At 38.4% G+C, this 121896-nt stretch overlaps 1 protein-coding gene and 1 pseudogene across 1 annotated transcript; one reads left to right on the forward strand and one right to left on the reverse strand.

Moving 5' to 3' along the window:
- Nucleotides 1-52711: 52711 nt before the first annotated feature.
- Nucleotides 52712-115622, reverse strand: Mkx (mohawk homeobox). The gene is made up of 6 exons (XM_026410609.2): nt 115372-115622; nt 113434-113593; nt 104803-104956; nt 104030-104365; nt 53094-53127; nt 52712-52988 (listed from the first exon to the last, which is right to left on the reverse strand). The coding sequence occupies exons 1-6, from the start codon at nt 115557-115559 to the stop codon at nt 52802-52804; spliced, it is 1059 nt and encodes a 352-aa protein (XP_026266394.1). The 5' UTR covers nt 115560-115622; the 3' UTR covers nt 52712-52801.
- Nucleotides 68797-70978, forward strand: LOC144256818 (RNA-binding protein EWS pseudogene; annotated as a pseudogene).
- Nucleotides 115623-121896: the final 6274 nt, after the last annotated feature.

Below are 121896 nucleotides of genomic sequence, written 5' to 3' on the forward strand. Positions count from 1 at the left end.
GTTAGGTATCCATGTGTCAGGCTACCTGTGACTTCCTGGAGATTGGAGATATATACATACATACATACACTTACATACACATACATACACACATATATCAGAAATTTGTGAGGCAAAAGAGAAATAATTTAATTGGCGAAATATTTTATAACATTGAATTCTAAAATATAAATCAAGCCTAGGAATATTTTGCAGAGGGGATATCCTCAAATGCAGAGTTTAGTCAGCTTTTTTGCTGTTGTGACTAAAGGATCTGACCAGAACATCTATAAAGGAGGAAAAGTTTATTTGAGGGCTCACAGTTTCAGAGGTCTTAGTCCATATAAGGCTGGCTCCATTCCTCAGGGCTCCAGATGCAGAACATCATGGTGGGAGAGTGTGGCCGAGAGAAGCAGCTTACTCTTTAGATACAAATATACAAAAAGAGAGAGACTCCACTCTCTAGATTCAATTGTATATACAAACCAAAGCCACGCCCTAATTCACACCTTCTCCAGTCACATCCTACCACTTCAGTTACCAGTCAGTTAATTCCTATCAGGGGATTACATCACTGATTGGTTAAGATTCTTACAACCAAATCATTTTTTCTCTGAACCTTCTTGCATTGTCTCACACGTGAGCTTTTGGGGGACACCTCACATTCAAACCATAACAGCCAGTTTCATTAAGTCTATTCCAGGTTCCTGAAGGATTGCTCTAACCACTAGGAAGCCTACATAACTTGCTTCCAAGTTCTCTCCAAATGAAATAACTGCCATTAAAAGTTCATTTGGAGAGCTTTTCCACTTATACCAGCAATTTTCTATTTCTGATATTTCAATCCATAAGCCAGGATAACCGTGTCTAGACAAAAACCCAGTGATCTTTTAAAAATACCCAATTAAGTCATGCCAACTCTCCTGCTCACTTAAACCTCTCTGATGATTTCCTATGAACAGAGAACAAACCTCAAATGCTGTGGCCTATATCACCCACATGATCTACTCTGCTTTTCTTTCCAACCTCATCTCCTGCCCCCTCCCCATATCCCACGGAGATTGACCCAATGGTTCTCCCCCTCTGCTAGGAATGTGCCCGCTTTTACCTTAGGAGGTGTGCATTGTGCAGGATGTTCTATTGTCAAGATCTTCACGTTAAGTGGCCACTTTGTGTTACCCTATCTCTGCTCATGCATCTCCCCTCAATGAGGCTTCTCTGACAACTCCATCAGATGGTTTCCAACCAAACACACCTATCCCAGGGCTGCATTCAGAAACATAGAGTATCTCATTACTTTTTTCATAGAACTTAACAGTATCAGAAGCTCTCTTGCTCATTTCATTATTGACTTACATATTGTCCTCCGCCTCCTCCTTCCTTGGCCCCAGAAATAAAAACTAGCAGAGCAAAACAGGCCTTTTCTGCCCCATCCTGCACAATATCTGTGATAGCTCCTGGTACATAGGAGGAGCACAGGATGAATGAACGAACGAATGAGCAAGCCAGCCAGGTTCTCCACTGATGACGGATAATCAACAGTGAGCAAAAACTGACACCCACCTACCTCCATGGAGCTTGCAAGCCAGCAGAGGAGACAGAAAGGCCAAATGTTCAGCCCACATACCGTTCCACAGTAAGTGCTATGGAGAAAAAAACTCAGGGCATGTGATAAATTTTAACAAGGGCATGTGGTCTAGTCAGAAGGAATCATGGAGGTTTTCCTAGAGAAGTGAAGTTTGCAGATACTTGAAGCATAAAAGATGACTTTTCCACTTGGCTGCTTGGTGTTAATTTGGTTATTAGCCTGTTAAAAAGATAATATTCTGAGTGAAGGGAAATCAAATGCCAGTAAATGGTCCCCACCTAGCTGCTGAGCCTCCTCCAGTCCAGCAGACTGCAGATTCACACGTGTTTTTACACTTGAATTCACTTGACTTTCCTCCTTTCATTTCCTTGTTTCTCTCCTTTTTGTTTTTCTAAAAACCATTAAGAAACTCTCCTCACCAAATAAACTGATTTTTTTTTTCTGCCTGCACTTGCTTTTTGCCCCTTGAGTCATTTATTTCTGACACCGACACTTTCAAAATGCCTTTCCCCACATAATTCCATCTTTTTGTCGTATCCAACAGTGGATGATAAAAACCCAGCCAAGCTCTGCCAAGAACATTTTTGTTTTTCCTCAGATTCAATTTGTACTTCAAAAGAAGTCTCTTCACTTCAATCAACTCCTGATTTAAAAAGGTAGCTCCTTGAGCCATTTGAAGTTAGACAAGTGTGTTAGCTTTCTATTTCTACAATAAAAATGCCTGAGAAAATCAACTTAAAGGAGGGAAGGTTTATTTTCTCTCATGGTTTCACAGCATCCAGTCCATGCTCACTGGCTCCATAGTTTCTGGGCTGGTGGAAAGGCAGAACATCATGGCGGGAATGAACACATGGTGGAGCAGAGCTGCTCACGTCATGGCAGCCAGGAAGGAAAGAGCAAAAGAGAGAGATTGAGTTTGCAAGGGATCAGGGACAAAATACCCTTTCTAGGATGTGCCCCCAGTGACATGTTTTCCTCCAACTAGGCCTCACCTCCTACAGTTTTCACCACTCCCCAAAAACCCATGGAGCCATAAATCCATCGGTGCATTGACCCATTGATGAGACTAGAGCCCTCGTGACCCAATCTCCTTCCAATTCCCCAACTCTGAACACTGCTGCCTTGGAAACCAAGCCTTCAACCCATGAGCCTGTGGGGTACATTTCAGATCCAAAGCACAACAGCAAGTTCTTTGGCACTTTTTAAAATATTTTTTTAAAATTTTAAACTGACAATTTATAATTGCATGTATTTCTGGGGTACAATGTTATGGTTTATTAATATAGTGTAGAATAATTAAATCAATCTTGTTAATAACCATCACCTCCGATAACTAATATTTCTGTGACAAGAAGATTTGAAATTTACTCTTATAGCAATTTTGAAGTGTACAGCACTCTATTATTTAACTAAATTGACCAATTGTCCAGTAGATCTAAAAAAAAAAAAAGTTCTTTTTGTATCCTTCTAGATTTTGTGCCCTTTGACCACTATCTCATTATTCTTCCAATTTCCATTATATATAACCATCATTCTACTTTCTGTTTCTATGAGTTCCATTATTTTAGATTTCATGTATAAGTGAAAGCATGCCATATTTGTCTTTTTGTGATTGGTTTATTCCCCTTAGTATCATGTTTTTCAAATGGTTCCATGTTGTCACAAATGACAGAATTTCCTTCTTTGTAAGGCTGAATAGTATTCCATTGTGTATGTGTACCAGATTTTCTTTATCCATTCATTTGTTGATGGACACTTAGGTTGCTTTCATCCTGTGGCTATTGCAAATAATACTGCAATAAATATGGGAGTTCAGATATCTCTTTAACAAATTGATTTCAAATCCTTTGGATAAATACTCAGAAGTGGGATTGCTGGATTTATGATAATTCTATTTTTAGTTTCTCTAGAAATCTCCATAATGGCTGTTTTCCATGATGGCTATACTAATTTTATTCATCAACAGACTATGAGGCCTCCCTTTCCTACACATCCTCACCAATACTTCTTACTTTTTTTCCTTTTTGAGAATAGTCATTCTGACAGATGTGAGAATAGTAGTGATTTTAATTTTCATTTCTATGATGATTACAGACGTTGAGCATTCTTTCCATATATTTGTTGGCCATTCATATATCTTATTTGGAGAAGTGTCTATTCAGGTCTCTTGTTCATTTCTTAATTTGATTTTGTTTTCTTATTATCGAGTTGTTTGGACTCTATTTACTTTGGATTTTAACCCCTTATCAGATATGTGTCTTTCAAATCTTTTCTCTTAACCTGCAGGTCCTTTCTGTGCACTATAGTTTGCTTTGCAGATCCTCAGCACTTTGTTGTCTTTCTCGGAGCACAGTCCCCTTAAAAATGGGAAAATAAAGTTGTACCTGGAGCTACAAAAGCTGCTTTAGGTTTTGGATGTTCCCATCTGGGAAAAATCCTTTGTTCCTTATCTCCTTCTTAGGATTCTGCTAGGGTAGGCTTCTTTTTAACCTGTGGCTCTACGTCAGAGTGAATGAAGCACTGGGGTGCCCACTCCTGTCCTCCATGCCTGGGTTAGCTGTGCTTTGTCTTCCTGACCCAAATCACAGAAAGAAGTCTGTTATGATCAATTAAAAATGCTCGTCCTCGGGACCAACAATTTGAGGTCTAGCCGCTAGACTTAATAATAAGTTCATTTGTTCCCCACAGCCCTGACTTGAAAACTGACACCCGCCAGTTGGGCAGAGGATAGAGCACTGGAGTCCCCCTCTCTGAGGAAATTGTTGTGTCGTGGACCAGGTATCCCAAGCTCTCAGGAGCCCTGTGCCTCACATGCCTGCCTCTTAAATAAAAAGAGCAATGTTCCTCTTATATCCCTCCTAGGGGCTGTGTGCTTACATCAAGGTGCTCACTCCTCCAAAGAGATGATGTTTAAAGCCTGTGACCTTCGAACAATAACTTGAATATAAAGTCAAAGTTGTTCTGAAAAAAACAAACTTTCAGGTACAAAAGTTCAATCTAATAGGTAGCAATTACAAACAAAAAGCTCCCTCCCACTTTGTGGGTAAGTATGCTTAGAAGTCAAGAAGAGAAAATATTCTCAGATGAAAATTTTCCTGAGGTAAGCTTTGGTCTTTGCTTTAGGTAAAAATTGAAATGGAAAGAAAAACATGCCCAGAGAAACAAAAGCTTAGAACAGAGTTTTGGAAATGAGGTCTTTTTAGACAGATGGATATAGTTTTGGAATTGTTTTTGGAAATTGTTTTTTAACCCTTTGACCTAAAATTTTGCTTTAAATGTTGCCGAATAAAGAATTCTTTTGCCGTTCCAAATAATGTCCCGTTAAGAAATCAGCATTCATTTTATTAAGAGATATATTTAAGTTAATAAGATGAGAATATTTTCTTTCTCTTCCAGTTTCTTTAGACTGAAAGAATCTGAATTTAATATGAAAAAAAAAACAGAATAACTCATGGTGTTCACACTTTGAAGGGTAGCTAGCTCATTTAGCAATGATATCTCAAATCAAATTGAATTTATATTCATACCACTAGGGTTGGTCCTTCACCCTTTGCTTTAGCAATTTATAACATACTAGAAATCAAGTATTTTTAATAGATTTTTAAAATTCCACCAAAGATCTTCCACATGCTAAGTATCTCAATATATGTTTCTTGTTAGAGGTACTCAGCATGTTTTAGCTTGTGCTCGTTAAAGTTATTTACATGGCCCAAGGTCAAATTGTGTTGTTTCACATTTTGCTCCTCAGGAACACCACTGGACTTCATTGTTTTTACAGCAAAAGATCAGTTTCAATGAGGCGGTGGAGAACTTCACTACTATTGGGTCTGTTCAGCAATATATTCACCGTGCATTCAATCTGCTGGAGAAATAAGAGCACAAGGTTTGTATCTGGAGTTTCAATGTGGTGGTTCCTGATCTGAGCTGTGCTGGTTCTCCCATTGTCTTGCTAGTGCACCAGCAAGGAAGAAGGTCAAGTGTAGCATTCTTTCCAACAGAGGCAATGGAGCAGTGGCTTTGCTTTGCTTGAGGATTATGGAAGAAATTGAGATGTCTGGAGGTCATTGATGGTAACCCAAGGAGAAAATGGAACTGAACAGGCTGCTTCCACTTAGTGAGGCTCCTTTCAGAGATTATTTACAAGTCTCAGAGTCCAGCTCTGGTGAGCTCAGTTTTACGGAGTTGGAGCAAAGCTGTAAAGTAAGCTGAATTCAGCCCATCCAACATTTGAAAGGGCAAGGGAGAGGGGAGGGGAGAGCAAGAGAAGAGAGAGGAGAAAGAGGACTCATTCCAAAACCTGCCTAATTTATTCCTTTCCTCTTTGTCTTTGTCCTCTTGGCTCTCATCTCTTTGACGAAGTGTGCAAGTGGAGTGAATGGAGGTGAATGGCCAAAATGGTAGCCTCCTTTGCTGCGCTGGTATTAAAGCCTTGAGACTTAGGCAGCCATTTTCCCTTGGATCATGGATGTCCAAAGTCACATTCTATTAGCTCAGCAGCACATGCAAAATAATAACCATAAACCCAAAAATGTGCCGTGGAATTTTCTCCAGCTCTCTTAACGAGCTTTGCAAAGCTCCTCTGTCAAGGAGAGTGGGGAATGTGTAATTTCAAACACATTTTTAATAGTTTCTCTTGGCTCTCTCTGAAGAAGAGGGAGGCATGCTGACGCGGTTCTAGGAGAGGCAGCAACTTTACAAGAGTAATGTTAAACAAATCACCCAGGTGCTGGTAGCACTTGGAAAGCACAGGGAGCTGCCTGGGAAGCGGTGGATCATCAGGCAAAGAGCAGCACTGGAGTCTGATGTGTGATTCTGGAAGTGAACCTCGTGTGGCATGTGGTGGATACAAATGCAGACGGGCAGATCCAGTGTTCTCTGTCCAACTCATTCTTGGTTGCATTCTCTCTTCAGAGAAACTGTTCCTCTTATAACCAAGCAAGATCTTGGAAAATCAAGAAAAGAGGTAGCAAGAGCAGAACTTGTATCAGGTGGTAGACCACCAAGGAGTTAGGACAGCTGAAGCTCTTGGCTCTCAGATGTAGCAGCAGAGACCTGATATAGCCCCCTGTTTTAGACACAATGAAGAGGACTCAGAAAGCCTGGAGATCAGGGAGCAGAAGATGTATGACCTCAAAGGCCACTCTTGCCGAAGAACCTTCACAAAAGACTCATCCTAAAAGATACAAGGCACTGATAAGAAAATTTTATACTCGGGACAAAAAACATTTACAGCAAATAGAAACTCTGTATTTCCTACCTCTCTTCATTTCCTCATCGATTATTTAAAAGTCCTTGACCATGTTTTCTTAACTAAAAATCAGAGCTCATGGTAAGATAGCAAGTCAGAATATTTGAAATTGGGACTATTTTGAAAAACCTGTGACTCTGGCCAATGTGACATACGTTTGATTCAATGAATCTATTGAAGTAGATGATTTTCAAATCAGGAAATGCCACCTTTATTGAAAAAGAAGATTCTGGTTTTTTTTTTATCCAATAACTGATCATGAAGAAGTTATTTCCTCATAATCAATTTCAATGTATTATCTCTTTGTAAGGAAGAGAGAAATTGGGGATCATTGAAGAAAGGGTTTAGAAAAGACACTGGGGAAAATTGGTTTCCAACACCCCATTTGACAGATGATGAAATGTTCTCAAAGAAATACAAAAATCTGTGGCTGAGAAACACAAATCCCCACTTCTAAGTCCAGCACTATTTCCACTGTATTCGGCAGCCCATTCTGCCATGAGGGGTTATTGCTCCAGCCATTGACTCTCTATCATCCCAGACTTTCCAGTGGAAGTTAGCAGGCTGCTTCTTTTACTCCTAAACCTTTAGCAGCATTGCAGCCCAAGTGGAATCCTCAGGAAGGAAAATGCTAAGTGGAGTCTGGCTTGGGTACAAGTAGGCTAATCGTGGTGAGAGACTGGTTGGAGCTATGAGAAAGACACGAGCTCTCTGTACTACCATTTTCCTCCCCGCAATCCCCGGAGCTTGTCCTCCCCATCTCTTTGGGTCATCTATTTCTTCCCTGACAAAAACATCTGGTTGTTTCAAAACTGAAATTTTCATGCATTTCAACTCATGCAGGAATGTTGAAAAGCTGTTCTAAAAAACATAGCTCCTCCCGGTGCCAAACCAGTTGGGCTGGAATGAACAACTGTTGTTATAAATCTCCACTCTGCCTTCTTCAACAGCCCCAGAAGGCACAAAATAGAAGGTTTCATGAGACCAGCTAGACAGATTGAATCAGATCTGCCCAGAGGAGCCCTGAGCCTTGGCGTATGGAAACACCCCTTTCCTCTCCTCTCTCCTCCTGCTCTTTCTTTCAGACCATTTCAGGGACTGTTGGCAAGCGGACAGCATGTCAGAGTTCTCTGTGTTCACAACAAATTCCTTTGTGTCCCTAAGTGGAAAAATATTTTATGACATGGCAGAGCAACTGCTTGTTCTGTGAGTGATTCACAAAGAAAACTCAGCGACCTAATGATGTGTGTCCTCGCCAACACCGAGGGAGGGAAAGAGACAGGGGAAAAAAAAAAACACAAAAAAAAACGTGACCTAGAATCATAAGACTGAGAGGAACCTTGGAAGTCAATTAAGATGCTAGGCCACCTCTCCTCCCAAGAACTCCCAGAAATAGGCTGTGGAGCTTCCTCTACTACCATCCAATACCTCAAACCCATAATTTTTTACTGTTCTTATCCACAGAATAAAACACCTTCCCCGAATTCCACGCACAACATGTCCTGTCCCCTTCGCTTGAGTTTTGTCTTCACGAGTCCCTCTTCCTTGGGAATGTGAATTTCTCATCAGGCTCTTCTGGCTCAGCTCTTAGGGCTCTAGATAAAGTGCTACCGCTTCTTTCTGCAAAGAATCTGTCAGCCGATGACTTTGATCTTAGAGCCGCAGAGAGCTCCCTAGTTCAAAAGGCAGTCCTTGTCATTACCAAGAGGCTTGTCATTCCCTTGTTGAACAATACGGTCTCCCTGTCTCTCCTTATTTCTCTCTTCTTCCACAACATCCTCTTCTTGATAGATCCAATTTTTTTTTTCCCATCAGTTCTCCTGTTTTTTTTTTTTCCAGAACTTTCCCCAGTGTTCCTGCTTTGAATACACACTCCAGTTATTCTTAATCCTCTGATCTTTTCTGTGTGAACTTCTGCCAACCTGGGTATCCTCCATCCTGTGTTTTTGTGATTCATTTTTGGAATATTAAACATGAGACTTTACATTTCTTCCCTGTTAAGTTTCGTTCGGTCCACTCTAGTCAGTCTGTGAGACTGTCAACTGGGTTTTGAATCTTGCATCTGTATTCTATAGAACCGATTCTCTCAGACTCTTTCATGTGCAGCACGGATATTTTCTGTCTTCCTATAAGTCACTGATAAAAAAGGTTGAAGTTGAGAAACAACAGGCCACTGGTCTATTTTCAGATTCATTGTTCGCCAATTTCAAACTCAGCTCATAGATCACCATATTTTCTATAAAAATTATTGTTAGGTACTGTGCCACAGGCTTTGCTGAAATCATTTGCACACCAGTCCACTGCATTTTCCTCATCTGTCCACTTGGAGACACGTCAAAATGGATCTAAACCTGGTGTGGAGAGATATAGACCTATACATACGAACCCATTGTGGCACTAGGAGGAGAAAGCTTTCTTTTCTAAATAGAAAGGAAAATTCTTGTGAATCTATTTGGTGCACTTCCTTTGCTGCTGGCACCCTCCCTGGTCACCCTTTGCAGCTACCTTTTGGTCTTCATTCCAAGTATGGAAGCCTTACTGTGAATATCAAAGAATGTATCGGACTCCTTTCCTTAGGTCCCATGGGGCTACCTTTCTAGGTAACACCTCCATTTTAATAGTAGCTCTCTGTGCCTTGGCCTAAAAGAGTGTAAAGGGAATCTGTGGTAATAATACCAGTTACTCGTGCCGTCACTCTTCCTAGGAGGCTGCTTATTCTGCAAAGCTGGCCTTTCTCTCCATATTTGACTTTGTGCCTCCAAACTCTCCACCCACAATCAACTCCCCCAAACCCTAGACTATAATGTCACCGGCAAATGTGGGCACACCCACTGCGTGATGGGGATCCTCACTGTCCCTAGCTCAGGCTCCTTTTAGCCAGTATTGAAAATGGCCTCAAGGGGCAGGGAAGAGTGGGGAGGGGAGGTTGGTCAACAGTACTAAGTTACAGTCAATGTGTTAGTTTTTTTGTCACAGTGACCAAAATCCGAGATAAGAACGATTTAGAGCTGGGTGCAGTGGTGCACATCTGTAATCCCAGCTTTTTGGGAGGCTGAGGCAGTAGGATTGCCAGTACAAAGCCAGCCTCAGCAAAAGTGAGGCACTAAGCAGCTCAGTGAGTCCCTGCGTCTAAATAAAATACAAAATAGGGCTGGGGATGTGGCTCAGTGGTGGAGTGCCCCTGAGTTCAATCTCCAGTACCTCCCCACACCAAAAAAAAAAAAAAAAAAAGAACAACTGAGAGGAGGAAAAGTTTATTTGAGGCTCGTGGTTGCAGAGGTCTCAGTTCATAGGCAGCTGACTCTGTTGTCCTAGGCCCAAGATGATGAGGCAGAACATCAAGATGTAAGGGCCTGGTGGAGGAACAATGCTGTGTTATAGAGGCCAGGAAGCAGGTGAGAGGGGAAGAGGCTGCAGGGAGGATGAACCTTTCCAGGGCTCGTCCCCAGTGACCCACCTTCTCCGGTCACACCCCACCTGCCTGCATTTACTACTCAGATAGTTCATTCAAACTAGAATGGACTGATTAGGTTGCAGCTCTCAAAAATCTAATAAATTGCCTCTTAACGTTAACACAGGAGCTTTTTGAGGATACCTCGTATCCAAACTATAATGTTGGATGGTAGAAATAAGTTCTGAATGGCTATTGCGTAGTAGGTTTATACAGAGAACCATAATAGCTAGAAAATGGAATTCTGAACATTTTACCACGAAGAAATGATAAATGTTTAGGTCGTTCGGTTTAGCCTGATTTGAACATTACACAATGTATCAATGTACTAAAACTTCCCATTACCCCATGATTCTGTACAGTTTTTGTGTCGAGAGGAAGGAAGGATGATGGATGGATGGAAGGAAGGAAGAATGATGGAAGGAAAGAAGACAGGAAGGAAGGAAAGAAGACAGGAAGGAAGGAAAGAAGACAGGAAGGAAGGAAGGAGGGAGGGAGGGAGGGAGGAAGGAAAATAGCTTCAAGCCGTTTTTGTCTTCAAAGCTTTATTTAAACTATGCCAATCTAAGGTAGATAAGTTGGGGTTCTAAAGACTTCTGCCTCTGTCTTTTCCAAGACTCATCTTTATTAACCACAAGCGAAACATCTCATTCATTCCTTCATCTGGCAGAGTCACTAAGTTCCTACTATGTGCCAGGCTGAGGTAGGCACACAGGATTCAGAGGTGAGCAACATGGAATCACTGCTCTCCGGTGTTCTGAAGACAGGAATTACACCCATTAGAAACCACATTTGGGGGTGGAGGTTATAGGAAGGACCGGGGAATAAAAGCTGAGAAGTTACTCCAGTGCTGGGGAAGGTGACACAGAAAGGGGTCACCTGAGAGCACCCAAGAGCCCAAGAGTTGCTGGAGAGTCTGCCCAGAGTTCAGTCCCCAAAGTTGAGGGTTCCATCTGCATCTTGGAAACTGGATCTAACGCTATTTATTTCATAGTCTCGCTCCATTTAAACTCTGGGACTGTCCCAGCTTTTGTTTATCTACAGAATATTTACCTAACTGCAGGGTCATTTATTTTATTTTATTTTATTTTTTTGTAGGGAAAATGTCTGTAGCGCTTCCATCTCGTTGCTGAAGTTGCCAGTTCTTCCCACTGAGTCTCCCCTTCCTCTTCAAAACACCAGCTCTGTATGCCCAGCAGTGCCCCGAAGTCGCCTGTTATAATTAGAATTTCTGAATTCTGTCCCAAGGGCATTGGATTTAAGACACTTGGGCTGGGAAAATGTGTTTTTTGACGCCCATCACCAAGGCTCCGTTTATACAGCCTGGCAGGATCAATGGAGTGCACTGTGCTTCTCCCCCCCCCTCTGGGGGCGTCAAGGTCTCTTGGCCTGGCCTGCCTTCTGGCCACAGACGCCCAGGGCCCACAGAGCCTGGGCAGCCAGAAGAAAGGAAGGTGAAAAGCAACTTTATGAGAGGGATTTGCTCTGACTTGTCCATTTCAATTTCTAGCTGGTTTGGGAAGGGAGCTGCTGCATTCAGGGAAGACCTTTGCTCCCATCTCTTGTCCCCCTCCTCTTAAGAGGACAAGGCACAGCTTCCTCACTGGAGCTGGACAGCCACTCTGTCACCTTGTCAGGCATCCTTTATTTCCTCTTTCCCAGGTCTTTCCAGGGCTTGTGGCCTCTAGAAGCACCTCGGTGGAGAGTGAGAGGTTTTGCACAGAAACTCAGAGCCAGGGAATACATCTGCAAACGTGGAAAATTTCCCATTTGCATTCTCCCTAAACATTTGACAAGAATTAAAGTTTCCCTCGGGGGAACCAATTTCACATATTGAAACCAAACTTTTTTCCTTCTTATATTCTCTCTCTCTCTCTCCCGTCTGGGATTCAAAAGGAATGACTTCCTCTGAAGTAAAGCCACTTGTGTTTGGACGTGTGGTGGTAAACACCGCCTGCCTAGAGTGCCTCCCCCACACACCCCCGGTTTAAATTAGGGTGCTGTGGCCGGCTCCGTGTTTACTGTTCTGAATGCATTTCAGACCTGTCACAAGTCATATCCTACCGTGGCACCAGGGCCTGGCCAAGGCAAAACCTGTTTTCCCTGGAAAAATAATAAAATGTGGAGCTGGGTTCTTTTAAAAATGGCTTCTGTTTCACAATTCAAGTTGAGTTTTCTGTCAGGAAATGATCACCCATTAAGCTTTTAAGGTGGGGGGGAGGTGGGAGAAGAGGGGTGGGGACAGGAAGGCAGAGGGAGGAGGGGCAGGAGACAGAGAAGGCCGGATTGAATGGGGTGTGCTCTGTCTTCAGCCCCAGTCAGGCTAGCTTGGGCTGAGCACTGGCCCTCAACTTGTTCCTCCAAGTCTGACAGCAGGCAAGCCTCCAGGCAGGGGAGAATCCGGGCACCCTACAAAGCAGCAGCTATCAGGTTCTCTAGTGGTGGGGTCACTTATGCAGCTCTGGGCAGGGCTCCCTGCAAACAGGGACAGGGTCCAGCCTAAGTAGACTGAATATACATCTGTAATGAAGCCAAGCAGCCACTGGATGTCAGCAGCTGGTGTCATTTTGAGACCACGGGGATGGGCTAGGGAAGATTCCAGGCATCTTGAGGCAAGTTGGCCTCCAGGAAAACAAAAATGGAAATGAGGGGCATGAGGTTGGGGAGGGGAGGGCCACGGGTGGACTGAACAGAGATTCACAGCCATAAATATGCATGTCTGCCAATGTGGGTTTCCAGTTGAATGTGGATGCACACACAGGCTAGATTGTAGCATGTTTGTGAGCATCCCCCAAAAGGGTGGTGAGCTCAAATACACACTTGAAACTTTCATTGGAAACACATGCTCAATTAACACAAATGAAAGCATATCTTAGAAAATTAAACTTGCACCTAACCAATGAATAAGCTGGCTCATTTTTATTTACTCACCATCCTCATGTTTCGGCTGTGGAGGAATGTCTAGAAGGTTTTCAGACACATTGAGCCCGGTGGCAGGCTTTCCAGAATCAAGCTACAGCTGGGGAAAGGATGGAAAACTGGAGTTTTTATTTAGTACCCTGTGTGACCTTACTTATCCAGTTTGGAAAAGGGATTCAGAGAGAAATTATTCATTTTATTTTAAAATTGTTATATGTATACAGAAATGCATCTATCAGCAAAATGAATTTTATTAAACTGAACATATTTGTGTAATCAGTACCTTGGTCACAGGAAAAAAAAAAGATAACATCACAGAAGTATCACTCATGTTCATTTCCATACACTATCCTCTCCCCTTTAATGATTTCATTTTAATTTACCTTTTCCTTGTCAGTCACTAAAGATGATGATTTATTTCATGTCAGAAATTCAGGGCAAAGTGAACCCAAGTCATGGGGAAAATGAACCCTTCTGCTATGATGTGCCATGTTCCCGGTACCCTCTGCCACAGCAGTGATGGTTTTTCTCTCCTGGCTGGGTCTGTATCCTCCCTCAGGCTCCCTGATGCCACCCAGATTTCAGGGTCCAGCTCAGATAACAGCCTCAAAATATTTCCCGATGTCTCTCTCTCCACATTCCAGTAGCACATGGAGTTCATTAATTCACTCCTATATGTTGAGAGCCAACCAATCCCAGGATCTGGACTCTCAAGGAACATATCCATCTATAGGGGTTGAGAAGAGACAAGTTATAAACACAGTTGATAAGAAAGCCCCCAAAGGAGACATTTAGCTTTCATCTCAAAAAACCAGGAAAAGCTTCCTAAAACAAGAGGAGCCTAAGTAGGGACCTAACAGTCTCATTTAGAATGGAGGGGGTAGCTGGAGAGACTGGATTTCAAGGTAATGAGAATGTGCAAAAATGAGAAAGGGGTACATGTTGGTCAGTTTTCTGTTGCTGTGACAAAATACCTGAGATAACTTATAAGGAGGAAAGGTTTATTTTGCCTCATGTTTTCTGTTCATGGTCATTTGATTTTTGGGGCCCCTGGCAAGGCAGTATGTCATGGCAGGGAGTAGTGGTAGAGCAGTCCTACTCACTTTATGGCATCTGGGAAACAGAGAGAGTGAGAGGTAGAAAATGGGAACCCAATACTGCCTTCAAGGGCCCACATCTAATAACCCACTAGCCCTCACCTCCTAAAGGTCCCCAACTCCTAACAGAGTCACAGTTTGCCACCAAGCCTTAACTCATGGACCTTGGGGGAGGAAGGCTGGAAGGATTAGATGGGATCCGACCATGAAGTGTATGTCCATTTATGCTCTGGGTGACTCTGTCCTGGTTTGAACTGGTGTAAAGTCCCTATTCACATCTGTGGCCCCAGGATAACTCCCTCCTTCACTCTCAGTAGGGATTGCTCTAAACAACAAAGGATATGCCTTCCCATTCAGTCCAAGACAGAAACTGTGACCTTAATCCTAAAGGCCCATGGAGTCAGTAAAGTGCTTTGAGAAGGGAAGACAGGTGATCACTTGGTATTTTATTTTGCAACTATAGGAGAATGTTTCTGACCACAGGAGAATTACTTTGACCCCAGGAGGAGAATGTTTTTAATAAAATAATGGTGAGGCAAGAGAGATTTTTAGGAAACTATTGTGTTAATCCAAGGTGGAGATGATGGCAATTAGGGAAGATATTGATAGTGACGATGGGTGGATTCAAGATGGGTTCAAGATATGTGGGAAATACGGAGGGAGAATAATGGCAGGGAGCTGGTGATTTTAGTTGCTGTTTGTTCACTCACTCTTTTATGAACTGCCTTCTAAGATTTTAACTTTTGGATTTTGCTGGGAGCCTGGTGCCATGGTTCTAGGAACACAGAACCCTTGCAAAGTCTGGGAAAAGGGGAATGAGAACCATGTCCCAGTTAGGTATCTCTCTCTCCAGAATACACAGCTCCACAGGTCCCAGCAAATGGCTCAGGTTGAGGGTTAGGTCAGAAATGGGGTAGTACTGGTTTGGGGAGGTACAGCTTGGCAGCAATGGTGTTCTCTGCCAAAGCATTGCCTTTTGACTAGGAGGTAGGTTTACATCCTGTAGGGTTGAGGAATGTTACAGGCTTGTGAACTACATTTAAAAAAATATTTTATCAACACCCTCTAAAGTAGAACAAACTCCAGTCAATGCCACATGTGTTTTCCATGTGTTTTGCGACTGTAGAAAGTAACCAAACAACTCTGTATTGAACTTGTCAGAATATAATCAAAAATTCTGCTAATTACTTCAGCATGAAGCCTACTGAGTACTCTCCCTTAATCATCAGAAGCAGGTCCTATTAGTGAGCAACCCAGCTCAATAACACCACTTTATTGTGTTTCTTGGACAACTGCAAAAGCTTATCATTCATTGCAAGTTTTTTCTTATTTTTTTGGACCCTTTGTCCCTGTAACAGACATTATTACTAACTCTATCAAGAGTCCAGGCTGGGAAAAGCACCATGCAAAGAAAATTCTTGAAATGGGAATAGACATTCACGTTGGAATAGAAGTTTTTGCCAGAAAGTTAAAACTCGAGCAAATGGATTGATTCTTCTAAGCTGCTGGCTTCATTGTCTAAAAGCACAGTGAACATCAAAACCTGCCATTGGGCACTTGCTTTATCTATGAGAGCCCAGTAATAATGACAGGACAAAGCCAAAGGAGTTTTGAGCCTGAGGGGAAAAATGAAAAGGTCTATAACATTTACAAAGAAAAGCATTATTTCTCTTTGATCTTGACTGAGTCTCATTTCAGTTCCTTTTAAGTATCTACATAGTCTGCCAGGGATGGGAAGGGGACAAAAAAAAAAAAAAAAGAAAGTGAAAGTGTTGAAAAAGAAATAGTAAATTCTCCAATAGAGAGAATGCATAACTATTCAGATGGATATGAGAGAACTGTGGTGCAGAGCCTGTAAATGTTTATATTTGGTTTTTAAATGAAATATGGTAAGCCCCACTTACTATTCAGAAATCCAAATTTATAAAACAGATTTTTTGTTGTTGTTGTTGTTATTGTTGTTAGTGGGAAGAGGAGGTGGAAATGGCTGGGATAGGAGTTTATTCATGCAAAAAAGAAAAAAAAGGAAGAAAAAAACACTTTACTTTGCAAAATGGATTCACTGAAAGCTTCCTTTAAATAACAATCCTGCTGGTGCACTTAACTCACCAAAAAAAATCAATTTTAAACAGAGTTTTAGGAATAAAGTCTGGGTTATACAGTGGAAATGTTATAGGCATTTTAAAATAAAAACAGACCAGGGAAAATATTCAAATAAATTTGCATTCCTTCAATAAACTTTTCCTGGGCAAAGAGTGGATAGTGGCTTCAGACTGCGATGGCTGGGTCAATGTAGGGCGAAAATTGGAGCAGGTAAATTAAGTAGGACTTATCATATGTTTCAAAATGAAGTTTTAATAGGAGATCTTGCTTTCGTAAAAGTTAATGTATTGCTGGTTCAAGATGCAGGTTAACTTCCATTACATTTAAGCGCACAGGTAATTTCCTCTCCCATTCCAAATTCCTATTGAAATAATCAAATAAATGTGTGACAAAGAAGTCTGTGTCCATGTTTACCTGGTTTCTATAAAACAAGCATTCCAGTTAGAAAATAACAGAAAGCAGAGAGAAGGTAGAGCTTGATAACTCCACGCTGTTATTCCCAGGAAGACTTATTTACTGGAAAGATAATTTGCACAAAGTAAAGAATTTAGTAGCAATTTTGAATCTAGAAACTTTTGGATGATGTCAACATTAATTGGGAGTTGGGGGGTATGAAATGGAAGGCTGTTAGATGTCTTGTTTGAAAAGACAGGAGGGGAAGCAGTGAATAGATATTTCTTGATTGACTGTCGTTAGGAATTTAGAAGCAAATACTTACTGAAGGCAACCTTCTGTAGAATGAATGTAGGAAGACAGAAAGAATAAAACAATACCATAAATCATGTTACTAGGGGAAAAGTGGCTTTTATATTGACTCTTTTCAATATACAGAGACAATTTGGGGGAAATACTGAGATTTACAACCACAGGCATATACTTTGGTGCAGGCAAATATGACATCTAGAAACCATGTGCACTTTTTGTCTTGCATGGTATGTTAACCAGTTTGGGGATGTGGAGAAGTGGGTAGAGTTGAATAGAGGTGGAGAGAAAAAATGTAACCCGTGTAAAAGTCAAGGTCCAGTCAGAGAAAGGAGTCAAGTTAACTAGCAAGAGAAAGGTGATTTGTGAGAGATCCCTAAGGTCAAGATGATCAAAGAGCATTCAGGAAGGGATTGGCTTCATTTGGAATTAAGTTTCTGGGCTGCTATAATTCAGGTCTTCAGTAAAGGCTTTGCAGAAGGCTTGGCAATAATGAAAAGCTTGGCAAGAGGTTTGGAGTAGTGTGGGTGTTGGGGAGAAATATGGAAAGGGAGAAGAGTGACGCTGTGATGTCACCCAGCTCTGAGAAAGGCTGCTAGAGATCCTGAAAAGGTTGACAGACATTCAAAAGGAACCCTCCCTATGAAGACGGAGTCCCTACAAACTCACCAAAATCCTGGAGAGATTTCTCATTGAACGTGGTGAACAAGGTCAATACTTTTGTTCTTACTTTTGAGTATCAAGGACCATAGATATCTAGGGTAGGGAATGTTTATAATATTAGAACTAAAAAGAGAAATTTATCTAAAAATAAAGTGAAAAACAAAACAAAAAAGCCACAAAACATTAAATCAGATTTTTAAAAAATGTTAGATGAAATAAAATAATTATCATATTGCACGTGTGTAGTTCAACTTGCTATTGAATGGTGAAAACTCAGGGACTCGAAATTCACGGCAAGAGAATAATGTGGATCATAGTCGCCCAGTATCCTAATTAAAAGACAGCTGATAGCTATAATTCAAATTATAATTTTAAGGCAAGAAATGTTAAGGAACTGTAAGATATGTTAATGATAAAGGAGCTAATTCATCAAGACATTTGCATATATCTAGTAATATAGTTAAAATATATAATGCAAAAGTTGCTAGATTTAGGTGTAGAAATTGATCATCCACAATAATACTTGGAAACTTTAATATGTCATTCTCAATAACTGATATAAATTAATATCAATATGTAGGAAAAGCATTAATAAAACATGGACGATCTGAATTTAATTCACAGATAAAGAACCTCACGTCCAACCACTGCAGAACACACATACAAGTTTATATGAAAGTCTTCCAAAATAGACCATATCCTGGATCACAGAGTATGTCTCAAAATATGTTATAGGACTGAGAGTGTTCTCTGGGCACAGTGTAATGAAACTTGAAATCAATATCAGAGAGAAGAGTAGAATATCCTCAACATCAATAAAATGTGCATCAAGAAGGAAATCATAACAGGTATGAGTCATTTTGAACTAAATAATTAAAAAATGTCAAAATATATGGAATTTAGCTTTGACCAAAGAAAACTTTATAATTCTAAATGAATATATTAGAAAAAGAAAAGTGAGAAAGCAATGATGTCAGCCTCCTCAAAATACTATGAAATGAAGATCAAATTAAACTCAAATAGAATGAAGGAAAAGTAAAACTGAAGCAGAAATCAGTGACATAGAAAGCAAATTTTTAACAGAAACAAAGTCAACAAATTTAAAATGCAAACAACTTTAAAAAACCATTTAGCAATAAATATTAAAACTAACCAGGCATATATTCTATGATCTAATAACTCTACTCCTGGAATATAGATTAAGAAAAATGAGTTTTTGTGTGTTCCAAAAGATGATAAATTACAAAACATGGATTATATATGTATAAGAATGCTTATAGCAACATGCATAATGCCAAAAATGAAAATCTAAATTTCCATTAATAGAAAAATAGACAAATTATGGTAAGATCTTAGTATGGAATACTATATAGCAATGAATAAGCAATGATGTTTGCTATATGTCACAACACAATAATCCACACAGGTATAACATTGAACAAAATAAACTAGAATGAAATGAGTTCATACTCTGTGCTTCCATTTAAAAGAAATGCAAAATCAATCTATGTTAATGGTGTTTTCTGTGGGGAAACTTGACAAGGAGGGTACGGTAGAGATGCAGAGGCACTTTCCAGATCCCCCTATGAGGCAGGTTGTCAGCCAAAAGTCTTCAACTGTCAAGTGCTTCAAGGATTGCATCAGTAGCAGAGAGTTGCCTCAACTGAGTAATGGAAAGGATAGCCCGATTGAAATGGATGGAATACAATTTGGATGGGTTCTTTTAGTTCCAGAACTTCCTGTAGGTTTGGCTGAAGCTATGCACCCATATCACACCTTTGCATCTCCTTCTACCCAATTCTGCTTCCCTTCCTCACTTTCACAAGCATTGATCCTGAGGGGACCCTATAATAAAAATCCTGGACACCAACTTCTGTCTCAGAGTCTGCTTCCAAGAAAACCCAAACCACAGCACAGGATCAGAGAGGAGCATGCTAGGGCCCTGGAAATGGTCTATAATTAGATTTGGGAGTTGAATATACAAGTACGTGCACATGTAAAAATTAATCAATTGTCCATTTAAGATTTGTGGAAATTACATAAATCATACATCCAAAAATGAAAGGAGGAGGAGGATTAGGGGAAGCAGAAGGAAGAGAAATGACAAAGATTTAAATTAGGTTTTAAAATGCAACTGTTTTAAAAGGATATACCTCAAAATAAATGACAGAAAATATTTTAAAAATAAACAATGGAAACTTTATTAAATAATGGAAACTCATGTGTATTGAATATATGACTTAATCTTCACTCTCTAGAACCTTCAAAAAAAAACCTGTTAAGGAAGTTGAGGCCTAATCCAACATGATGATGATTTGGCCTACTTATTTCTCTGTTAGGCGCAGGGTCTCTGGACTAATTCCTAGGTCCTTGATCCACTTTGAGTTGAGTTTTATGCATGGTGAGAGATTGGGGTTTAGTTTCAATTTGCTGCATATGGATTTCCAGTTCTCTGAGCATCATTTGTTGAAGAGGCTATCTTTTCTCCATTGTATGGTTTTGGCACCTTTGTCTAGTATGAAATACCTATATTTATGTGGGTTTGTCTCTGTGTCTTCTATTCTGTACCATTGGTCTACATGTCTACTTTGGTGCAAATACCATGCCGTCTTTGTTACTATAGTTTTGTAGTATAGTTTAACATCTAGTTTTATGATACCTCCTGTTTCGCTCTTCTTGCTAAAGATTGCTTTGGCTATTCTGGGTCTTTTATTTTTCCAAATGAATTTCATGATTGCTTTTTATATTTCTGTAAGGAATGACATTGGGTTTTTAATTGGAATCATATTGAATCTGTATAGCTCTTTGGGTAATATGGCCATTTTGAATGTCTGAAAAGAATATGTAAAAGGCCTAAGTTACAAAGACAAAAAGAAAATTATGGTAAGGTTATATTACTAACATCTTGAAAGCAGGAAAATGTGTAACTGACTTAAAGTAGAGAAAAAATTGAAAACTTAGTTTGTGGACAGAGAAACCAATAGAAAACAAACCAGTTTCCATACGTAGCTCCTGAGAAGCTCAGGAATTCTGGGCACCAGTTTATGAAGACAAGACTCTAGGCTGTGACTGAAGTCAGAGAGATTGGCTATGTTCTTGTATTCAGCAGTCATACTCCATCCTCTAACCTTGCCCGGTGACATCACTACTTCTCCCCATTTCCAACTGTCTGGATTTGGGAATATAACCAGACATGGAAGAAAAGTTAGCATGAGGTGCCATACTGAAAACAGAGGACTCAAATGAAAGTTGACATCCTCAGTGGTGAGACCTGGGCCCTCATCCTTTACATGGGTTTTAGAACGTTAACAGCCAGCATTAACTCTGCAGCAGAAGAGTTGTGAATTCTTTGGGGGGGGGGGAACTGACCAGCCCAAATGAAAGCTGGCTCTCATCTATTCTTGCAAGAGCCCTGTGCTCTTGAAGTCCGACTAACTGGCTTCCAGTAAGACCCCAGTTTGTCAAATTGGCTGCAGATCCCATATCACCTGCAGACCTCATCAACAAAACACAAACTATTCTTCTATTAACCTACTCTGGGTTTTCTCCTGCATTTGGGAGAAGGTTCAAGACTATTTGATTTTAATGTCAAAAAAAATTGCTAAATGCCATCAGCATTGAATTATAACTGAATGAAGAACACAATCAATTTCTAAAAGAGGAATATTTTTAAAATATTGAATGAAGTTACAATGAAATGTACCTTAATTTAATATGTAAATCCTAACAGGAAGGTTTCAAAGAAATCAATCAAATAATCCAATATTTCATCTAAAAAATGAACATCAAAGACACTAATTTTTAAAGAATAATGAAAGTAGACTTATATTAAAATTAATTATAAATTTATACATAGTAAAAGTCCAAAACTCTGCTGCCAGAACACACAAGTCAACGAAACCAGTAAGAATTCAATATGAGACTAAGTTTGGTTTATGACAAAAGTGACATTTCATAAGTAGTAGAGAAAAAAGTGGGTTGTCCAATAAATTGCATTGAGGATCATTTCAGAAAGGAAAGTGAAATCATTTTATTTTCTATCTAATGGTTAATTGGTGAAGAGTTAATGAGAAACTGGGTGTCCTATGTCAAGGCTGGTAACCAGTTTCCCTATCACTATATAAAATATGGTTGAACTAGTTGCCTGCTCAGATCTCTCCCAGTTCTAATGTTCTGTACTCAATCTAAACTGAGATGATTGCAGCTTTTATTTGCTTTTTCAAAGCTCAATTGAGCAGTGGCATTTGGTAAATCAAAATAGCAAGACAAAAATAAAAATAAACTTGTCCGGCCTTCTCTCTTGAAAGAAGACCGAGATGGGTCCATTCTAAGCCTTGAGGGCCTGAGGGACACTTGAAGCTTTTTTGACATGCACTGTTTGTTTTCAATGGGAAATTACTCAAAATGTAATAAGGAAATATTTTGCTGAGTAAATAGATTCGTTTACATCTTGTGGCATGGACGGTTAAAAAGAATCCTGGCCCTTTTAACTTACTTGGCTGAGATTCCTAGTCAAAAAGAGGGATTTCTCTTTTCGCCAGTATTTCTGTCTTTCCAAGGGGGCTATTCCTCCTCCTGCTTTTGATATTAGATATTTTAAGACACTTGAAAACCAGAGAGGGAAAGGAGATTTTCTTCTACTCTGATGAGGAAGAAAATTATTAATGTTTTGTGGTCAGAGCCTTCCCTGCATCCCCCTCTGCCTCTCTAAGGAGAATTCTAGCTTGGCCAGCTCAGAGCCTCCGGTTCTCTCTGCAGAATTGAGGCGATGGTGAGACAGAGACCCCGCAGGACCAGAGAGGACCTGGGGTTTGCCTTGGACATGACAAGAGTATTCAAGAGAAAGAAGAGGGGTGCGTTACAGAGAGGGACAGGGAGAACAGAGCAGCAGGCCATGGGATCCGGAGTCAAGATGGAGGTTCCTGGGGTCAGTGGTGATTTCTGGGGTGAATATGAAGTGGAAGAGACCCAGAGAGAGGATTGGGGATGATTGGCTGTGTGCTGAAAGCACATTTCTTGGCAATTTTCCCCCTCCGTCAGTGTCGGAACTGGTTTCATTTACATTTTTCAACAGAGTGTGGTTCTTTGAATCAAAATGTATGTGCTGAAGCTGGGCCAGGGGTGCGCTAGTTATATTTGGGTTATGACACAAGAGCCAAAGGTGGTACCATTCTCAGTCCTTTTCTCTTGGCCTTGTTGCCCTGTTATTTTTGCCTCACCTAAAGGTCTCCTATTCTTTGCTCAAAGGCCTTCTCGGCAGCAAGCTGCCCTTCACCAATTCCTTGAATCCCAATTCAGGTAAAAATATATTTTATAACAATATCAATTTAAAACACTACCAATGCCACTTCATCTTCATCCTCATTTGTGGAGTCTCTGAAGAAAAGCTGAGTATTCCTTCTTTTCAGAGTTTCTATCGACTTGACCGCAGACACCCCAATCCTGCCCCCCCACACACACCTTTCCAACTGCCTGTCTATAGACATAATGATATTCCTTTGAATGACAGAACCAAAGTCTGCAGTGGAAATATTCAATGCTGGGTCCGTGCTTTCTCACATATCCTTCCCCTGCCTCCAAACACTATTCCAGTGGTGTGAGTGTAGCAAAACAGACCCCCTCCCTCCAAAAAACAAAATCCTGTTGCCATAGCATTAAGCATCTAGTGGACACACACACACACACACACACACACACACACACACACAGAGTTTCCAACAAACAATCTGATAGATAATGGTGAATGTTAAGAATGGAAAATGAAGCAGGTATTAGCATAGGAAATACCATACCAGTACAAAGGAAAATAGGCAGAGTGGTGGGGGTGGGGGGTGGAGGAAGCGATCTCACTGAGAAGGTGGTGTTGGATGGAGACTTGGAGGAAGTGAACTGGGAGCAGCTAGAGGGAGACCTGAGCAGGAAGTTGGCCTCCAAGAGTGGCTGGAACAACTGACAAGCGTGGGAGCAGTACGGAATGATTTCAAAGGGATTGCGGGGGATGGGGGAGCACATCTTTATTTGGATCTTGTTTGTCATAGTGAGGACTTGAGTTTTTACTTGATGTGAGTTGGGAGATTATTGGAGGGATTTGTGCTGAGTAGGGACATGATATGAATTTCAAACAGGATCACATTGGCTTGTGTTTTGAGAATAGACTTAAAGACAGAGACGAGGCAAGGAAGCCAGTTATGGAGCTCTGTGGCAGTGTGCCTGAGAAAGCATGGGGACTGGCACCAAAGGAGTAACAGGGGGAATAGTGAGAAATGAGAAGTCTGACTTGCTTTTATGGGAAAGCTGATATGATTTGTTGATCATTTGGATACAAGATGTGAAAGAATTGGAGGAGTCAAGGATGATTCTGGGTTTAAGTAGGACAGAGGTGTCATTAATTGAAAAAGGGACAACGATAGGTGGATCAGGCGTGGGTAGAAATATCAAGAACTCCGTTTGGAATATACTAAGTTCAATAAAAATATACTAAGTTTAATAAGATATTAGGTCAGCACTTATATAAACGAGTTAAGAGTAGTGATTTGGGCCATAGAAATATGACATGAAGTTTCCTTTACGTGGGTGTATTCAAAACCATACAAAGGTTTATGATCTCCAAGGGAATGTCTGTAGTTGGACAAGAGAGGAGACCCATAGACTTGGAACTGGGAACCCAAATTTAGAAGTCAGGGAGATGAGGATGCTTCAGAAAATGAAATTAAAGATGTGGCCAGAAAGAGATTGTCCTGGAAATACAGTGAAGAAAGCACTCTGAAGAGGATGACGTGATCAAATGTGAAATCTGATCTTTCAAGTAAAGTGAGGACTAAGATCTGGTCATTGAATTTATCAAAATGGAGCTCACCGGTTACATGGACAAAGTTAATTTCTGGGAGTGGTAGAGAACCAAGTCTTATGGAAGATCTCATAATTTAACACAAAGAGAAGTGTTAATATAAAGAGAGAAGAAGTTCTGGAGCAATATTTTTTAATAGGCTAACAAAAACAAGAAAAGGCATTGACCTCATGCAAATGTTCTTTTGTAACAGAAAAGAAAATGGCAACAAAAGGTGGTTTGTAGACAAATATGGTGGTTGGAACTAATGGAAAATCTTTCTGGTTACTTCTGCTTTCTTGGTGAAATAAGCAAAGTTATGAGTTGAGAGGGAGGATGGAGAAAGAAATAAAGTGTTTTTATAGAATAGTGGAAGATTGAACAGATTAAAAAAAATGTAGTAGAACCAATGAAGAGCATCAAGTGTCCAATGGTCATGAATTAAAACAAGACCAATGAACATGGTTTTGCTTTTATAAATTACCCAAAATAGCTGCACCAGAGCAGAGCCAAATAGAATGTTAGATTTAACTAGGACTGGAATTTTGCTATGGAGATGTTCTGAGCAATTTTGACCATTTATGCTTCATATATTTTGCTTATCTATTATTAGGTACATAAATGTTCATAATTACTATATTGATTTGCTGTATCAAAACTTTTATTAATATGTAATGGCTTCTTTGTCTCTTGCAACATTTAAAAAAATTTAAAGTCTATGTTGCCTGATATTAGTATAGCCATTCCAACACTCTTTTGGTTACTATTTTGCATGAATACTTGTTCACATGCTTTCACTTTCAACCTATTTGTGTTATGAGTATCTTGTGAACAGTATATAATTGAAATTTTTTTCAGTGCTGGGGATCAAACCCAGTGCATCCTAAGTAAAGCATGCTTTTAAAATCCATCCTATCGATTTGTGTCTTTTTATTGGAGAGTTTAATCCACTTATAATTAAAGTAATCACTAATAAGGAGGACTTATTCATTTGTCATTTGTTTTTTACACTCCTATAGCTCTTAGTCCTTCATTTCCTGCATTAATACTTCCGTTTGTCTTTAAATGAATTTTTGTAGTCAAATTTTAAAATTCCTTTTCCATTTTCTTTAGAGCATATTCTATAGCTACTTTTTTTCCCTGTGGCCCCCATGGGGATTGCATAGAATATCCTAAAGTTATAACACTCTAATTTGAATATTTATCACCTAAATTTAGCAACATACAAAAATTTGGCTCTAATGTATTATTTCTTCCCACACTTGTTTTCCATTAGTAATACCACGAATTATATTTTTATGCATCATGAGCCCTAAAACATAGTCTAATAACTGTTTTAGAAATGCATTTGTTGGGATAGGAAGAATAGTAGAATGAATCTGACATCACCCTATGTACATGTATGACTACATGACTGGTGCGATTCTATATCAGGTACAACCAGAACTATGAGAAATTATACTCCATTTGTGTATGGTATGTCAAAGTGCATTCTACTGTTGTGTATAACTAATTAGAACAAAAAATGCATTTGTCTTTTTAAATCATGTTACAAATCAAAATTACAATAAAACTAGCTTTTATAATTGCACATATACTTACCTTTTACTAGAGAACTTTAGTCTTACTCTGTTTTTTCATTATTATCTAATCTTTCTTTATTTCAACCTGAAGAAATCTCTGTGGTGTATTTTGCTTGGCAGATCTGGTGGTAATGAACTCTCACCTTTATTTATCTGAAAGTGTCCTAATTTTTCCCTCACTTTTGAAGGATAGTTTTTCTAGGTATAAAATTATCAATTGGCAGCTTTTTATTTAATATCCTTGAATATACTTTTGAATAAGTTTCAATACTTCTTTTTCCCTGTTTTCAATGTTCTCGCTCGTCTTTGTCTTTTGACAGTTTGATTATAATATATCTCATTTGTGAGTCTCTTTGAGTTTATAATATCTGAAATTTGATGAGCTTTTTGAGTTGGCAGATTTATATTTTGTGTCACACTTAGGAAGTTTGCAGCCATTATTTCTTTTTTAAAAAATATTTTTTAGTTGTCAATGGGCTCTATTTATTTTTATGTGGTGCTGAGAATTAAACCCAGTCTCTCACACTTGCTAGGCAAGCACTCTATCACTGAGCACAACCCCAACCTGCCATTATTTCTTCAAATAATTTCTCTGCCTTGTTCCCCGTGTCTTCTCCTTCTGGGACTTCCATAATGCATATGTTGGTGTGCTGCCTTGGGCTCTATTCACTTTTCTTCAATCTTTTTTTTTCTTTTCTGTTTACTTGACTCAATATTTCAATCATCTGTCTTTAAGTTCACTGATTCTTTCTTCTGCCTGCTCAAATATGCTTTTAAATTTCTCTAATAATTTTTAAATTTTAGCTATTGTAATTCTATTTCCAGAATTCTTTTTTTGTTTTGTTTTTTAAGTTTTCTGTTTCTTTACTGATGCTTAATATAATAGTTTGAATATGAGATGGCCCCTAAAAGCTCACACATGACCCAGTGCAAGAAACTTTGGAGCAGCAGTGAAAAAGCTGACTAAAACACTTAGATTTTGTGCACACATCATTTTCATAACATTGTTCATATCTTATTTTGTTCTTTAAGAATTTCCAAGACGGATGTTTTTGTTATCTTTATCTAGTAGATCTATCATCTATCTGATATTCCTCATAGACATTTTCTTTCCTTCAAATGGGCTATACTCTCTGGTTTCTTTGTATGCCTTTGTGATTTGTTGTTTTTGCTGCTGTTATTTAAAACTGGACTTTCAAATATGATAACGTGGTAACTCTGAAAATCAGATTTGACTCCCTTGGAGCTTGCTGTTTTTCTAATTTTTTTTTAAACTGAATATCTTTATGTTGGGGAATCAGCCTATGGTGTAAATTTAGGATCTTTTTAGTTTTTTCTGAGTCTTTGCGCTTATGCAGCTATTTTTCTAAATTTCCTTTCATGTGCAGTTGCTTAAAAATATCTTAATCCTTACACATCTAATTCCCAAAAAAAGAAAGAAAGGGCAAATGAAGGGGGAACCACAGGTTCTCTTTGTTTACATTTCGTGAAAGCCATTTCAGCTGGTAGATGGAGCTTACAATGATGGCAGCCTACCTCTCTATCTGCACTTCTATAATCAGAAACAGTAATTAGTTATCAAAACACAGACCCTAGATATCCAATGGACAACACTTTATGGACTACTCTAAAAATACCGGCCAAATTGACTGACCCAGGGCTGATGGCTGAAGTTTGAGAGACGGGTAATTATTACAATACTACCTGCTGAAATTGATCAAAATTAATCCTGGTTTGCAGGATAATTCTCTTGATATCTGTAAGCCCTCTAATAGACTCCAGAATTACAAAATACTTATAGAGATTCTGCCAGTAAAATAGATATGTAGGTGGAGAGCTGGATTCTTGGCTCCACTGGCTCTGCTAGCTTTCCTGATGTCATTCCCGCACTATCAGTTTTCATAATATTATTTGGTCATTGCTGGTCAATGCTGTCACAAAATCAGTTTATCAATAAGTGCTGGAATACTCATTCAGCAAATAAATCACTCATGTCATGAATATCAGTTGGCATTTGTATTTATTTTGATTATGAAGAAAGTGAAGCAATTAAAAAGTAAATCACAGGGCTGGGGATGTGGCTCAAGCGGTAGCGCGCTTGCCTGGCATGCGTGCCGCCCAGGTTCGATCCTCAGCACCACATACCAACAAAGATGTTGTGTCCACCGAGAACTAAAAAATAAATATTAAAAGATTCTTTCTCTCGCTCTCTCTCTCTTGCTCTCTCTTTAAAAAAAAAAGTAAATCACAACCTCACTTATTTTTTTAATTAATTGATTTGTTCCAACTTGTTATACATGACAGCATAATGCATCACAGTTCGTAGTACACAAATGGAGCACAATTTTTCATTTCTCTGGTTGTACACAATGTAGAGTCACACCATTCATGTCTTCAAACATGTATCTAAGGTAATGATGTCCATCTCATTCCACCATCTTTCTCAGTTGATAGAATATTTGCCTCACTTATTTTTTTTATAAGGAGAGAGAGAACGACTTCTTTGTTAATTTGGGTAATGGTTCTTGAATTCTGAATGAATGTTTCCTCCACTTTCTGTGCTATTCATACTGTAACACTAAGACAAAACTCCATTTTAATTTTAACATTTAAGAATTTTCTCATTCTTAACACTTTCTTAAATCTAGACCATGTTAGAAAACTATTTCCATAAAGAACCACACAGTAAACATTTGGGCTTTTCAGGCCATATGGCCCCTGTTGCAAATACTTAACTGGGCTGTTATAGCACAAAGTAACAATAGACAATATGTAAACATGACTGTGTTCCAATAAAGTTTTATTTATGGATACTAGATTTTGAATTTCATATAATTTTCAAATGTCACAAAATATCATTATCTTTTTATCCCAGCCCAAAAACTTAAAAACCAATCTTATTGTTTTACAACAATAAGTGGCAGGCTGCCTTTGGGCCATAGTTTACTGATCTCTAAAGTATTTAAAAAAAACACTAATAGTAAAACACTAATAGTAATAATAATAATAATAGTGGCATTTGTCAATTTCCATCACCTGATACTCCAACCTGGCTAATTTGAAGCTACTAATGTAATGCCATTGAATATGGAGTTGCACCCCATTATCACACAATTATATCATCATTTACTTTTTTGTCCCTCCAGATTCAGTGGGCAAAACAGAAACATAAAAACATAACTAATAATAGAAGATAAGAAAATAGATATGAAGCCATACATTTTAGATAGTATATTTGTGGTTCTGCATCTATAGATTTGACCAATCCAGGATCAAACATGTTTGAAAAAAATTATACTGAATTTATATAGCAGTTTTTCCTTGTCATTATTCCCTAAACAATATAGATAATAACTTACATTTACATAGAATTTATATTGTATTAGCTATTATAAGTAACCTAGAAATGAAAATTTAACAATTGATTCTTGCAAGCCGGTATGAAGCTTCCTCCAACGCACCACCCAAGTTCTGGGGACTCCCAAAGGACTTCAGTTAACGGAGTGGAGTCTTGCATGTGGATGTTCCTATTTTGACCTGTACAGGCATTCTCTTTGAGGCCCAGGTACATTATCTTCCACAATATCTTCCCTGAGCCCTTGACTAGATGTGTTTTCTGAGGTCTGACAATCTGATTGACATCTCTTTTCTGTGAATTAGCCCCACACCAGGTTTATCAAATTCTGTCCCACACGATCTTGGAATTAAAACTGAGAGATTGCCAGTTATTTTTGGCTATGACTAGTATTATAAAATGTATATTTCAGAGCCATCAGGGCAGAGATACAAGAAATGTAAACTGAAAAAAAAAGTGAATTAGATGCACATGGAGAATGGTGGTTTCCAGTTGTATAGAAATGGAAAGATTTCTTTTGGTTTGCAAATTCCTGCTTTAGGTGCTCTATAATGTCCAATTGCGGTTGAATTCTTTGGGTATGTTTTTAAACTCAAACCTCCTTTGGCTTTAGGTTTTTTTTTCTCTTAAGCTAACATAGTACTTTCTATAACTTGCACCCCAAATAATTTAATTATTAAGACCTTCTAAAATTGTGTATGTGTAACCGATGTGATTCTGCAATCTGCATTTGGGGTAAAATTGGGAGTTCATAACCCACTTGAATCTAATGTATGAAATATGATATGTCAAGAGCTTTGTAATGTTGTGAACAACCAATAAAAAAAAAAGACCTTCTAACCAAGAGTAGTACTGATCATTCCTGAATCCTCTCTGTATTTTACCTGACAGTCTTTTCTACCTTTCTTGACACCTTGGTGTCCAGGGAGCCTTGTCAGTGATAACCTTGAGGATGGGACCTTTACCTGTTCCCTGTAGCAGGGTGGATAAGAGTGAAAATTCTCACTGCCACCAGAGAGCCTGACACATACCAGCAAAGTCTAAACAGGAAATTCATTTATGTTTCCTAGACACCTTATATTCATAGCCTGAAGTTAATTTTACACAATATTTTAAATAATTTTTTTTCCATGTAACACTTTCAAGAAGTGCACTGTTCCTCTTGCAGAGTCATGTTCATGCTCAAAGAATTTCAAATTGTTGAGCATTTTGGATTTTGGATTAAGGGTGCTCAACCTGTATCATAATCAACTGTTTGAAAGATGGAGATATCAAGGTACAAAGAGGTTAAGTAATTTTCCCAGACATTTTTAGTAAGTAGGTGGCTGAGCCAGGGACACAGTGGCAGAATGTGTGTCCTTAAGCACTGAGTCATGCTGCTTCTACATCTTTGCTGGTATGTGTCAGGCTTTCTGGTGGCAGTGAGAATTTTCACTCTTATCCACCCTGCTACAGAGAACAGGTAAAGAATATTGATTATACAGATGGATTAGGATGTGCAGAGACTGACCAGATCTGGAGTCATCTGGAATACTTCAAAGAGAAAATTGAACAAAATAGGACTCTCTTCAATCATAAAAGTATCCCCTCCAACACTAGCACAGTGTTTTCTTAGGATTGCATTGGAAAAACTCCTGCGAATTTAGAACATTTTTTTCTGGCCTATTTTAATAGCATTTTCTGTGTGTAATTAATGTCTTCAGATTGATTTTAGATATTAGATGTCACAGAAAATGCTGATTTCAAAGAAAAAAAACCCTCACTGTCTTTGTAAGGCAAACAGGAACTTGTGGGATCTACTTATATTTTAATTGCTTTTCCTTGCATACTAGCCTTGGGGCTTTAATCTACTAGGAAGTGGAGTAAGTGAGAGTGTTGGCATATGTTTTCTCTGCTGTCCTGTGTAATACTGTCTGGGAAATGCTGTACTAAATAGGTAACATTTGAGCTAGGTTATTCACCCTTTCACCCAATCTCTAAGTCCTCCCTTTCTGCCAAGTTTTGGCCCAGGGGTCATGACCATTAGGGACTCTTGGTAATCTAGATACCTTTTTGCTTTGGATTTTGGTTGACTTTAGCCAATTTAGAGGGCAGGAAAGAGGAGTGGTGGAATATTTCTCCCCATACCATCTACTCCTTTGCTGCTTTGTAGCGCATTGCCAACCATACCGCATTCTCTCATAGTCTCATCTTCTGTTGAATGGTTCTTCCTCCCTGGCTCTACTTTCACTGGACTGATCCTGGCCTTTAGAAAGATATGCTTATTCTTCCAAAGCTCGGGGCCCTAAAAACCCCTGTTCATTCCTTTAACCTTGCTTTTAAATAATCCCTGCATCATATTCTCTTTAGAAGTCCATCTAAGAGCTCTCTTGTCTCCTGGGGCTCCGGCTGATATGGTAGTCATGCCAAATAAAGTTTCCTAGGTATGAATCCAATCCTCCTTACTGTGACTACATGGATCTACGTGATCTAATCCCGCCTACACCTCAATTTCATGTCTTACCACTCTCTTCTTCTTCACTGGGCTTTTGTATGTGAAACTTCTTTTGGTTCCCAGAGTACACACTGACTGGAGCACTTGCCTCTCTTGCCTGTCTTTACCCTCCCACGGTCCTTCTTGTCATTTGGGATTAATTCAGACATTTCCTCAGAGAAATATGGCAATTAAACCTACCTGTCAACTCTTCTAACTGTATACCCTGTTCCCACTTATCTCTTTCTGCCAGGGCCCTCCAAACCATTTCTAGCTCTTCATACCACTCAGCCCAGTTGTAAATGATCTTGTTTTCTTGTTTATTCCCTTTCTTTCCACATGAGTAGTTTAGCCTGTTGAGAACAAAAGAGATCTTGTCATTTTACTTCTTATCTCCAGCATGTAGAACAGCACCTGGCACCTAGCAAGTGCTCAAATAATATATATATTTTTAAAAAAGAATGGAATTCTTATTTACCTTGCCATTACTTTTATTCTAATATGTTTTTTTTTTTTTATGAAACAGAGCCAAAGAATATTTCACATAACTGACAGTGGGGAGAATTTTCATTCCATTTTGTTCCTAGAAAAAGCCAAAAGAGCCCTCCCGTCTACAGGAGGCCTGGGGCTCCTCACAGAACGAGAGCAGTGTTTCAGCCAGGGTGGCTGCATAAGGCAACGCTCTGTTGGAAGCCGGTTAAAAAATATTTGTGAGAAATGTTTTCCTAGTGTTCACAGCTTAATGGAAAGCTGTTATTTTAAAGGTGCTGTACGGGCCCTGTTGTGTTCCTCAAATGGGTTCTCTATGAAGCAGCTCAAAATGAGTTTCAGGCCCTCTGGAGACGTTTTTGATAGAGACCAAATTCACAGTTCCTGACTTGGCCCCATTTGCTCAGGGAGACAGCCTTGTTTGTCCTGCCCCGTAGCTGTGAGGTGGAGCTTCCTGAGAAGCCAGCCAGTTCCACGAAGGACCGCTGTGCCTGAAGGCTGGTGCTTTCCTGGCCCTCACGGCGGCGTCTGTAAACCTGTCTCCTGTTGCTGGGTGACCTGCTGACCTGTATGGCTGTGACTAGTCACTACGAGACACACTCCCTTCACATTCATCAATATGGACACTAACCTGTGCTCTTGTCATGATCTTGGGCAACATTGGGAAAGATTTCTGAATGGTGTTTTCAGTATTCTTTGTCACTTGCTTCAGACATTATCTGGTTTATACAGTAATACAAGATTGTTGGTTTGGAGCATCAATATTATCCAGATTAACTGGGCTTCTCTTATCTTGTGTAAGTAGATAATGTACCCCAAAACCATGTCGTTCAAGCAGATTTTTCCATAAGTTTCTCAGACTCACTGCATTAGGGTTCTCCAAAGAGAACTAGTAGAAGATATTATATTAATTCACTATATCATATCATATTATATATATGCCATATTCATATATATATATATATATATGAAAGGATGTATTAGTGGAATTGGGTCATGTGATTTTGGAGGCTGAAAAACTGCCATGACCATGATAGGCTGGCTGTGTGCGAGCTGGAGATCCTGGGATGCTTGCCCAAGAAGTCTGATGACTTCAGCATGAGGGAAGCCGATTGCAAAGTCTTAGTCTGAGATCAAAGGTCTGAGAACTGGGCAGCAGCTGGTATAAGTCCTGGAGCTTAAAGTTTGGAGACCATAGAGTTCTGATATCTAAGGGTAGGAGGAGAGTGTCCAGCTCCAGTGTAGGGGTGGGTGGGTGAGGGAGGGGGAGGGAGGGATTGTGAGAGAGACCACTCATTTTGTTCTTTGGGGCTTCAGCTATTAGTTGGTGCCTGCTCCCATCAAGGGCAGATCTTTCCCACTCAGTCCTCTGACACATGCCAATCTTCTCTGGAAACACCCTCCCAGACATACCCAAGAAGTAATGCAATGATGGAATTCCTTTATCTAATCGAGAAGACACCTAAAATTAACTATCACACTCATCAAGTTCAGAAAGGAATTCAATTCTTGCTTCCCAACCCTGCTGACCTGGTTTGCATTCAATGTTTGCTCAGTTCTCTCATTTGGTTACTCAGGTCAGAAGAGCCCCAGGACTTTCCCAGTTACTTCTTTCTCAACATCCCACACTCTAATCGGCCTCCAGGGCATTGAACCTGAACGGTCCGTTTCTCTCCATGCCCTGCTACCATCCAATCTTGGATGCTTTTTTTCTGTAGCCCTGACAATTGCTACAACCTTCTCGCTGTCCTCCCAGTCTCTGGGATGATATCTGTTTAAAATATTCTACTTACTGTAGCCAGAGTGATTTCTTGCTAAAATTCAAATGTGATAACTGTGACACATGCTCACTGGACACTCCCTTCCTTCAGACTGGAGTCTGAACATGTTGGCCTAAAAAGCCCCCTTGATCTGGTGCCACATCTCCTGGATTTCTCCAAAATCTCCTAACCTTGATCCATAATTCTGCACTTTCTTCTGCCTGCCATGCAGGTCATTGTTGTACCTGGCTTTCTTCAACTTTCAGACCCATAGTTATCATGCTTTTTTTCTATCTTAGAGGCCCTCCTTCCACTGCACCTCCTTTGTCTAGCCTTAGCCTGACCACTCCTGCTATTTCCCTCAGCTCTCCCTTAGGCGTCCCCACACAGGAAGCACTCTCTGATCACCCCCTGAGCAAGGTGAAGTACCCCTCCTATTTATATCCCCTACAAGCTCTTCCCAACCTTTTCTCTGTTCTATGAGTGCCTCTTATGTGCCCATCTTCGTAGTGGGGACATAGATCCTTGGGGCAGGGGCTGCATCCAGTTCCTGTTTATCCTTAGAGACTTTCAGAGTTCCTGGCTATGGTGACTTGGCAGGAAATAAATAGGATCTCAAACTCCTTGGCCCAGACATAAGAACAGATAATGCAATAGAGAAGGGGTGCTGTCTTAGAGTAAATTTGACTACTATAAGAGATACCCATAGTCCCAGATAAAGGCAGCAATAGCAAGGATATTCTAACCCAGACAGCAGCCGTGGAGGCTGAGAGCTTTTCAGAAGTGCTAAGGGTCTTCTTTCAACACATCTTTTAAGAGGCTGCACAGATTCATCTTTACATGAGTTCAAATATCTTGAGCTGTAACCACCCTGAGTGCCACAGAGTAAACCAGGTCAGAGTTCCTGCAGTTTCCCAGCACACTCTAAAAAAAAACAAAAAAAAAAACAAAACAAAAAAGCATTATCATGGGTTGTGAAGCTTTACAACGAGACCCTGGCACCAGGAATATGCTTGAATCTTTGATATTAGCTTAAGATAAATCAGGTACCTTCTAACTTGGATGAACTCCTTTTTGTTCTGACCAATATAGACCCTACTTCTGACCCTACTGCTGGCCCACTTGGTCTGGCTGCTACCAATAACCATGCTTCCATCAGTAAGACCTCCAATAAACTGTACTCTGTTCCCTCCTGGATCTGTCTGCCTCTTCTTTGGTCTCAGCACTATTAGGTTGGTTCTTATGTCCTGGGAACCAGGTTGTTCTAGAATATAGGCTGAGTGGAAGTGTAGGCCTCCAGGAACACTTTTGGTTGGTGTTCGGCATTATAAAATTTCTCGTCAGCATCATAAGAAAGAAGTTCAAACAAAATGAGAGGCATTAGGTTGCCAGCTGCAGTCTGGAGTGGACATTGCTCTTGGTGGGGCAGGGCAGGACCATGAGGGAGCAGGCACAGCCTCAGCAAGACACTCAGCCCCAGGGGAGTAGGAGTTAGAAGAGAAAGTTAGCCAAAAAGAGAGAGGAGATCCACTGCCAGGAGAATCCCAAATGCTTTCCTCATTCCCTTTGTGAAAGGAGTGTGTGAGTTTAGGATGTAAGGCACCTTTGGAGGAGCATCCAAGAGAAATCCTTTTAGCACAAATACCAGGCTTAAATAGAACTTCCATTGTTCAAAAGGGCAGAAAAGAAACAAGTAAATCGATCCGACAATGTGGAGATTGTTTTCTTTTGCTGTCTCTGGTCTTGCCCTGCTCTGCCTCAAAGTCTTGCTCATTTAGATACCCATCAGAGACTGGAGGGTGGGAGAAAGGGAGAAACCAAGAGGTTGTCTCTCTGCTTCAGAAAGCTCCCTCACTAGAGGCTCCAACCAACCCCTGCCCTCATCTTATTTTGTACCTGCACCCTCAAGCCAGCCTGCTGGGGGCCCAGCTTCTGCCAGGTGTTCTGGCTCCTGGGCTCAACTCACATGCCCCTCTCATCTCTTCAGTCTTGGAGTGGCAACCCGGATGTCCCTGTTTGACCTCCCATCTCTTCCATCACCTCTGTACCCAGTTATCTGGGTATAGCTTCCCTGTTTAAAATATCTGAGTGTTTATGTTTTCCTTATTAAACCCTAACTTATACAGGGCCTAGGAAGAAATTCTCTAAAGTTAGGAAAAAAATATTCATAAGGCAAAGGGAACACCCTTTTGTAAAAGATTTACTACAGGAAAAGAAAGTCTATTGTAGGCAGCAACTGCGACGGACTTGTCATAAAATATTTAAAAACATGGACTTTATGAAATAGGATTGAAGTCATTAAACTGAGATTTTTAAAAATAGTAAATGGAAGGAATGCTATGAATTTCAAGATGAAAGATTTGAATTGATAGCTCATAAAATTGAGTTAGTCATATGAAAGATAGGCTTAAGAAAATTTTCCCAGAAAAAGGGAAAATATCTTCTGAGAAGTGATTTTGGAAGTCATCTTTGTAAATTTAATAAAGAATCCTATATATTGTTGATGTCAAGTTGAGATATTTATTGTAAAGCTAACAGAATTTGGGGTAGTGAAACAGTTGAATTTTAAGCAAAACATATGTACATGTCACAGTTTGTTTTGGAAATTTTGAAAACCTGTTGTGACTTAGATTTACCTGAGAACTATTAACACCAAGGGACATTTCCTGAATTCTATCCTCAGAGATTTTGAGTTAACTCTGGGACAGGGCCAGAGAATCTATATTTTTAAAAATTTCTCAGTTCATTTTGACAAAGTTAGTCAGGACCAAGGTTTTAAAGGTACAGGTTTTAACAGAAAAGTTAAAGTACTGCACCATCTGGTGGTAACATACCCCACTTGCAGTTGTTTTTTTTTTTTTTTTTGTGTGTGTGTGTGTGTGTGTGTGTGTGAGAGAGAGAGAGAGAGAGAGAGAGAGAGAGAGAGAGATGTGGGGGAGTGGTTGTCAGCATAGCACATGATTTCTTCTTTTTTTTTTCATTAATTCTATTGAGCAAAAATTAACAGCTGAGTGTAAATGTTTGGACAAATTAAGTGAACTGGTCAGGAAAAAGCAGAAGAAATTGTCAGCTTCCATAATGAAAGAAGGCCAAGACATTGTAAAATCAGCATGAGAAGGACATTCATTCTCCTGGTTGAGAGAAACCCCTAATTCTGTTCTTCCCAGAATCTCTCCTCTATAGGGCCATGCTGGTCTCGGGGACTCTGCATCTTTAAGACACTCAGACCTGCCCACTGCAAAGAAGTTCTTGCTCTTACTCTGTGAGAAAAATTATTGAATCATGGTTGGAGATAGCCAAAGGGAGATAAATGTTGAAAATGGAGGCAGTCCACTTGTCCACTTGCCAGGGAGAGCTTGTGATCCAAAGGCCACAGCCCCATGGCAGACTCGGGAGTCAACTCCAGCCTTGTTTTGAGACTTCCGGTTTGAAGGTACCATACTTTACATCCACCATTCAGGAGCAGTTCCCTCGATGTTAAACCCTGTGATGTCCAGACCAGGAAAAGTAGAATCCTTTCCTACACCTACCCAGTCCATGCACTTGGTTCATGTCCTCTTGGAGGCTTTACCTTCTTGCCTAAGGAAGCTAGCTCAGAAATCCCACCATCTTTCCAGTGAAACTCTGCCTACCAGTTTGACCCTCAGAGATTCAACAGATTTACTATTGAACCACATTGAAATCCAAGACAAACCTGTTCTTACACAACAGAATACCCGAATATGGAAAAGAGTAGCTTCCATAAAGAAATTTTCACACCTAGACTGTTGGTTTTGCTCTTTTATGATTTTTGTTTGTGTTTAGCACCAGAACTCTGACTTCAACTTAGGGACAGATGACCACACAGCTATATAAAGAGGAAAAAATGAGAGAGAAGAAGGACAGGCAAAGATTAAAAGGGGAGGTTAGAAAGTAAGACAGAGTTGTGAGTTTCCTTTGGAGAAATGATGTGGTTGTGGTTATATAGGGTATTTCTGGGGACAACAATGGCAGAAAAGAAAGTAAAATGTGATTTCAGATGCTTGACTGTGGCTACACTTCCTATTAACAGTACAGGGCAGGAAACAGGTCTGTTCGGGTTTAATGCCATCAGATGAGAAGCTAAATCCACTGGCTCCTTTCTGATAGGATTTAATGAGCCAGCTCAAAGCTGAGACCATTTCTCCATTGGTCAATGGTAAAAGTATGGAACATTCCAGACAACGAACAAACAAAACCTTCCCATGTGTTTGACTTTGGAGTGCATGATATATGATGGCAGGGTTTTCAGTAGCAGATTTCCTTCCTAATGATGTTTTTCTTAGGCTAATAGGCAGTACCCTCTCTGCTCCAACACAACCATGGCTTCCTGCAGCACATGCTGCCATGTGGCTCTGCCTCTTTTGTAACACCAACTTTACCTGCTTTTGTGAAAATTTCCCCGATGATTCTTCACGAATTTAAGCTGATATATGCAATTACATTCAATCTCTGCAGTGTGGAGGTAAAACGGAATCATCATGACTAGATAAAATAACTTTAAATATATTTGCATGATAGGTCTCTTCTGCTGGACCCATGTGACAAATGTTGTTTTCTGAGAAATCTAAAAATAAGCTTTAGATAAACTAGCATCGGTTCTTACTGAGAGTCATTGGACTAGAGTCTCAAGTAACTAAAAGTCAATTCTCTGAAAGCAAATTCACAAAACAACTAATTTCCTGGATGAATAAGGAATTTCCCCAAGTTGTTGCTGTCATTGAGCATATCAATGAGTGACCTTAAAGCAAGCTGCTTACTGCCTCTTCTACTCCTGCAGATTAATTCTGGCTCTGGTATTTGCTTTTTTCAGCAGTATCTGCTGCTGCCACCATGATCACTAGGTAAGCTGACTTTTCAGCTGAATGTTGTTCTGTGTCTCATGAAGGGCTACTGGAGTGTAAAGTCATGGCCTCTGCCCAGAGGTAGTTGTGCCAGCACAGAATCCTCCCAGAAGCCAGTGAGTGTGCTTTGTTATATCTCAGTAAGTGCCTGCTGGAATTGTCACACTCACCTTCATGTCATTCAGCCTCACAAGGGAGGCAGGTGGAGGCCCTGAGGACAATGGAGTCCCAGTGGGAAGAACCTGATATCTGATGGCTCCGAGAGGGAGGCAGGAGGGAGAAAGGAATGGAGCAAGTTTGGAAGATGAAGAAGATGACACCAGGGAGAGAGCCACTGCAGGATAGATAGATATTCTGAGTGAGAAGGTTCATATGGCAGAGCCCTAAAGATGAGCATCATGGTGTCCTCCAAACGTAAATGTGGAGCAAGTGGCAGAGTCCTGAGTGACTTCAGTATTTGATATTTACAAAAAGTATCTTTTGGGGAGTACATTTTAGATACAACAATTCAGTGCCACTACTTATACTCACCATATTGTATAGTGACGACCACCATCCAGTTCCATGACTTTTTCATTATCCCAACTAGAAACTGAGTAACCATGAGGCTATAACTCCCTGTTCCTCTTTCCCCAGGCCTTCGTAATCTCTACTTTAAATTTCTAGTTTAATTTCTGCCTTCAAGAGTCGGCCTATTCTAGGTCCTTCATCTAAGTGGAGTCACAAAATATCTGTCCTTTTGCATTTGGCTTATGTCACTTAGCACAATGTCATCAAGGTTCATTCATGTTATAGCATGTATCACAATTTTATTCCTATTTATGTTTGAATAATATTTGACATCTCTTTTCAACAATGTAATCTCCACTATTTCTAATACCTTTGCAAAAATCCAGAATCTTTCACGAGGTCTATATAACCCATGAGTATAACTGAAACCTTTGTCTTAAGACCCAGGGTTGGAGATACAGACCTGGCAGCTCAGGCTGGGGCAGTGAAGAGTTACTTCCTTAGGGGATCCATTCCTTCTTTCCAAGAAACTCTTCACCCCATTGCCCTCATTTGACCTTGTGGGCTTGGGCAAGCTTCAAAGAATGATCCAGCAGGGAGTTAACTATATGGAGAAAGATGGCACAGTATCCATTGTAATCTTTGCCTATACCTTAAAGGCAAAGAAATTTTCTTAATTTGTGGTTATTTACAGCACTGTAAATCAAGCAAATGCCATGAAGTGCCAATAAAAATTTTTAAAAATCAGCCTTAAATAGCTATACTCTCAACAGCAGCTCATAAAGTGAGGCTTGGCAGTTGTTAGGTAGTTAAGGTTAAATTGACAGTCCTTCGGGGAGTTAAGATATCCAAAAAGCAGAGGTGGTTAAGGCTATAGTGATAAATGGTTGGGCTTGTTGGTTGAGGGGATTTTATAGCACACATTTAAGCTTAACCGCCTGTGAGAAAGTGAACAGGAAATAGAGGTTATCACTTCTTCGTAGTTACTCCATTCATTATGAACCTCTGGGGGTCCTGTGACACCAGGAAAGTCAAGAATGAAGCTATTTGAAGGAGGAAATCACTTCTAGGGAACATGATATTGTCAGACTAAATAAATAAACAGAGAGAGTTGTAGGAACCTAGCAAAGATACAAAAAAGGAAAGTTAAAAAAATAAATAAGAGCTGTTACAACATGAATTTTTAAGACCCCAATAAAGAGAAATAGTAAGATCGTAGTGATTTTTCCCTGAGGTTTCTCACTGAAGATGTTAGTGCAAAGTTACTCTACTCCTTCTGCTAGAGCCACCCCCAAGCATCAAGAAGAAGAAAAACAGGGCAAAGTTCCATCTTGGATGAAATTTGGCTTGGAACCAACTACAGAAGATGAAGAATATCTGTTATATGCAGTGAAACTGTGACCAAGTTGAGGGATAGTATTCAAATTGATGCATTTCTCTCCACATCTGCAGAATTGCTCTAAATTTGCTCTAAAAATCGAGTAAAACAAGATCCTAAAATATCCAACACATCCCACAAATAATCCCTTACTTAGAAATTCAACAACTTGAGTCATGAACAGACCACAGGAAAAAGGGGTAAATCCCAATGGGAGTTTAGTTTCTGCAGAGCTGAAAGACTTATTTTCTCCTACCCAGAAGTGGACTAGAAGGGACCCAGACCTGAAAAGTGAGAGAAAACAGGAATCTGGTTTGCAATTGCTGACCTGAGTCAGTTGACTGAGTCAGTTGAACAAAGAAATAATCTATGAGAGCTACCGTATTTCACTGTGAGTCATTCAGTTCCTGCCTGGGAGATCCGCCCAGCCTGGAGAGGAAGAGTTCTGCCCTCCAGAGACTCAGAGCAGATTTGGTAAGAAATACGAATATGCTGTGCTTCTAAAACACAAACCTGCACTGTGCCTTCCTCACCTGGGCAAATATTCTTGAGCAAAGTATAATAATAAGTATCAAGGACAGAAAATGAAGCTTAAATTCTATTCTTAAAAGGGAGAAAAAGGCAAACGAAGAATCTGCATGCACAGCAATTTCCCAAGAAAATTTCTGACAAATACTTCTCTCAGAGAAGTTAAAGAGGATAAAGATTTAGAAAAGCAAGCTTTAAAAAAATAAATAATAAATAATAAAGTAGCACAGGAAAGAAATGGAAGCTAATTATAAAGGAAAAGCTAAACCAAGAGATATAACAACAAAAAGAAATAATTGTTACTGCTAAAAGCAGGCATGAGAGATGAACTTAAGGGATTTCATTAGAATTCCACTACACTCTTTTTTTTTCACGTTACCGAATCCCCAAAACCTACCACACAGTGCCTGGCATACACTGGTATACAGCAAATAATAGTTGTGTAATTGAATAAAGCAAATTGGTAATTTTGAAGAAGAAAACAGAAAAAGGGATCTTAGGAGATCATGTAGAGGTAAGTATTGTTTTCCCAAAAATATTTTCAATTTGTAGATCCAGAAGACACAGAATGTTCCAGAACAACCCTCAGATATATCCTGGTTAAGTTACTACTTCAGAATAAATGAGGAATTGTTTGTGTATTCAGGAAAGGAAAAAAAAAATAGAAAGAAAACCTAGCAGACAATATATCAAGAAGGACTGTAAGGCGGGCTTCAGAGTTTCCTTCAGTGCTATCTGATCTGTCATGCCTTAGTGGCAGGAGTTCTGAGAGCAAAGTAAGAGCTCAAAATTTACAAGTTCCACTCAGTTCTCAGAACGCATAAGGGCACAGAAGACAGCTTCAATATGATGGAACACAGCATTCACCAGACAATGTTAAAAACAAATACTGACAGAATCCATCTAGTGAAAGATAAATCAAAATAAAGAACACAAGAAGGGGTGGTTGTAAGCAAAGGGACTCACATTGAGCTTTAAAACTGTTTCAGTGACTGGGAGAATTTTGGTTTCAGAGAATAATTTATAGTGACAATATAAAATTTAAAATAATTTTTTAAAATGGCATTTGAGAATACAATGTAAAAGAGTTCTATACATTCAACAGAGAGTACTTAAGGTGTATAGCTCAAGAACTCAACATTGGGAACATGGCCGCATACATGTGCACCTCACCTGCCTTACCCCTCCTGGGCAGTTCCAATTCAGCCACCTCAGGGAAGATGCTCTTTAAGTTGTCAGGCATAGCTTGGGGAGTTGAGCAAGGTGTTGGTTCTACAAGACTATATATACCTGCACACACACACACACACACACACACACACACACAAACGCATATGCACATATACATACCTAACATATCATGGGAGGGAGGGAGAGAGCCTTTGTTTGTTTTCCTGTCTAGACTAACCTGGATTGCTAAAGAGGAGAACTTCAAAGCGAACATTTATCTCTAAGTGCTCAGAGAAAGTTTGGCTGTTGTTATGGTTTGGATATGAGGTGTCCCCAAAAGCTCATGTGTGGACAATATAAGAATGTTCAGAGTGAAATGATTAGAATTTGACAAGTGACCTAATCGGTAGATTAATCCACATATATGGATTATTTGGGTGGTTAATGCATTTGGCAAATAGGATGTGATTGGAGGAAATAGTAACTGGGGAAGTGCCTTTGGGGTTTTTATTTTGTCCCTAATAAGTACAGAGCTCACCCTCGCGCCCCCCCCCCCACTCCCACACCCACTGCCATCCTTCCTGGTCACCATGTCCAGAGCTGCTTTTCTCTGCCATGCCTTTCCACCAGGATATTTTGCCTGGCTCAGAGCTATGGTGCCAGCCAAATGTGTACTGAGACCTCTGAAACCATAAGCCAAAATAAACTCTTCCTTCTTTATGTGGTTGTTGTCAAGTCTTTTTTGTCATAGCCACACAAAAAAAAAGGTAACTAAAACTGCTTGTGAACATACAGAGATCTCCAAGATTAGAAAGAGGTGCTGGATCGTATGAGGCCTTAACCCTCAAAGGGCTGTGGAAGAGCTGAGCAATTGGCCAAGTTCTTCCCACTTTTGCAATTATACAGCCTTGAGAGCACAAGTTAGCTCTCGGTGTCCTACCAAGGGATTACAGTACGTCAGCTGGTCTATCTTCTGATCACAAGGGCTGAAAGTGTCTGCTCCACCCTCTAATTCATAGGATTCCATTGCTTAAGATGAACCTGGGTTTCAAGTTGAAGGACATTCTTGAACATGCAATGAAAAATCAACACCAAGCATTGAGAGAGGAATAAAACAGTATTTAGGGTAGGAAGGTCCTACTGAAACACAACCTGACAATAGATAAAGAAAAAAAATGTATTTAAGAAGAATCATTTGTAGCATTACAAAAGGCATTTTCTCGAAGGAATTTAAACTCTAGATGAGTTTAAAACAGAACATGGCTGTTGCCACCATTTATTAAACATTGTTACTTGGAGTAGGCAGAGAAAAGAGACAGCTGTTTTACTTCTTCTTAGTTATCTTGACTAGCATTGAACAGACACATTGCTAAACATACATGCATGCACACACACACACACACACTCACACACACACAGAGACACATCTGACAAAGTATTCAGAATGTATTATAGAACACTTAAAAAAAATCAGCAAGGGGCTGGGGTTGTAGCTCAGGGGTAAAGTGCTCACCAAGCACAGGTGAAGCACTGGGTTCAATCCTCAGCATCACATAAAAATAAATAAATAAAAATAAAGGCATTGTGTCCACCAAAAATTAAAAAATACTTTGAAAAAAATCAATAAGAACATGATCCAATATAAAATGGGCTAAAAACGAAAACAGGTATTGCTACAATAATCAAATAACACATATTAAAACCACAATTTAAACATGAATTAAATATTTATATTAAGTAATATCAACATATTCATAATTATTATTTTGTATTAATATTAAAAACAACATTTCAAACCATAAAATGCTTCTGAAAATCTACCACAGTGGTGCTGGCGCTGTGGCTCAGTGGTAGAGCGCTCGCCTAGCATGTGCAGGGCCCGGGTTTGATCCTTAGCACCACATAAAAATAAATAAATAAAGGTACTGTTTCCAACAACAACTAAAAAATAAGTAATTTCTTTTTAAAAAAATCTACCACAAAGGCTAAAACATTAAGAAATGAAAATGCCCAAATTGACAAGTTTGTGAAGTAACTAGATCTTCATACTCTTCATCTGCAAATGTAAACTGGTGCTACAACTATGGGAAAGTGTTTGCTAATTCCAATAAGAATTAAACTTTAAAAGTCCAGCTCCTCCTAGAAGAAATGCAAACATAAATTTATCAAAAGAACCACACAAGAATGTTTTTAAAGTGTTATTAACATAGACACTCCAAATTAAAAAAATAAATAAACGATATGTCCACCAACAGTAGAATGTCTAAAAAATTTGTGGTATATTCACATAATAATGCAATAATATTTACCACAAAAATGAATTGCTGCTCTATGTAATAAGAAGGATAAATCTCACAAACACAATATTGAACAAAACACAACATAAATTCAAATATAGCACTGTAATTACTTAAACTTCAAAAGTAGGCAGAAGTCAGAAAAAACGGTTAATTTTGTGGGGGGTTCTGAAGTACTTATGGTATTCTTAATTTTGAATTGAGTGTTGGTTCCACAGTTACATTTTTTTTAAATTTTGAACTGTACACTTACAGTTTGTGATTTTTTCTATGTTTAAACTAATTTAAAATGTCCAGAAAAAAATCAACATCTATTAATAATAAAACCTCTTAGTAAATACAGAATAAACTATATTGTATTAAAATAATGAATTACTCGAAAAACAACATCCATTCTCTTATAAATAGTGAAACATTTGAAGTGATCCCATGGATGTAATGAAATATACAAAAGAGCTCACTATCATTTCTCTTATTAAAACTTGTTCTAAGAATACTAGTCAGTACCACATGATAGGAGGAATATAAAGAACATAAACATCAAAAAGAGATATGTAAATTTTCATTACTTGGAAATAATATGATTGTCTACCTTAAAATCCAAGGGAAACATTTGGAAAATTCTGTTAGTTGTAGAAAAATTTAAATAGTATCAAAGGGCACAAACCAAAAGTGCCAGGCCCTATCTCTCTATGATCAAAATTCTACATCCCAAAGATAACCATGGTCAATAATGTCTTTTGTATGCTTCTAGTCAAGCCATATACAAATTCATACCTTTTATCTTGCACTTATGTCTATGTTTCTATTGCTCTGAAACTAATTTCCATTTTATCATGTCTACATTTTAACCAATATGTAGATTTCATTATTTCAAATGAAGGCATTAGATTTTATCTTTAGAGCTATTCTAATTTATTTAGCAAATACTTGTTGGACTTTTGGCTTATTTCCAATGTTTAGTTATGATAAACTAGTGCCCCTCAAAGGTCTATTTCATACTGAGATGAGGAGTTTGTACCCAAACATAAATCAATGCACTGCCTTCTTCATTAAGAAAATCTTCTTATGGAAAAAAAAAAGTCAGCCAAACTCACAGTGCCCTTAGAGATATAGTTGGTTCACATTGAGTAGCACTGAGTCAGTGAACAGCCTTGTGCTTTTGTGCTCAGCCACTGGACTTCTATGGAATTGATATAATAAAGGAGAATTAATGTCTCAAGAGATAGGATAGGTAGATTAATGTTTTAATGGATTTGCCAAATTACCACTGAAAAAATTCTACCAATTTATACTTCCAACAATAAGGCATTTCTGTTTTTCCTAACATGATCAAAATATTGAGTATTTCTCAAAATTCTCACGATTTGACAATGTGGTAGGTAACAATCATCATTGTTTTCACTTGCATTTTTTAAGTCGAGTGACACTGCATAAACTGATGGTATATGTTCTCAGTGAATTTAGTTCTTCATGACTTTTTCTTTTAATTGTAAGTGATTTATATAAATTCTTTGTATATTAAAAAAATTCAGTGCCTTCTCTATAGGTATGAATATCATATTTTCCCAGTTTGTTGTTTTATTTTTTTTTAAACTTCACTTACATTATTTTTTAAATCAGAAGCTTAAATATCATCTGTGCACATATACAGGATGTAGAGAAGAAGTATGGTAGTTGAGAACACAAATTCTGGAGCCAGACTGCTGAGGGTCAGGTCATGTCTCTTCTGCTCACTGGCTCTACAACCTTAGACAAGACACTTTAAAAAACTGAAAATTTTCCTCTATACTGCAGTGTCCTCAACTGAAAATACAGATCATAATAGTATCTACTTCCAAATATTGTAAAGGTTATATTAGTTATTATACACAGAACTTATTATAATACCTGGCATATAGTCAGGGCCAAGACTGCCCTTAGTTTTATGGTTATTATTTAAATCTTCTACCCATTTGAAATTTGTTTTTCCAAACAAGTAAGCTAGGTAACAGACTCTCCCTCAAACACTCCCCCTACTCACCTCCCCACTCTGGCCCAGTGAAACCTAGTTGGTTGTGTCAAAATTATTTACTAATTTAAATATTTATTTATGAATTCTTTATTCAGCCTCTTCTTCCTCAGAATTTTCTTGGGCTTTCTTTTTTATTTTTTTTAATAATTTTATCTTTTAAAGATATCTATGATAGTCAGGCATGGTGGCACATGCCTATAATCCCAGCAGTTTATTATTAATAGATTTATTAATAATAATTATATTTATTTATATATATATATTATTAATAGATGTTGATTTTAAATTACTAACGTAATCACATTTATAAATTTCTAAAATATTAAACTTTGAAATTTTTATATAAAAGTCAAGAATACAAGTCACCCTATCTCTCACTGAACAAAAATCAAATCAAATCAAAATGAATAGAAGACTTAAATGTAAGACCCGAAACTATAAAACCACTAGAAGAAAATATTATAGAAACATTTTATGACACTGGACTGAGTAAAGATATTTTTGTATAGGATCCCAAAAGGACAGGCAACAAAACAAAAATAGACAAATTAGAGAACATCAAACCCGAAAGCATCTCTGCATTAATCAACCAATAGAGTAAAGAAATGCTCTTCAGAATGGGAGAAAATATCTGCAAACTATATATCTGATAAGAGATGATTATCCAGAATATATAAGGAACTCAACTACATTGTTAAAAAGTGGGCGAAAGACCTGAGTAGGCATTTCTATAAAGAAAACATTCAAATGGTCAACTGACATATGATAAAATGTTCAACATCACTAATCGTCAGGGAATACCTTAGTGAGACATTACGTCACTCTAATAGGAATGGCTATTATCCAAAAGACAAAATATAGAAAGTGCTAATTAGTATATAGAGAAAAGGGAACACTTACACACTGTTGGTGGGGATGTAAATTAATCTAGCCATGTGGAAAACATTATGGCAGTTCCCCCAAAAAATTAAAAATAGAACTAAAATATGATTCAACAATACCACTATGGGGCATATATTCAAAGGAAATCACTATATTGAAGAGATAGCTGCATTCCCATGTTTATTACACTTCTCACAATAACAAAAAAGAATGTGAACAATCTAAATGTCTGTAACAGATGAGTGGTTAAAGAAATATGACGTATACATACATGTACATACACACGTATATATGCCATATAATATACACACACACAATCCAATTGCTACTCAGTCTTTAAGAAGAAGAAAATTCTATTACTTGTGACAACATGGATGGAGTTGGAGAAAATTATGTTAAGTGAAATAAGCCAAGCACAGAAAGACAAATACCACATGCAGATCTAAAACAACTGAACTCATAGAAGCAGAGAATAGAATGGTGGTTACGAGATTGGGCAGTAGAGAGAAAGGGGAGATAATGGTCAATGGGTACAAAGATCTAATTAGATAGGAATAAGTTTTGGAGTTCTATTGTGAGTTTAGTCAATTACAATGTATTGAATACTTCAAATAGCTAGAAGAAAGGATTTTGAATATTTTGTTACAAAGAAATGATAAATATTTGTGGCTATGGATATGCAAATTTCCCCAAATGGACCATTCCATAATGTATAAATATACAGAAACACAAAGTTACACCCTATAAATTTGTAAAATTTAAATTTAATTACAATATGTTAATTAAATTTAAATTTAATTTAATTAAAAATAAAGGTTAATTTACATGTTAATAATTTACATGTTAACTAAAAATGAAGTAAAAGAAAAAAAGAATACCAATCAAATATTACAAAGAAAAATATCAACCAATCTGAACTCATTGCAGATCAAATTTCCCAAAACTGTGTTTGTGCTAAGATTTGTTTTTGAAGTCACACTAACACAATATTTACATGGGAAAATTCCCTGCAAGAACACACCAACAGTCTTTTCCAAACCCAGAAATCTAGTTTTCACCTTAAAAGAAGTTTATTTTGGCCAATGCACATACCTTCCAAATAAAATCTTTAGTTCATCTATCAGATGTGTCTCAATGCTATGAAGTCCCCTTTAGCATAACAATCAATCATCTAATTCTAGTCATAACTAGTTACAAAGAAATCCTGGACCAAGATATTCTTAGTTCTCAGAAGGACCCAAAGATGGTAGACAAAAATGGAAGGGTCCTTTATGCTTTATGGAAGTCATAATTTATATTGCCCCAAATATGGATATTATTATGCCTTTTAGATTATATGGAACACATTCATCTCATAATCATTTGTACAGTTCCATCAAGTTTGCAAAACACTTTTTATACCTGTTATTTCACTGAAGCCTCATGACAGATCTTTGCAGCAGATAAATTTCATTGATCTAATTGTACTGATGCAAACACCAGGCATAGAATTCTGACTTATGTTTACTCCCCAGAGTCACCAAGGAGTGAAACTGAAAAGACCAGGATGTGCAAGCAAGTTCCTACCAATATCCCTTCCAAGGCAAGGCTGACCTATAGCACTCCCAACATAAGCTCAGCTTATTCTTGCTGTGCTGTTTATTTGCATGATGTTATGCCATCAAGTTGGATGAGTGTAAAAGCAGACCATGGCTGCTGCCCCTGTTAACATTGCTACTTGGAGCAGTCAGAGAATACAAGCAGCTGCTTGAATTCTTCTTAGTCATCTTGAATAGTCTCAAGCAATACAAACAGAAAAGCAATTCCTGTTTATTGGAAAGAGGGAAGCTACTGCACACATTGTGTTTTCTAATGGCACATCTGTTCTTCCTTACCTTTGCTCTACTTAATGCTTTTCTCAGGAAGTTCAAAGTGATGATAATAAATTCATTTTCCTTAAAGGTCTTTCTACCTCTGATACTAACTTTCACGATTTCTCAGCAGTCTTTCATGTCAGACATCTTTCCATTCACAAAGTGCTCTTTTAAACCACTCATCTTATATTTTATTTATATTTCTACTTCTTCATGCATAAACCCTATGTATAGGAATTATTGGCCAGGCCTTGTGGAAGGCATTTCATATACCGTGTATAATCTCAAGTCTCCAGCAAATGGTCCAAGGTATTGTTCCTCACTCCCACTTTGCAGATGAAGAAACTAAAGACTATAGTGGCAGAGTCTAGATCTCTTAGTGAGAGGCAAAGCTGAGATTCAAATGCAGACCTGATGGGTTCAAAGCCAAGGATTTTTCTCCAATATAGAGCACACACCAGTAGGAATGCTTATTGGGTTACCTAATGAAAGAAGGAATTTAGTAAAAATGTTCATTTTTAAATGATGAATTTTAATAGCATCACACTCTTTTTTCTTTGGGTCTTAAAAAGTGGGTTGGTGGTCTACAGTGATGAAATTCAAACCTAATACAAGTGCAGCACTCACATATCATATCCCTGGACACAACCAAAGGAGAATTGCGGAATATAATGGACCCTTCTGTTCTACTGCTTTCTCCACCTGGTCAACTCTCAAAGGAAAACAAAATTCATATGATCACTGAGGTCTAGAAATTAACTTTTATTTTAAATCTGTCAAGAACTCCTGCAGTTATTAATTTTATTAAAATGATTACAATATGGCAAAATAAAGAAGAGAGGTAATTCTATTTCTCTACAATATAATTTATGAGTTAGATTCTCAACTGCTGGCTCAGCATAGTTCAAGGTTCTTTTAAAGGACTGGGGAACTTTAATTTCCAGAAAATATCAAAGCAGCAAAAGAAAAAAAAATAAATTAAAAGTAATTACAATGGGAGATATTGCCAAAGAAATACTAATTATAAAATCTTTTTGACGTGTTTACAGATCTGACTCCAAACTTTAGTACTTTATAAAGAAATCATGTGAATAGCTATTGTATATTGGCTTGTCATCTATAACACAGAATGAATTTGCTCATATACTTTAAAAAGATGGCAAAAATTTATCATAATTAATTCAAATGAAATACAACCAAGCATTCATTCCTCTAAGTGAAATATGTTAAAACAAAAACACTTTTATTAAAATATTTAATGCCAGAATAACTTATAATAGTATGAAAAAGAGTGAAGTATTTGTCCTTAGTTTTCATTGACATGGTCACATTTTGGCAAAACTATTTTGTGACAATTCCAAAGTTTTCATCATGGATCTCTAACTAGTTAAAGATGTAAACCAAAAGAACTTGTACTTCATCTGATCATACAGTCATAACTTACATATCTTGCTTTGCACTTACTGTTACTGCAAACCGCAATTTTAAAAAACAAAGTAAAAATATATATATACAAAATATTTTTATATCAAATTATCTTCATTACACTAAATAAACCCAATCCCCAAATGCTATGTTACATGAAAAAGTGTCCTACAATTTATACCAAGACTGATACTGTCTATATATTAACCAGAGCAGCCTTTGGTTTTAAAAGCATTGGCAAAATAAAGAAAAATATAACCACACGGCTGCATTATTGGCACTCATTCAGACTCACAAAAATGCTTTCCAGTTAAAAAAAATTACAAAATAGATTACATACCCAGAAAAAAAATCTCACCATAAAACAGTCCAATCCTTTTGACTTCTCTGTTGCACATACACTATATTATATTTGGCGTCTCCACTGTTTAAGTTTCAAGTCTTCCCAAGCTGATTAAAATATTATTGTTTGATTGAAAAAGATACTCTCTCTTGATATTGATTATTCTCACTCAATGGTAGTCTAATTTAGAAACAAAATGTTCTTTCTTTTAATGCATGATTTCAGGTAACTTTTACTTGACTGTGCTAGTTGGCAAAATCCAGAGATGGTTCAATGTTTTATTTTCCATGTTTTAAATCTAAAAATCAGTTTTGTGTGTGTATGGAGATCCACTTCCTTCAATGTCTTGTTCTCATTGCAATACAAATTGTCCATCATCGATTGTCATTTGATATGAACCAAATAAAAAGCTTTTAGTCATTCCATATGAAAAACAGTTTCCATCACACAAAAGCACTGAATTCTAATGCAAACAGGATTATGTTTTTAAACTAAACTATAGGTTTAGTTTTGCACAGGAAAAATTTCAGTTATTTATAAAATAAAGTTTTTTTTAAAACTTCAGGAAAACAAAATACAAATGATTTCTACAGGGCATTGTAGTACTTTCTAGCAGCACTTGAAAAATGTTTTTCTGATCACATGTATTCACTGAAATTTTAAATGAGTTTGAAGGAATCACTTCTTTAAATGTATACATTACGTGGATCACCACACCTTTCATTTTGGAAGGTTGGAACATATCAGATATGAAAGCAAAATACATGCATAAAATCCTCACTGTCATTCCGAAAAGCACACTGAACAAGTTTCAACACTGCAGACTTTTTTTTTTTTTTTTAAAGGAACATTTCATCTGGGCTGAACAGATTTCCAAGTTTTAACATGTGAACTACTGAATATATTTCAAGGGCTTTTAGCAATTCTGGTTTCAGTCCTGAAATGGTTAGGTCTGTCTGGAATGATGCACGCAGACTCATAAGCATGTGGCGTTGGCATTTTGAGGCATAGCAGTCCCACTATGCCCACGTTGTAGCTTATTTTCGGAAAGCAAGGCACTTACTGTAATGGTAATGCAGACATTTTATGCATAGTTTGAGTAGCATAAAATAAGTTAATAGTTTTGATTAAAATGAGTTCTTTATAATTTATAGGTCTTTTATAGAAGCAACTAAATGGTATATTTAGGATAATTAAAAATAAGAGGAGGTTTGAAAGGGAGTCATTGTCACTACTGCTCCGGCTCTCTGGATGAGGATTTATGCAAAAACGCTGACATGAAGAACATCCATGGGACAAGCTCTTAAAACTGCTGTGCCAGGGGCACTTTGACTGTCTTTACTTCTGCTATATGGGAAGACTTCTGAATGATGCAGCTCGTGGTTCCCTGCAGCTTGTCTTTTCCCTGCGCAAGATTGGTTAAGGCCATAGCTGCATTGATCTCCTTCCAGTACGTGTCATCCTTGTTAGGTCCCTTTTTGTTAGCTGCACTGGATTTAAGCAAAACAGAAAGAAAACAATGAAACTCACTGCAGTTTGGATGGACAATGGTATCCCTGCAATGCCCTCAGGACAAACAAAAACATTTTGCTCACCTGTCACCCTTACTGGATCCGTTTTCCAGAGTGTCTGTAAAAAGAAACAAAAGATCAATTACTTTTCTCTTTATCTTTTTTTTTTTTTCATCTCAGGAATTCCATCATTAATGACCAGGAATAAAACTTCATCTGGAAAGGTAGTTGAAAATTAGTTACGTCTTTACCAAGATAAATGTGTTTGTTAGAATACAAAATAATAATAATAATAATAATAATAATAATAAAGATAATGACAAAATGAGCACAGTAAATAAAGGTAGCTTTTCAGAGATATACAAAATCTGAGGTCAATTAAGAAATTGGGTCTTTCCATCAGAAGGTGAACAGCTTAGGACAAAAGGTGCTGATTATACCTGGGGCCAGGTGCTACTCTTGCCTCACCATCCACTTGCTGTGGTCCTTTCAGGCATATTACAATAGCCCACAAAGTCTGGGATTCAGTTTTCTCAGCTATAAAATAAGGAGGTTCCTAGAAGATGTTGGCAGTGCCTCTGGTTCAATATTCTGTGATTTCATGGAAACCAAACCTCAGAAAAAAGAATGACACATAGTTGTCTTTGGTTAGTGAGCAAATGAGTAACAGTTCGAAAGCTGACAGCAATTCGGAACTTCTGGCCCATGAGAAGAAGCCAGTACCAGTCCTCAGTCTCCAAAAGAACTCCTCCTGCTACCAACTCTGGAAATGAATGGGGATCCTGGCCTCTATGTCTACATTTTCACCTTAGGTTTACATTTGATCCCTTGGAACGCTCATGATTCCCAGCACCACACAGATATAAAGAACGATGAAAAGAGGTTTTTGATTATTTCCTTTGGCTGAAAGGATGTGGTATGAGTAACACAAAAATTGATGTCTTGCAGGGAAGGAGGTATGGGGTAAGAAGGGCCACCTCTGTGGCTGGGAAAGGGCCAACAAAGGAGTATGGCAAGGTCTCTCCATCAGTTTAAGAGACTCAGGATCTTCATAGTAACCTGGTTAAGCTTCTGTGGTCATCCTCAACAGTATATACCATGGAGTAGCTTCTGTGTACTGGGGGGTTGCAGTACACAGAAGAAATGTGGGATGTACATGCTGAAGGCCCTCTTCTCATTCTGTGGCCTTTGGAAAACTGTCCTTTCCTGCCCTCAGTTCTCCCTTTTCCTTTTTTCCCCTCACCCAAAATTTCTCAAGATTTTTTTTCCCCCTTTGCCATGTTCAAGGCTCATTAGACAATGCACCATAATTTCTACTTCTAAGCTCTGAGAGAGTCGCACAAAGAAGAGGCTTGAGAAGAAGAACATCAACATGACCTCAGTATTGTCCAACCAGGACATTTCCCAGGTCAGGGATGGCTGAGAGAAAATACCCAGGCACAGAGCCACATGCCTGTAATCCCACCAATAGAGTAGGCTGAGGTAGAAGGATCCCAAGTTTAAGGCCAATCTGGGCAAACTAGCAAGACCCTTCCTCAAAATAAAAAAAAAGAGGGTTGGGGATATAGCTCAGTGGTATGGCACCCCTGGGGTCAATGCTTAGTTCTAAAAGAAAGAAAGAAAGAAAGAAGAAAAAGAAAGAAAGAAAGAAAGAAAGAAAGAAAGAAAGAAAGAAAGAAAGAAAGAAAGAAAGAAAGAAAGAAAGAAAGAAAGCACATGACCACACAGTCAAGGCAGCTAAGTTTCAATGCCTCCTAGGCAGAAAAAGAACAAAGAAAGCCTGATACCATGTCCTGACTCAGGCTTGAAGTGCACAGTTTGAGACTAGATGGATCACCAGGAGCTCCTTCCACACCCCTCACTTAGGGACCCAGGGCACTTTGAAAAAAGAAAGGTGAACAAGCAAAGTAAAAACACTTAATGAGCAAATGACAAGGTCGTTGTGAAGAAATAGGAGATGCGTGCATGTCCCAATATGAAAGAGCATGTTAGTCTCTTCACTATCCTTTCATTGAATACTCAGGCGGATTTTATAAAGTTTTAGGGAATCCTTTGGGAGAAACAGTTGGGTCTGTGAGCAGCTGGATGATCACCCTCTGGAACCCTATCAGCCACTGGACCTTCTGTCCCTCCTAGGTTGTCCTGGATGGTCAGCTCTACCTCTGCTGCTTTGGATAATTTGGGGATTATAAAATCACCCATGGAAGTGGAGGTAAGCAACAATATTTTTTAGTCTGCAGAACTCTGATAATTCTAATTTGTAAGTTGGGTACTATGTGCCAGGCAGTGTTCTGGGTGTTTTAATGTATTATTAGTGACTTTACATGGATACCAAGTCTCTGTGCCTATGAAGTCATTCTTTGTTTTAGTCCTATCGTCTATAAATCTTAACTCAGTAATGACAGAGACAAGGCGCTACTAGAACAGAGAACAAGTCAAGGCCTTTGTTTGGGAGAGGAAAGCCAGCAACATTGGACACTTTACAGAGGAAAAAAAAATGATTTTCGGCCTTTGCTCAATTTTGCCCACAAATTGCAACAATTCTGTTGCCAAAGTGAAGCAATAGGTTATGGAGATATTTATTCAATGGAAAGATTTGTCAAATGCAGGATGAATTCCATGAAGCTTAAATAACAGTAGGGAAGTAATGAAACATAATTCAGAAAAGACCATGTAACTGACACTCCGTTTCACGAAGGAAGCGGGTTCCTATATACAAAGGAGACCAGAATCTGATTCTCTACCTGAACGGTCAGCCTGACAATGGTTACTGTTCAGACACATGAGAAGCCTGTGGCTATCAAATATGTGATGGGATATGGAACCCAGAAATGGCATCAAGTACATGTAGCCTGTGTGTAGAAAGAGAACATGAAATTCACCGTTCAGGCCCATGGGGAGAACTTTTGTTTAACATGAGGAGCAAACTCAGGTGACCTTTCTGCAGCACCTTGCACAACCAAAGGCTAACACTCCCTTGTGGCCAGCTCCTTGAACTTGTGCTGCCGAGAAACAAATTTATTGCAGCCAACTGTGAAATTATAAAATTCTGCTTACTCTTTGGGTGTATGTGTTTCACACTTTGGTGCCTATGAAAATATCTTTGAAGTGTAAAAACACATACACTAACCCCTGTTTGGGTATTCTTAATTAGTTTCACAAATCTTAACAATGTCCTAGGCAGGATTCAAAAGACTGAATTCTCTATTTTAAGGCAGATGGGTACTTTCAATATCATTAGGTGTGGATTAGGTTCCTTTCCAAGAACAGAGAAAAAAAAATCTTTATAAAAAGTAATGAAGAAACATCTTGTGTCACTATCACAAGAAACATCTTGTGTCCATGCCCAGCCAGGCAGGGTAGTGCACACTTGTAATCCCAGCGATTTAGGGAGGCTGAAACAGGAGAAGTTTGAGGCCAGCCTCAACAATTGAGCAAGGCCTTAAGTAACTTAGTGAGGCCCTGCCTTGAAACAAAAAATTTAAAAAGGGCTGGGATGTGGCTTATCTGTCCCTAGGTTCAATCCCCAGTACTACCACAACAAAAAATAGTCAGTGTCCAAGTTGTGTATCACAAAGCTCAATCTCAAAGATTACAAAGAAAAGGCTGACTATCACCACTCCTGGGGGGTTTCTGTCTCCAGGGTCATTTGGTGCAAAAAGTAAATTTGTATTATAAGGGCATGATTTCTCCACCGCTATAATGGGTGGGCTGCCTGGTGACACTAGGATATTGTGCATCCAAAGACCACCTCCTGCAGAGTAATGAGTTCCAGTGCACAGAGAAACCAGCAAAATGAAGATGGCAAATAGGAGCCCTTTTACCCTGAAATACTTGTGCTTTTGTCGAAAAGCAAAAACTCGAAAGATCTGGCAGTTTGGGGAGATGTTTTTCCTATTCATTATGCTGAGATATCCCACCTATTTTAGGGGACTATGATATCATTTGAGAAGAACTAGGAAAATTTACAATTCACTCCTTGTATTAAGTGGTGGTATTAAATGTTGTAATGTTTTTTTCTTACGCCCTTTTCCTTTGAAGTAAAAAAGTGCTTGCTCTTTTCCGGTTCAATTATTTTGTGCCTTTTTCAGCCATAGTCAGTATTTAAAAAGCAGTGGGTCTATTGTCCCCATTACTGATGGTCATGGGGATCAGGTCACTTCTGCCCACTGATGACCGGTGGTCTCACAGGCTCCCCTCCCGAAATGGCACCTAGGAGTTGCAGAAATAACCTGGTGGGCAGGAGAAGGAAGGATTCAGAATGCTGCTGACATCCAAAAGTCAGTCAAAAGTCTGAGCGAGCTCCTGGTCTGCAGGATCTCTGGTGTACTTCATTAGCATGCACAGTCTTGGGGTCTGATTCCCCACATTCCCCTCAGCTGTATCTCCTACTCTGCAAGTAGCTTGGCTCAGCTTCCCCAAAGTCTGAGCTAAAACGCCTTTTTAGATTCTAAGGTTCCAAAAATCAGCTATGCTGTCAATTACCATAAAAGCAACTGGTTGGCAGGAACTACTTATTGAACCAGCCAAAAGAGCGTGTTTTAAAGACCAAAAAAGAAAAGGCAAGGAAAAAAAAAGAGGTACGTAGTTAGGAAAATCTTGGATGCTGTAAAACCTAAACCATGTCGAAATCTAAAGTGGGGCTATCCTCAGTTTGGACATGTGTTTCCTTATAAAGTTAAGTAGAGAAACAATTATACAAAAAAAAAAAAAAAAACTCAGTTTTATGGAACTCAAGATGTGTAAGCATAAAGTTCTGGAGGTCAAAGACCTTTCCAACTTTGATAAATGCCATTTAGAAACTCACTGATTCTGATAGATATTCCTAAAGTAACACTTGTAGCCATAAAAAGAGACAAAAATATGGCCAAATTTTTTTTTCTCTGAGATTGTTTTTTCCAAGTTTAATAAATAGATCCTAAAGTTAGCCATGTTTTAAGCATTTCACAAAATACTACTCACACCACTAAAATGTAAATAAAATTAAGTAAGATTAAGCATATGAATATTTTTAATTAGAGAATCAAAAATCATATACTATATGTTTCCTTAAATTAAAATGGAGAAAGTGGAAGACAAGAAACTTTAGGGAAATTATTTACCTCACCTAGCAGGCCTAGCCTAAGTCCCTCACAGAGAAATTAAAATTTTGAGGCCTTTGTCAATGATCTAAAGCAAACCAGAGATCCAGCTGCCTGAACACTGTGCCTCCACACACTGAGGCAGTTTGAGGATCATTACAGCAGGTGTGGACATCCAGGGCTTACTATGTTTCTGATCTCAGAGCGACAGAGAGCCTAGGGACACCAGATCAGATTCTGGAACAACTGGGGAAAAGAACAAGCTTCTAGTGAGTAGGGAAGATAAAAATCCTCACCTGAAGATTCTAGAATTCTCCGTGCCCCCAATTTTCAGGATTTTGTCCCATATACCAAGGGATCCCTGGTCTCCCTGCTCCTACTGCTATGGTCTGAACTTCTACTTCCCCACCCCAGAGATCTGGCTGTGCTTACCCACACTGTGACTGTACCCACCCGCCTTCTTTTCCCTAAATGTGTGGTTCTTCTCTAATGAGAAAGTAATACAGTAATCCTATAGAAAATGTGGGGAAAAGTGTAAAACAGGAATAACTAATATTAACACTTGAATATATGTCCTTCTATGCTAGTATTGTTCATGTGTTTTAAAATGGGGTCATTCTGTATGTGTCTTGTAACCTGCCTTTTTTCACTGAATTTCAAAATTTTTCTCGTCCTGCTTTAGTAAATAATAATCCACCATTTGGCCTTCCCGGACATGGCAGGAGTTTTGCCTGTAAAATAGAAACAGCTTGAAAGAATTCAAAATCTAGCTTCATCCAATTTAATCTTGAATATTGAGAAATATTGAGAAGTGAAGAGAAGGGGTTATTTTTAAAATAACAATTACTAGATTTATTGAATGCTGATTCTTATGCTAGGCCCTATGCAAATAGTTTCCAGTTAAACATTTACAATCACCCTAGGAGACGGCACCCTCATCCTTATTAAATATGACACCATAATATAGGGGTCCAGGAACTCAAAAGGGACTGAGATAGAAAATGGGGGCTCTGAGACTCAATTCCAGGTCAGCTAACACTGAAGACCTGATTTTTAACCACATCATCCCAGGAGCTAGCTAAGTGATCTCTGTTGATAGAGCAACCTGCAAAGCCCAAAGCAAGGCCTAAGACATTGTTTTCATGGAAAGTCCATGTAATGATAATCTACTAAAAAATCTCTTCAACTCTTTTTCTGTACTTCTTGATAGAATTTCAGATCAGAGATACCAAAAAAAAAAAAAAAGACACTTTTTTCTCCTTATGATTTAATCTGTAATATCAAGGGACATGATGGCAAAATGGCAAAATAGGGAATCTAAATAATTTGAGTGTTTCTTCACACTTTAGAGCAACATTTTAAGAGAGATGATATCCCTATAACCACCCTCTGTTATCCCAGAATGAATTACTGTTAAATAGCTCTGAGACAGCTGTTGCCCCATCACTTTTGAGTGGAAATTTTTGTGGTTATCCTGTCTTTGGGATGGAGAGGTTTTTGAATGAGTAAAGATAAATTGTCCTAAGTGATATCTGCCAAAACAGGAAGGGGGAAAAAAGAAATTAAAAAAAAATATTCAATAACCTGTAACACCTATCTGTGGATGACTAAGCTGCTTCTAACAGCTCCATTGACCAAATGTGAGTTCCACTTTTAAAACTTCAATATAACAGGAAGAGACTCCAGTTACCGCCAGGTAGCTATCAAGGCCACTGCTTATAGAAGAATTAGGAGCCTGACTTTTGTGAGTCTAGCAATGGGAACATAGTGAGAATTGTAAAATAAAACCCACTTCATCTTTATGGATGGATCTGTTTCTTTCTTTTTTTCTTTCTGTAATATTACTAGTGAAATTATTCATCCTGGAGCCTTAAAGAATAAGTGGCTTCCAAAAATCATTTCAGAGTTTAAAGAAAAATCTTTTCCAAAAATTAAGCCAGTGTTTCCTCCAGCCATGACTTCCACCATCTGGCCAAAGATTCTTTTCCTTCCTGCTACCTCTCATGTGGGCTGGCCCCCACTATGGCTAATGATGCCCAGATGTCCTGGATCCTCAGGATCCCCACCTTCAGCCTCCTTTCTATCAGTGCATTGTCCCTTCTAGCTCATGCCAAAAAATAAAAATTAGAAGCCACACCCATCTCTTCTGGACCAATGGTGAAGAGCTCCCAGGTCAGAACGGGGGGTATGTTGACATGTCCAATCTTCCAGGAGAGGTGATATTGCCATTAACAACAACCACACAGAACATCTTTTTTTTTGTTCCAGGAGTACGAGCGCCTGTAGGTAGACCTGTAAAAGTGCTGCTTGGCTCCTAATGCATTAGGGAGTTATAATTATGATGGCTTTTCCTTCTTACTCAGAGCACAAGGGCTTAAGGCGGTGGCTCCTCATTAATTCTCTGTTGTCTTTGTTCTGGTAGAATGCACAACTATTCTGGCCTCATCCATCTGGGCTGGTGGACTAAAAGAGCAGGAAGTGGGATTTGTAACTTTAAAGTGACTTCTTAGAATAAATAGAATACCACCCAATGATAATGTTTCAACTCACTTTCAGTCTTTTCCACTAAACACATTAAATATTCTTGATGCTAAATTATTCTGCATAGTCCCCTCATCCAAGATTGCTCCTCTGAGCTCAAAGGCTCCGCCTTCCCCAAGTCTAAAGCTTTCAGTCTGAAACTTCACTTTGAAGATTAGAATGCAATCTATGGGGAGGTGTTGGTGGGTGACCAGACAGAGGGTCTGGAAATGTTAAATATTCTTATTTCTATTCTTGGCTGCTCATATTAACCACGAGGGTGGCCTACCTACCATGAGTCACAGAAGTAGCCTAGCGCAGTGGTCAGAGCCCAGACTTTAAACCTGATAGCATGAACAGCCCCCATGATTCTGTGTGGGAGCTGGCCAGGTGCTTGACTTCTCTGTCCTCCACTTTCTCATCTATAAAATGGGGACAAGAATCCCAGACTTAAGGGGATAATTATGAGGACCATACAACTTGCTATTTAAACAAAAATTAGACCAAGAACTTAAGCACACTTATCAAGTGCTGTATACATACTTGTAAAAAAATCAACCTTTTCTCCCATTTTAATTTTCAATATCTAGAAAATAGGGTGGAATTCAGTCACCAGGAAAATTAGTATTGTTTAGGGATTTAATATGAAAAACATTATGTAAAGTCAACATAATTTAGCTCTGGGAAAAGCCCATCAGCTCAGATTAATGAATTAAGTGTGCAGAATCTATCATCTTCAAAGACAAAATGGCTTTCCTGATGCTCTTCTGTGCCAAAGTACCATAAACATGCCAAGACAAACAGTGCTGGAGCTACATTAAAGAATATCTACTAACCTTGGGTTTCTGGTGGATTTTGTTACTTCATTTTCTCAAGGGGAATATTGGAGATGTTACCCCAAATGCTTCATCCATGAAAGCTATGTTTCCAGCCAAAATCTCAGAAAATGACTTCCTAGCTATGCAAGAATAACTTCTCTGTGAGCCTGTGTGTTGCAAGGAGCATTGATTGTTTATAAAGGCACTCTTTTTTACATGCAAGTTGGGCCACTAGTTTTAAACCAGGATGTACTTACTCTGATCTTAGCTAAACTTCAATTTTGTCCCCACATACTAATATTGATATTCATCTTCTAAATTCTTAAATAGAACAAGGGCTGTTTCTCCCAAAATCAACTTTATAAGTTGCCACACTACAGTTCTAGAAGGGATGAATTATTTAATAAACATACAGTTGAATGACATTAGACTACAAAATACTAATGTGACTTTCTTCAGCAAAAAAAAAAAAACCTTTTTAAATGGAAAAATGTGCATTTATAATAATCTAGAAATTGGCTGGAAACTCTGGCTCCATCCATGCATTTTCAAACTCTTCAATATCTCTAAAAAACCATCAGAAAGTATTTTCCTCTGATATATGAACTGCAGTGTATCTCTGAATTGGCTCACATCATTGCCATGCTTTTCAAATTCCTCAAATTACCATCTTTAGAAATGACACTTCAAACTGGGAGATCTTGGTGTTAAACCTGTCTGATTGCATTAATGCCAGAAATGACACAATAAAAGAGATGACATTCACAAACTTCTTGGCTCTTTCAAAAGAATAACAAATGACAGTTGCTCTACTCACAGTTCAACTGCTGTATTTATTACAAGAGAAAAAAAACGTATTTTAAATGTAAGATGAACATGAGCACCATACTTCTATATTTCAAAGATACACTTCAATATTTCTAATAAGCTCAAACTTTAACAGTGTATTTGGCATCACAGTGTTCTGTGATCACACCTTTATATCTGCTCTTTTCTGCTTTTAATTCAGAGACAGTATTTACAGGTGGGCATTGAAATGTTAATGGAGAAGATTTTGGCTGATGGTATTGAAGGACACAGAAGGTCAAAAAGAACCATATGTAAAGTGAGTTCAAACACTGTGCCCAAGGGAAAGCCACTGTGGCTGTAGGTCTGGGAGGACCTTTGATCTCATGGCCCTCTTATGACACATTTTGACTATAAGAATACCAAATAACTCCTTTCCACGTTAAATCTAGCCAGAGGGTTTTACTCTAAATTTGCAGATGTACATTTTACATTTCACAGAACACAAGTCACCTGCTTGTACAACAATTTGTCTAAATCACAGGATTTGAACTAGTATATCTCTGAATTGGCTCACCATAGCAAAATAGTAAGTAGACTCACTAAATACAGGACCTCCGGCAAGCTATTTATGCATGCTGTATCTGTTTCTTTGCTGTAAAATAAGGAAGATGTAACACCTACTTCCTGGGGTTGCTGTGAAGACGAATTAGGTAATAGATGGAGAGCTCCTGGGACTATGCCTGGCACATGGTTAGAGCTATGGCATTAGGATTCCTGGAAGCCACACTGTGAATCCTCCTATAGCCACTTAAGTTCCATGGAGGTCCCAAACCGGCTTTTGGGTTTCTTCTACCATACCCTAGGCCTCTAGGCCATTTTTCTTGGGATTCAATAGAAAAGAGAAAAAAATTCACTGGGGAACATCTCTCCAAAGAGCAGATCCCTGGATCCCATCTCTGAGACTGATTACATAGGTCAGAGACATGGCCTAAGAACACAAGCTCCACGTGGGGTCGGATGGAGATGGTAAAGAAGATGCCCTATGGGAAAAGCTCTTGTGGGAAATTAGAAGTGGGCTGCTTTTATAAAGAACAATGCTGAAATTCAAGTATAGATGCACTAGGCAGTTTTTCTTTGGTACATTAAAAAAAGAAAGAAAGAGGGAGGGGAGAGGAGTTGAGAGGAGAGGGGAGGAGAGAAGAGAAATCATTATTAGATTCCTAGTATTCCAACAAGAGCCAAATATGAGTCTTAAAGCTTTGCCTATCAAAAGTTTTTGAGTGTACCTTCATATAGACAGCAGATATGACACTTTTACGAATAAGTCACTCCAGCTTCAAAAATACTTCTTACTTACTGTCTATCTTTCCTTAAAGCATTAAAATATTCTTTGGGGTAATAAAATGCCTCATTTTCCTTGAATCACTTTTGCCTAATTATTGCAATTTTTACTATACTATGAAATGTAACCAAGGGAGTCATTAGTAACACAAGCTTCAGAATAAAGGAGCTGAAGATTTCCATTATACTACAGAATGCTTAATCCATTCTACATACTACAGAATGCTTAATCCATTCTCCTTCTTCTAATTGGCATAGGTATGGTAATAATATACTGTTATAAGATCTGTGTTTTGAAAATAAACTTGTTGTCCCAGCTCTATATTTCTGTGATGGTGGGGTCCTTTATTTTTGTAAGTCTTCTATTTTATTTTCTTATCTTTCCTTTGGGAAAATAAGGTGACAAATAGCAATCCACATGGGGTCATCAAAAACTAATTATTCAACCTAGCATAGAACCTCTTTCTAGCATAGGATAATAAACTTTTATAAACTACAGTAAACTTAGTTTCTGCAGCGCTTAGTAGAATATTTTATTCAGGCTTGCTTCCAAAAGAATGGAGTATTTTATTGAGCACTGACACAGTGATAAGGTTTTTGCAAACAGAATTAATTTTAATCTGTTATTTCTAGGGCATTCTTGAGAGGTAGTTGAAGCTTTATGATCTCTAAAGAGGAATAAGGATAAGAAGAACAGACCCACCATGCAAACAACTTCGCAACTACCAAAAGCAAAATCACTGAAAAAGAGCACCGGGGTACTGAAACACAGCACAGGTAAAGCTGGCTTTAGTGGTGAAGGTGGATGATAGGTTCCTTGATAGGAATCAAGGCTTTGCTTTCAAACAACAGCAGAACATCATAGTTCCTGGAACCAAAGGGATGAAGAAACTGCTATGCTTTGAATACCTCTGTCCAACTTAACTGTGTTGGAAAACAGGACCTTTGAGAGGTAATTAGGTCAAGAGTGGATTAACACTATTATCCTGGGAGTGCATTAGTTATTATATTCTGATATAAAAGATGAGTTCTTGCTTTCTCTTGCTTTTCTGTCCTTCTGCCTCCACCCAGGGGGTTATGCAGCAAGAAGGCCCTCACCAAATGTCAGCACCCTAATACTTGACTGCCTAGCTTCCTGAACTGTGGAAAAACAAAACAAAATAAAATAAAACTTCTCTTTGTAAATTACCCAATCTGTGGAATTCTATGATAGCAACACAAAACAACTAAGACAAGGACCAAACTGCTGACGGTGGCCACCTCACAGATCCAGAAATGGAGGCTGAGAATGGTACTTTGGGAATTTGCTGACAGGTGGGCTGAGCTCATTCCCCTAGAGCACATGGGGTCATCCTGTGCTGGGTCGAACACTAGCTCTGGCCTGCCAAACATCAGACACAACAAGTCTAAAACAGTAAAGCTCCACACTGTAGCTTTAAATATAATATTTAGGACGAGCATTTCTATAGGCATTACAAGACGTTCAAAACATAGTGGAGCACATAATCATGAATCAGGCAGTAGAGAGAAAGAGACACCACAGAGAGCAAGAGAGGGAGAGGGAGAGAAAGAGAGAGAGAGAGAGAGATGAGCACCCTTGGGATCTTTAAAACAAAAAAAAAGCAAAGCTCAATGAACACCAGGAAAGGAGAACAAGTATAATTAATATACAGAACAGTTCTTGCAAAGCAATTTCATGGAAATTTAAATACAAAACAATGACATGTTTGCATTATTATATACCTAAATGCCAAACCTGGTGTGGTGGCGCATGCCTGTAATCCAGGAGGCTGAGACAGGAGAATCTCGAGTTCAAAGCCAGCCTCAGCAAAGGGAAGGTGCTAAGCAATTCAATGAGACCCTGTCTCTAAATAAAATACACAATTAGGTCTGGGGATGTGGCTCAGTGGTCAAGTATCCTGAGTTCACTCCCCAGTACCAAAAAAAAAAAAAAAAAAATTTAAATGCCATGCAACTGCCACACTTATTGTTATAGATGTCACATGTTATTATAAGTAAATAAACCATCTCAAAAATTTTTTAAAATATTTGTTTTAGTCATCAAAATTTATTGATTTAGAGAAAGGGACAATGCCTCTAATGCTTGTTTAATAAAGCAATCCTTTGTTATTCCTTACCTTTTTTATCCTTTGCCATATCTATTGATTTTAGAGAGAAGAATAATATTTTAACAATCACTAAAATATAATCTTGCCAGTTTTAAAATAACCAGAGAAAGAGGCAGAAAGCTGTGCAAAAGGAAAAAAAGATAAGAAAGAAAAGGAAGCAAACATATTTCCAGAACAAATCAGATCCACCTATCCATATTTAGGGGTTTGGTGATGGAATATACTCTACACATGCTCAAAAGTATTTTAAAAATTAAATTTCCCAATCCCAAATTCTCTCCAGACTTCCAGAAATATCTGATGAATGAGTAGCAGATAGTAGTTACTGTCTTGAATCAAAGTATTACACAAAAAAGCCTGACTCTCATACACAGAAGTAAACAGACTACATATTTTTATCATAGAAATATAAACAAATTGTCGTGTGTGTGTGTGTGTGTGTGTGTGTGTGTGTGTGTGTAATAACAGCCAGGAAAATCATACATTCCTTATTCTTTACAGGATTCATAAGCTCTTGCAAGCATGTGGCCATCTCCTCATGGTAAGTCTAGTCATTTTCCACCATACAGAAGGTATAAGCAAGAGGGGTTTGTATAGGCCAATACTGGATGCATGGGCAGAATAGGTTCTCACAAAAATTCAAGAGCTTCCAAAGGCCCTGAAGTGAGAAATCCACCCTACCATCAGTGCTCAAGTCTTCTTCTATCATTTTAGATGTCTATTCAGTTAGATGCATCATCTGTTAACATCCACTCTGTTATGCATATGGTTTGCACATGGGTCCAACAAACCCCTGGGAGTTGAAGGCATCTACAAAACACAGAAGGAGAAATGCTCCTTTCTGGCCGGACACAAGACATTACAAAACACACATGAGGAAGCGAACCACTTTTTCAGGCCTCAAGGCAATGTTTAATTACACAGCCCTGAACATAGACAGGCCTAGGAGGCAGGAAAGGAGAGACTGAGGTCAGTCAGGCTTTTCAGGAAAATTAATTTTTTTTCTACTATTTCATCCAATTAATTTTCAGCCCACTTTAGGAGATTTGTAAAAAGTATCTTAGAACACACTTTATTAATACACAGACTCTTTACTTGGATGGGAAAATACACAAAGAATAAAAGAAGAAAGGAAGGCAGAATGGGAGTTATGAGGGGCAAACATTGAACACATCTATGAAAAGGTTACACTAATTAATTCCCTTTATCTGCAGCTTCCCATTCTACAGTCAATCTTGATTCAAAAATATTAATTGGAAAATTCCAGAATGAACAATTCATAAGTTTTAAATTAGACACCCATCTGAGTGATATGATAAAATCTCACTCTGTCCCACCTTGGCCGTGAATCATCCCCTGTTCCAGCACATCCATGCTTACACAATATCTGCTTTTATCACTTAGCTGTCTCAGTTATCAGATCATCACAGTAGTGCTATCCAAGTCACCCTTATTGTACCTTATAATGCACAGTGCAAGAGAAGTAACGCTGGCAATTTGGAGATGCCAAAGGGAAACTGTAAAGTGCTTTCTTTAAGTGAAAAGATGAAAATAATACTTTTATCATAGCATATGGTTTTAATTATTCTACTTTTCACTAGTTATTATTGCTAACCTCTTGCTGTGCCTAATTTATAAATTAGACTTTATCATAAGTATATATATATATATATATATATATATATATATATAGATGTAGGAAAAAAAAAACATAGTGTATAAGGCTTGATACTACACACTGTTTCAGGAACACACTGGGGGTCTTGGAACATATTTCCCATGGATAGTAGGGACCGTTGTACTTTAGGACAGGAAGTCAAGAGTTTATGATTAATTGAAGAATTATTCATATGGAAAGTCCATGCTAACTTTTGCAGTCATAGAGGTACAAAAAAAAAAAGAGAATAAAAATTAGTTACTCAAATTTCCAAAGATGATTTCTAATGGGATTCATGCCGTTTTTGGTTTATCTGGAATTGAATACACATTTCCACAGCTAATCAGTGCAAACTGTGAAGGGGGCCATGACTTTCCTATACCTTATTCCTCTAACAGTAAGGTACCCCAGAAAGAAAATAGATTTGGAATCAGTGAGGCTGGGTTCTGAACCTTTGTTCCATGTCTGATACACATGTGGCTTGGGACAAGAGAATTAATTTCTCAGAGTCTCATTTTTAAATATGTAAAATTAATATAAAAGTAGAAAATACTTAGAACAGTTGTGAAAATTTGTATAATCATTATAAGATAACAGACACCCAGTAGTACTCAATATATAGCAGCAATGGTGATACCACAATTGCACATGTTGTTTTTGTAGTGGAGGCAAACTTTTGGTGAACATTGAAGGCTTACCTTGAAATGGAACAGATAATAAGTAAACCAACAATTCAAAATAGTTTTTGTATTTGAGTTGTCTAAGCCATGTTATGTCTATGATGCTCCAGTGTGGAAAATTCTCAAAAGGGCAAACCTGCATAATTATGGAAGCTTCAGTTTTGCAATGGCCTGGAGAAGGTCACTGAAAGTGGTTAGTAGCCATAAAATGCAAAGCACTAGGATGGAATCTTTTTTTTTTTTTATAATTTGTACTTGTTCTTTTTAGTTATACATGACAGTAGAATGTATTTTGACATACTATAGGATGGAATCTTTAATGACAGTACGAATAGGCATCCAAAACCAAATTCCAGGCTCATTTCAGCTACTGATCTTCTGCTATTCACTTTTTGGGTTGGTGCATGAAACAGCCATTGAACTAGCAGTTTGCATGTTACTCAATCTTATAGGTACTCTAGAGTGTTTTACACTTGGGCTACCGGGGATTGAACTCAGGGCCTCACTCATGCTAGGCAAGTGCTCTACTGCTGAGCTACACTCCCGATCAGTGTTTTACTCTTAAATGCCTAGAGAAAGTTTTAAATGTGAAGATCCTTACTTAAGATAGAATATGGCATTTCAATTTGTGGGGAATACCTTTAGAAATTGCCAATTTTTAGGGGCTGGGGTTATGGCTCAGCGGTAGAGCGCTTGCCTAGCATGTGCAAGGCCCTGGGTTCGAGCCTCAGCACCACATAAAAATAAAATAAAGATATTGTGTCTAGAGAGGGAGACGGACGTTGAGAGAACGAGGAGGAAGGAGAGAAAATGGCGTCCACGGATTACAGTACCTACAGCCAAGCTGCGGCCCAGCAGGGCTACAGTGCTTACACCGCCCAGCCAACTCAAGGATATGCACAGACCACCCAGGCATATGGGCAACAAAGCTATGGAACTTATGGACAGCCTACTGATGTCAGCTATACCCAGGCTCAGACCACTGCCACCTATGGGCAGACTGCATATGCAACTTCTTATGGACAGCCTCCCACTGGTTATACTACCCCAACTGCCCCCCAGGCATACAGCCAGCCTGTCCAGGGGTACGGCACTGGTGCTTATGACACCACCACCGCTACCGTCACCACCACCCAGGCCTCCTATGCAGCCCAGTCTGCATATGGGACTCAGCCTGCTTACCCTGGCTATGGGCAACAGCCAGCAGCCACTGCACCTGCAAGACCGCAGGATGGTAACAAGCCCGCTGAGACTAGTCAACCTCAGTCTAGCACAGGGGGTTATAACCAGCCCAGCCTAGGATACAGACAGAGTAACTACAGTTATCCCCAGGTTCCTGGGAGCTACCCCATGCAGCCAGTTACCGCGCCTCCATCCTATCCTCCTACCAGCTATTCCTCTACACAGCCGACTAGTTATGATCAGAGCAGTTACTCTCAGCAGAACACCTATGGGCAACCGAGCAGCTATGGACAGCAGAGTAGCTATGGTCAACAAAGCAGCTATGGGCAGCAGCCTCCCACTAGTTACCCCCCCCAGACTGGATCCTACAGCCAGGCTCCAAGTCAATATAGCCAACAGAGCAGCAGCTACGGGCAGCAGAGTTCATTCCGACAGGACCACCCCAGTAGCATGGGTGTTTATGGGCAGGAGTCTGGAGGATTTTCCGGACCAGGAGAGAACCGGAGCATGAGTGGCCCTGATAACCGGGGCAGGGGAAGAGGGGGATTTGATCGTGGAGGCATGAGCAGAGGTGGGCGGGGAGGAGGACGCGGTGGAATGGGCAGCGCTGGAGAGCGAGGTGGCTTCAATAAGCCTGGTGGACCCATGGATGAAGGACCAGATCTTGATCTAGGCCTTCCAGTAGATCCTGATGAAGACTCTGACAACAGTGCAGTTTATGTGCAAGGATTAAATGACAATGTGACTCTTGATGATCTGGCAGATTTCTTTAAGCAGTGTGGGGTTGTTAAGATGAATAAGAGAACTGGGCAACCCATGATCCACATCTACCCGGACAAGGAAACAGGAAAGCCCAAAGGTGATGCCACAGTGTCCTATGAAGACCCCCCAACTGCCAAGGCTGCTGTGGAGTGGTTTGATGGAAAAGATTTTCAAGGAAGCAAACTAAAAGTCACTCTTGCTCGAAAGAAGCCTCCCATGAACAGCATGCGGGGTGGCATGCCACCTCGTGAGGGCAGAGGGATGCCACCACCACTCCGTGGAGGTCCAGGTGGCCCAGGAGGTCCTGGGGGACCCATGGGTCGCATGGGAGGCCGTGGAGGAGACAGAGGAGGTTTTCCCCCAAGAGGGCCACGGGGTTCCCAAGGGAATCCCTCTGGAGGAGGAAACGTCCAGCACCGAGCTGGGGACTGGCAATGTCCCAATCCGGGTTGTGGAAACCAGAACTTCGCCTGGAGAACAGAATGCAACCAGTGTAAGGCCCCGAAGCCTGAGGGCTTTCTCCCACCACCCTTTCCACCCCCGGGTGGTGACCGTGGAAGAGGTGGCCCTGGTGGCATGCGGGGAGGAAGAGGTGGCCTCATGGACCGCGGCGGTCCTGGAGGAATGTTCAGAGGTGGCCGTGGTGGAGACAGGGGTGGCTTCCGTGGTGGCCGTGGCATGGACCGAGGTGGCTTTGGCGGAGGAAGACGAGGTGGTCCAGGGGGTCCCCCTGGACCTTTAATGGAGCAGATGGGAGGAAGAAGAGGTGGACGTGGAGGACCTGGAAAAATGGATAAAGGCGAGCACCGCCAGGAACGCAGAGATCGGCCCTACTAGACACAGACCCCGCAGAGCTGCATTGACTACCAGATTTATTTTTTAAACCAGAAAATGTTTTAAATTTATAATTCCATATTTATAATGTTGGCCACAACATTATGATTATTCCTTGTCTGTACTTTAGTATTTTTCACCATTTGTGAAGAAACATTAAAACAAGTTAAATGGTAGTGTGCTGAGTTTTTTTTCCTTCTTTTAAAAATGGTTGTTTAACTAAGATTTAACAATGGGAACCCCTGTGAGCATGCTCAGTATCAATGTGGAGAACCAAGAGGGCCTCTAACTGTAACAATGTTCATGGTTGTGATGTTTTTTTTTTTAAATAAAATTCCAAATGTTTATAAACAAAAAAAAAAAAAGATATTGTGTCTAACTACGACTAAAAAAAATATTTAACAAAAAAAGAAAGAAATTGCCAATTTTTAAAAGTTGTTTCTCTAGAAATTTCTATGAAGCTCTAACTGGCTTATATACTTGCATTTTCACAAGGGACAAAATAACTACTTAAAACACAGATTACACATGTTTTGGGAGATGGGGCTATAGACCAGTGGTAGAGCACTTGCCTAGCATGTTTCAAGCTGTGGGTTCAATCCCCAGCACCAACAAAACAGAAATTCCCTAAAAAATTTTAAATATATCACTGCTTCATCTTAAATCACCTAAATCAGTATACTCAGTATCATTTGACTGGTGCAGGAATGTGTAGATTATTCCCATTACTCCTGATATTTTATAAAGAGATGGACAATTCCAAATTTCTTTGTATTGCCTTCCTGAATGGAAGGAACTCTGGCTTCCCTTGGACTCCCCCCCACCCCCATCTTTGGATGTCTGATGCTTTGCTAGAGAATGTATGACCACATTACAATAAATCTAAACTCAAGTGAAAACCAAGTGATTTTGTGTGTCATAGGAAAACAAGACTTTATGTGTAGAATTTTACCTCTCCTCTCCTCACTTTTTGGTATAATCAAGGGCCAAGCCACCTTAATACAATTCATGGTAATAATAACAGTATTAATGAAGCATCTTAAAAATCATGACTATGTAACTTATCTCTTTACTGTGCTCACATATCATTTTTAGAGCAGTCAAAATGAGACTCAGAAAAGTTGAGTGACACTTATTGAATGCATGTTACATGACAGCCCGCTGTAACCCTAGAAATAAAAATTATATAAGAATCCTATCACAAAGCAATAAATGAATGACAACAGCTCCCTGTAACGAAAGCTGTGGGATCCTGGGGAGGATGGAGCGGTGGTGGCAGGGACAGTGGTTGTGAAGGAACTCCAAAGAAGATAATACACATGGGGCAATAGTGCAGAGGCCCCTGGCTTATAGCAGCAAGAAGCCTCCCCCATTCACATCAGCATGCCCAACTGATATCATGCTTATTTGAGTACCACATCACGGAAAAGATGAGAAAGCACAAGCCCAAGGTACACAGCTGTTGAGCCCCTGAGGTGAGGGAGATGGCAGCAAGCATTCAAGGAAAGGGAAGAGCCTGTGAAAGTGCCATATCATGACACCTCTGGGGAACACTCCTCGGTATAGCTGAAGGGAACCATGTGTGTACAGGGGCAGCTGGAAATGAGCCAAGGGAGATTCACAAAGGCCAGGAATTGAGGGTTTATGGCTAGGTGAGCAAGATAAAAGATAGGAACTCCATCCTGAAAGGTATGAGCAGCCACTGGGGGATATTTATCAGGGATAGGATCTGATTTGGGCAACAGAAATGTTCCTCTTGCCCTAGAGTAAGACCTGATGGGAGGAGTCTGGAGAAATGGGGGCAAGAACCTAAAAGAGAAAGAGTAGTGAAGAATCCCGGGGTTGAGGAAGTAGCAGCATGGCTGGAAAGGCAGGATTTGGGAGATATGAAGAAGACAGACTTGTTGAATGATTGGGGGTGGTGGGGAGCCAGAGGCAGGAATCCAAGACATTTTTCAGATCCCTGCCTTGAGTGAATGGCAATGGTGTACTCCAAGATAAGAAAAAAGGGAAGAAGGGTGAGTTTCATTTTGGAGGAGGTGGGTCATAAAGAGTTTGGTTTCTACATATTGAGAGAAAGAGGCATCTTGGTCTTGAAGCACAGATGTTTAAAAATGCACGATGCAGCACTTAAAAGAGAAAAGTGCAGCGTTAGAGTACTTAGCGTCATGTTCGGAAATATTTTGATATTTTCTCCTCAAAGTATTCTTGTCAATGCAGAAATCCAGCAGCATACAGAAGAGGCATATCAATAAATAGATTCATGTGAATCTAACTACAGAATAATATCTTTACATATAGATTTGAGTATTTTCCCGTATGCCCAGCAAATATTATCCAACATGTGATTTAAAAAAAAAACAGTGTAAAATACCAAAGTCTTGAAAGATGAATTATTTAAGAATATTTACTAGTTACCCAGCCTGAATATATACTGCATTTTCTCTCAGAGGGTAACACACACCCAAAAAGTGAAGGGGAAAGAAATAGTTTCTCTAAGTGAAGGAACAGCAGAAGATTTTTCTGGCTGAGAGCCAGTCAGAAAATATTGAAAAGCTAGAATTTTCGAGGCAAATCTCGACTATTCCATCTTTTACCAAACTACTCACTTAAAGTACCACCTTTTGACATGAAATATTTAATAGGAACTTTACATTAGCCACAAAGTACCCTTAAAAAATTTAATATTGAACTTCATTCTGGACTAAAAGAGGAAAGTCTTAGATGACTGCAAAGAAACATGTTTTTTTTTTTTTTTTAAAGAAGAAGGAAATAAAAGGGACTTGTGGGAAGCATAAAGCAGTTAATGAGAGTTTCTACTGAAAACCCAAAGTTAATGACAACACAGAGTTCCTTTCCTACTGAGGACAGATGCATCTTAAAGAATGGATAAATCAATAAAGTTCATTTACTAGTGGCATTTGGAACCACAGTTTTAGTCTGTTGAAATGGTACAACAACTAAAAGCAAAAATGGGTTCCTTTTCAAAAACCACTGCTTTTAGTTGCCTTTTACCCTCACCTCAGATCCCTGACGGGGAAAGGTGGCTTTTGGTCGGGTGCGTGTATGATGTTCATTTGTCTTGCATCTAAAAATTAGAACATAACAAGCTTCTAATCATCACTTGTTAATTTGAAGCAAAAAGAATTCTTTTTTCCATTGAAAGCAGATTGTAGTAAAAAAAAAAATTAAAAAAATCAGCATTCTCCAAGGTCATATGCTATTGGCAAAGCTCAAAAAAAAACCCTTGTAGTCCAACTTGCTTATGTTCAGCTGTGTTTACTTAGACTTAACTTGACAAAGTCTGCCTCTGATTATACAGAGCAGTCATCTGCCCACAGATGAATAGATATTACACAAACTTTTGGAGGGATGACATTTGGCCTCCATAATTTTGGAATAATTTACTATGTACCCTCAACTTAAAACACCAAAATGATTCACAATATGTTTTTGGGATTGAAACATAAATATTTCATTTTACAAAGGGAGCAGTCTCCATGACCTCTATGAATTTTAGGTGATTTACTCACAAAATATGGTACCACTTTGGAAGGTGTGGAGGCACTCTGAAACAAGCAGTTTCAGGCAACATTTATTTCAGTCTTTTCAATAACCATCAAGATTTCAAGGAATTTTTGTAAACAAACTGTCACTTAAAGAAAATAACTTTCCATCAATTTTTGCATCAAGTCTCCAGAACAGAACACGCATATAAAAATAAGAGTTAAGTAAATTATTTCCAGAGACGACGTCTTGGAGAAATGTTTACACTATCGGTAGAAAGCAAAAGCTCCACGTTTTACCACTCTTGTCTTACGCTAAAGGCAAAATTTTGCTTTTAGAGTAACGTAAACCATTTCCACTGCATAGAGACTGTTCCTAATTAGCTAAGAATTTATTCTGGCCCATCATATTTACGTCGATTGCTGTTGTATTTACACAACAAAAGATACCCATGCTTTCCTCTCCAAACTGAGATCCTTTTAAAGGTGGAAGTACTTAGATTCCCCAGCAATCAACCAATAAACCAATCAATCATCAGATTTTCATTGCTGTTATTGCTAACAGCTCGAAATCCAGTAGTGAACATGAAGAGACAAAGTCCCTGTCCTCTGAAGTTTGTCAAATGAGAAAAGTCAGAAATTGAATACAGACTGTCATTTTCAAGATTGCTCATTTAATGGGTACAATTATAAAGACTTTTCCCCCACTGAAACTAAAACATTCTCTTCCCCGACTCCTGCTGTATTATTGAATTAACTTTGGGATGAAGCCTTTCATATGGAAAGGTGGTCTGGTAAGGGAGCCACAAATGCTGTGCTGTGTCATGTCCCTCTAGCAATTCACGCTATGTCTGTAAAGGGTTGAGTTTTTGACTGGTTCACTGAATGCTCCTCGTTTGGCTTCTTATTCTAATACGCTGAATTTACTTTGATAATTACTTTGCTAATTAAGTTAATGTAAGTAATGGCACTGCTACTGTTGGAACAGCTGCCACTTAATTTTTAATAAGTGAAAGTATATTCCCATCTTGTTTTGAGATCAACAAATGGCTTTATGTATATGTATATATATACACACACACACACACACACACACACATATTTATATGTATATATACATATAATTTTATAAGATTACAAAGTACGTAAAAGATAATATATGCATAAAATATATAAGCATATAAAAGATTTTATACACAAACACACACACACACATACATACATGCAAAGGAATATATTTTCTAATATTCATGCCTTTAAGGTCAGAAAACAAATCCATAACATGTGCCAGACACTGGAGTGTCCTTGTAGCAATCTCCATGAGAGAATACATTAAGGCCTCATTAGCCTTTAATGCAAAACTGATCCACAATCATTTCAGAAAGGGCAGATTCCTCAGATTCGAAGTACAGTCATAGAAGTGAATCCAGGAAAAGAGGGAGTACGAAATTCTCTTCTGAAGCCCAGCCACATGACAAAGCCAGAGGCATCACCAAAACCACTGATATGGGCCAGCAAGGCAAGCAAAAAGGCTGCTCCTGCTGGAAAAAAAATCACTTTTACAGAGTGACACTAGGCCCAATGGGAGTGTCTAAAAGAGGAAGGGAAGGGGTATTAGAAAACATGGGGACACACCAAAGAGGGTACATTTTACTTTTCAAGCTAGATGGCTGCATGGGAGGAGTAGGGGTAGCAACTGATATGCAAAACTTGCAGAAAAACTAAGCCACTTGCTGAGCCACTTGCTGGGTGGTTTCTTACAAAGGAAAAGTATATTTACACTTTTTATCAGATTGGACCAAGACTTAATTCTGAACAGAAACTAGTGGTAGAAGCTCACTTTTAAATAGCAACATGAAAGTCCCACATACACAAATTATTTTCCATTCAGCCAAGGTTATCATGCTGCAGTGTTGTGTCTAAGGAAGAAAAGAAGAACCAGGGACTCTCTAGACACGCAGTTCCTTCTCTTAAACACCCAATTGAACTCAGGAGAAGAAAATGTCATGGATCACCAACCAGAATTAGTTTGCAGAAAATTTGCAGTTGACTCAAACTTATGTCAACTAAAGTAAGGGGTTATATTAAAAAGAAAAAAGGCAGTTTTCCCAACCAAAAAAATCTTGAAAAATTTCCTTTTTTTTCTGGTTTCATTTTTCCCAGAACTGAAACACCACAAAATAACAACACCCTAGTGCACTTATTTCCAGCTCAGTCAGGCAGTGCTGAGGTACAGAAACATTTTTTTTTATTTCACTTTTTTACAAGAAGGTGACCAACATTTTCTTAGCCTTCCAAAAAGCTTCAGGTTTGGAATATGTTTTGGTTAAATGTCAGCAAAGGAATTTGCTCATCGTTCAAAAAACACTTTTTCTTTCCAACCTTGGAGTATATGTAGAAACTGTGTTGTGAGTAGAATTAGAAAAAGGCTCAGAGCCACACAGGGAAACCCAGTTTTTATAATTCCTAAAAGAGAGTTGTAGGGAAGTATTCTCTATAGGAGGAAATAGAAATAATAAGAAACATTTATATAGCTCAGTGGATGGACAACTTTCACAGTCATTATCATCTTTGAATCTCACAATAGCCCTAGGTATTTCTGAGATAGGTATTTCTGTTTTCCTCATTTTATAAATATGGAAATAAATCAAAGAAGTTAGATGATTTACTTAAGGTTTCCCTGTTCGTAAGTGGTAGCAAAAAAAAAAAAAAAAAAAAATGGAACTCAGTTCTTTAAAGTCTAAAGCCATAATCTGCATGGGCATTAATCGAAACCCTAAGGCCAGCCTCTTACATAATGGGAAAATACCAGAAGGATTGCCATTAAGGTCAGAGGAGGTGAGATTCAATGCAATAAGCCAGAAAAAGAACTCATGACAAAACAAAACAAAACAAAAAACAGAAAGGAGATAAAACCATCACTCTTCAAATAATAAGACAGCATTATAAAAAAAAAAACATAAGAAAATCCACTAAAGAAACTGCCAAACATGATTAGCTAATGTGTGGTGGTGGTTGAGTACAATTGTTTCCCTATGGAAAAACAAAAAAAAAATAACCTGTTAGAAAATGTAATAGAAGAAAGGACTCTACTTGTAACAATAAAATAACAAAGACGTAAAATGCCTAGGAATAATTGAACAATAAATGCACAAGACCAATTTAGAACATCTTAAAACACTACTAAAAGCTGCAAAGGACATGGACAGACCAAGCTTTTTGATTCTATATCCTAAAAATATTGATTTTCTATGATTAATTCATAAACATCACCCTACCCTAATAAAAGAAACAAAAGGGTTCTGTTTTTGAATAGACAAGTTGGTCCTAAAGTTAATATGGAAAAATAAACAAGAACAGCTACAAAACTATTTGAAAAGAACAGTGAGGGAGAATAAGCACAACCAGATATTCAACATGTACTAAATAAAGCCTCAATGATTTAAAATGTGTGGAACTAGAACATGAATAAGAAGAAAAAATAGCTGAGAAAAATAGAAAGACAAGATAGACAATTTAAAATACAGTATTTCTAACAAGGAAAGGAAGAGAAAGACTGATCAATAAGTGGTGTTAGGATTACTGGGAAATTATATGGAAAAAATTAAGTTGGATATTTTCATCACACTATATTATACTATACCTCTAAATATGTTGTAGAGAGATTAAAGAGTTAATGTAAAAACTGAGTCCATAAAAATATCAGAATAAAAGTTGGGATATTGTTTTTAGTTTTGATCCATTAAAGTTCAATCTCATAAAATCTAGAAGACATGAAAAATTGATAAATGTAATTACATTTTAAAAATGTACAGGGGAGAAAATAAAAATAAAAATTATGTGTGTGTAGAATATTTGGTACAAATATCATCTCTCTCCCTAAAGTACTCATCAAAATTAACAAAACAAATGTATGCAGAAAAAATAGAATCACCAAGTATACACATTTTCTCAAGATCATTCTTCACTTCTCAGATGGATAAAATCAATTATGAATTTAGATAACGCCGTGTCTAGAGGCTATGAGGAAATAAGCACACCCATCATTTTTAGGGTGAGTACAGTATAACCAAACCAATTGCAGGCAATTTGGAGTTGAGACTGAATACTACATAGCTACAAAAAAAGAATAAGAGCACTCTCTGTGCGCTATTACAGGAAATTTTCCAACATACATTATAAAATTTAAAAAAATTCAAGATTACCTTTTTAATGTGAAACCAAGTAATTTTTTATTTTATTTTTGGTATCTGGACACAACACAAACTGTGACCAACTCTATTTTTTCATTCCTGGCTGTGAAATAAATACACTGGCCATCCCAGTACAAATCAAAGGATTAAAGATTTCTAGTTCATTATCAGATTATTTCAAAGACTACAGTCTGGTAATGAGCTAGGCCTATCAAAACTATTTCAGAGCATACAGTTTTGATGAAAGGTTGTTTTCTTTTAACTTGTGGTAAAATATACAAAACATAAAATGTATCGTTTTAACCATGTTTTGGCATACAGTTGAGTTGTATTAAGTACACTCACTGTCGAACAACGATCGCCACCATCCGTCTCTAGAAGTTTTTCCATTATCCTAAACTGAAACTCTACTCATCAAACAGTTACCTCCCATTCCTGCCTGCCTCCAACCCCTTGCAACAACCATTATTTTTCCCCCGTATCTATGAATTCAACTACTCGAGATACTTTAGGCAAGTGGCATCAAGCCATATTTATCCTCTTGCAAAGTTTCAAGTGTACAGAAACATCCATAGTTTCCTATAACATTCCTATGAAATTAGACATTCCTAGAATCATCCGCAATGGAAAAGCTGAATATGAGCTAGGACTTGATTTGCGGCCATGTACTTTGCCTCTTGCTCTTAATCCTCTCGGCTTAAAAGAACCTCTTATTCCAGATTCACTACTAACTGGTCCTAGTAAGTACATTCCTGTCCCACCAGCTCATCCTTAGCTTCTCCATGAGCATAAGAAGGAAATGTTCCCTTGATGTAGCTTTCTCCAGCACACTTCAACGCTATTTTTCTGCTCTCATTCTTGCTCACAGATCTGTGGGAGAAGAATGAATAGGCTTACATACACAGTGTGGGACTCAAACATTGAAGAAGACTTCATTTTTAAGACTGCTTAAAGACTTGCCCAGTGCTACTAGTACATCACAGAATCCACAAATTCCTTCAAGAGCTCATTCAGGCCCTAATTTCTTAATAATTGCTTCCTGGTATTTAGAGATTTTCTCAACCTTAGCATGCAGAATTGGATCCTGAAATAAGAGGCATTGCCTCTTATATTCTAATTTTCCCCTCTTTAGCGCATACTTTTCTAGCCAAATCAGCTCTGTAAATGTCTTCCCCTGACATTCTATGAGGGTTTAAAATATTTTTGTCCTCTAGATTTTTTTCCTATTATTATTTTCTTCTGTCTTTTCTGAGTTATCATTCTTTTTTTTTCTAATTGTATTTATGCTTTGTTTTTGTTGTGGATTGTTCTCTAAAATCAGATCTTCTAATGTTTATATCAAGAGTTACATCAGACTTAATCGGTTCTATATTCAATTACTGAAATAGCTCATTATTCCCAGAAAAGAAATTTATAGATAACTTGTCTCAAGTACCAAAGTGGTCAAAATAAAGAGGTGAATCAAATGCCTTCTGACTCTGGATGACTTTTTCTACAAAGGCAGAAAGGACATAAAGGACAAAAATGAATGACCAATCTAATCATGATAAACTACTACGAGAAGACAAAGTGTGTCCAAAGTTGCTCTTGTGAGTTAGCAACCTGATACTGCTTCCTCCCAGTCTTTTTTTTTTTAAATTCATTACAATTAGTTACACAAGACAGCAGAATGCATTTTGACACATTGTACACAAGTGGAACACAACTTCTCATTCCTTTGGCATACAGGATGCAGAGTCACACCAGTCATGGAATCATACATGCATGCAGGGTTATAATGTCTGTCACATTTCATCATCTTTCCTACGCACCCTCCCCTCCCCTCTGCCCAATCCAAAGTTCCTCCATTTTTCCCTATCTCCCCTCATAATGGATCAGCATTTGCATATCAGAGAAAACAATCAGCCTTCATTTTGGGGGGATTGGCTTATTTTGCTTAGCATGATATTCTCCAGCTCCATCCATTTACCTGTAAATGCCTTAATTTCATTCTTATTTAAGGCTGAGTAATATTCCATTGTGTACATATACCACATTTCCTTTATCCTTTCATCTGTTGAAGGGCATCTAGGTTGGTTCTATAGTTTATCTATTATGAATTGAGCTGCTACAAACATTGATGTGGTTGTGTCACTGTAGTATGCTGATTCTAAATCCTTTGAATAACTATACTACAAAACAATAGTAACAAAAATGACATGGCACTGGACACACTTTGTCTTCTCGTAGTAGAATAATGGTAGAGAATAGAAGACACAGAGGCAAACCCACATAAATATGGCTATCTCATACTAGACAAAGGCACCAAAAGCATACTTTGGAGAAAAGATAGCCTCTTCAACAAATGGTGCTGGGAAAATTGGAAATCCATATATAGTAAGATGAAATTAAACCCCATCTCTCACCCTGCACAAAATTCAACTCAAAGTAGATCAAAAGCTTAGGCACTAGAACAGAGACCCTGTGCCTAATAGAAGTAAAAGTAGGCCCAAATCTTCATCAGGTCATCTGAGGACCTGACTTCCTTAACAAGACTCCTGAAGTGCAAGAAGTAAAATCAAGAATCAATAAATGGGATGGATTCAAACTAAAAAGCTTCTTCTCAGCAAATGAAACAATCAAGAATGTGATGAGAGAGCCTACAGAATGGGAGAAAATCTTACCACATACACCTCAAATAGAGCATTAAGCTCCAGGATATTTAAAGAACTTTAAAAGATTAACACACACACACACACACACACACACACACAAATAACCAACGAATAAATGGGCTAAGGAACCAGACACTTCACATAAGAAATATAATTCATCAATAAATACATGAAAAAATGCTCAACATCTCTAGTAATTAGAGAAATGCAAATCAAAACTGCTCTAAGATTTCATCTCATTCCAGTCAGAATGGCAGTTATCAAGAACACAACAACAATAGTGTTGGTGAGGATGTGGGGAAAGGCACACTCATACATTGCTGGTAGGACTGCAAATTGGTGCAACTACTATGGAAAGCAGAATGGAGATTCATCAGAAAACTTGGAATAGAACCACCATTTGACCCAGCTATCTTACTCCTCCTAGTCTTGATCAATTTGAGAGCAACTAAGACTTCAAGTACCACAACGGGCAGGCAGGCATTCCAATACAGGGAGATGGTGGACAGGGACTCCCTACCTCCTTCTCTTCCACCCTCTCTCCATTCCTTCTTTTTTCTCTCTCTCTCTCTTTCTTTACAATTGACTTTATTTTTTTAAAATTTTATTAACAGGCAATGATTACACATATTTATGGAGTAATCATAGAGTGATGAAATTGTGGTAATTAGTATTTCCATTTCCTTATTATTTCTTTATTTTGTAACCTCTGGGCACCTCTCTTGAAGTTCTTCATAAAATAAATAATAGCTTATTGTAAACTACAATCAACACACAGTGCTGTGCAACACTAGAAATTATTCCTTCTATCTAATGTGTTTGGGTGCTGGTTATTACTAGAATCTGGGAAGGGTTGAGGGGTAGAAGAAGGGTGGAGAGTGGTACCATAGTTTCTTAACAGTTGAGCTTACCAGTGATATTTCTGAGTGATGTAATTGCACTGAATAGTCTCCTTCAGAAATGGGATAAATTCTAGCCTGATCATATCAATGGTATTCAAGTAAGATGCTAATAATGTTTTCAGACTGCTCAATCATAGGTTAAGAATAAAACTATACATGCTAGAAGATCCTGGAAATAGAGACAGATCTCAGGCAACAGTACTTTGAAAATATAGACCATCACCAGGGAGAGAATCTCCACCATTAGAAAAATAATGCATCTCTTAGAATCAAATTTGCAGAATGCATCTCAAATTTCATATATTATTTTAAAAGACTCCTTTCCTAAAATCAATATCCACTTTTTAAAAGATGACTTTATGCTATCTCAATTCCTCAATCAGGACTTTCACATTTCCTTATAGTACCTGTATCCTTTTCTATAAAGGACAAGGCTCAGAATAATAAGCATAAACCAAAGTTGTTTTGTTGGATTAATTGATTTTTTTTCCTGGATGCTTCCATGCCACTCTGTTTCTCAACTAGTCAGATGAAGGGAATATTCAGATCCATGAGCAGGGGCTCCAGTAGAGCTCTACACCAGCTGTCCTGACTGGGATACAACACCAGAGTGGTCAAAAGGGTTTTCTGTGCCCAATCATTGACTCTGCTCTAAAAAGGAACCTCAGTAAAATTCTACCCTTACACAGATCCAAGAGGACCAGAAATTGCAATGCTATCTCCAAATAGTTTTCTAAATCTGGGGCAGGGGATGATGATTAGGTTTTAGGAAATCTTAGAAATATCTAAATTGATAAAGAAGCATATGTGAAGAAAATAAACTGCCATTTAATATCACAAGTGCCTAAGAAGGAAGTTGAAGGTTATGAACTACACGGTTCCTTAGGTTTCCCTAGCACCTTAGTGGGTGGTTTAAGCATGCAATGGTTAGGTTAATCTGGAAAAGAGATTGGGAGGAGAACCTGGAGAGAGCTGGATTATACTACACTGTAAGAAAAGAACTGGAAGATTTTGAGGTAGGTGGAGATTATAAGGTAAGTAGGAAAGGATGGAAGATGGAAGAGTAGAGCTAGTGAGATGCTGTGTGGCTGGGGACAGTGTGGGGTAGAGCGGGCAGGGAAGAGTCGGAGTCCCATGTGGGATGGGTATTGACACTTCAGAACTAAGGCACGGCCAGGCTGTAGCTCAGTGGTAGGGCATATGCTTAGAATGCGTGCAAGCCTGGATTCGATCCCTAGCACCAAAAATACACAAAGGTAAATAGTGCTACATATGAAGTCATATGAATGCAATGATAGAAGGTCCTTCATTCTCTCTGAAATTTCCATCCAGTCTACTACACACACATGCCTTCTGAGAGTGGGGGGTCTTCTGGCATTTGAGGAAGGGAGTACATTTCAGATCTCAATGTGATGCAGAACAGGAACACATGTGTGGAATGACAATTCAACCCATAAAATGTGCTTTGGGTGTTTTTTTTTTTTTTTTGGTGTGGTACTGGAGATAGAACCCATGGTCTTGTGCATGCAAGGCAAACACTCTACCAACTGAGCTATCTACCCAGCCCCATAAAATGTGCTTTGGAAAGTACACAGTACCATATGTTTTGACGATAGAGCCTTCAGGCATCTGCAGTTGTGTTTGATTGTCTATAGCATGAACTAAAGCATCCCAGAGAATCCTACTTAGACCTAAAGGATCAGAGAAACCCTCATTGTCATCTGAGTTTTGCAAAAGTTGTGTGTGAGGTGAAGGGAGAGGAGGATGTGCCTTCTGGATAAGGAACTAAAACCTTTCATCCAATTTTTAAAGCTGTCCATGCATGAAAGGAAGAATGGCTCCAAATAAGTTAAAAGTCACTGTTTTAGACGTTCATTCTGTAAATGATTTTTTATTTTTGAGTACACTTAACCAGGATGGAAAACACCGTAAAATCAAGTGGAAAGAGCCTGAACCAAGAGTTGAGAGACTTTACTTCTTTTTCTGGCTCTGTCATTAAGTAACTGAGCAGCAGCAGGTCAACCCACCCACCCCAAACACACACACCCTGTGTGAAAGTGGGAATAATTATCCTTATTTTTTACTTCAGAGCTGTAATGAGGATCAAATAAAATAGCAGATGTTCATACACTTTCTACAGTTCATGGTGCAACACAATATTATTAGATCTAATCTGGCGTGAGATTTGCTAATCTAATACCAAAATAGTAAGTACAAAAATGAACTTAGTAAAAATATTTTTATAATTCAATCATTGATAGTATTCCTTTTCTTTCCATAACAAACAAAGACATTCTGTTTAAAATATTATTTTTATTGTCCATCCACCTCTGTTCACTTAATTTGTGTCTATTTTGTGTCTTTTCCTACCTCTTGGCTTCTCCCCAGTAGGTGAGCGCATCATATTTGTGCAGAAGCAAAAGAGGCTTCGCTGGCTTTTTCTCTGTATGGCAACGGGCATGACATTTGATCTTACACAGGGATTAAGTCATTCATGGGTAGAGCCCAAAGGGAGGACCAGCTCCAAAAACACAACCAGCCTCGCTGGTACTACAACATCCAGAAATTCAGCCACTTCTGCTACAGTTATAATTTGTAGTCTGTCTGGCACTGAGAAATCTAACTGCAGTCTCTGTGGTTTAAATAAAATGTATCTACAGCAGCTTGGAGCCATGTTTTAAAATGTTCCATGTTATTTTAGTTCAAGGACAAGCTTTTAAAATTAAAAGAAAACTTTGGCTTTAATTATAGACTAAGAGTGAAAGTTATTTTAAAGGAATGCTATTGAGTCCCACTGCTGAAGAAAGCATTCAAATTATTATCATTTTTTTTTTTTAGGAATTAATTCTTCTCTTAAAGTAACAATCTCCATTGCAATAGGAAGATCAAAAACAGAGAGCACATATGCACGCATGAGGGCAACATTTTTGTGGTTTGCAAACTCTGGGAGTTATAGTTCATCCATTCACTATTGAATTTTCCAGTGATTTCAGTTACATTTTAGGACTAGAATGCAGTATTTTAATGGATGTTACTGTTGACACACTGACAGACCTAATTAAAGGCAGTGGATATTGTTGGTTTGCCCTAAATTTAAGAAAAACCTGAGACTGAACTATACTGCTCAGACAACAAAACAGTTCACTGCAGTATTATGTTAAAATTCCAAGTGTGAGCACTGTCCTCAAAACTTGATTCGATTTAAACTTCATGTTTTTGGAATGTATCTATTTGGAAAAATCAAAGCATACCTTTATTATCTGTGGATTATAGAGTAGGCTGAAGCAGAAGTCAAATCTTAAGTCAAACCTACAAGCAGGACAGGAAGTAAAAAGCTACACCCCAGGCTCCAGGCCCCGCCCTCCTCCTCACCTGGTTGGGGGAGGGGGCACAGGAAAGAACCTCACTGTAGTCCTGTGGTTTCCTCAAAACGGCCATGCTGCCCCTTGTAAAGGAACAGCTCGCCCTAATAAAAAGCCTGTCGCCCTTGTTGCATTACTTCCTTTACATTTTTGGACTTTGTAACTCTAGGAGAATTGCTGCAGTAGACACTGGCCCCTCTAGCTACCCTGCAATGTCTCCAGATTCTCTTTTCTCTCTATAAAAATGCTGCAGGCACCCCAGCCACCCAGTGCTACAGAGAAGGCACAGTCTTAATGTCATCATCTGAAACCTCAAATGCTCATACTATGGCTCTGAAAGAAAGATCTTCAGGAAGAAGATGGAGGGATGAAATAAATTTTGGACTAAAGGTATCTACTAAAGATGAGGGAGCAACATGGGTGATTCTAACCTGTCTGGAAAGATGAAAAGATTTGGATGCTCAGAGTAGCTAAGGAGTCTGCCTTAAAACTCTCTCACACGGCAAGTCCTTTGAGATTTATAAATTCTGCTCTCAAAATACCCCATGGGAAATGAGAATATTAATGGCACCTATTTCATGGAATAGTAAGAAGGTTGAGTAAGAAAAAAATTTTTTTAAATGATTGGCACTGTGTACTGCTCTTAATAAGTATTCAGTGATTGCCAATATTTTTGTCATTATTAAGCTGCTTTGATAGCTCTGTTTCCATACTTCACTAATATCAGCTGTCCTGAGATGCAGTTATTGATTGTAACAGGAACAACCATTAACTCAGGAGGGCCAGATAGAGGACTTTCTGTGATAGGCTAAGGGTTGACCATAGCATAAGGACACAGGTTATTTTGTGAGTAGACGACAAGGAACCCAAGGGGTAAAGGAAGACAGAAAAGCAGGTGGAGAGATCTCACAAAGATAAATTACCATCTTTGTAACTTTTTCCAGATTTGGGGAACAGTAAGACAATGGTTGAGAGCAAGGTTTTAGAGTCAAACAGATCTGACTTTGAATCTGACTCTGCAACATCACAGTTCATATGTCACATTCTGCTACTTAATGGCACTCTCTTAGCTCAATACAAGGCACATATTTAATATGTGATAGATGGTAGCTTTTATTACTATGTATAGAAAAATGTACTGCACTCACCATTACCACTCAGCATTCATTAAACTACTGTGGATTTTCTAACCAGCTACCTTGGAAGTTCACTGTCAGTGGCATGATGTTCACCTGCATGGAAAGGGGCCTACTTCATGTTATAAGATAACATATATGTAACCTGAAGAGAAGCAAGATTAACCAAATATATAGAAAACATAGAGAACACATGCATACTTTTATGCTCATATGTAGTTTTATTTGTGTGTATAAGCAAGTTAAAACTATCTACATATGTGTACATATCTACATATTTATCTCTATACACACACACACACACACACACATATATATATATATATATATATATATATATATATATATAGTTTTAACTTGCTTTTTGATATAGAATTTGATCACTCAATTTATAGGTTCTCCATGCAAAAGCCTTTAAAGCAGTGTACTTTTTATACTTATAATTAAATAGACCACCCTAATAATAATGTTTATTGTCTAACATTTGAAGATGAATGAGCAAACCCTTTCCCCACTCCCTTGCTACATGATTTATACTGGAGTAGGAAGAATTCTGTCCTCCTTGACTTCTGCCCCTGATGTCATATCTGTAAATATGTAAGGACTCAGTATATGGTTGCTGGTTGCAAATTACAAATGGCCAGAGACAAGAGGTTAGAGAAGCCTCTAGGAAGCTGAAAAGGAGGAAATGGCGACCTCAGTCTGACAACCACAAAGAAATGAACTATGCAAAGGCCCAAATAAGCTTGTACCACCAGATAAGAGCCCAATGACACCAACACCTTAGGGTCAAACCCTAAGCAGGCAATCTAGCTTCTGGCCAGCAGAATTGTCAGATAAAATGGGTGTTGTTTTAATCTATCAAATTTTGTGGGAATTTATTATTCAGCAATAGAAAACTAATTCACAGACATAAAAACTAAAACTATAGTCATCATTACAAACCTGACACTGTGAATGAATTTTAAAACACCCTATCACATTCCTGACTCTTGCACATAAGCTACTAATTCCTGGCAATGTATGTGCCAAGATCTCAGGCTGGCCCTCTGGCATTTTCTTTGTCCTTCTTAGTGCAGGAGGTTCGTTTAATATCTTCTTAGAAAAAGGTGCTTGGATATGCTGCTTTCTCTTAGCATCTCCAACAAAAGTAAGTATACAGGACCAGGAGAAGAAACCCCTTCAGGATTAAAGGCAAAGCTAAAACCTGAAACTATAAAAGTACTAGAAGAAAATACAAGGGAAAAACTCCACAACCTTGGTTATGGCAGTGATTTCATTGATATGACCCCAAGGGCACAGGCAATAAAAGCAAAAATAGACACATGGGACTCTGCATCAGACTAAAACGTTTCTACACAACATAGGAAACAACAGAGAAAAAGGCAACCCATAAATTGGGAGAAATATTTACAAATCATACATCAGATATTTTGGCTAATTTCCAAAATATAAAAGAAATTCAAATTACTCTATAAGAAAACAAATCATCTTATTAAAAATAGGAAAAGGAGTTAAGTAGACATTTCTCAAAAGAAGATATACAAATGACCAACAGATATATGAAAAATGCTCAACATCTCTAGTCATAAACTAAGTGCAAATTAAAACCACAATGAAAGAAAGACCACTTCATACCTGTTAGTTTAAATGTTATCCAAAAGATGAAACATAGTGTTGGAAATGATGTGCAGAAAATAGAACCCTTACACATTGTGGATGGGAATGTAATTCTTATAGCCATTACTGAAAACACTATGGAGATTCCTCAAAAAGCTAGAAGTAGAATTATCATACGATATCACTGGTGAGATATACCCAAAGTAAAATAACTGTAGTTAATTCTACTGCACTGTGTATTTCAAAATAGCTGAGAGGATTTAAATGTTCTTACCACAAAGAAATGATAAATATTTGAAGTGATTCGTAGGCTAGTTAGTATGATTTGATCATTATATAATATATACAACATACAACATATCAAAATATTACACTGTACTCCATAAATATATGCAATAATTCATCAATAAAAAATAAAATAAAACAAAAAAGTGAAAAGAAATCTCTTCAAATCCCCATCTTCTCAAAGAAAGCCTTGTTAGGGTGTATACTGAAATTATTGGTTAAGAGTCAAGTCTGGATATTTGCTTATTCCTTTTTTTCCCCCAAAAACAAGGTTAACTAGTAATAACATGTAAAATCCTTGACCTCATCAGAGTGACTCTAGTCCGTTAGCTATAAAATCCAGGGAAAGACCCACTGGCTATGACAGATCGTGTCTCATTCTATGACAGTAAATTCACTGCAAGTGAAGAACTCTAGAAATGCTAGTTGCTCCAATAAAACAAGCTCCTGGTCTTGGAAAGATCTTGGGGGCCGTGTCCCATTTAAGATTTATTTCTATATAAGTAGTACAGCTTCTATATGTTGACAGAGAGGAACATCAAGTTTATTACTAGAAAATACATAGAAAAATAATCTGTGGTCAGTCCCACTGCCCAAACATAGAGGTATTGGGAAATAGTCAACTCAGTCATACTCAAACAAGCCAAGAGGAAAACTGAACAGGAGTGTCCCAGGCAAAGACACTGCACTTCATTGTTAGAAAAGAACAAAGGAGAAGGAGGAAGATGAAGACAGGTATTAAGAGAACGCAAAGATATTTTGACATTTTCAAAATAAACATACAAATTTTGGTATGTATTATTAATAAAATGTTTTTGAAATATGATAATCCTTTCCCTCTCCCATTTTTTGTTCTTATGTATGATTTTAAATCAGCTACATTTGTAGCTCTAGCTAAAAATTATTAAAGTAACCCAAGTACAAGAGGGTAAAAAAACAATATGAAGCATATTATATTTAACGCTCCATTAATCGATGATTTTTCTTAAAGGAAAGATTGGCAAAAAGGAGTAGAATTCTTAGCTCCTTGTTTTTACTTAAAAATTCCCAGCAGTACTTATTCAAAGAACTTAAGTTTTTCACTGGAAAGACAAAAAGAAAAGTTAGTTTCTACCATGTCCTGCTGCATGTTTAACTACAGAGTAAAACAGTATCCATTTGAATTCCAATCACATTTCAAAAGTGTCAAATTTATTGGGTGCAGAACTGCCAAGCATTATCCTTTCGTATTGTAATAATTATAAGAATTTTTATTAACTAAAATTGTATTTAGATCTTTATTTCAAGCACTGTAGTTTAGGAGGCCTTACCTATCATAATGTATCATATTTATGCAGATGAAACCTATTAGGAATTTTGCAAGAGTTCCCACTAATTCCATTCTGTAGATAGTCACTCTGTATTTATTATTTCTTGACATCCAGAATCTATGCATAATTTTGAATGTGTGCAAATTCCCAGTAAAAACTATTAGAAACAAAAGAAACATCATATGACTTTGTGATAAAAACATTAAATTAAATCATTTATTAAAAGTCTGTATTAAAGAGTTCCCCTTTGAGACAGTGAACTGAATAGGTTTGATTCATTTCTTCTTCAAAATCCCATTAAAATTATAGAATGAAAACTTAAATACATGCCTACCAGTGCTTGAAAACAGTAAAAGTTACCATTGTCCAATCAGAAAACTTGAAAAATTCATGAAGGTTAAAATGCATATGGCATCATGCTGGTGGAAAATCTAAACAGATTTCTTTATTTGTGCTTATTAGTTATACATGATAGTAGAATATATTTTGACATATTGTACATTTATAGAATATAACTTCTCATTCTTCTGGTTGTACATGATGCAGAATTACACTGGTTGTGTAATCATATAGGCACATAGGAAAATTTTCTTTACATGTTGGGTCAGAAACCAACTTCCTCAATAAGACTCCTAAAGCACAAGAAGTAAAATCAAGAATCAACAAATGGGTGGAATCAAACTAAAAAGCTTCTATGTAGCAAAGGAAACACTCAAGAATGTGAAGAGAGAGCCTACAGAATGGGAGAAAATCTTAGTCACCTGTACCTCAGATAGAGCATAATCTCTAGGATATATAAAGAACTCAAAAAACTTAACATCAAAAAAAACCCCAAATCACCCAATTAATAAATCAGCTAAAGAACTGAACAGGTACTCTACAGAAGAAGAAATACTATCAGTCAACAAATATATGAAAAGTTAGAGAAATGTGAATTAAAACTACACTGAGATTTCCCCTCACTCCAGTCAGAATGGCAATTATCAAGAATATAAGTAACAATAAATGCTGGTGAAAATGTGGGGGGACTGCAAATTGGTGCAACCACTATGGAAAGCAGTATGGAGACTCCTCAGAAAACTTGGAATGGAACCTTCATTTGACCCAGTTATCCCACTCCTCAGTTTATACCCAAAGAATGAAATATCTTGATGGAATAAAATTTTTCCCAAGAATTCAAGGACAAGTGAAACACTAGGAAATTTACTTAAGAATAACTATAGATTAAGAGGATAACTAGATGATAGTTTTGAAAACTGTGGAAATAGCATTTTATAAATGCAATAACCTATTTAGTTATGTGTGTGGCCTGGTTTTCTTTATGGGGTGAGGACTAGAAGGGAGGGTGGTCTCTTATTAACTATTCTAGGAATAAAAGGAGACTCCTTCAACCTGATAATTCACTTACCCCTTCTGAAAACGAGAAACCTGCAAACATACACTTAGTAGTAAAATATAAGAAAAAGTCCCATTGATGTTTGCTATTACTGCCACTATCTAATGTTGTTTTGTAGAACATTATTGTTATGATGCAATAAATGAAGAGAGGGAGGAAGGAAAAGAAGAAGGATACATATACAAAACTGTCACTATCTGAAGAGATACTTGAACAATCCAACTGGATGTAAGAAAATATACAAAATACAATAGCTTTCCTATGTATCAGTGATTACTACTATAATGTGAAATTAATAAAAATTCATTTCCTATAGAAACAACAGGAACAACAAATAAAATATCCAATAGTTCACTTAATGAAAAATATGCAAACTCTGTGTAAATAAAACTATAAAAACTTACTGTCATAGAAGATGTACAGAATAAACATCCCTAAGTAGAAAAACTTGATAGAACAAAGGCATAAATATTCCCGAACTAACTAATGCTAATATTCAAACTAATATCCAATGCAATTCCAAATTAATTTCCTAGATTTTTTAATGGAACTTGTCAAACTTATTTGAAAGCTTGACTAGAAAAGTAAACTGTAAGTAGACATACCCTGCCATATGTCAAAATGTAGAATAAAACTGTAGTCCTGAAAATGGTATACTGTTAATACAAGAACATTTTTAAGTTTGACAGAATAGAGTCTAGCAATAGACATACATATAACAGAATTTAGTATACAATAAAGTTAGCATTAGTCAATAAAGAAAGGTGGAAGTATTCAGTCAATTGTGTTAAGACAACTGCTATCCATTTGAGAAAAAAATAGGAGCCAAATAATTACTGCATATAATTTACAAAAATAAATTGTAAATATATAAGTACTTAAAATATAATAATAACAATAAAATGTTAGGGGCTGGGTATGATGGCACATGCCTATAATCCCAGAAGCTCAGAAGGCTGAGTAAGAAGATCACAAGTTCAAGGCCAGCCTCAGCAATTTAGCAAGGCCCCAACAATTTAAGAAGATACTGCCTCAAAATTAAAAAAAAAAAAAAAAAAAAAAAAAAAAGTGCTGGGGATGTGGCTCAATGGTTGAGCACTGGGTTCAATCCCCAGTTCCAAAAAAAAATAATGATAATAATTTAAAAAGAATAAAATGTTAGAAAAAAATGTAGAAGCATACTTCTATAATCTTGGGATTTCTCTTCCTAAAAATGACACATGACACAAAGAGCACCACAAACTTTTTGGCCTCCTAATCCACCCTCAGGGGCTTAACACCCTCCCTGGGGAGGCGGGTCCTATGTCTGCTACTGTGAAGGTTTACTGTTGCCTAATGCTCCTTTGATATGTTGCTGTATTGCTGCCAGGAGCCCAAGTTCTTTTTCTAATAGAGCCAACATGATATGCATTTATCTACAGCTTTCTGTAAACTGTGGGGGGTTTTTTGCATTTCTTAGAATCACAGATTGCCAGAGATGTAAGGGACTTAGAGATTATCTTGTCACCCTCCTTCCTTTTACAGCAAAAGGAATGGAGAGGTTGATAAAAGGGACTTGCCTTAGAACACTAACCCAGTTGCTCACAGATCTGCCTGAATCCAGAGCTCCTTATTTCTAAGGCATTGTTAACTTGCACGTGTGTCATTTCACGCATGTAGGGAGGCTGATGTAAGAGAAATATGGGCCCAGCAAACTCATTTTCCAAACCACTTTGGAAGCAGCAGAAATTTAGCTGTAGTCAAAATATAGATTAAACTTGTAATGTTTCAACAGAGCCTCTGTTTGGGTCTTTTCTAACCATCATTTTAATAAAAGCAGCTGAGGGACAGGTGAGGTCAAATAGAGTACAGAGGATCATGAGCCTTTGGGTTCTTCTCTGAGATTCATTCCTCTTAGCATTTCACCAAGTCAGTGTGTGTTAGTGGGTAGGGATTAGGAATGGTATTTGGGGGTTGGTAATATGTCATGAAATCATAAAGTTGAGCTTTTTTATATTTTCCTAATGAGAGGAAAGTTATTGTAACTATAAACTAAATTTTACTGCTTCAATCATAGTAACCGTGAAATAGTCCTCAAATACCTTTCAAGATAGTTGAGAATTACTATTCCAGATGATTTATGTTTATAATTTTCCAAGTACATTTTAAGAACAAAAGTATTCATTAAAAAAAAAAGCTTCAGAAAGAAAAAAAAATACACAGGTTAGATAAGCTGGAGGCCCAAGGAGTGATGAGAAAATCTGAATTGGTGCCATATTTCTTAAAAGGTCTAAAATAAAGAAACCCGGGAGACACAATAACAACTCAAACAAGAACAATGGAAGCTCTGACCCAGTTGTGAAAAAGCTCCTTGATCTGGGTAAGATAGATTTGGCAGCCCAGAAGAGAATTATAGAAGGAAAAAGAAAATACAGCATGAACAGATGCAACCAAACCAAAGATAAGAGAACTTGGAAAACAATAATGTCATTCAATCTTAGTTGCAAACTAGTGAATGCTGTGTGGCTACATGAGCAGCCTATATCACAACAGCCCAGCTTCGTGCTAGGCTAAGACATCACAGCAAAAGCACCTGGCACCAAACAACTTCTGGCCAGGGATTTTAACGTTCAGAAATGTAAGACCCAGTAACATTTAAGGAATTCTTGCTCTTGCCAGATAGCCATCCTCTTGCCCTGAAGCCATGTGACAAATGATCCTAAATACCACTTTGCCTTTTAATCCATCTGCTGTCTAAATCAGTGTAGAAACTGGAAGGACAGCCTCTGAATTTTGGCCCTTCGCAAAAGGGTACATTTTAGTGTCATAATGACAGTTTTGGCAGAACAGGGCATTCTTATTTGAAATGTCTCTGCCATACTGAGATTTGTCCACCAGAATCTGAGTCTGGCTCCACTGAAGGGACAATCAGTTCTTAACACACAGGCAACTATGTGAAAACTTAAAGAGCAAACTGTTTCTTGGAAATCTCTCTTTATGAATGGTTGTCTCTGACTACCTTTCAGCATTTTAAAAGGTTTCATTTTCATTTGAGGTCTGTGTTTTTCCATTTTAATTTTAGATTACCAAAATATTCCTCTCCAACAACTATTATTTAAAAAAATGTTATTCACTTTATTGAAATGAAACCTGATCAAAGGCAAAATTTGTGATATATACTCACACACATATATATGTGTGTATATTTATATACATATACAAACCTATGTTTATATATACATATATATTTTTTAACATATTCCCTCTATCAAAGATGTATCTCTGATCACCATTTCAAAAATGCCCAAAAGTCATTGGGCAAGAGGCAGTTTTGAACCCTATCTATAGTCCAGAGATTCTGGAAGATTCCATGTGCCTTGAAGAGTTTCCGGCCATAGTGCCCACCATGCTTCCTAAATCTGTGAGATGGTGAAGTAGAAACTTCAATTTCATTTTTCCTAGGTGCCTGACTTGAGAAAATGTTAAAAGTGCCACCACACAGCACCTCATGTACCCTGCACTGCTTTGTCCTAGTGGGCTGCAAAAACTAGTTCATGATTCCTTTTTTTGACCGGGAAGACTCAAAACTGTTGGAAGCAGATGAGCGGTGCTATTGTTAAAGCTGAGATTAATCCATCTGCCTCAAACCACTTTCCAATTGGCTTGTTATCCTCACTTAAATTGTTTCTGACCACTTCCTGGTAATGACTTCAGCATCCCCTGTGATGCAGAAGGCAAAGGTAAGATACCACTGGTCACCTACAAAAGCTTCTGTGTTTTGCCAACTACATTCAATTTCTACAACTAACACACACACACACACACACACACACACACACACACACACACACCACACACCACAGAGACCCTTGGCTACTAACACTGACTATGGGGGATCTTTTACAAACCATTTCTATGTCCTTTAATACCCAAAGAATGAGCTCTGTGTACTGTATGGCTACCACAACTTACAATTTACAATATCATCTTATATTCAGACCTTTCTACAGTGGCTATTAAGAGAAGCTTTTAGAAATGTATGCACGTCTGCCTCAAATTCTCAAACATTCAAAACTAAAGATTTCAGTATTAAGTAAAAACCACTTAAGTATCTGAAATTGTCAAAAGCACTTTGACTTACTGTACTAAGGGTCAGGATCACATTTCCAAGCAATGAAGAAATAATATTTAAAAATCTACTTTTCAGCTGGACGTGGTGGTGCATGACTGTAATCCCAGCAGCTCAGGAGGCTGAGGTAGGAGGATCACAAGTTCAAAGCCAGCTCAGCAAAAGCAAGGTGCTAAACAACTCAGTGAGACCCTGTCTCTAAATAAAACACAAAATAGGGCTGGGATGTGGCTCAGTAGCCTAGAGCCCCTGAGTTGAATTTCTGGTACCCCCCCCCACACCGCAAAAAAATCGACTTTCAGCGCCTCAGAGAGTATCTAAAGCAATTTCCTAATTTGCAAAATAAGGGACTGAACTGAAGGATCCTTTAAAAATTGACTAATTGATTTACAAAAGTCCTTAGTTATTTACCTCTTTAGTAAAATGAAACTGAGAAAAATGAGGTATCAAAACTGTCAAAGAGGAAAAAAGGTTCATTATTCGGCCATTATTTAAACATGCCATCCTTTATTTAAACCAAAAACTAATAAGACAAAATTTAAATTTTGTAAACTTGGGCAAACAAATTTATTTTACGTTTTTTAAATTTGCTTCCTTAAAACTCAGAATTATAAATGATATCATTTATCACAGAAAACAAAAATACAACTTTCCAAAACTTAAAAGTACCAAAACTCAGGATTGGAGGAAAACACATATTTATCCTGAATAAAACTTCTGTTACATCAACAATAAAAATTTTGGCATAGAAAAATATCTGTTTAATTTTAGAAAATAGGGAGGCAGAAGGGAAACACCAATTGCAACTAACAAAAAAGAAAAAAAAAAGCAACCACTTCCATATTGATTAAATAGAATGGCTTGTTATTTTCACAAACAGTAAAAGCTTGTTGACAACCTTTTTATTCTCTGACCACAGAGGTGTCAATGGATCTTATTTGGTTGCATTAGTATTGTCAATATGTGAAAAGTCTACAAACCTAAGAATTAGTGGGCATGATGCACTTATATTCCTTATACATGGAAGAAGGAGAAGAAGAAGAAGAAAGAAAGAAGAAGGAGGAGGAGGAGGACTCTTCTTCTATGTCAGCTTTAGTGTGGCTTGAATTTTTATGACTTATTTAGAAGCCTCGGGGAATGAAAAAGTCTCTTCATGGAAATACTGACACAATCTTAACTATAGTGACAAGAACAAGCGCTTCTATGAAATTGTACCAGGCTGCAAGTGACCAATGTAGTGAGTTTGAAATGCACTGGATATTCAGCAAATCAACTGACTTGCTGATAAATGCCAGCAGAAGAATAAAATCAAAATACAGAGAATGCTTTTCACATTGGTGAACTTGTTTGATAGGAAAATGTATAAAATGTATGGCATTTTTTTGCCGAATGTTTTCTCTGATTTAAGGATGATGATTCATGATGTGGTGAGGGTGGGCATGAGAGGAAAAGGAGGGGGCATGGGGGTAGGAAAGACAGTGGAATGAGATGGACATCATTACCCTAAATACATGTATGAAGACACAAATGGTGTGACTCTAATTTGTGTACAACCAGAGACAAGAAAAATTGTGCCTTATATGTGTATTATGAATTGTAATGCATTCTGCTGTCATATATAACAAATTAAAAATTTAAAAAATGAAAAAAAAATGTATGGCATTTTTACTCTCACAAAGAGAGAGAGCAGAAAATGTAAAATTTCTGCATGGAGTTTTTCTCATTCTAACATGTGATTTCAAATAGTCTTTTCTTTTGTTGTTATGGTGGTAGTATGGATGGAACCTAGGGCCTTGTGTATTCTAGGCAAGTGCACTACCACTGTGATAAACCCTGGGCCCAAAAGAGTCATTATTAAAAAGTCAAAACTGTTTCAGGGTCCTTGTCAATCCTCAAAGTGCAGAAGAGTTTAAATGTGTGGGTCTAAATCCATGCTTTCTTTCTTTTTTTTTTTTTAAGGAGAGAGAGAGAATTTTTTAATATTTATTTTTTAGTTTTTGGTGGACACAACATCTTTATTTCATTTTTATGTGATGCTGAGGATGGAACCCAGCGCCCTGCGCATGCCAGGCAAGCGCGCTACCAGCTTGAGCCACATCCCCAGCCCAATGCTTTATTTCTTGATTCTCACTTCCAAAGCTATATACTGGGTAAAGATAAACAAAAACACCAACACTTGGTCTATCTGCTATACCTGTTATTCTTCAGTGCATATTTTCTTTAAACTAGCTAACCTTTTCCATTTATCATTCATGCATTTTCCTGCAAGTCTCTCTTTACTTAAAATAGATTTAGTTTCATTTTGTACTTTCCAAGTTTCAATTTTGAATTTCCTAAACATTTCATTATTTTAAGCTTTATTTTGTTGAATCTTTTTCTATTTTTTAAATCGTAAGTTTTCTTTCTTAAATTTTTTTTTTTACTAATTTATTCAGTTCCCTTTTCTTTCTCTTGTCATGTTGGCCTACACAGGCCAACATATCCTATGTACATTAAAATGTCTTTATGATTTAAAGAACAGACAGACTAAATCATTAAAATACTAACTTATTCACTTAAGAAACATTTATGAAGCAAATATGTAAAAGACACCTTACTTAGTGTTAGGGGGCCTATAAAAATTAAATTAATACAACACCTTTTCAGGGCCTCTTGGGACTTTTACTACACATAAGACAACTAGAAAATGTGGCCACATTTCAGAAATAATTTGTCTACAGTCAAAAACTTCGAAATCAGTGTTGTTATCTTAAGAAAGTACTACAATGGAAAAGGAAAGAACTATCCAGATCAAACACAGCCCTCAAAAAAATCTGTACATATTCAAACGAAGCTAATTTGCCACATACTTTGAATTTGTTTATGAACCACGTTGCTGTCTGAGGCTACAAGTCTCAGTATCTTCAGTTTGACCTTTTCAGGCTCTCCCATGATACCAAATAACAGAGAAAAGCGAATGAAAAGTCACCCCACAAAGAGCCAGCAAACTGCTCAAGCTACCAATGTTTGTTCCCCCCCCCCTCTCTCTCTCTCTCTCTCTCTCTCTCTCTCTCTGTTTGCCATTAACCTATAGGTTCTTCACAATGGACAGACCACTCCTGCAGTTCCATTTAAATTCCATGAATGAATCCATAAAGCAAATGCAATTTTCAAAAACCAGATGACTTTGAATTTCAGAAAGAACCCATGTAAATGTGCTTTGCCATTATCACTACTGTTAAATATTTATTAAGAATCCATAGCACTTAGAATAATGCTTCAGTTCTTATAATTCCACAGTAACTCTGCCCATACTCAAAGGTCAGAACTTCTATGAATCTCATTTAAAAGATCACTGATTTGACATAAGTAATTAGGAAAGTTCCTTTTTCCAAAGGCTATTCAAAAATTAGGGAGGGGGGCAAGTTAGGACTGTGATTAATCCTAAGGGTACCAATTTGTAAGAGTGGAAGAGCATTAAGAAGCAAGAGAGAGCTTCTAAGAGTACACCCCCAAAGCAGTGTTTAATATTATAGTTTCAGAAGAGTAGAAAATTCCCTTTTTTTAAATTGGTACTTAAATTTCTGCTATCTGGAAATTTCACTTTTGTGAAATACCTCATTCCCAGATGGGGTTTGACAGGTGAGGTACAAGACGAGAAATTGGATCAACTTTCAAATATCCTTTAAATGTCATTAACTGGAGCGCTGATAGAGGGTTTTATTATTTTCTGTTAGAGAATATCAACAGTCGTTCGTCGGCCAGGAAAAGAATGTCTGGAACAATCCAAAATGGCAAAGCTTAATCCTTTCACTAAGAAACAAGAAAGTGACAGCACAAAAAGGGAACAAAAATAAGAGACAAGTAGCTGAAATAGATTTACTGGTCAACAAAATCCCAAAGAGAAACCCAGCACAGACATAAATGCACTCAGGCTGTTTTGAAGCTCCCCCATATACTAATCCTGTAGTTATTGATACAGATCAATCAGAGATGATTATTAACTATTCAAAAGATTTTGCAAAGCACCTTTTGTGGGGGCTTGGGATGAGTGGAGGAACTTTGGATGGGGCAAAGTTGGGGGAGGGGGTTGGGAGTTGGAAAGAGGATGGAATGAAACAGACATCATTACCCTAGGTACATGTATGATGGCAAAGCATCTTTTAAAACCTTTCTTCTGGTTCATTAAAATATGTTCCTTTGACAAGTGGCCCAGCACAAAATGCAGGGCTTCATGAGCCTAATACAGGGCCTTCATTGAATGGATTTTACAAACATTCCTGTCTGTGACTGAATGCCTGTGGGAGGACTCTAGCTACAAATAGGTTATTCCTAGAGGAGGACTTGTTTCCTCAGTTGTTTAGAACCCACAGGAGTATATTTTTCCAAAGAAATGATGCTGTAAATCAAGAAGAAACCCAAGGCTGATCCAATGGGTTCCTAAACTCATTAGCATACCTGGATTTTACTACTGATAACCAGCTTAAATTATAAACTATAGGAATGTGCAAGAAGAGGAGGAAAAAAAATGAACAGAGAACAGCTTCTGCCTTTGAGAGTCACCATCACCCAAGATAGGTTTAGAAATAGCAGTTGACCTTTGTCATCCTCCCAACTTTCTACTTCCCCTTTCTTCAGCAACCAAAACACCTCTTTTTCTCATTTTGCTACAATTTTCCAACTGTGAGGCAATCTAAATAGAATCTCCCTCCCACAGTATTCCATGAACTAAGCAAAATGACTTTTTTTTTTTTTTCTCAATCAAAATCTCCATGTCTTCAAGGATAGTTAGCTCATTCCAGCAGAGGGGAAGCTAACCTGATTAATTCACACAAACACAGAACACAGTCCTATTTGCCTAGATGGTCTGGCTGTACCAGATATATCTAATTAAGACAGTTTAACAAGATGAAGCTTAAACATTCAGCCTCTTGGTAGCAGGTAACATTTATAAATTGAATACCAGCAGTAAAGCTCAGAGAAAAAAGCATTTGACTGTTCTACTCATTTATAACTTGTTCATTTGTGAGCTGTGAAAAGAAAAAGAAAAAAAAATGCACTAAGAACTTGCCCTCAGGCTGAACAGGAGAGAGGAAGATCACGTTTTATTTCAAGGCTTGCCTGATTTCCCCCTGTCACACTTTTTAGAAACTTCTTTCCTCCTCTGAAGAGGAGAAGACTTAATAGGCTTGGCTCTGAGGCTAAAGTCAAACCCTAATCCAAGTTAGGTGAGGTTCCTGTGGGTACTTGCACTATAAGGTGGCATGGATGGTTCCACCTGGAGAATATGAGGACAGAGGATGGGAGTGGAAAGCGATATGAAGAGTAGAGCTCTTAACCTGATACCTCAGAATCCTGAGGGGCCAGATGCCTGAATGCAAACTTGTAACTGGAATTCACCCCATCAAATGTCTGAAAATTACTGTTCATTAACCTATCATGATGAAAATTGATTGCAACTTTAATTTACATGACTTCATTCAACAATACACCAAGCGCCTAACTTCCTTGGGTGTTACTTAATTGTGTTTAGAAGCAGTAACTTTAATACTTCCAATCAATTGTAATGTTATAACTACTGTTGTCAGAAGTGTTTCAACCAATACTTATTGAGAGGCTACTGTGCCCCTGCCATAAGACTGCAGATGGCAGAGACTTAACATCTACATAAAATTAATAAAAAACATGTGCATCTGCTTTGATGGTTTCTGGTAACAATGTCTTCAATTAAGATGACTACTGATAATCTACAAGGCTTCTCCCTCCTAGGATTCAATAAGTGAAGTAAGACCCAGTGATCCATTATCCTTCTACACACCAACTTTCATTTAGCTATATTTAATGAAATGCATCATGAGTTAACAACTCTTATACAAATGTGGAGGCATAAAATTTCTTAGCAAAGAAAAACTAAGAACTTGTTCTTAGAGATGTTCTTAAAAGACATTTTGAAAGTTAAAAATCTTTGTACTACTGTAGCACTGTTGGAGTAGGGGTGGGGTGAGTTAATAGCAGACTTAGAAAATTTTTATTTAGGTGAGGGGAAAAAAATATAACCAGATGGAATTGAAGGAATTCAGAACAAGCCTCTATGCCAAAGAAAATCATAGCAGTTACTGAGAAAGCATCTCTTGAAATCCCATTCTATTATTTATACATGCATGTTAACCCAGCTACAATTGCCCGGATGCTGTCACTCAGTTCCCACTCAAGACAGCCATTTATTATTTGATCTAAAACTCAGTAGATCACTCTTAGATCATCAGTCTTTCTTAATTCTTCATCTCTAAAAATTAAAAAAAAAAACCATAAAATTCATGCATGAAAAACCAGAAGCATACACCTTTTGGTTGCTTTCTCATTGGTCACATAACTAAAAAATAGGCTTGTATTTAAGAAATAGAATTTGGCAAATGAATAGTCCTTAATATGGACCAAGTGCATTTGGAATGTTTTAATAAAAACAAATAGCCAAGATATTTAACTTTGAAAAGCATCAACTACAGGCATGCTACACTCTCTGACTTTATAATTTGTCACCTTTGAAAACAGTGTGCATTTTCAAAAGTCTTACCATAGTTCATAGAGCATATGACCTTGTTTTTACTGGGCAATGTAAAGAAATTTCTGAAGGAAAAAAAAATATTTTTAAATAATTAATTACAAATGAATGTACCTTATTAAGATTAATTTCATATTTTTCCAAAAATATTTCCTGCTTTTGTCCATGAAAATTTGTATTATCATAATTGTATTCAGTGTTTTCACATTTTTGAGTTGCTTTTGACTTATTACTACATTGTAAATATTCTCCTGTTGATACATACTCAGTATCAAAAATAAAAATTTTGACTTTTATGCTATCTTAATCTGGTTTGGGATTAGGATAACATTTATACTTTTATAAACCTGGGACACATCTATAATTTTATTTGCTCCAGAAAAACATCAGCCATTGGAATCATTTTTTCAAAGTTTGGGAAAAAAAAAACAATGGATTTATCAAGTGACACATTTTGGGAACTATATTTATTGAAATCCCTAATTTTTCCTAAGTTTTTGGTTATTAACACTTTCCTTATTTATGACTTTAATTCATGTGCTAACACCAATTCACTTCAGATACAAATTTACATATACTATATAGTCAAACAACTGTATATAGTACCTCATCATGACTTTACAATTTTTTTAGTAACTATGTTTTAGTTGCCACATCTCCTTTATCATTTCCTACTTTAAATTTGTGTCAATTTTTGCTTGCTTATTTTATTACTGCTTGTAAAGTGTCAACTTTTAGTGTACCCATTTTTATCTTTCCATTTTATTTTATTTTTATTCCTTTTACAGTTATCTATATTTGAATGACTTAGGTTCTATTCCTTTCTCTGAAAATAAATATTCACAAAGCTCTGAATTACCTCTGTATTCTGCTTTGGTCACACTAGTTAGATATTAATATGAGGCTTCTCCATTTTAATTTTTGGGTAAATGGACTTTTACTTTTTTTTTTAACCTCTTCCTAGATACAGTAACCACAAGATTTTTTTTTTTTTTATTCCTGAGTGCTTGGTGTTGTTTGTATTATTGGAGTAATCAATGTAAAAAGAAAATGAAGTGGATTTAAGTATTTTTCTCTCCGTCTTCTAGATAATATATCTTGGAAACCTTTGTAGATACTTGAACACAATATTTCTAGCTAAAGAATCTGAAGGGTACCTTAAATAAACTAAATTCGGATACCTTTCTAAAGCCCTATAGTTTACACTTCAAGCTCTTTGATATCATGAGGATTAAATGTAATATGAGTTGGGTGGTATCTGTCATGAACCTAGCATCTTGGAACTACTTACTAGTGGTAGCAGGTGTAATAACAGCAGCAGTCTGGTAGGAGTGGTTGTGCAAGCTCTGCTGCACTGTTCAGCAGAAGAGCAACTACTATGTGTTCTTGGCCTCGTTTTTCTTATCTGAGATTTAACAAGGCTGGACTGGATGCTTTCTGAAGTTGTTTCCAGATCCATCATTGAAGCTCATTTGTTGGCATTTTCAGGACCCTGACACTACTACACTGGATGTAGGTTACCCATATCCCTTGTTTCAAAACAACCTGCTCAAACACTCCTTAAAAGCACATCTCTCTGGTAACTGAAGTCATGATAAAAATTTTTACCAAACCTGCTATTTCCTCTGAACATTTTCAACAGGTAGAAGTTGACTCTGTTATTTCTGGAATGAAAGTAAAAATTTCAAAGCTATTCATCAGTCCTATTTTGCTTTCTAGGAATGAAAGTAAAACTTTTGAAGCAGTTGAAGCCAGACCTATATTTCTCCTTCACAAAAATTTGGCACCCATGCTAATATGTGTTCATTTCCTATCACTATTAGCAATCAAAACATGCAAGAGAAAAGATGGAATACAAAGTATTTGCATGTCTGGCTATATTCTAGCACATTCCTCTATTGTAAGTTTTTCAGAAGTGGCAATATATACTTTCTCTAAACATTGTTACCATTAAGATTTAAATCATCCTTAAGAATGAAAACTTATATCCACATTTTTAATATTGAAACTATCTTGATGTCTCTAAGACCATCATCTACTAACAAACAGATCCGTCAACAATTGAAAACAAAAGAAAAGCTTGTGTAACTGAATTTCGGACAAAACATGAATAACCTATGTTGTTATACTTGTTCAAATAAACTCGTGTGCTGCAGTTTTATTTCTGATTTACGTAAGGTATCACAGTAATCACAACAGAAAGCACAGGCTTACCTGTGCGATAGACAAAAGTGCCTTCGGTTTCTGATGATGATGGAGACACCAATTCTTCCTCAAATTCATTGGAGCTAAAAGATCCTGAATGGTTTCTTTGCCTTGTTTTTCCCATCATGGCAGTATTCGTGGCCATGACATGTCTCAAAGAGTCATTAAGGTAACGGTTCAACAAGCTGCTCTTATATTTGGGCGGCGACACGTAGTCCTCACTGGCCCGTGACTCTGGCCTCACTCCAGCTTTTATCACTGAGCTCTCACTCTTAATCACAGGATGATGAGCTGGAGTGCTATAGCCCCCTTCATTCATGTGGTTTCTTGGAGGATTTTCTCCATCTAGGGAGACAACAGATCACTAAATAGCACTTACACACATTTTCCTCAAGCATTTGATTATCATATTTAATCATTAAAAACATACATAAAGGAAGAACATATGCAATGTATAAAATTATCTTAGTGTAATGTATATAGAATTATTTTTAGGCAAAAGAAAACAGGCATCTATGTAATCTCTCCCTTATGGTATTTTAATTTTAATGAATTTCACAGAAAATGCTATTCTGACACACACATGATAAGTCTATAAGCAAGAGGAAAAAGCCATAATTATGTCGGTCCTTTAGAGTAAAAATGAAGTCACCTCGTGCAATAGAAAAGAACTGTTATGGCACCAGCATATTTTGTGAGGTCAACCTTTAAAATAGCAGTCGAGGTGAACTTCTTATTAGAGAGGCAAAGCAAAAGAAAGCAAAATAAAATTATTAACCAACCTTCAGAACAAGAGTCGTCGCTGCTTACACTGAGCCGCTCAGCATTTCCTTGTACATACTTGTTGTATAACTTTATTCTTAGGGCCCAGCTTAAATCTGGCTGACGCACAGTATTTTTAAGCCGACGTCTTGCATTGGCAAACCAATTTGACACCTAAAACAGTATTATTTTTCCATTAATGAAACATAAAAATATTATCCATTATGCAATGATTTTCTCATAAAGGATTTTTGTTGTTGTTGTTGTTCCTAGGATTGAACTCTAGGGCCCTCGACCACTGAGCCACATCCCCAGCCCTATTTTGTATTTTATTAGAGACAGGGGTCTCACTGAGTTGCTTAACACCTCACTTTTGCTGAGGCTAGTTTTGAACTCCAGATCCTCCTGCCTCAATCTCCAGAGCTGCTGGGATTACAGGCATGGACCACCCAATCCAACTCTAATAAAGGATTTAAGCTTCTCTCAGCATCTTGGATCATCAGACACAAGAGGACTAGGCACTAATATATCCATTTATTACTTCATCAAACATGCTGAGCACATTCTGTAGAGAATGAGACCTTTCTATATTCTGGTTCTGAGGAAAACAAAGAAGCCTTGCCAGTAAAGCATCTTAGTAAAGAGAAAAGTCTAGTGAGAGAGGCAGGCGAATATACAAATAACTGTCATAGGAAAAAATGTGATAAATAGCAGATAAGGCATTAAAGCAAAATGAAGCCAGGCATGGTGGTGTGTGCCTAAAATCCCAGTTACACAGGAGACTGAGGCAGGATGGTTGGAGCCCAGGAGTTCTAGCCTGGCCAACATAGTGAAAAGCACCCGCCCCCAAATTAAACTAACAAAAAAAAAAAGTTTCAGGAATTCAAAGAAAAGAGAAATTACTTTCAGAGGTGACTCAAGACTTCATGAGAATTTTGAAGCCAATCCTTGAAGGAAAGCCGGAGTATGGTAGGTGGAATGGAAGGAAAGTATCTTCCCAAGAAAGAGGACAGGGGAGCAAATATAAGGCCAATTCCAGAAACGTGAGGGATGAGGTGGAGGGAAGAGTTAAAAGATGACTAGGTAACCAAGAAAGCACAGCACCATTGTCAGGATGGAATGACATCTTTGGTTTGGGGAATATCTAGTTCTGAAGTGCTATAAAAGTATACAGGCGAGATGTCCAGCAAGAAAATAAAACTGGTTTTCATATCTCTGTTTGTATATAAAGTATGTTGAAACCAGTTCGTGTCTTCATATATGTGCTTTGGATAATGATGTCCATCACATTCCACTGTCCTTGCTAATCCCCTGTCCCCTCCCTTTCTCTCCCACTCCTCTGCCCTATCTAGAATTCATCTATTCCTCCCATGCTCCCTCTCCCTACCCCACTATGAATCAGCCTCCTTATATCAGAGAAAACATTCAGCATTTGTTTTTTTGGGGATTGATTAACTTCACTTAGCATTATCTTCTCCAATGTCATCCATTTACCTGTAAATGCCATGATTTTATTCTCTTTTATTGCTGAGTAATATTCCATTTTGTATATATGCCACATTTTTTTTTATCCATTCATCCACTGAAGGGCATCTAGGCTGGCTCCACAGTTTAGCTATTGTGAACTGTGCTGCTATAAACATTGATGTGTCTGTGTCCCTGTAGTAGGCTGATTTTAAGAAAAATTGTGGTATATATGTGTAATAAGAATTGTAATGCAAAAAAAAGTACATGTATAAAGGCATGAATTGGTGTGAACATACTCTATATACAAAGATATGAAAAATCGTACTCTATATGGGTAATAAGCATTGTAATGCATTCTGCTATCATGTATTTTAAAAAAATAAAATCAATAAAACTAAAAAAAAATAGAGCTGGGTATGTGACTCAGTGGTCAAGTGCCGCCCCTGAGTTCCAGTGGTCAAGCGTCCCCAGTATTCCTCCCCCAAAATAACTTCTCTGTTAGTATTACTTAATCTATTTTTTTATTATTTTTTGGGGGGGGGTGGGTACCAGGGATTGAACTCAGGAGTCCTCAACCACTGAGCCACATCCCCAGCCCTATTTTGTATTTTATTTAGAGACAGGGTCTCATTAAGTTAGAAAAAAAGAAAAGAAAAGAAAAGAAAACTGGTATCTGAGACTTCAAGGAGAGAAGATCAGATTTGAGAGGCAGAGGCACAGAGGTGAGAGCTGAAGCTGTGAGGAAGCAGAAGAATGTCAAGGGCCATGCTTAGGAAACCAAGAGTGACTAAGGAGGTAGGACTCTTGAAAGAGGAGGGGTGACAAAACCATCAGTCACAGAGCAGAGAAGCAAGGGGAGGAAAAAAGCCAAAGAATACCCATTTTAAGCTGAAAGTCAACTGTTTCTTAAGCACATGGGTGAAAGAAATAGACACTCCAAAACAAACAAACAAAAAATTACTTCTGTTCTTTTTTTAAGGTGCTATCAGATTTCCAAAGGCTAAAATGGTACTTGAGGTTTCTTCTAAAACATCCAGAATATCACCAGTATACAGATCTTTAAAAATGCGAAGAACAACTTTGTTTTTGAAAGAATGAAACATGGGAAGAGAATTTAGCCTTTCTGCCAATTTGTTCCAGAAAACAACTCCATGTTACTATAATGGTTTGTGTGGCAATGTTTTCACCGGAGTTTCATTTTTCCTTTCTTTTCTTTTAAAGTTATACTAGAAAGACACATTTTTTTTTTTTGCATATCACCCAAACCCTAATTATTGCATAAAACTGTGGTGAAGTCTACTTAAAAAACAAAAAGCAAAATTACATGTTTTTTTTTTCCTCCCTGTCCCCATGGCTAACACATGATTGTTTTCCCATATAAATTCAGTGTGTTCAATATTCCCTCTTTATGCTTTCAGCAATGATAATGTCCTTTCACATTTATGAGCAAGGATATAATATCTCACCACGGCACTTCAGAAGTCTAAGTCTTCGTCAACTTCTTGTCAAGCTGAGCTATTATTACTATGATTCAGTCTGACTTCAAATTCTCACTGGGACTACTCATTCAACAAATATATACTGAGTAGCTTTTGTACATTAGCCACGGTGTTAAGTGCCAGGACTGGATAAGCTTTGTCCCCCGCACTCCTGGAAAGACTAACAGTGAAGAATGAGACATGATTAACTGTGATACACAGGTGGCTATACACTATGGAAGCAAAAAGCACCTGGTCCCTTTCTTCATTACATTTGTCCAACTTCCCCAATTCTTCAATTCACTGCCAAAACTTTTGTCCCAATCCGTATGACTAACTACTAACTAGGAATTTTAGAATACTCTTCTTTCAAACTTCCCTACCTTCCATTCTGTTCTTTTAAGTGGATCTTAACAACCATCATGAAATTCAAACTTTGATGCGTCATTTTGATTTGATCACTTAAATTCTTCAAATCCTCATTAATGTCCTGTCATCCTATAACTGTGGTCTAATGACAAGAGATCAGGTTCCTTGTTCTGAATTTTCCAGAAATATGCTGTGTGAATTTAGTGAAGTCATTCAACTTTTCTGAACTTCAAATCCTTCATCTATAAAATGGATTAGATGATTCATAATATTCTTCCCAACTCTAAAATACTATGACCTGTGAATACAGCCCAAGTTCCTCTAGACCAGAGTTAATTCCCTTTAGAGTTGTTACAAACGTTACCTTCTGCTCTTACCACTACTCTCTCTCTATAGCAATCAGATGTGTGTGATTATGTCCTTCCAAGGACAGCCGGAAACTTCCCCATGCCTGTATCACTCATATTTAATAGAATCCAAACCCAAAATTTTCTTGTTACTTTCTTTACTAAACAGCATATAATTTAGACTGAATTAGTTAAATATTAACTAATCTTAATTTATACTGTATCTATATAATACAGGGTAAAATCTTATTCTTATGATACTCTTCATATAATACAAATGCAATGGACTTGAAATTTAAAAAAATTAGTGGACTATATTTCTAATGTAACTATGAAGAACCTTTAAGTGTCACGAAGGATTAACTAGTTTTTCATATATAGGGGTCATATCCTTTTTAATGTTTTATATACTCATAATTTTTACCATGTTATAATAGTTATAAATTAGGAAATATTCCAGAAAGATTCGCTGATATCTAACATAAGCTGTTTCTAAACTGATATCATAAGCTTGATTGGTTCCCAATCTGCTAATATATTTACTTTGCCAATATTTTATTAACAGAAATTTACAGTACAGCTGGATATAGTCTGAGGTGTTTAATATCCCCTTGCAGTAAGGCCCTACAAACAGAAGGCAAATCATAGGTTAATGAATTTGCATATGTTTAGCAATTTCTTTCTGATGCATTAATGCGAATTCCATGTTTCACTGAAAGTAAAAATACCAGTTCACATTTTCTGTCTTTTACATACTATGGATTCCTTCAGGTTGTTATCCAGTTCTCTTTAAATCGTATTTTACATGAAACAGGCTTCTAGCCTTGGGGAGATTCTAGAACAGCATTTTAAACTTAGTGCTTTAAAAACCCCATATATTTTTAGTGAAAACTTAAAGAGCCAAATATCTAGAAACTGGAAGAGAAAACTAAGCAATTTTCATCCTACTCTAACAGAGGTGTTTACATTCATCATATTGACAGAGCAATCATTACAGTGAACCCAAAGGGATAAATTGGCATGTGTCCATCTTTGAGCACACTGAACTAACAAACTTCTTTTGAGTTATTTAACTGAAATATTCCTACACTGTGTGGCTGGCCACTTGGAAAAATGTGCAAGGGACACTCTGAGTTGAATATTTTGCTGAATATTGAACAATTACTGCAAGCTTTGTAATTATTAAGACCATACATATTTCAGCAGAAGCACTCAATTCCAAGCAAAAACAGAGTTATGTCAACAGAGGGGAGAAACTCTTGCAACACAGAAATTTTAACCAAATTGTATGTGGACACATCACAGGAATTTGAAACTTGTATTATAAAAGGAGAAAATATCAACATGCAATTATTATTACTTGGTAAACTCCATATACTACAACAGTACAAACTCCAATCGCATACCATTTTATATGATTCCACAATAAAGCTGTTTATACTTCGAGAGTACATAGTATGTTTTTGTGTTTGAACAATGGACAGCTATAAGAACAAAGCAGAGTGGATTTTGTACCGTTAAAATCAAAGCATGTGCACATACACACACACACACAAATCATCCTTGTTAATCTTATAAAGAATTTTATATCTCATTAAGAAGATGTCAGAATAATAATGCAAATGAGAGTTAATCATAGTTATAGCAAAGTAGGATAAACTACTAAGTCAAGTGGGTAGAGATAAATAAAATAAATGAAAATTGCATGAACATTTCTTTCTGTTTCATTTTTCAGGGATGAAAAAATGTAGGTGCTGATTAATATTTTTTGGAGCTTTTATTTATTAGAAGTCCTAAAAAATCTGTTATCTTTTAAAATCATCTTTTTATTTGTAGGTTTAAAGGGAGATAACTGACCAAGTAACACACCCTTCCTTATCAATATAAAGGTAGCAAATTAAAATTGCTTTGTCTGAAAAGTCTGACATGATCAAAAGGAAAATATTAAGTGTAAAAGAAACTCCAAGAATATAAGATTTTTTTTGTAGTTAAGGAATAAAACAGTTATGCTGACAGCTTGTTAATACAAACTATGAGAAATAGGAGATAGGAGGCACTGCAAGAAACAAGAAATAGGAGTTGAACAGAAATAAGGAAAACACTCCATGTTTGTCTGAAGATATAGAGGATCAATTTTCAAATATTTTGAAAATAAAATAGGATATACTTGTGCTTATTCTGCAGAACCATCATATAACATTAAATATAATAAGCTTCCCTCTGTGTATTCTCTACAACAAAATAGGTTTTAAATCTAGAACATCTTTTTAGAGTTCAAGACATTCTTTAGTTGTCAGAAAGATATGCTGGAAGGCTCCATGATCATTATAGACTATTTCCCAAAAGGAAGCTATTTACTCTGCAAACACGTACAGATCGTTTACTGTATGAGAAGCACTATGCTGGAGTGATATGTCATGTGAATTCCATGAATAAGACATGACCACTCTTCTCAAGAAGCCTGGCTTCACAGGAGAAATTTATTCACTGGGAGAATCTGACTCATTTCATAGAATCTAATTTGCAAGAATCAGAAGCTTTACTCAGATCACAGTTTTATATATTTTTTCCAGAAGTGTAAAGTATTTACATAATTTATGCAGTTTTCCATAGAGTCAGAATTTGCTTTGGATGTCTAATTTATGCTTGACTTATACAAACCCCCATATATAGAAATAGTTATGTGTGTTTGTGTGCATACATTTTTTTATATAGACATAAAATTGTGCCTAATTGAAAATAACTATATCCAAAGCAGATTATATATTAAGGTCCCACTGTAGTTCTATATATTTCAACATTTTCCATTTATCACTCTAAAGTTTAAACTTTATTTATGGTAACATTTGAAAATCATTATACAGGTATCACTAATTATAAATAATCTTTTCCCTGTTTAAAAACTACATATTTTTGTTCATCTCTATTTTCTAAGAACTAGAATAAGAGAAAGGAAAGAGTGTTGAATGAAAATCTCATGTAAAAACATAGAAAATCTCATAGAAAAACATAATAGCCTTACCAAGTTCTAACTGCAAAAAAGAATCACTATTTGTATTTAAACTATCATTACAGGTAGCAAATAATTTGATTCTGTATTAAAATTATAACTACTCATAATTCAGCTCAACAAAATTACACAAAAAATTAAATGTCTCTCCTAATGGCAAGTGTTCTTTTTCAAAACAAAGTTCTCAAATACGTCAAATATTTTTGCTTTCTCTATGAAAGAATGACAAGGCAAGCATTGAATATGGAACAATATAATCAATCAAAACAATGTGATATTTTATTGGCATCATTGTAAAATATTCAAACAACTCTACCAATTAGTGTATTTCAAAATAAGTAGCATACCTGTTCAAATTGAAATTGGAGCATACACTTTTATTTTCATAAGCAAGTTTTTCTGATTGTAATAATTTTCTTAGAAACTACTTTTGTAAATCACTTCCATAGTTTTATGTTAAACAGATAGCAAGCCAAGAACACTAAGTTAATTTTTCCCTCCAGTGCCGCAGCAAATCACTAATAATAAAACTTCCTGTTAATAGGAAGAAAAACAGATGTTTCTCTCTACAACTGTTCTGAAAATAAACAGAAAAATACATATTAGAATTTTAATCAGCCTGACTACAGGCCAACTTTCATGCTTGTCAAACTTTCCAGGATTCCTAAATGGCAAAAAATGTTCTGGGAAACATTTTTTATTTTTATCATTTTTTAAATTTTGGGGTCCCCCCCCCGTATTGTAAATTTAATAGAATATCCAAAATTTTACCAATACAGTTATGTAGTACTGTGATATATAAAATTTCCTAGCCCATCTAATTCTTCCTCCTCTTTATGAATCTATCTATTCTGTTTGCATGTATGAAAGCCCATGCCATCACATTTATTGGTGTGATGGAAAAAGCATTTGATCTCGAATTACATTATTTTTTTATTTTCAGACCTACCTCCACCCCTTACTGACACTTAACTTCCAAGGACGGGCCTTTGTTATGTCACCTGTAAAATGTGCATAATATTAACTGCTTTACATCAACCTGTTTTGTGAATAGAAAATAAGATTATATTCAGAAAAGTTAGTCAAATGTGAAGTCGTGTTTGTTCACTAGAGAAGAAACAAGCTTGCACCATTTCTCTACACTTGACAAAGTAACCCAACCATCTGAAATCTGAAATCTGCCTCCTTTCCTTAAACCCAATGGAAAAGTACAAGCAGCAAAGTGCTGTGGATTCCATCTAATGCCATGATGAAGCTTCCTACTTAGGAAAAAAAAAAAAAGTACCCAAACCACTTCCTGCCTTTCCTTCCATCTCCCCTCCTACCCTCTGATATTGGTAATTGAGAAGTTTATTCTGTATCGGAGCTTTAATATAGGCTCCAATATGCTGCACCATGATCAATGGTTCTCAAAGCTGGGTCCAGGGTTCTCAAAGCTCTGTCCAGTGCCAACAGCTTCTGCCTCACCTGAGAACTTGTCAGAAATGCAAATTATCATCGGCCCCACCCCAGACCTGAATCTGCAACTGTGGGGTGGGGCATAGCAATTTGTTTAAACAAGCCCTCCAGGCGATTTTGGTGCACACTAAAGTCTTAAATTCACTTGTGGATAGCACCATATGTGGCTCTACAGTTCGGATTTCCAACTATTTTTTTCATACCTCCACAGTTGACCTTCCATTCCTCTCCCTAAAGGCTCATCCTTCAGACCCCTCCTGAACCGATATTTTCATTGAAATGATAGATGAGAAGAAACTCAAAAACTTTCCCCACAGCAGAACTATGCACCTGTGCCTACTCCTCAACGTCGTCAGATGCTTAAGCCAGAGCTTCTTGACCTGTCCTTCCCTCTCCACTGGGCTTCACCAGTCCCCAGGGAGAGGCGCCACCTTCAGAAACATACAAAAACCAAGTGTACCCGCTCCTCAGTCGCTCACAGGGAGACGGATCGGGTCCAGGGCTTGTGTGTGTCGCGATTACCTGCACTAGCGTCATCTGTGAGCCGAGAGCCAAGAGAATCTTCTCGGTCTTGGTGGGATACGGATTGTCACGGTGCTTGTAAAGCCATTGCTTAAGGGGCCTCGCCATGTCTTGCAGGGCTTGTCGCTTGTGCCTCACCTTCCCGCCATTCTGCCGGGTCCTAGGATACGGAGAAAGAAGAAGGCTGTGCTGAGTGGAGCCATTTGGGGTCTACAGGCTAGAACCCTTTACGCAAGGACGTATTTCTGCGGCTGTAGCCCCCATCGGTGGTGAACGACCGAGAAGCTCCAGCCTGGTGCCGCAGCGCACCTTAGCTGGGTTGTGCATTACTGCTCCGCAAGCCCTGAGGTTGGGGCAAAGCAAGGGAAGAAAGTCACAGGATTTCTGGGTGGGGTATCATCTCCTCAGCGTCTCTCTTTGAAATAGTCTGCGTGTCGCAGAGTATCGTGTGGCAGTGCAGGACAAGACTCTATGTTTTACTTGAAAGGGGCGGGAGGGTACCTGGAACTCAGTAGCTCAGCTGATGTTTAGGAGATCAGGCTAAGTGATTTGAAGAAAACAGTTAATCAGGTTGCAGGTCTGGAAAACAGGACTAATTGTAATCCTTTCTGTGCCCGCTAGCACCACGCCCTTGAGCAGCCCTGGCCCTATCAGCAGAGCTGGGTCAGCCGCCCACTCTCCAACGTCCTTTCAGGATGTTGCCTGGCTTCAGTCGCTTGTGGTCAAGAAAAAGAGTCACCCACTGGAGGGCATGAATAAAACAAAGAATGATGGCCGCCCCAGCTCTCCGAGCTCTCATTTTCTTCTGATCCTTTGGGGGAAGGGGGAAACTTTCCAAAGAAAAGATTGTGGAAGATGATTACGGAATATTAAAATCCCCCTAAGGATAGTTTCCCAACAAATGAAGAGTGAAAAGTATGTAAAATTCTGACCCATCAGACTCCAGGTAAAGCACATTCGAAGTGGAAGAGGCAGAACAGCCAAGAACCTGAAGCTCGGCCTCTGGCGCTGCGCTCCCCGCAGGCTCCGGGAGGTGTCGCCGCGCAGCCGCCAGCGTACTGGGTTGCCCACTTTGTAGAGCTCCTGCGCCTGCGCCTCTGCCTTCTGGGCTTCTGCCTCTTTAAACACTTTGAAATGCAATTCCATCCGAACCAACTGGTAGTAACATTTTGACGAAACTTAATCTCTATTTTACTAACCAGCAACGCCGCAGAACAAGCAGCTGATGCAATCGTTCAGGTGGAGGTGGCCAGGACGTCCGCCCCTCCCCAGGGGGGCCGCGCCAGGAACCGCCAGGACCTGGCCGGGTGGAGACTGCCCTCCACGCCCCGGCCGAGGTAGCAGATGGCCCACCCGTGAGCTCCCGGCGCCAGGCACCCCACTCACCCGGCTAAACCGAAAGCCGGTGCGGCAGGCCCCGGGCCTTTCCCTCCGGGCTCGCTGCGGGCCCCGCCGAGCTGAGCGCACTCCAGGGACGCCCTGCGGAAGCCGACCTTTCCAACACCTACTCCAAAGCCAGGCGAGCCGCGAGGCCTCCACTAGGGCCTCCAGTGACCGGAGGAAGCCTCTGAGGCTGAATTGGGAATCCCCGATTACTTAGCCCTGCCCTATTCCTATGCATCTCTTTCAGTCCCTTCTGTGCCCGCGGCACTGAGAGGGGTAGAAGCTACCCTGAGGTCCAGGTAGCTGAGGACTGGGGACAGTTCCAACTCAGTTTTCAATACCACTCTTTGGAACTGTTCTAACGAATGGATCCCGCAAGCTTTGAGAGGCTAATTCCTTAAAACAAGGACGCGCGGGCCCAGAAGGCGCCTATCTGCCCTCTTGCGAACTCCGGGACCTTGACCTGCGGGTCAGTTTCCCCTTGACTACTGGGTCGTTCGCCGCCCCCCGACCCCGGGTTTCAGGCCAATAGTGCCCCCAGGAGCGCACGCATACCCGGTCCTTCGGTGTCTCAGGCCGAGGTTGTCCTTGAGGGGTGGGCCGTCGGGAATGCCCACCTCGGGACGGGCATGTGGACTGTCCAGGACACCGCCATAGGGCCGACCACCCCGCTCCCGCTCTGGAGCTCCTCGATCCTCAAAAAGCACCGCGCCGCTGAGCTTGTTGAAGACGATAGTGTTCATGATGCGGGTTGATAGGGACGCGTGGCGCGGCCGCAGCGCCTCGGAGCCGGGCCGCCAGGAGCTCCACAACAGGGCTCGGGTTCTAGGAGATAAAGGTGCATCACGTTACTCGCTGACAGTGCACAGATTCCTGCAGGTCCGGGGCCCTGAATTTGGCAGGGGAGACCAGCTGCAGAGTCGAGGGGTGGAGCTGCACCGCAGCTTCTGGACCAGGGAACGCCCGCCTATTCCTACCTGGCTATCCTTCCTCCTCCACCCCACACACACCACCACCATCACACAATCATGGGACAGGCCCCCACCCTCCTTCTTGCTCTGACGATGAAACTCCCACCTCCACCTCTGGGAACTTCAACTACGAATAATTCACCCACGGAGGCACAGGAAAGTAATTCCTGAACAAGCCTACCGATCTCTGAGAGAAGTACGCTCGGAATAACGGACCAGGATAGGCTAAGGCTGCGTGTTCTTTAATCACAATATCAGATTAAAGTCACTGGGGTTGGAAGAAAAGGAAGAGTTAGGGAAATATGAACAACTGCGTTTCAAGGCTCAGTTAATGAGTCACAGGCCATAATGGGATTTCAGGGGGGTCATGTGTTCTAGATCCTGGATGGTTTGGTTGAAACCCCTGAGTCTTTCTGCTGTGGTCCCTGGGTTGCGGGTGAGAGCAGAGGAAAGTTAGAAATGGACTCTAGAGGTGAAAAGCTAAGTGGCATCAGGGACAAACATTCTCCCCACTCCCTCAGTCTTCCAATCATTCCCCCAACCCGCTGCAGAACGCTCGGGGTTCTGGCAGGTTCAACACACCCGTTTCTGAGTCCTCGGGGGTTACTGTAGCCAGTGTTGCGCAAGTGGGAGACCAGAGATCAGAGCCCATATCAGAGGCTGCAAAGTATCCGAAGCTTAAACAGGAGGCAGCGTTGGCCGCCCGGGTCAGGGAAAGCCTGCAGCTCACCTCGGGAGTTGCCGCCTCCCAAGCGCAAACGTCCAGATCAAGCTTGAGCCGCAAGAGGACACCCCAATTATCGCCCTGAGGTGTGCTGACGCCTTAGCCCACCGCATCACTCCGACGCATGCCTCGGGGGGCAAGCTCTCTTTTGCTTAGAGCTGCCTCCACTTCGTTGCCAACGCCCTCTCAATCCGCCATGCGCTGTACTAACTGCAACACTCCCCCCCACAGACACACACACAACACACTCTTTACCTCACCTAGCTCCTACACTCGCCAACGCCCCCCGCCCCGCCCTCCGGCCACGGCAGCAATGACCACACGCGACCCTTAGGGCCATAGCCACAGTAATCAAACGACGGCCACCATCAGTATTCGTGAGGAAGCTGAAGTCAGACCTCTGCTGACTGTCCTGTGTCCCCTAGGACTGAGTCCTCCCGTGCAGACAGGTACGTGCTTGGGATGTGCACACAACCTCCGCAATAAATGTCAAAGCAAATTTCCATGCCCGAAGCCCCTCTTCTACAGTCACTTTATTTTCTTTTTAAACCACTGCGCTTAGTGATTTGTGTTCATTCTGCTTTATTTTGTACAAGACATCCTACCCCAGTCCCTCTATCTGTCCTTATCCCAGCCCTATCCTCCTAGAGCAAGGGCGTGCTTTTCCTAGAGAAGCAATGGCGAGGTTTGCCATTTCGGACCCTTTACACGCAAGGATCGCAACCACAGACTCCCCGCGCTGTGTAGGACTGCAGACAGCAGGCGCCGTGGTAGGAGGTGGCAAAGGTCCCAGAGCTGGGTCCCATTGCAGTGAGCGTGTGATCATCGGTTCATAACTCTCCCCAGGATTCCCCGAGGGGTACCCAGCGCCTTTTCTTAACTCCTGTATTCCACACTTACCCAATTCATTCCAAATTCTGCCAGGGAGTGATCTGCCCCGCCCAGACCAACCAATAATTTTAAAGAAAAGGATGCGCGGCCAGGTGGGCATTCAAGCTCTTCACATACCCTCCGGCCACCCCGGCCACCACCTGGGCGCATCCCAACCAGACTTCAGAAGAAAGGGGGGGGGGGCTGGGACAGCCCAGACTCTCGAGCGCTGAAGAAAGGAGAAGCTGGAGGGTCAGAGCAAGCCTCACGTTTCGAGGTCCGGGAACACAGCGGCGCAAGGGCTGTACCTGTAGCAACCGGTCCCGCGGCGGGCGGCAGGGCGGCTGGCTTTCCCACCTCGAGGCTAGGCGCACTCCCATCCCCGCCGCATGTTCGCCGCGCGGTCTCCAGCGCGCTCACAGCCGCCACCACCGTTGTCTCGGCTTTATTTACCCAGACGGGCGCGCGCGGCCCGGGAACAGGAATACCGAGGCCTTCTCATGTTTCCTGACTGCCTGGCCCAGCCGGCGAACATCCTGCGAGCGCAGTATCCATGTTCCCGGGCGGGCGAAGAGGAAGCATCCGCGGGAGCTGCTGTTAACCCCTACCAGAAAAGCCGACGCCGGAGCGCCGCTGGGGAGCCCCCGGCCGTGGAGTCCTCCCCAGCCCGACGCAGCTCCCAGATCCCCTGGCCTTGCAGCGCGAAGCAAAAGGGGCTATTTCCTTCGCACTTATGCGAGAAATTGGAGAAGCCGCCGGGAGCGCTCGGCTCAGGCTCCGGGAGCTGAGAGGCTGTGGTGCAAATCCACTGTCTTAGCTGGTCTGAGTGCTGGAAATTTCACCGCCCGTGGCTAGTCGGAAGAGGCCACTGTGACGCGCCCTATATTTTCCTCTTGATTAGCTGAAGTTAGAAATCTGGTTTGCGCCTACAACGCAGGAGCGTATTGCTGAAGGTTCTTGTGTCCTGGGAAACTCTTTTCTGGTGTCACTGGATTTTTTGAAGTCCTGGCTGTCTCAGTCAGGGCCACACATACTCCCAGCGCTGAAGAGGATGGGGGAAGGCAAAGATGGGTCAAGGTCAGCCCAGGTGCCCAAGGTAGGGGTGACCCAGGTGTAAAAGAGATTGAGAGCTCAGAGTCAGCAATCTGTATGTATCAAAGAGAATGGAACTTGGAAAAATCTCGAGGTAGGACATAGTGTAAGGAGAGAGAATGTCTATCAGATTCTCTTATCGATGATATTTTTGCTACCCACCAAATATGAGCAACCGCGCTCTGGCTTAGGTGTAACTGCAAGCTTAGAATTTCTGGCAGCTAAGAAGATCCCTAAGAATCTGAGTAACCAAGTCGCCTGCTCTCTGGATGCCCGTCCTGCTGCCCCTGTGACCCTTTTATCTTTTTTAAGAGCGAAAGTAGATTACCCCAGATTTAAAAGACATAGCATTATTTGTCCTTTTATCTTCTAAAGATGACTGGCCAGTTGTGAGGTAGAGGCCCACCTAAGCATTTCCCTTTATTGTGTCCTAGAAGTGTTTAAAATATAAACTAAAACTGATCCTTCCAAGAACAATCACAACCTCGAATTTTCAATTTATCATCTCCCAAAATATGAGACAGGAAACCAGGCAGTGACACAATCCAAAGAAGAAAGGAGGGTAGGTTTACATTTTTGCTCACCAGAAAGATACATGTTATCATTTGATCATGTTTCCCAGTCTCCTTCGTTCTCTTCTATTACACAAGTTGTTCTTGCATAGCCCACGGCTGTTCTCTACACTTGTAGAGTCAGTTCAGTACAGGCTTGAGTCTACAGACTCTGCAGAAACTAAAGACAGGGACAGCCACCGATTTTCAGCAAGTAAGTTTCACAACAGAAAGCAGGTCCAACTGACAATTCATAGGAGGAAAGCATCGCATACTCTTGGGATCTCTATGAGTGATAATGGTCGGCAGATATTATAATTAAATCAGCTGTACATGGCTCTCTGACATATTTTTTGATCAGCTTCCCCAGTCCAGGTAAATCAACAGGCATGTATGTAGCTGCTTGCAATTTCATACTATTCTACTGCTTTTTAGCTGTATGCTATATAGTAAAGGCTAGTATAAGACAAATGAATTTTGTTCTTTTAGAACTTTAACAAGTGATAAAATTTACTTTGTAGATTTTGTAAATCTATAAAGTATTTACAGAATTTTAAAATGCATTTTTAGGACTTTGATTTAAGATATATTGACATGTAAGATTTGTTTTCTTAAAGCTTAAAATAAAATATATAGCAAAAATGTTTTACAAAAAATATTTTATTTGACAAAGGAAAAACACACATCTTAGTCTTGGTGAAGTCATTGAGATTAATATATATTAATATATTAATCCCTTTAAGCTGTAGTTTAATAATTAGAATCCATTCTAAAATGAAAGAACAGTGGAGAATTCACTTTTAAAATAAAACAATGTGAAGAATCCCTCTCTGATATACAAATGGGCATTTATTTGGTGATAGACTAAAATTTTATTTTTGCAAGCTTTATCCTCTATGCAAGAAGAAAGTTTCTTCCTCATCCACAATTTAAATATATTTATTATATTATATTTCATCTTTTTCAAAATTGCATTGTACACAGCTTCTTATGCTACATTCTAATCCCAGTCTACAACATGCTGTATTTTAACCTTCAGAAGTAAAACTTCCAGTATTGATAACACTGTTATAAAATTTCAGAAAGTATATATAGGTTTTGGAGATGGTCTCAAGTAGGGGAGAAATAAAAAGAAAACTTAGACCAGAAGTTAGAAAACTTGAGTCCTAAACCTAATTCTGGCTGATTGGATGTTGGTGTAGCCTGAATTTACTTCAGTATAAAGTGAAGATGATAACTTTTCCACAAGCTTGCTTCACACTATTATTATGGTATTTTTAAAAATGTGAAAGTAATATATTGCTGTTGCTGAAGCTAGAAAGAAGTTAAATAGGAACACTTGGCAGAAATTTTAATATATTGTATTAAACTTATAAATATATGTAACTTTTACTTTCTAGTAAAAAAAGAAAGGCTTCAGTTTTAGAATTTTGATATTTTTACCAAGGTACCCTGATATTTCAGAATAAATATAAGTCAAAGTGTTTAAAAATAATGAGTGCTTTTAAAATCCCTTTTCCAATTATTACTTATAGGCAAAGAATGGCTAAATGATATAAAGTAGTGAGTTTCTGCTCAAATGTTGTAAAAGAGCAAATTAATTAACACACAGCAAATTTACTTCACACTTAGCCAGTCTGACCTGTAGAGCTCTATGTGTCAGAGTGCTTAAGTGGTGAAAGACACAAGAACATTGTGAGCAAACTAGTAGAATGTGGCCCCAAAGTATCTTACAAGGTATTTTTGCTTTGTTTTTAATTTAATTTTAATTGCATAATTAACACCTTATGTCAGAGAAGATCTTTTCCATAAATTAACTTTCAAGAACAGAGTACAAGTGAAAGTCCCTGTAGGCCTCCTCCAACCAATCACATTCTGCCTTGGAACCACCAAGGAATAGCCATTGTCCATTTGATGTGCATCCCTGTGACCCTTTTCTATATTTTTGCATACATAAACAAAAATATCTATCTATATATATAGTTTTGTTTTGTGAGGTTTTTTAAATAAATGAGACCATAGTGTAGTTAAGTTACATACTCTTACACACAGTATTAAATGCTAGCTTTTTCAATGATTTATTTCATAGAAATCTTTCCTATTAGTGCTTTTAACCATAATCTTTAAACAATTACATAATGATCCATTCTCCTATGAACATTTCTGTCTTTCCAATTTCCATTATTATGAACTCATAAACAAATTTGTATAGGTTGCTTCTATACATGCTTAAACATTCCTATATAGGGATAGCTACATGAAAGTAGAACGTCTAGATTGAAAGAAACATGGTTTTAAATTTTGATCGATGCTTCCAATTTTCCCTCCAATCTATACTCCCAGTGATACATATGAGTCTCCATTTCCTCATGTGCTACATAGCATTGCATAGGTTCAGTCTTTATTAGGTTTATCTAGATATGTAAAGAGCGAAATAACGTCTCATTCAAGAACCTTTTCCTTTTTAAGATATTTGTATTTATTAATTGCATTGCCTTTGCTTGTATTCTTATTTGATGCTTTATCAGTTTAAAATCTCATTAGTAAACCATTTTTTCCGTGCTATATATTCTTTATATAGTGTAATATGTTACCTGTTCTGTGTCCTACCTTTTACCTATTTTGTCTTTGTCTTCCAGAAGGTTCAAACATAAATATAAGTCAGTAGTTCAGTCTTTTCTTTTCTGAGTTTCTGGTTCTGTGCTTTGTTTAAGAAGACTTTTTCTATATTTTCTTCTAATACTTTTAGAAAATATTTTCAATTGGCTCTTTAATCCTTCCAGAATTTATTTACATATGTTGTGAGGTAGATATGTAACTTGAATTTTTAAATTTTCCAATTGAATAGCTGATTATTCCTATGGAATTTATT

This window comes from Urocitellus parryii, chromosome 9, assembly GCF_045843805.1.
Source record: "Urocitellus parryii isolate mUroPar1 chromosome 9, mUroPar1.hap1, whole genome shotgun sequence".
NCBI lineage: Eukaryota > Metazoa > Chordata > Mammalia > Rodentia > Sciuridae > Urocitellus > Urocitellus parryii.

Excerpts from the sequence above, each read along its gene's own strand:
- Mkx (XM_026410609.2), bottom strand. The coding sequence starts at position 115,559 with ATGAACACTATCGTCTTCAACAAGCTCAGCGGCGCGGTGCTTTTTGAG. Across the intron at positions 113,594-115,371 it reads CTGAGACACCGAAGGACCGG|GACCCGGCAGAATGGCGGGA; the intron begins GTATGCGTGCGC and ends TCCGTATCCTAG. Across the intron at positions 104,957-113,433 it reads CACAGATGACGCTAGTGCAG|GTGTCAAATTGGTTTGCCAA; the intron begins GTAATCGCGACA and ends ATACTGTTTTAG.